General features: G+C 39.7%; 1 protein-coding gene and 1 non-coding gene across 4 annotated transcripts in view; one reads left to right on the plus strand and one right to left on the minus strand.

Moving 5' to 3' along the window:
- Window positions 46,457-89,742, plus strand: ITGB1 (integrin subunit beta 1). 3 transcript variants are annotated; one of them, XM_018056844.1, is made up of 17 exons: window positions 46,457-46,682; window positions 64,501-64,567; window positions 66,564-66,649; window positions 70,156-70,378; window positions 71,847-72,017; window positions 72,592-72,830; window positions 74,851-75,006; window positions 75,745-75,840; window positions 76,131-76,220; window positions 77,806-77,946; window positions 78,116-78,315; window positions 79,724-79,962; window positions 80,176-80,398; window positions 81,059-81,291; window positions 83,068-83,234; window positions 84,257-84,337; window positions 88,535-89,742. In XM_018056844.1, the coding sequence occupies exons 2-16, from the start codon at window positions 64,501-64,503 to the stop codon at window positions 84,329-84,331; spliced, it is 2,406 nt and encodes an 801-aa protein (XP_017912333.1). In that variant the 5' UTR covers window positions 46,457-46,682; the 3' UTR covers window positions 84,332-84,337; window positions 88,535-89,742.
- The window catches only part of LOC102178346, an 8,295-nt gene continuing 4,675 nt past the window's right edge, over window positions 140,560-144,179 (minus strand). Inside the window, exons 2-3 of the transcript XR_001918968.1 lie at window positions 143,884-143,967; window positions 140,560-140,643 (exon numbers count right to left, since the gene is read on the minus strand). This is a non-coding gene — a transcript (uncharacterized LOC102178346). The remainder of the gene's footprint in view (window positions 140,644-143,883; window positions 143,968-144,179) is intronic.

Raw genomic sequence — 144,179 nt, forward strand, 5'->3', positions numbered from 1 at the left:
TCTGAATGTCTATAATTCATAGTTACCATTCTTTTCCTTGTTAACTTATAACTGTAATAAAACCTCACACCCTTCCTGGCTCTTGATATTAGAAATGGGCTTTGAAAAATAATGCTGTCATTATTTGATGAACATTTTCAATTAGCAGATACAACAGGTATTTTCTCTAGCTCTGAAGAATTGTTTTATATTATTTCATTGATTTTTGTGGCCTGCTTTCGTTTTTGCATTTAGAACTCTGATTGTGCTTAGATTAGACCACTAAATCTGTTCTCCAAGCTATTTTTCTTTTCTCACAATCTTTCTTGTGTGTCTACTCCATCAATGTAATCCAGATTCGGGGTTGTTATATTATTCACTTTCATTATTTAGATTTTTTTTTTTTTGCAATTGTGGTTTTAAATTTTTGTCAAAGAACTGTTTATTTTCAGAGCATTTATTTTGGTGAAAACCTGGTTTGTTGGTTGGTTGGCTGGTTTAGTGGATGCAGTATCGTCTCAAATCTCATTGTGAATATGAACTAGGAGTTTTTTTCTAATTCCCCTGGATCTTGTTTCATGGAGGTCCCTTTGTTCTAAATGGTCATCTTGGTGCTCCCCTTCTGACCTGAAGATTCTACCTCTGTAGTTAGGGATGTGTTGTTGCTGCCTAGCTGATTTACTTGTATTAGCAGGTGTAAGTGTCTTTAGCACTAACATAGATCCAGCTCTGGGGTCTCCTGGGAGGAAATGATCAGAGCCTGGACCAAAAGGAGCTTCTTAGGCAGGCTGGTGATGAGGGAGGGCATAGTGCAAGGGGCTCCCTTTCAAGTACGCCAGAGGAAAGCGCCCTGACATGCCAAGCTGGCTCCACAGGCAGGCAGCAATGGGGCCAACGGGATTGGAGCTATTCCTCTGGCCAACTGAAGGAATCTGGGCCAGCGAGAAGATGCCTTTAAACACAGATCTGACCGTGGAGTCCAAGGGTTTCCCTGAGGAGAGGGAGCAAGACCTCATGGGCTTTCTTATAACCTGACACCCCCTGTACAGCCTCTGTAGGAATTTTCTGTTGCATGACAAATGACCACAAAGCTAACGGCTTAAAATAACACATGTGTATTATGTCATAGTTTGCACGGGTCAGGAGTCCAGACATGTCCTCTGATTGGGCTCTACCAGGTCACAATCTCATCCCACATGAGGCTCTAGATTCTCTCTCAAGCTCGGTAAGTGTTTGGCAGAATTCGGTTTCTTGCAGCCAGGTGACCGAGTCCCCTGTTTTCTTGCTGGGAACTGTGCTCTGTTCCTAAGGCCGCTTGATGTCTCCTGCTGCGTGGCCCCCCAAGGCAGGCCACAAAGCAACTCTCTGCAGCTTTCCAGGCCCCTTCAGGCAAGTATAGGGTGTTCAGACTGCCATGTCATGGCTTAGGACGCAACAGAGCCTTTTGTGACTGTGTAGAGGTGGGCCTGAGGTCCCTGAGATGCAAAATTGATTATTAGGGATGACATGTTTCAATCTCTTTAAGAAGAACACAGTCTCTAGGGAAGGAGTTTTAAGACAGAGAGGGCAGTTTAGGTAATAATACTAATAGCATGATCCAGACCAAAATCCAATGCCACAGAAGAACAATGAGTTTCTAGAAATAAAATTATCTTGAGGATGCTCTGTGAAAGACACTGTGGAGAGAATGAGAAGAAGCCAGGGAGGAAATACCTCATGAGACATGTCCGATAAAGGATGTTTACCCAAAATATAGAAAAAACTGTTAAAACTCAACAATAAGAAAATTAACAACCAGATTTAAAAATGAGCAAAGGATCTGAACAGACAACTCACCAGAGAAGATGAGCAGATGGGAAATAAGCGTAGGAAGAGATGTTCTACATCACGTGTCCTCAGGGAACTGCTAATTAAAACAATAATGAGATGCCAACACACACCTGTTAGAATGGCCAAACTCCAGAACACGGATCCCACCAAATGCTCACAAGGAGCATTTGAACCCTCATTCATTGCTGGTGGGAATGCAGAATGGTGCAGCCACTTTAGAAGACCATTTGGCAGTTTCTTACAAAACTAAACATACTCTTACCATGTGATCCAGGAATCACACTCTGGTATTTACGCAAATAAGTTGAAAACTTATGTCCACATACCCCACCCCCCAAAAAAAGTGACCTCTCAAGCCACGAAAGACATGGAGGAAACCTAAATATAAAGAGCTAGTTGGAAAAGGCTACATGCTGTATGATTCCAATTATATGACATTCTGGGAAAGGCAAAACTGTGGAGACATAAAAACACTGGTTGCAAGTGAAGAGGAGAGAGGGAAGGATGAATAGGCAGCCACAGAGGATTTCGGGGGTAGTGAAGCTCTTCTGTATGATGCCACTGCAGGGAGGCTCTCTGCACTTTCTACTCGGTTTTGTTGCAAACCTAAAACTTCGGTTGATCTGAAAAACAAAGTCTATGTAAACGTGAGGAACATGGGTTTCTGAAGGATCTGTAAAAACTGGCTTGAACATATGCATAGCTGATGTTCAGTGTTCCTTCCAGCCCAGTCGCTCTAGCTGGCCTGTGCCCGGGAGCGATGGCTGTGTGGCTCTATTCACTGAAGACGCAGACTGAGCACAGAGCAAACCCAGCTAAGCTCCTTCTCCCTAGGACTTCAATGGGGATGAGGACAGAGCGGTATTGTGCAGAGTAGACTAGCCACATCTGTTGCCTGAGGGCGACAGATATGCAACAAAACTCCCTTTGGCAGTGAGAAACAACGGCAATGTTAATTCTTCAGATGTGAGTATTGTGCTCTCTTGGGAATAAGAATCAGACAGATGACCCTTTGAGCGACACTTAAGTCCAAGGGGGCTTCCCAGGTAAGCAGTAGTAAAGAATTTGCCTGCCAATGCAAGAGACAGTGGGTTTGATAGACAGGAGACTTGGATTTGATCCCTGGGTCAGGAAGATTGTCTGGAGGAGGAAATGGCAACCCACTCCAGTATCCTTGCCTGGAAAATTCCATGGAGGAGCCTGGTGGGCTACAGTCCATGGGTTCACAAAGAGTTGGACACAACTGAGCACGAACACACACACACTTCAAGGAGGGCACTTAGGTGTGTCATGAGGGCGATGAGAGAGAACGCTGGAGGGAGAGTTAGACAATGATCTCCTGGATAATTTCAGAACTGGAAGTTCCATTCATATTGGAAAAGTAGAATAATGTAACATCTACTCACAGATGATTGTGTAATTTATTTTTTCCAAATACTTTGACTTTGTTTTATGTCCTTAAGTTTCCGTCTGTATATTTGGAACTCAAAGAGGATAGTGTGTGCAGGAGAAGGATTTGGGAAGCAATCCATCCATTTTAGAGTCAAAACTAAAAATAGTTAACTTTGTATCCAGATAACTTTTTAAAAGAGAAAACACTCGATTGAAATCATAGCATATTTGACAAACAACATAATCCATGCGCCTCTGCTTTCTTAGTGGATTGAGATCCCCTGGGAATATCCACAACAGGATGTGGCGAGGAAATCCTACAACAGCTACTTAGAAGGAGTCTGAGTTGCTGCTTTGGTTTCGCTTTAATATTCCTGGATCCTCAGGCACATTCATTTCCTTTCTTCTTTGGCTCCTTACTCGGCTATAAACTGGTCAAACCACACCCATTAGAAAAACTAGTATCAAAAAGAGAAAGAAGAAAGGAAGGAAGAGAGAGAGAGGAAGAGAGAAGAAGGAAGAAAGGGAGAGAGGGAGGAAGGCAGGGTGGAGGCGGGAAGGAAGGAACTAACCAGCGCCGATGATAGTGTGGGGAAATTGGGACCTTTGTGCATCGCTGAAGCGAATGTGAAATGGTGCCATGCTACAAAAACCAGCATGGCAGTTCCTCACAAAATTAAGCAAAATTACCATATGATTCAGCAATGCCACTTCTGGGTATCCACCCAAAGGAATTGAAAGCAAGCACTGGAAAAAGATATTGGTGCACCCACGTTCATAGCAGCATTATTCATGAGAGCCAAAAGATGGAACACCCCGATGTCCACTGATGGATGAACAGGTAATGTCGTCTACACATACAGTGCATACAGTGGAGTATTATGCAGCCCTGAAAGGCATGAGCTGCTTACACACACTTGTTACATGGATGAACCTTGAAGACAGTATGCTAAGTGAAATAAGCCAGGCACAAAGGGACAAATATTGCCTCTTTCCACTTACAGGAGGTACTCAGTGTTAGGGACCAAACGACGGTCTCTAGGACCTGAGTCATGTTTACCAGAAAGAGACAGGGTATGCGCTCATCCTGCCTGGCCAATCATGTAACGCCAGCTACTCCTGTAACTGAGACAAAGAACTGCCTGTATATAAGCCGCCATACTCCTTTGTTCGGGGCTCTTGTCAGATTCCCTTGTGTGGGATGAGACTTGGGCCCTAGTGCGCTAGGAATAAACAAACTCCCTTCTTGCGTTTGCAATACTGTGGTGGACTTGCTCTCTCGGTCGGTTCGGAGATACGGGCTCGGTGCATAATATCTGGGGGCTCGTCCGGGATCTCCATCCCGCCGGGGAGGACAACTCTCCTGGTAGAAGGGAGTAACCTCGTTAGGAGATAAGAGCTCTGAGCACCGGTGCTAACGTTGCAGAAGCCCAGATTAAGTCCGAGGCCCGGTATCGTACTGGGGAGGCATCTGGCTGTAAAGTGCAGAGGCAAGTCAGCGTAAGGCCGGGGCCTGGTTTCGTGCTGGGGAGGCAGCTGGCTCTGGTTACTGGATTAAGTCAGCGTAAGGCTGGGGCCTGGTTTCGTGCTGGGGAGGCAGCTGGCTCCGGTTACTGGATTAAGTCCAGCATAAGGCCGGGGCCCAGTTTCGTGCTGGGGAGGCGGCTGGCTCTGTGAACATCCTGCAGGTAAGACTGAGTGCATTGTCGGTGGCCACCTTGCGTTTGTTATCTGTTTGTCTATTTGTGGTGTCTGCGTTGCTCTTTGTGTGCTCTGTTGGCTCCCAGTGTACTTTTCTGTGATCATGGGACAAATGACTTCTACTCCTTTATCTCTTATGATTAACCACTTCTCTGATTTCAAGTCTAGAGCAAAGAATCTATCATTGCTGGTGAAAAAAAGCAAGTTAGTAACTTTTTGTTCTGCCGAGTGGCCTGCTTTTGATGTCAGCTGGCCACAAGAAGGCACCTTCAGCCTGCCTACTATTCAAGCGGTCAGAGAGAAGGTGCTCGCCCCCTACCCTTCAGGACACCCAGCCAGACCAAACTCCATACATTTTGGTCTGACAGGACCTGGTGGAAAACCCCCTGGCCTGGCTAAAACCTTTTGTTTTTCAGCCCTTCACTTCCCTTCCCTCTGTCCCACCCTTGCTTCCACAGGTTCCACAGGTTTCATCGGGAGAAGCCAAAAAGAGAACCAAGCCTTCAGCTCCTCCCAGAAAAAGGGGCCCCGCCTAGGGAACTCGGAAAAAGGCAAAAAAAAAAAAAAATGGCCGGCGTAGTGGAAGAAGACCCGGAGGTTCCCTCCTCCACCATTCATGCGTTTCCGGTCTGGGCGCGGCCAGCCAGAGAGGGTGGAGAATGGACGTATCAGTATTGGCCCTTCTCCACTAGTGATTTGTACAATTGAAAAACCCAGACTCCCTCCTTCTCTGAAAAACCGCAGGGTCTTATTGATCTTTTAGAGTCTATCCTGTTTACTCACAATCCCACTTGGGATGATTGTCAGCAACTGTTACAGGTACTTTTTACTACAGAGGAGCACGAATGGATCCTGTCAGAAGCCCGGAAAAATGTGCCAGGGGTGGATGGGAGGCCCACAATACAGCCTAACCTCATTGAGGAGGGGTTCCCCTTGGTGCGACCCAACTGGGACTTCAAACGCGCTGAAGGTAAGGAGCATCTCCGAGTGTACCGTCAGACTCTCATGGCTGGCATTAGAGGGGCCGCCAGAAAGCCAACTAATTTGGCCAAAATAAATCCAGTGAGACAACAGCCAAATGAGAGCCCAGCAGCCTTCCTGGAAAGGATGATGAAAGCTTTTAGACAGTATACCCCTATGGACCCACAGGCAGATGAGTCACGAGCGGCAGTTATGTTAGCATTTGTAAATCAAGCAGCCCCCGATATTAGAAAAAAGTTACAAAAGATAGAGAGGTTAAATGAACAATCCTTGCAAGATCTAGTGAGGGCAGCCGAGAGAGTTTTTAATCATAGAGAGGCCCCAGAAGAGAGAGAGGACCGCATTAAAAGAAAAAAAAGAAAATTTAGAGCTGAAAAAAAAACCGTAAAAATCAAAAAGAGCTGGCTCAGATATTTTTTGCTGGGGTTGAAAACAAAAACAGGTTCCAGAAAGAAAAAAAATTGGACTCAGAAACTGAAGGAAAAATGACAAGGCGTAAGCTTGAGAAAAACCAATGTGCGTTTTGTAAAGAGTTTGGACATTGGAAAGATAAATGCCCCAAGAAAAATCTAAAAAAGGGGCCCAAGAACCCCAAGAACGAGACTCCCTCTCCAGACAGTCATATCCTCTACGCAGGTGAGGATAGCGACTAGGGGGGTCAGGGCTCGAAGCCCCTCCCTGAGTCCCGGGTAACTATAAATGTGGAGGGGAAACCAGTTGGCTTCATGGTGGACACGGGAGCCCAATACTCAGTCTTAAACCAAAAAGATGGACCCATGTCTAAAAAAAGTAGCTGGGTGCAAGGAGCAACCAGGACTAAATGATATGGATGGACTACAAAACGGCATGTGAACTTGGGGGCCCACCAGGTAACCCATTCTTTTCTGGTGATACCTGAGTATCCAGCGCCCTTGTTGGGAAGAGATTTACTGTCTAAAGTAAATGCCCAAATTCATTTCGACCACGGACAAGTGTCGGTTTTAGATGGGACCGGGCATCCTCTTCAGGTCCTGTGTCTGGCATTAAAAGATAAATACAGACTCTACTTGCCAGAGGCCCCAGCGACAATAAGCCCCGAAGTACAACCATGGGTTCAAAGATACCCTCAGGCCTGGGCTAAAACAGCAGAAATGGGACTGGCCAAACAGAGGCCCCCTATCATTGTGGAACTGAAAGCCAGTGCTTCCCCGGTGAGGGTACGACAGTATCCCATGAGTCAAGAGGCTCGACAAGGAATTACTCCTCATATACAATGCCTCATAGACGCTGGGGTCCTGAAAAGGTGCCGGTCCCCATGGAACACTCCCCTGTTGCCTGTGAAAAAGCCTGGGGGAACTGATTTTAGACCAGTTCAAGATCTACGAGAAGTCAACAAACGGGTGAATGATATTCATCCTATGGTTCCTAACCCTTATACATTGCTAAGCAACTTGTCTCCAAACTACATTTGGTACACTGTTTTAGATTTAAAAGATGCCTTTTTCAGTTTGCCTCTTGCCCCCGCAAGCCAAGAGATCTTTGCCTTCAAATGGCAGGAAGACGGTAGTCAGACCCCTGTGCAGCTGACATGGACTCGCTTACCACAGGGTTTCAAAAACTCACTCACGTTATTTAATGAGGCCCTGGACGAAGACCTCTGTGAGTATCGGGTTGAACACCCTACCATTGTTTTATTAAAATATGTTGATGACCTTATGCCGGCAGCGGCTACAGAGAAAGAGTGCCAAGAGGCAACAGGTGACCTTCTCCAAACCTTGGGGACTTTAGGTTACAGGGCCAGTGCCAAAAAGGCCCAGATTGCCAAGCAAGAGGTCACATACCTTGGTTATAAGATAAAACAGGGCCAGAGGTGGCTAACACAGGCTATAAAAAAACCATCCTCCAGATCCCTGAGCCGGCTAACCCTAGACAAGTGAGAGAATTTCTGGGAACTGTGGGATATTGCCGATTATGGATCTTGGGGTTTGCAAAAAAGGCCAGGCCCCTATATGAAGGGACCAAAGAAAACAAGGACTGGAAATAGACTGAGCCAATAAAAGAGGACTTCCAAGAGCTCAGGCGAGCCTTGCTAGATGCTCCTGCCCTTGCCCTCCCTGATCCATCTAAGCCTTTCCAATTATTTGTAGATGAAAAGCGGGGGATAAAAAAAGGGGTACTAACACAGAGATGGGGACCATGGAAGCGACCTGTAGCTTACCTTTCCAAGAGACTGGACCCAGTGGCAGCCAGATGGCCACCTTGCCTCCGTATCATCGCGGCCACCACGCTATTAGTCCACAATGCTGATAAACTGACTTATGGACAGAGACTCTTGGTCTACACTCCTCATGCCATAGAGAGAGTTTTAAAGCAACCCCCAGGTAAATGGATTTCTAATGCCCGCTTGACGCACTACCAGGCCTTGCTACTTGACACCCCACGGGTTCATTTCCAAATGCCCTGCACTCTAAATCCAGCCACTCTTTTGCCCAATCCGGAAAAAAATAGCCCCCTCCATGATTGTGATGAGATACTGGCCGGGGTAACAGCAATGCAAAAAGACTTAACCAATACTCCACTGGATAACAGTGAGCTAAAATGGTTCACAGATGGCAGCAGTTATATAAAAGATGGACAGAGATGGGCGGGAGCCGCAGTAGTAGATGACTCTGGACAGACGATATGGGCAGAGGCCCTTCCCCCGGAAACCTCAGCACAAAAGGCAGAGTTAATTGCCCTGATTCAAGCATTAGAGAGAGCCAAAGGAAAAAAAAAATAACTATTTTCACTGACAGTCGCTATGCTTTTGGCATGGTACACATCCAGGGCCCAATATATCGGGAACGGGGGTTTTTGACAGCTTAAAAGAGAAAAAAAAATTAAAAACTTGCCTAAAATCCGTAGACTTTTAGAGGCTGTACAGATGCCTCGGGCTGTGTCAATAGTACACGTACCTGGACATCAGAAGGGTGACAGCCCCACGGCACGAGGAAATCGTGCCACAGACCTGGCAGCTCAAAAAGTAGCTGATGAAGATTTCATCACCCCTGTGTTGGCGATTGGACTTCCACCTCCAGGTATGGGAACTCTGCCCCCAACCCCTGAGTATTCATCCACAGACTTTGCTTGGATCCAAAAACACACCAACCTTCAAAAAGATAAAGATGGATGGTACCGAGACTCAGACGGCTACTTGATACTCCCTGCTCAGTTGGGACGGCAACTATGTGAGCATTTGCACTTGTCTACTCATCTGAGAAAAAAAAAAGACTCTGATGCTCTTTCAAACTGCGCGCTTGCGATTTCCCCAGCACCAGACAACTGTAAAGAACATAGTGCATGCTTGTAAGGCGTGTCAACAGATGAGGCCAGGAAAAGGACAACATGCAGGACTGAGGTATCGGGGAGAAGGACCAGGGCAACACTGGGAAATAGATTTCACCGAGGTAAGGCCAGGCAAGTATGATTACCGGTACTTGTTAGTGTTGGTGGATACCTTCTCAGGGTGGGTGGAGGCTTTTCCTACAAAGGAAAAAACCGCGATGATAGTGGAAAAAAAAAAAAAAAAAAAGTTCCCAGGTTTGGCCTGCCAGTGACCATCGGCTCTGATAATAGACCTGCTTTTGTGAGTCAAATAGTTCAGAGCCTTGCCCTAGCCCTGGAGACTAAATAAAAATTACATTGTAAATACAGTCCACAGAGCTCAGGGCAAGTAAAAAAAATAAATCGGACTCTAAAAAACTTTAACTAAATTGGCTATAGAGACTGGCGGGGACTGGGTGACCCTCCTTCCCTTCGCCCTCTTCCGTGCACGTAATACTCCTTATCAACTTAATCTGACCCCATTTGAAATTCTGTATGGGAGACCTCCCCCTGTATGTCCAATATTTAAAAAAAAGAAACTACCGCCTCCCACGTTGGGACAATTCCAAGAGGCCTTGATGGCCTTAAGCAAGGTGCACTCTCGTGTCTGAAAACTGCTCCAAAAAATACATGTGGGTCAAAATAAGGGAACTATTCCCTCACATGACATTGGCCCAGGAGACTGGGTATGGGTCAAAAAGCACCAAACCAAGGCACTAAAACCCAAATAAAAGGGTCCTTATGTTGTTCTTCTTACCACCCCAACTGCCCTAAAGGTCAACGGTATCGGGCCTTGGGTGCATTGCAACCACGTACGCTCAGCTGTTTCAGCAGAGCAGGAAGACACTAAAAAAACATGAAAAGCATCTCTGCACCCGTCCAACCCCCTGAGGCTAAAGCTTCGAAGGCGCCAACAGGACCAGGACAACTCGGCTGGGCCATCTTGTGGATGACCCAGTTACTCTGCTCCGGAGTTGCCAGCGTGAACCCGCATCAACCCGTCAAAATCACCTGAAAGCTGCAAAATAGACTAACACGAGAGGTGCTAAACCCCACTACCGCAGTACATCCACCAAACACATGGTGGCCAGACTTGTACTTTGACCTTAAGCCGATGGTAAATGTGCCTTGGGCTAGGGGTTATCTCCGAGAACAAGGGTTCTGGGCATGCCCGGGGGCACAAGACTCATTGTAAAACTTGGGATTGTGTTACTTCTAATGATGGACCTCGGCGCTGGAAAGTAAAAAATCGAGATTTACTTAATTTTTCATTCGCCAAGCCCCTCCCTAGGGCCCTCGGAGATCCAACTTTTAGCTGTAAAAGTTGCAATTATGCACAAGTCAGAATAAGGTTCAATCCAGAAAAAAGCAAACAGGAGGGGATTAGATCTGCTCTTTCTGCAACAAGGGGGACTCTGTGCTGCCCTAGGAGAAGAGTGCTGTTTCTATGCAGATCATACAGGAATAGTTTAAAAATCTATGGCCAAAGTGAAAAAAGGACTAGCCCAACGTAAATGAAAACGTGAGGCTCAACAGGGATGGTTTGAATCTTGGTTTCAACAATCCCCTTGGCTGACTACCTTAATCTCCACCTTGCTAGGACCCCTGCTAGTACTTTTACTAATGCTTACCTTCGGCCCATGTATTATCAATAGACTTGTAGCCTTTGTAAAAAAACGCATAAATACAGTACAGCTGTTTGTGCTTTGACAACAATATCAAACTGTGTCTCAGGACCGAGAGGAAGATTCCTCTATATGATCTAAGGACAGGGGGGAATGTTAGGGACCAAACGATGGTCTCTAGGACCTGAGTCATGTTTACCAGAAAGAGACAGGATATGCGCTCATCCTGCCTGGCCAATCATGTAACTCCAGCTACTCCTGTAACTGAGACAAAGAACTGCCTGTATATAAGCCGCCATACTCCTTTGTTCAGGGCTCTTGTCAGATTCCCTTGTGTGGGATGAGACTTGGGCCCTAGTGCGCTAGGAATAAACAAACTCCCTTCTTGCGTTTGCAATACTGTGGTGGACTTGCTCTCTCGGTCGGTTCGGAGATACGGGCTCGGAGCATAATACTCAGAGTGATAGTTAAATTCGTAGAGACAGAAAATAGAATGGTAGTTTCCAAGGCCTGGAAGGAGGGGAAAATGGGAGTTAGTGTTTCATGCGTAGAGGGTTTCTGTTTGAGAAGAAGCAAAAGTTCTGGTGGTGGGTAGCAGTGGTGTATTTACCTAATGCCACTGAGCTGTAGACTTACAAATAGTTAACATGGTAAATTTTATGTCATGCATATGTTGCCACAATAAACATTATTCAGAAAAGGAAAACCCATTGGGCGGTGGGAATGGAAACATGGCTTTCAGAGCCAGGTGGCCGCACTGTTCTTGCACAACACTTAGCGCTACGGTCACCCTCCCTCCTGAGACCTGTAAGTCTGCATTCATTCACTCACTTATTCATTTTTGTTTACTAATGTTTAATGTTTATTAAGTGCATACTGTGTGTTGAATTTACTCTGAAACTATAGAATAGTTCAAAAACCCTTGATTGCAGTTCAGATGCATGATAGATTTTATCAAAATCATCAACATACGGCAATAATCAAAATCGTTTTTCTTTTAACACAGTGTAATTGCTTTCCTCACTGCACATTCTTCACATTCAGATATAGATTTGATCCTGAAATCAGAGTATCACAAAATATGAAAGCTGGGAGAAAAATGACCTAGCCTAGTAAATTATTTAGCAGAGTAATATTTTTTCAAATAAAATGCTACAGGGTTCACTAATATAACAAAATAAAATCTTAAAACTGGTACATAGCCTTCTTGGACAGTCAGTTTTTTACTGTTGGGTCAAAAACACGACATCGATTGTGGAAGACTTAAGCATGTTCAAAAACTCCTGACTCCCAAGGTTCACCTGAGCTTTCAGGCAGCCACGGGGCACAGGTCAATATCCTATGCTGAATTTTACCCCTTCGTCCTACAGATTTAATTGATCGACCACAAAACAAGTATTACAATTTTTTTTGTGATTTTTAAAGAACAGTTCTAAGTTACAGCTGAAAACTGAAATAGTTTGTTCTTTGACTCAGTTTTGTTTGTTTAATCTGTAAAGCAATTGAAGATGCGAAAAGTCTGCATGGCAATGAGGGTGGTTTTTGATAAATGTGGTAGAGTACAGAGTGTGGACTTGGAGCCCAAAAATCTAGGTTCTGGTTCTAGTTCTGCTAGTGTGTGATGTGGGAAGAATCGGGTCACCTCCCTGATCCTGATGCTGTGTTATTTCTGAAAGTAAGGATAATAATGCCCAAGGCACCTAGTTTCTGAGGTTACCATGTACACGTGAGTTAAACTTATAGTTTGCAGTATGTTTTTGCCATAGTGTAAGAAAATGATAATAACAATCCCCAAAACAGAGTTCTTTTAAGTTTAAATAAGATGGTGTGTACATTTAACTCTGTATATTAATAAACGTTAGAAGTTTGTTAGTCTAAATATTTTTAATTTATAAAAATGAAACGTTACTGGTTTTCAAAAAAAAGCCAAGTAGAGTCTGTAAACAAGTTTTGAATTCTACCTCTGTCATTGGGTAGGAATTTCTAGAGATTAAAAATAGCAGTTAATTTCCCCTTCCCAGTAAGGAAATATTATTTATTGGTCCCTCAAATGTATGATCACTCCATCTACTCAGAGTTCAGATTGCCCAGCTCTTTCTCTTAATCAAATTTACATTTGGAATGCAAGATTTTAAAACATTAAATTTATTTTTCTATTAAAACAATTTTATTCATTTAAATTTTAAGCTACATGCCTTAAAAATTTTTTTTAATACCTTTATTTATTTGGCTGCACCGGGTCTTGGCTGTAGATGTGGGATCTTTTTTTCGTTATGGCATGCAAGATCTAGCTCCCTGACCAGTGATCAAACCCAAGCCCCCTGAACTGAGAGTTTCAGCCATCGGATCACAAGGGAAGTCCCTTAAGCAACATACTTTGATAAGGCTATTCCTCTTCTGGAATGAATAGAAGCTCAAATCAGGTAATAAGGATTTCTATTTCAGACTGATGCCTTTGATAATTATCAAAACACTTAAAACAGGATGTACCTATATAAGATGTGAAATTTTCTTGCTCTGTTGCGGGTATTTCTTAAACGGTGCTTTTTAATCAGAATTTTTTTTTTTTTTTTAAAGAAATCAGTGCCCTAGGGCAGAGGGACTGGCAAACAAACCAAGGCCTGCAAACCAAATATATCCCAATTCCTGTTTTGGAAAATGAAATTTCACTGGAACACAGCCATGCTCATTTGTTTACATACTGTCCACGGCTGCTTTTGCATCATGACTGCAGTTGAATCATCGCTGCAGAGACTATACGGTTTTCAGAGCCAAAAATATTTCCTATTAGATCCTTTGCGGAAAAAAAACTGCCCACCCCTGTTTTAGGGACTAAGTAGAGGAAAAAAGAAAATAGATGGTCCCCCCCACACACTTTTTTTTTGCCTCAGTGTTTCCATCAGGAGGTTCTAAAATATAAATACTCTGCACTGAGTTGAAAAACAGGCGTTCTACCTAAAGCTAATAAAAGCCTTACGTTGCAAGATCTCCCGGTGGTCAGTGTGCCTCATGGTTTCACACTGGGAAGTGAGTTCCCTTCCTTCCTCTGTCTGTGGAAGCAAAGACCGCGTTGCTGGGTCCAGACTCCCGAGGCAATAAGACTTTTTTAAGGGCAGACAACAGTGATACATAAACAACAAATAATAAAATGATGCAGATCCTTTGCACACATTTTTGGATGGGAGTGTGGACCACTTTGACCTGAGTGACACACTGAATTCTGAGGCTTTGGAACCTCAGGTTCAGGGACAACAGAGAGGAGTCAGTGGCCTCACAGAGGCATCTTTCCTGTGGTGCCCGCTCTGCAGTCCTGGGACTCTCTCTCCTTTTGTAGGCGAAATGTTTCCTGTACTGGCCACAACCTTAAACCCTGGGTATAGCCAAGTCTGATGCTCGTCCCACTCAATTCAAACTTCCTCGCTACGAAAGGCAATTCATTGCGCTTTTGCTTAAGTGCTTTGAGTTGGTTTTCAGTTTACTCATAATCACAGCAGCTCTTCGTCTGAATAGTCTCTGCAGCTCTAACATGCTAGGATTTTCTCAAGTTTTTTATTGGAGTCCAGTTGATTTACAATGTTTTCTTAGTTTCTGCTGTACAGCTCAGTGAATCAACTTTATTAATACACATATATATATCCACTCTTTTAAAAACTCTTTTCCCATATAGGTCATTACAGAGAATGGAGTAGAGTTCCCTGTGCTACACACCTTATTAGTTATCTACTTTATATATAGTAGTGTGTATATGGCAATCCCAGTCTCTCAATTTATCCCTCCTCCCCATGTCCCCCCCCACCGCAGTAACCATGTTTGTTTCCTATCCCTGCCACTCTATTTCTATCTTGTAAATAAGTTCATTTGTACCATTTTCTTAGATTCCACACATAAGCAATGTCATATGATATTTTCCCTGACTTCACTCAGTATGATAATCTCTGTTACATCCATGTTGCTGCAAATGACTTTATCTCGATCATTTTATGACTGAGTATAATATTCCACAGCATAGATGTACCACATCTTCCTTACCCTCTTTGATGGACATTTAGGTTGCTTCCATGTCCTAATTTTCTACCCCTAGGAAGCTCGTCTATGAGGGCTGTTGTTTGTAACATTAAGACTTTTGTTACATTGCAGCTCCAACATTTGTTCATTGTGTGAGTTTTTGAGCTTAAGTCTTTAGCTCTCTAAATGGAGATAATAATACCTGCTTTCGATTGTTGCATATTTGAAAAGTGTGGGCATAAAGGAGGCAATAAATATTCTGAAAGTGTTCCCCTAGTCCTCCTCAACCAAATCAGGAACAATGGAGTCGGAGGTCCTATCCCTCACCTCTGACTCATCCCATGCATACTTATTCTTCTAGAATTAAGTCAGTGGCTTCTCCTTTGGGAAGCCTTGCTGCCCACCCACCACTCTCCTTAGCTTAGTGAAATGAAGTTGCTCAGTCATGTCTGACTCTTTGCGACCCCATGGACTGCAGCCTGCCAGGCTCCTGTGTCCATGGGATTCTCCAGGCAAGAATACTGGAGTGGGTTGCCATTTCCTTCTCCAGGGGATCTTCCCAACCCAGGGATCGAACCCAGGTCTCCTGCATTGCAGGCAGATGCTTTATCCTCTGAGCCACCAGGGAAGCACTCAGCACCAATTAGCAACCCTCTGACAACCCTCTGAGATTAGCATTTATGCCATTTATAGCACTGAACACAGATTTTAAGAACAGTTTTATATTTTATTCATATGGCTAAAGTGGTAAAGAATCTGGCTGCAATGACAGAGACCTGGGTCCAATCCCTGGGTTGGGAAGATCCCTGGAGAAAGGGAATACTCCAGTATTGTGGCCTGGAGAATTCCATGGACTGTATAGTCCATGAGGTTGCAAAGAGTTGGTCACAACTGAGCAACTTTCACTTTCACTTCACTTATTCATAGTATACACACTCATTATTTTAAAAATTGGAAAATGTAGAAAGTACAGAGTAAACATAATAAATGCACAAATCAGCTGTATTCCCATTCCTACAATTCAGAAATAAGTGAGAGATAATTCTTCCGCCTCTCTCAACCAACATGTATTAATATGCTTTTAGCTGCAAGTAATAGAAAGTGAAAGTGAAAGTGAAGTCACTCAGTCGTGTCCGACTCTTTTCGACCCATGGACTGTAGCCCACCTCCGTCCATGGGATTTTCTAGGCAAGAATACTGGAGTGGGTTGCCATTTCCTTCTCTAGGGGATCTTCCCAACCCAGGGATCAAACCCAGGTCTCCCACATTGCAGGCAGACGCTTTAACCTCTGCACCACCAGGGAAGCCCTTAGTAAGAGAAAACCGAGGATCAATTTTCATTTGCCTTAAACAATGAGAAATAATTGGCTTACCGAAGTCCAGATATAAAGTGACTTAAGCAGGACGACTCATTAACAGTCCAGATATAAAGCGACTTCTTAAGCAGGACGACTCATTAACAGTCAGTCTTAAGTGACAGCAATAAGGAACTGGAACAAAGACAAATTTAAGTGACTTCTTCAGCAGGAAAATTAATTAACAGTCAGTCTCAAGTTACAGCAATAAGAGACTGGGACAAAGACAAATTGAATATTTCTTAAGTGCTGTTTTGAAGACTAAATGAAAATCACTCAGCTGTATCTAAATATCTAAGTAGTTGAAATCAGTAAGTAAATTCAGCAAATTGGCCGTATGCAGAATTGATTACAGTGGGTGGACACTGGATGAATTGACTTTTGGCCACTGACTTACAGCAGATGATGCCAAGTTTGAGGGACCAGCAGACCAACAGCCACCCTGTCCGCCATCTAGGCCTTCCTCTCTTCCTGCCTCCTGGTGCCAGCTCAGCCCAGCCTCGCTGCCTGGTAGTTGCCACGGTGTAGGCATCACCTGCGGACACACCAACAGGTAAAAGCAGAACTTTGGTTTCTGTGTCTCTTTTCAAGATGGAGGGAAGCTTTCCAGAAGCTTCCTCCCCACCCAAACCACATCACTGGCCTGAAATGACCTATGCCTGTCCATGTCTCAGCCTACCACTTGCAAGGGGCATTCATGGAGACCACTGGTGACTGACTCCCTAGAGCAGGGCTGCCCACTGAAGCACGCAGCTATGCAGAGGAGAGCAGAAACTTTGACAAAGCTGTGTTGTTAGGAAAGAGAAGGGAGCTGGCCGGGGTAGGAGCCAACAGTTTCTGCCGCCTTGTCTTTCCGATTTAACATATATATATTTCCCCACAGCAGGATGACCCAGAGAGATGTTATGGGGAGGGAGGTGGGAGGGGGGTTCATGTTTGGGAACGCATGTAAGAATTAAAGATTTTAAAATAAAAAAATAATAATAATTAAAAAAAAAAAAAGTAAATGTTTTTGGAAATGTGATTTCAACCAAAAATATAATTGCGTAAAAACATCAGAGTTTATTTTAACAAGTTCTCTGTTGAATTAGGGCAATTCAAATCTTCGCTATTGTTAATCACTCAGTGTTTTGTCTTAAGACTACTGTATTCATGCTTGTAAACACATTACCTTGAAAAATGCTATTTCTCTTACTGAAATAAGTATTACTATTGACAGGTGCCTTTAGTTTTTCAAGAAAAATAAAAAACTACATGTACAATTTATATTATACATGCACACTTTGGTAACCTTTACTACCAGTTCCTGTGTTGACTCTCCCTCAAACTAGAAGAGCTCGTGGCCAATTTATTTTAACAAAATATTTACTGATGATGTTGCCAAGCCCCATAAAATGAGTAAGACCTAAGCTCTGCCTTTCTGAGCTTAGAATTCACTAGAGTTTTTCCCCAATTAACCCTCAGCAGGTAGTGGTCTTTCGATGATCAGAACTGCCTGATTTATGTATTTATTTAATATTTCTTGAGCATCTGTTACTTGCCAGGTCCTGTCCTAGGACAGAGGAGTGTGATGCCCTCATGGAACTTGGTAGCATCCAGAGGCACTGAGGAAGTAGCCCAAGTGGACCTTTCATAGTTGTTCCTCCCACCCATTGTTCTCCGAAAGGAAACATCTGGCCTCCCTCTCTTTTTCTGAATACTTTTGAGGGAGGAGATTCATGTATATTTTCTCCATTCTGGCCTTGTCACTGATGTCATAGACAGTAGCTTTCTCAACAGAGGGTTCAGCCAGAAATTTTAATTTGACAGACTTTGTTTCCTGATGCAGTCCATAGCAAACAAACAAGGCAGGAAGCGCTCACAATGAATGTGGCTGGTTGCTGCCAACGGGAGAACTGGAATCCTGCTGATCCAGAGAGCTGACTGCATTCTCTCCTGGGACCCTGGACCTACTAGGGCAGTGAGAGGCCACAGAGCATTGGGCTCTGAGTTGGCACTTCCGTTCAGTTTAGAATGTGTCAAGACAAAATTTCATGCTTAAACACAAATAGCTCTGCAGTTGCCCGGGGAACGTGGCTTTTTTTGTTGTTTTAGTTTTACTGAAGTATAGTTGACTTGCAATGTTGTATTTAATTTCTGCTGTACAGCAGAGTGACTCAGTTATACACACACACACATACAGGACTTCATTGTTAATCCATTCTATGTATAATAGCTTGCATCTGCTAATCCTATACTCCTCATCTTTCCCTCTCCCATCCTCCCATCCTTGGCAACCCAAGTCTGTTCTCTATGTCTGTGAGTCTGTTTTGTTTTGTAAATCTGTTCATTTGTATTTTATCTTAGATTCCACATATGAGTGATATCCCATGGTATTTGAACTTGTTTTTTAAAAAGGATATAAGCATTTCATTTTTACCAAAATAAAATAATAAGAATCTTTCTACCTTTTTGTGGTCCCTCTAAATCGATGCCGTTAATAAATTCCATTTTTGACTCAGGGACTGGATTCATAGACTGTTAAAGAGTTAGAAGGACTTTGGAAATGTTCATGTCTAATGATGGGTAAGCCTGGCTGTCCACCCAAACAACATGGGGAGGTTTTACGAGTATAGTTTCCCAGGCCCCACATGGACCAAAGGAGTCAAATTCTCAGGGCATCCTCAGGTCCTGGTGCCAGAAACATTGGTCTAAACCTCACGTTTCACAGATGAGGAAATTGTCTGCCAAAGATTGATGGAATCATAAATCATGTCATCAGAATTGAGACCTTTTTTTTTTTAACTCAAACATCAACTTCTTTAATTTATTACCCGAGCAAAGAGGCTACCCTTGAATCCTTCTAAGGAGATGGGCAGAGGTCAGTAAATGAACAGCAGGGGCAGAAAAAGCAGGCGAGCCGGGGGGCTGCAGAGTCATCTGAGAGATGGCAAAAACCACAGGAGAGAGGACAAGGGGCGAGCTGAGCCGCAAGGCGTTCCTGCTGCAGCAGCAAGTCCGCCCCCGCGGCACTCCTCCTTTCCTGCGCAGACTGGAGCCCGCTGGGAGCGGCTGGGGACTGCTGTGAGCGCTGCAGTGTCGGCCTGCAGAGCAGAGCCGCCCCACGCGGTGATGCGGGAGCAGGATCTGACTCAGGGTGAGGTAACGCTGACTCAGGGGCCGCGCTCTGCACACACAGCTCTCTGCCGGCGCTCCCCACCCCGCAGGCAGGGAAGAGCTAGAGGGTCAAGGTAGCAGACACACATCAGCTGAAGCCCAGGCTGCTCTCTTCTGCTCAATGCAGACAAATACAGCAAAAGTGGCATGATACAGCTTTTTAGTAGAAAGACAGCAAAGGTTGATTTTTAAAAAAATGATATATATTTAAAAAGCAATATAATCTGCTGGGACTGAGTTCTCCATAAGATACCTTTATTGAGAGAATCTGGTAGCTCAGCGGTAAAGAATCTTCCTGCAATGCGGGAGACTGGGGTTCAGTCCTTGGGTCGGGAAGATCCCCGGAGAAGGAAATGGCAAACCACTCCAGCATTCTTCCTGGGAGAATCCCATGGACACAGGAGCCTGGCAGACTATAGTCAATGGGGTTGCAAAAAAGTCTGACACAACTTAGTGACTAAAAGCTCCACCACCGTTTACTGAGCACCTAGTATGCAGAAGGCAGTGTTCCTGGTGTTAGTTTCTGGAACTTGCATTCTTAGAACTGAAATCATAAATGTCTTTCAGAAACAAATACATAAATGGTTTCCTTTCCTTGGAGTAAGAGCTTCCTGGTGGTTTTTCGTGTGTTTTTTTTTTGAGGTCTGCTTCTTTCCGTATTTAACAAAGCAGCAATTTAATCAAATGAGAAGACCTAAAATAAAGATCGTGACATCCTAGCAAAGTATTAGGTTAATTTTGCTCTTTCGTAGCATGTTAGATGGAACTCCACAAAGCCACACATTATTATGAAAAGCAAAATTTAGTAAAGTCTGACCAAGGATCAAAATCCATAATCTATAATATAGTTTATATTATATTGTGGATTATATAGTATAATCCACAAACTATAACTCCACATTTTTTTACTCTTGTGTCAACCTAAAAAGTACTGACATATAATTGTAACAATATCACCAATAGCTATAGTTTATCGAACACTGTGTGCCAAACATTGTTCATTTAAAAAATTTAATCCTTACCATAAGCTTTTGAAGCAGGTCTTATTTCACACGTGATAACTGAAGCACAGAGAGGTTAAGAAACATGTCGAAGATTACACAGTTCTTTTAACTTTTTTTTTTATATTGGAGTATAACTGATTAACAGTGTTGTGATAGTTTCAGGTGGAGAGCAAAGGGACTCAGCCATACATACACACGTATCCACTCTCCCCAAACTCCCCTCCATCCAGGCTGCCAGATAACATTGAGCAGAGATCCCTGTGCCATACAGCAGGTCCTTGTTGGCTATCCATTTTAGATATAGCAGTGTACACATGTCCATCCCAAACCCGCTTTCTCTTCCCCCATCCTCCCTACTTCACCCCCAGCGCCTAAAATGACATCGCTCTGGAACCAAATTCAATGCCAGTTAGTTTGATGCCCAAGCCCCCATTATTCACAAACAAGCTTCGGTGCCTCCCCAGATATCCTCATGAATTGATCGTGCATTATAAGTGGGAAGAGCAGGGCACAGTGGTTAAATGCCAGGGCTTTAATATCAGGCACATCCTCTGTGCATCCTGGCTCTGCTGCTGCCTGGGCAAACAATGCCTGCCTCACTGAGTTGTCCTGGGCGCACAGGATAATTCGTGCTAAGCACATAAATCATTTCTTGGCTCTCAGCTCTCAGTTCATGCTGACCATAATAACTGTGGTCAAAAAGATGACGGTGGTGACTATATGGGAGCCAAAACCCAGGCTTTGGTATGTAATCTCCTTTTCTTAGTTCAGGCCTTCAAATTCTGAAGTTTGAGTTTGTGAATCGCTTAAAATCAATGACAAATTATCATCAGATTGCTGGTTTGTTTCTTTCTTAACTCATCATCACCATTATCAAATTGGGAGACAGTAGAGTGTCATTATAAAGAGCGGGAACTTTGAAGCCAGGAGAAGGTGAAAATCTTGATTCTGACACTTATGTGAAAGTTTGGACTAATAATTAAATGTCTAAACCCATATTTCTCAAGCTGTTGAAGGAAAGGAGCAATGTTTTCTTTCCCTTCCTCTCTTTTTCTTTCTTTCCTTCCTTCATCCCTACCTCCTTCCATCTCCCCTTTCTTCCTTCTTTTTTTCCTGCCTTTCTTTCTGGTTGTTTCAAATCTCTTATGGACCAATCCCTTTGCAAAATAGGATAGAAATATCTTAGCAATGTACAATTTTACAAACACTCCTAAATGATCTCAATTTCTGTTCTAACCTCGCTTGAGGAGATTAACAGATACAAACTACTTTAAGCTTTGAGTTCATAATCTATAAAACTGGGACCCTCCTACTTACTTCATGTGATTGTTATAAAAAATTAAGCGAAATAATGTGGATAAAATGCTTGCCTCAGGGGTGGGGGGCACTGAAGAATTGGGAGCCCTTAGGAGTGCCTATTCTTGGCCCATACCAGGAACAAGGACATGAGAAAGGGCTATGAAAAGCATCTCAAGTATTCATAACTGAGTCTCATATGGATCTATTTTTTTCCCTGTCTCTCTGGGCAGCTGAGTTGTTCCTTGGGAGAAATATTCCGCAACTCCAGGTTTCTTGGTGATGTTTTAAAAAGGTAAGTGACCAGCCTGGGCTAATCCTTGAGTCAAGCCAAAGGCCTGTGCCCTCTGAACTCAGCCCACGGTTCATTCTTGCTCAATATAAGGATAACCTAGAACATCACTAGAGAGAAGCAGTGTGGACCTCACCATGTGTATCTTGAAGTAGGTGCATTATGGCCAGGATTTTGGTTGTGGCTCAGAAGTGAAGTAGCTCTGCTTGTAATGCCCAGTTAAATTAGCCTGAGACAACACTGTTAAATAAATATTTACTAACTGGATAACCACTCTGTTGGGCTTCCCTGGTGGCTCAGTGGTAAAGAATTTGCTTGCCAGCGCAGGAGGCACAAGTTTGATCCCTGGGTAGAGCCGATCCTCTGGAGAAGGAAATGGCAAGCCACTCCAGTATTCTTGCCTGGGAAATCCCATGGACAGAGGAGCCTGGCGGGCTGCGGTCCATGGACTCATAAAGAATCGGACATGACTGAGCAGCTAAACAACAACAGTGATCACTCTCTTGTTATCATCCATTTGGTTTTAGAAGTGGGATGAACAGAGTTCCCAGTGGAGCTGAGAGAGGAGCTGGATCTGCCCTGGCGTGCTATCCACCAGGACAATTCCTATACTATAGAGTGTACTATACAGGAGGCATAGCTGAGTCACAGACGTGGCCAGCAGCAATCTCCAGGACTCATTCGAAGACTTGGTGAGTATCTTAGTGATTAAATCATGATGCTGATGAGAGACAGGATGACGTCTTCTTGGTCATGGTATTTAACGGAACCTGGCACAAGTTGCAGTCAAAGCCCCAGAAACATAAGCAGGAAGATGACAAACATCTCCAAGTTTTGTTTGATGATGCTAGCCCTGAGTAATAGCCTCAAAATCATGAAGGAAAGTGGCCTCATGAAAACAGCAGTTGAGGCATGTCTAAAACATCAGAGTAAAAGTAAGTTCTCAGAATCCAGATTTATATCAAATTTAAATTTATATCAAGCTATATCTGATAATAAACTTGAAATATTACTTAATATAGTAGGGTATATTGCATTAAATAAATATTTAAAATACTCTCCATAGGTTATATCAGGTAAGACATCCTAATGTAAATATTACTTTATCTTTCCCTGGGACTTGGGAAGCTACAAGACTGAAAAGCATCTGAAAGATCATCTCTCTGTTGGATAAGACACCTGAGAAAACTTCCATGTGAAGCCTCAAATGAAGATGAGCTGATGGAGAAGAAAGATGCGACAGTCAGATGAAAAGCCAAAATTCGTCAGTTCAGAGACAGGAAAAATCAATACATTGAATGTCATATGGTCTAAAACGCTGGAAATATTGTGACACGGATCACTGTTCACTAGATGAGTTGGCATTGTCTAAGGTCTCAAAGTCAGCTTGGTCAAAAAGCAGGTAGGTAAAAGTCATGAGGGAGGGAAGGCTGGGGAGAAGAAATATTTTTGCCTCTAAAACAAATCAGTCAGGGCAAAGGGAACATTGATGGAATAATATGTAAAGCAGTATAAGCAAAGGAAAATAAAGCACGTGGAGGTAGGCAATGTTAAGTGTTTAAGAGCTTTCAGTCACACCAATCAGGACTGAAACCTTTGAATAAAATGGGGATGACAGTGTCACCTTTACAGATTTAATGAGACAATATTTGAAAAGGGTTTAGCAAATTCCTAACATCTATTCTGGGTTAGAGTTTTTTCTTTTTTAATTGAAGCTTAGTTAATTTACAATGTTGTGTTACTTTCAGGTAGTGATTCAGTTATGCATATATATATTTTTAAGATTATTTACCATTATAGATTATTACAAGAAACTGAGTAAAGTGCCCTGAGCATACTGATGTAAGGACATACCTATGTCCTTGTTATTTATCTATTTTATACATAGTAGTGTGTATATATGTATTAATCACAAACTACTAATTTACCCCTGCCCCCTCTCCTTTAAGTTTGTTTTCTATAAGTGTGAAGAGACCTATTGTTAAGAGCAATAATAATAATAAAGTAAAAACAGTGATTCAATAGTATGTGAACCAAGAACTTCCAGATGTACAAGCTAGATTTAGAAAAGGCAGAGGAACCAGAGATCAAATCGCCAGTATCTGTTGGAACATAAAAAAAAGCAAGTGAATTCCAGGAAAAAAACCTACTTCTGCTTCATTGACTACGCTAGAGCCTTTGACTGTGTGGATCACAACAAACTGGAAAATTCTTAAAAAAATGAGAATACCAGACCACCTTACATGCCTCCTCAGAAACCTGTATACAGGTCAAGAAGCAATAGTTAGGACCAGACATGGAACAATGGATTGGTTCAAAACTGGGAAAGGAGTACGTCAAAGCTGTATATTATCACCCTGCTTATTTAACTTATATGCAGGGTACATCATGCAAAATGCTGGACTGGATGAAGCTCAAGCTGGAATCAAGATAGCTGGAAGAAATATCAATAACCTCGGATAACACCACTCTAATGGGAGGAAGCAAAGAGCAACTACTTGATGAAGGTGAAAGTGGAGAGTGAAAAAGCTGGCTTAAAACTCAACATTCAAAAAATGAAGATCAAAAAAAAATAAAATAAAATAAAATAAAATGAAGATCACAGCATCTGGTCCATCACTTCATGGCAAATAGATGAGGAAAAAATGAAAACAGTGACAGACTTTAATTTCTTGGGCTCCAAAACCACTGTGGATGATGACTGCAGCCATGAAATTAAAAGACACTTGCTCCTTGGAAGAAAAGCTATGACAAACTTAGTATAATAAAAAGCACTGTACTGATCAAGTTCCATCTGGTCAAAGCTATGGTTTTTCCAGTAGTCATGTATGGATGTGAGAGTTGGACCATAAAGAAGGCTGAGCAATGAAGAACTGATGCTTTCAAACTGTGGTGCTGGAGAAGACTCTTCAGAGTCCCTTGGACAACAAGGAGATCAAACCAGTCAATCTTAAAGGAAAGCAACCCTAAATATTCATCGGAAGGACTGATGCTGAAGCTGAAGCTCCAATACTTTGGCCACTCGATGCAAAGAACTGACTCATTGGAAAAGACCCTGATGCTGGGAAAGATTGAAGGCAGGAGGAGAAGGGGACAACAGAGGTTGAGATGGTTGGATGGCATCACCGACTCAATGGACATGAGTTTGAGCAAACTCCAGGAGACTGTGAAAGACAGGGAATCCTGGTGTGCTGCAGTCCATGGGGTGCAAAGAGTCGGACACAACTGAGTGAGCAACAAAAACAAAAACATTGATTAGGGGCTAAAACACTCATTTCATCTGCCAGTCCACCAAGATAGAAACATTTTCCAAAACCTCAAGATAATAATAAAGTATCATTTATTTTAAAATTTACATAGCTCTCTCAAAGGGAAAATATCTAATTGTGAGAGGAAAGTGGAGATAAATTTGGCAAATTCAAAATGGACCTATTTGATTTGATTTGATTTGCAAATTGGAGTGAAATAAATACTCTAAGGGTTAATTTCAAGTGAGATAATAATATCCGTGAGGGCTTCAATTATCACTTTTTTTTTTTTTTGGGGGGGGGGGGTGCTGTGCTGCATGGCTTGCTCGATCTTAGTTCCCTGACCAGGGATTGAACCCAACTCCTAACCACTGGACTGCTAGGGAAGTCCCAGGGCTTCAGTTATTTATTTAGTGAGGCACCAAGTATTTTAGGTGATACTCTATTACTATTTTTTTAACTGGGGTTTAACTGGTTTACAGTGTTGTTTTAGTTTTTGCTGTAGGTCAAAGTGAATCAGCTGTAGGTATACATATATCCTCTCCCTGCTGGATCTCCTCCCCGCCCCCACATTACTATTTAACCTTTAAACATTACACTTTAAAAATAAATATCTCTGCAGAATAACTGGCCTAGCCTTTTCAACAAGCTGGTAGCTTGAAGGGGGAAAATGGAGAGGAATTACTGCATAGACCATAAAAGACTTACAGGACATGGTAATTACAAGCAATAAAGGATATTTGGGGATCTTATTTAAACTACCTAACTGTAAAAATATACATTTTTTGAGATAACTGGCAAATTTGATTATGGTTTGGGTATGAGGTAAAGGGGAAAATGTCACTATTATTGTGTGTAATAATGGCATTGTGACTGTGCAAAGAAAATGCCCATATTTTCAAAACTGCACTAAAGAAGGTGTATGAACTAAGTTCTAAACAGTTGGATTTTGCTTCCAAATACTTCTAAAAAGGGAAAATCAGGGATAGGTCGAACAGAGGCAGCAGAAGCCTAATAACTCTGGTGATAAGGTGAAAGTACACTGAACTCTTTTTGCTACTTTAAATATGCTTCAAATTTTAAATCATAAACTCATGAAAGGTAAAGCACTTAAACATCAGGCAGTTAATGTTCTCTTGGAAATAACTCCAGAACTCCATTTGTTCATATTTACTTCTATTTTTTTTGAGACAGATTATAACATTTCCCTACACTATATCAGGAGGAATACAATGAAATAATTTGGAATTTACAGTACTGAGAATATCAGAACCTCTACATTTAAAAAAATCTACAGACACTCTGATATTATCAGGAAATGTGGCTAATCTCTAAGTAAGTTTATGTACCCTGAGAAGCTCAACTAAGATTTTGAAGCTATTTGCTTCACAATGACGTGGATAACTGGTAAAATGTATTTTTATTTCAAGTAGAATAAATCAGGCTATCTGATCTATTCTTTTGGATTAAATTAAATTCATTTTACACATCCATGTATTAAAAAAATCCAAAGAAGATAATAAAAGCTGGGATCCTAAAGTTCATTTCTGGTTTGAAAATTTGGGGGACAGTCCTCTCCTTGGCCTGGGAACAAACCTCTCAACACTTCTAATTAATTCCAGAGTCCCTTCCTAGAAAGAAGTCATCCACAACACCTTAGAAATGTGTTATATTCTGCTTCTGTTTGTATATGGGTGTGTGTGTGTGTGATATTTGTCTCTAACCTGAATCTACCCCAGTCTCTGAGTAATGATGAGGTCTGGGGGTAGTTCTGAAGTCAGAACCACAGACCTCAGGTCTGAGCGACTCTGTAAAAGTTCACTGTTCCTTCCTTGGTCCTCTCATGCAGAAATGCACCTCTAGCCTTCCAGCATCTTGCACCATCCTGTGTGTCTCCTCTGCCTTTGATCGGTGTCGCCTGTCATCCCTTTCATATCCTTTCTCCTGCATGACTCAGCTACTCTTTGCAGCCCCATCTCCGGCCTTACTTTTGGAACAATTTCTCTGCCCCTTATGTTAGACTTTCAAATCTTCCAAGTTTCATAAACTGCAAAAGAGAAGAGCTATTAGTCCATATTTCTGTGCAAGAAAACATATCGGAAATCCTCTAAGGAGAAGGAAACTAGAATAACTCTGAAGACTGCACCTTCTAAGTGAACCTAGTATAAGATCCATAAAAGGCTTTCAATAGCTTTATAAATAACTAGAATTGCTGTGGACTAATAAGCTGTAAGAGTTTAAAACCTTCTATCAACAATTTACTAGGAAAACACTACTCACAGTGAAAGATTTATCATGAAATTTAGAGTTGAAAAATGTTTAAATTCTAGACTGGCAATGTCACGAGCTCAAAAGTAAACTGCAACTCTATTTGTAGCTAGAGGCAGTGTTGTCATATAATACGAATGGTATTAAGATTACAAGGGGAAAAAAAAGAGAAAAGGGAGTTTATTTTCAGTGAGCTGCAGGAAGTTCAAAATGTGAAAATATAAGTACAGATATCCAACTCGACACTGGCAACATCAAAATCTAATCAAAATGGAATGGTAGCAAAAACTGCTTCCTTCCCATCTATTTTTGCATAACATCCTGATTGACCAGCTGCAAACATTTTAACGTGCTTAAGATGGCGGCTTTAATTTACATCACAGTCTGTCACCAATTAGTCATCCTGCTGTAAAAGCTGTGGCCTCGAGTAATCTTTTATGGCAATACCATTAAGTGTTTCTTGTAACATCTGAGAAAAAGCAGCTTTCTGCTTTGTCAGCCTAGCTGCGAGCCCCATTTTTTCCTCTTTAACAGCCTATGGAAAAGTGCACCCTCAGCTCTGAAAATCTAGTCTAGTCTAGTCTAGAGAAAGATAAGGAATGACATAGCATGTTCCTCAGGCTTCAGGTATGAATGACCTAAACTGTTTAGTGGCAAATAAAAACATAGCCTGTTTGTAAAGATCTCCAGAGATGATTAGGCAATGACTAATTCCCACTCAACAGTTCTTCGTCTTATTTAACCTGGATCCAAGGGCCGAGTGTGCATTACATTTCTCCACTGAGAGGCAGGAGAGCTGGACTTCCCCTTGGTGGGACTGAGGTGCAGTTGGATTTCTTGGCGTGTGTTGTCTGAGATGGTCTGGCTATGCCAGCAGGGCTGGAGCACATCATGGTCCTCAAGTATGTGGTGTTTTCTGTTCATAGACACACAAAACCCCCGCAGTTCAGTCAGCCCTGAAGCTCTGTCTCTCACTTCAGCGATTTTACCCTGACTTGAATGCTCACTTTTACTGCTTCCTCACAGAACTGCCTCCTACCACCCACCTACCCACCCACCTTTTACACTAAGATACTTAATTTAGTGCAAACTTCCATTTTCTCCTTCAGAGCTATCACTTTTGAGACCTCCTCATTCTCACAGTCACCAAGAGTTGAATTTTTTTTCCCCTTACAGACGGGAGATTTTGTCACCCCAAAACAAGTTTTTTTTGCTTTTGATTTAGATTACTCTTTTCAATGACAGAGAATTTTCAGGCCGTGTTGAGCTGTGGCTGCTGACTCAGTCCTTAACATGGGCCCACAGGTATGCTAATCACACCTCAGCAAAGGTGCCAATGACTCTAGTTTCTACCCCAGTTGCTACAGCTAGTGAAAACTACATTTAAAGCTGCCAGCACCAACCAGTGACTTCCTATAGCTCTGGGGTCAGATTCTCCTCGTGGCTTAGGCCGGCTCAGAGCTGCGAAGACTACCATCCCACCCACTCTATTGTGTTCTCCTCCTGGTTTTCTCTCCTCTCTCTGATTTTTTGCTTCTGGATTTGGCAACCCACTCAAGTCTTCATGCCTGGAGAATCCCAGGGACAGAGGACCCTGGCAGGGTACAGTCTGTGGAGTCGCAAAAGAGTCGGACACGACTGAGCGACCAACATCTCTCCTATTAATCTCTTTAAACCCTGCTCCTCCCACGCCTGTTTTGGTCAGTAGGGTGTGGGTCCCCAGGTGCACCAGGGCAGGGTTAACATTTTTCAGAGTGCCACCAAGAGCAAGGTTGAGTGGTCTACTTTACATAATAACCCAGGGGCACTGGAAGGCTGACTTCAGTAGTAACAGCCTTTACTTTTCCTGGTTCAAGAACACCACTTGTTCTGTGGTTTTTTTTTTTTTTTCCTAAGCATTTAGCCTTTCATCTTTAATCTCTCTAAACTTTCCCATTGCTTTGAGGCAATGGGTTGCTTTACACACCATTGGTAGAAGGACCTAAGTGAAAGTTGCTCAGTCATGTCTGACTCTTTGTGACCCCATGCACTATACAGTCCATGGAATTCTCCATGCCAGAATACTGGAGCAGGTAGCCTTTCCCTTCTCCAGGGGATCTTCCCAATCCAGGGATCGAACCCAGGTCTCCCACACTGCAGACGGATTCCTTACCAGCTGAGCCACAAGGGAAGCCCAGAAGGATCTAAGCAACTCCATAAGTAAATTACACAGCAAGGAGTTCTTGAGTGTTAAGGACCCAGAGCAACATCCCAGAGTAGTCACCCCCGCCCAATCAGGTCACTTAGAATCAAGATGCTCACCTGTGTGGTCTCCTAAGCTGTTTTAAAAGAAGGGAGCTCAAATAGGCAAAAGCACCACTATTTTCATTATAGACAGGTTTTTTTTATTTGTTTGTTTGTTTAACTTTTCCATTACATACACTGTCTCAGCTTCTTTATTGTCCATGAAAACCTGAAGAAGAAAATCATTACATCTCTATTTAACGAGTGAAAAAGCTAAGACTCAAAGAGGAGGTATTGAAAATCAGAATTCTATTCCAGGTCTGTCTGACATCAGAGTGCAAGTTTTTGTACTAAATCATGCTATTTTGCAAAATGCAACAGGCAAGGAAAGACTTTTCTGCCCCCAAAACAGCTCATCAGAGTGCCTTGGGGCTCATCCTCAAATTTTCAAAATGGTATATTCATCCTCATAACTTTGCAGAAACCAGCAGCTTCTATTTTATTTCTCCAGCTGAATACTTTTGGGGAGGATAGGAGAGGGAGGTAGAAATGTAACAAGAGGTAGAAAAAAACATGGATATGCTGTTGAAGATATAGGATTTTTTGTTGAAAATAGATTTTGAGATATAAGAATGGAATTTCTGAGACTAGATTCAAATTAATGGTAACTCATCTGTGTAGTTAAAATCTAGGACTCTTCTTGATTAATATAAGAAGCTTCATTGCAGTCTCTGCAGTCGTGGACTCTGTCGGCGCTGTTTTCAGACTGACATTTGTCAGTGGCTGTAAACTATCACTGTTCACTCATCTGTCAAATGTGTAGACAGAAGGGTTTCATCTTCAGTTCAGTCACTCAGTCGTGTCCGACTCTTTGTGACCCCATGAATTACAGCACGCCAGGCCTCCCTGTCCATCACCATCTCCCAGAGTTCACTCAGACTCATGTCCATCGAGTCAGTGATGCCATCCAGCCATCTCACCCTCTGTTGTCCCCTTCTCCTCCTGCCCCCAATCCCTCCCAGCATCAGAGTCTTTCCCAGTGAGTCAACTCTTCACATGAGGTGGCCAAAGTACTGGAGTTTCAGCTTTAGCATCATTCCTTCCAAAGAAATCCCAGGGCTGATCTCCTTCAGAATGGACTGGTTGGATCTCCTTGCAGTCCAAGGGACTCTCAAGAGTCTTCTCCAACACCACAGTTCAAAAGCATCAGTCCTTCGGTGCTCAGCTTTCTCTCACAGTCCAACTCTCACATCCATACATGACCACTGAAAAAACCATAGCCTTGACTAGACGGACCTTAGTCGGCAAAGTAATGTCTCTGCTTTTGAATATGCTGTCTAGGTTGGTCTTAACTTTTCTTCCAAGGAGTAAGCGTCTTTTAATTTCATGGCTGCAGTCACCATCTGCAGTGATTTTGGAGCCCAAAAAAATAAAGTCTGACACTGTTTCGCCGTCTATTTCCCATGAAGTGATGGGACCAGATGCCCATCTTAAATTTATGTAAATTATCTTATGTGACTACTGTCATTTCCTTTTTTCTGGGTTTTTGTTTTTCCCCACCAGATTCACTTTCCAATACATCAGTCTGCCTTTGATACTGAGTCTGTTTTCCATGATATCAGCAATCCACACAGATTACCAATAAATGCATCTCCTCTGCCCTGCCGAGGACTGACCACATCTCTGATGGACTCAGAATTGCTCCTTAAAGAAGGAAATTCGAGGGCTTCTCTGGTGGCTCAGTGGTGAAAAGTCTACCTGTCAATGCAGGAGACACGAGTTTGATCCCTGATCTGGGAAGATCTCACATGCCACGGAGCAACTGAACACCTCCGCCACAGCTACTGAGCCTGTGCTCTAGACCAGGGGAGCCGCAGCCGCTGGAGCCTATGCTCCACAGCAGAGAAGCCTCCGCAGTGAGAAGCCCGCACGCGGCAACTGGACAGTAGCCCCAGCTCGCTGCAGCTAGAGGAAAGTCTGTGCAGCAATGAAGACCCAGCAGAGCCAAAAATAAATAAGAATTACTTTTTAAAAAGAAGGAAATTTGACATTTTATAAGACAATTATGGACTAAATTGTACACATACCTCATTGTCTATATAACACACAGTATCTTCTTTTTTTTAAAAAAAAGGTGTAATTATAATTCCCCAATATTATTTAATGTCTGTAAGAGTACAGTTAGTGCTGTACTAGATTTGGTTCATACTAGAAGCCAAGATATTTGTAAGAATAAGTCTTTTCTGAGAAACATCAGAGTTTATTCTCCTGAAAATGGGGATTGATTTTGAAGTAGGTATTTATTTTCAAAAATAGCTTCCAATTTTTTATGGCTATTAGAGGTTTTATATTTGGAGAAAAACATGAAGAAATTAATTTATGTTTTATAAACGTGTAAAAGTTTAAAGTATGAAAATTACCTTCCTTATTTTCATTTTTATTTTCTCTGATTATGGTTAAATTATAATTAAAACTCTTTCTTGCTTCCATCAATTTGAGGAAAAACAATAGAAAAGATTAAGTGCAGTGGATGAATGTATCCAAGGCACAAAGCTAGAATAAGATTAGAAGGAAATCCAGGAATATAAAGGGAATTTTATTTGTTGAAATGTTGAAACTGTAAAGTATGTTTTAATTTCTGTATATTGTATAATGCAGTATTTGTAATACAGAGTAATTTTAACCCTGCAGTATGAAAATTTGAAAAACACACAAAAGGAAAGACTAATATTATGAACTACGATATATCCTTCTCCTCTTCAACTTTTCAAGATCTTTACTTGTGAAAACCAGGTCAGTGGTCCTGTAGAGTATCTCACATTCTGAAGGTTTTTGATATTTTCTTGTGGTGTCATTTAAATTGTTCCTCTGTCCCCTGCATTTCCTCCTAACTTAAAGTGAAGTCAAAGTGAAAGTGAAGTCACTCAGTCGTGTCCGACTCTTTGTGACCCCCATGGACTGTAGCCTACCAGGCTCCTTAGTCCATGGAATTTTCCAGGCAAGAGTACTGGAGTGGGTTGCCATTTCCTTCTCCAGGGGATCTTCCCAACCCAGGGACTGAACCTGGGTCTCCCACATTGCGAGCAGACGCACTAACTTAAAGTAAGATCTAAATACCTGGTTAGATTCTGTTCTTTTTTTCTGTTGAACTATTGCACAGGTGATGCTTTATATTTCACAATGCATCACGTCAAGAAGCACATGTCTGGTTGTCAGAGTTTTAGGGATGCTAAGATGACCTATGAGTTCAGGTGGCCCTCCACCAAATTTTACCTGATAGCTTTTAAAAGAATCAATTACTTCAATAGAGATCACCAAATAGTTATTTTTTTTCACTTTTATCATTACTTTTATAGTCATTAGCTTTTATCCTCCTGTAAAGAAGTGCTTTGCTTAATCAAATATATCACTTTAGATACTTTGCCAGTCAATTCATACAATAAAGTATGGATAAATGCTTAATTCTATTGTTCTAATTCCCAGTTTCCAGAGTAAAGAAGTCAGTACTCTGGCTACTTCCAATGGTGACAAAGATGATTTTCCTTTTTTGTTTTTAATTTTTTTTTGTTCATTTTTAAACCATTTCTGGGTTTTATTTATTAAAAATGAACTCATTACAAACACAACAAAAAGGAATAAAATACCTAGGAGTAAATCTAACTAAGGAGGTAAAAGACCTGTATTTAGAAAATTACAAAACACAGACTAAAGAAATTGAGGACAATACAAAAATGAAAAGATATACCATGCTCATGGGCCAGAATCATTAGTACCGTTAATATGACCAAATTACCCAAAATAATCAGTGCGTTTAAATCAACTGCAGTCATTTTTTTCCCTCCACTATTCATATTGTCCCATCTCTCTTCAATCTGATTCCTATGTGCTTTGGATAGGTAGTCCTGGTAGTTTCTTTGGTTTCAGGTACATATGTATACACACACACACACACACACACACACACACACACACACACACATACAGAATTGCAAGTTTGGAATCCATCATTTTCCAAGCACCCAACAGGTGGGGAATTTCCAGTAGACCACAATCTGGATACTAAGGATGATCATTGCTTCTAGGTTACCACTGTTTCTAAGTCTTTTCTGTGTGTGAACTATGAAATAAGCATTTTTAAAGATTGTGTGAAATACAAAACATAAAACTTACCATCTTCACTATTTTTAAGTGGGTGGTGGTTTAGTCACTAAGTCATGTCTGACTCTTGGGACCCCATGGACGCCTCAATCCATGGAATTTCTCAGGCAAGAATACTGGAGTGGGTTGCCATTTCCATCTCCAGGGGATGTTCCTGAACCAGGGATCAAACCAGCGTCTCCTGCATTGGCAAGCAGATTCTTTACTACTGAGCCACCAGGGAAGACCTTTTAGATATGTGAGTCAATTGTACTAAGAAATTCACAGTGTTGTACAGCCAACGTCCTGAATACTCGTCATCTTGCAAAACTGAACTCTATACCCATTTGTTGTTGTTTGTAACTCTCCATTTTCCCGGCCCTCAGTCCCTGGAACCCATTTCCACTTTCAGTCTCTATGAATTTGACTATTTTAAGTAACTCATTCATATAAGTCAAGTCATACAATATTTGTTTCTTTTGACAGCCTTATTTCACTTAGTTTAATGTCCTCAGGCTCAACTATGTTGTAGTATGTGTCAGAATTCTCTTCCATTTTAAGGCTGAATAATATTCCCATGGCATGTATATACTGTGTTTTGTTTATCCATTCATCCATGGATAGACATTTGGATTGCTTCTCACATTTGACTATTGTGAATAATGCTGCTATGAACATGGGTGTACAAATATGGTGACTGTTTTCAATTCTCTTAGGTATGTACACAGAAGTAGATATGCTGGATCACATGGAAGATATACCCCACGCCCAAGGTAAGAGAAACCCAAGTAAGATGGTAGGTGTTGCAAGAAGGCATCAGAGGGCAGACGCACTGAAGACTAGTCAATCTGACCACACGGACCACAACCTTGTCTAACTCAATGAAACTAAGCCATGCCCTGTGGGGCCACCCAAGATGGGCGGGTCATGGTGGAGAGGTCTGACAGAATGTGGTCCACTGGAGAAGAGAATGGCAGACCACTTCAGTATTCTTGCCTTGAGAACCCCATGAACAGTATGAAAAGGCAAAATGATAGGATACTGAAAGAGGAACTCCCCAGGTTGGTAGGTGCCCAGTATGCTACTGGAGATCAGTGGAGAAATAACTCCAGAAAAGAATGAAGGGATGGAGCCAAAGCGAAAACAATACCCAGTTGTGGATGTGACTGGTGATAGAAGCAAGGTCCGATGCTGTAAAGAGCAATATTGGATAGGAACCTGGAATGTTAGGTCCATGAATCAAGGCAAATTGGAAGTGGTCAAACAGGAAATGGGAAGAGTGAACGTCAACATTCTAGGAATCAGCGAACTAAAATGTACTGGAATGGGTGAATTTAACTCAGATCATTATATCTACTACTGTGGGTAGGAATCCCTTATAAGAAATGGAATAGCCATCATGGTCAACAAAAGAGTCTGAAATGCAGTACTTGGATGCAATCTCAAAAATGACAGAATGATCTCTGTTCGTTTCCAAGGCAAACCGTTCAATATCACAGTAATCCAAGTCTATGCCCAACCAGTAACACTGAAGAAGCTGAAGTTAAACAGTTCTATGAAGACTTACAAGACCTTTTAGAACTAACACCCAAAAAAGATGTCCTTTTCATTACAGGGGACTGGAATGTAAAAGTAGGAAATCAAGAAACACCTGTGGTAACAGGCAAATTTGGCCTTGGAATACAGAATAAAGCAGGGCAAAGGCTAATAGAGTTTTGCCAAGAGAACCCACTGGTCAGAGCAAACATCTTCTTCCAACAACACAAGAGAAGACTCTACACATGGGCATCACCAGATGGTCAACATCAAAATCAGATTGATTATATTCTTTGTAGCCAAAGATGGAGAAGTCCTATACAGTTAGCAAAAATAAGACCGGGAGCAGCTGTGACTCAGATCATGAACTCCCTATTGCCAAATTCAGACTTAAATTGAAGAAAGTGGGGAAACCACTAGACCATTCAGGTATGACCTAAATCAAATCCCTTATGATTATACAGTGGAAATTAGAAATAGATTTATGGGACTAGGTGTGATAGATAGAGTGCCTGATGAACTATGGATGGAGGTCCATGACATTGTACAGGAGACAGGGATTAAGACCATCCCCATGGAAAAGAAATGCAAAAAAGCAAAATGGCGTCTGAAGAGGCCTTACAAATAGCTGTGAAAAGAAGAGAAGTGAAAATCAAAGGAGAAAAGGAAAGATATAAGCATCTGAATGCAAAGTTCCAAGGAATAGCAAGGAGAGATAAGAAAGCCTTCCTCAGCGATCAATGCAAAGAAATAGAGGAAAAGAACAGAATGGGAAAGACTAGAGATCTCTTCAAGAAAATTAGCAATACCATGGGAACATTTCATACAAAGATGGCCTTGATAAAGGACAGAAATGGTCTGGACCTAACAGAAGCCGAAGATATTAAGAGGTGGCAAGAATCCACAGAAGAACTGTACAAAAAAGATCTTCATGTCCCGGATAATCACAATGGTATGATCACTCACCTAGAGCCAGACATCCTGGAACGTGAAGTCAAGTGGGCCTTAGAAAGCATCACTACGAACAAAGCTAGGGGAGGTGATGGAATTCCAGTTGAGCTTTTTCAAATCCTGAAAGATGATGCTGTGAAAGTGCTGCACTCAATATGCCAGCAAATTTGGAAAACTCAGCAGCGGCCACAGGACTGGAAAAGGTCAGTTTTCATTCCAATCCCAAAGAAAGGCAATGCCAAAGAATGCTCAAACTACCACATAATTGCACTCATCTCACATGCTAGTAAAGTAATGCTCAAAATTCTCCAAGCTAGGCTTCAGCAATACGTGAACCGTGAACTTCCTGATGTTCAAGCTGGTTTTAGAAAAGGCAGAGGAACCAGAGATCAAATTGCCAACATCCACTGGATCATTGAAAAAGCAAGAGAGTTCCAGAAAAACATCTATTTCTGCTTTATTGACTATGCCAAAGCCTTTGACTGTGTGGATTACAAGAAACTGTGGAAAATTCTGAAAGAGATGGGAATACCAGACCACCTGACCTGCCTCTTGAGAAACCTATATGCAGGTCAGGAAGCAACAGTTAGAACTGGACATGGAACAACAGACTGGAAACTCTGGGCTGGAAGAAGCACAAGCTGGAATCAAGATTTCCGGGAGAAATATCAATAACCTCAGATATGCAGATGACACCACCCTTATGGTAGAAAGTGAAGAAGAACTAAAAAGCCTCTTGATGAAAGTGAAAGAGGAGAGTGAAAAAGTTGGCTTAAAGCTCAACATTCAGAAAACGAGGATCATGGCATCTGGTCCCACCACTTCATGGGAAATAGATGGGGAAACAGTGGAAACAGTGACAGACTTTATTTTTGGGGCTCCAAAATCACTGCAGATGGTGACTGCAGCCATGAAATTAAAAGACGCTTACTCCTTGGAAGGAAAGTTATGACCAACCTAGATAGCATATTCAAAAGCAGAGACATTATTTTGCCAACAAAGGTCCAAATAGTGAAGGCTATGTTTTTTCCAGTGATCATGTATGGGTGTGAGGGCTGGACTGTGAAGAAAGCTGAGCACCGAAGAATTGATGCTTTTGAACTGTGGTGTTGGAGAAGACTCTTGAGAGTCCCTTGGACTGCAAAGAGATCCAACCAGTCCATTCTGAAGGAGGTCAGTCCTGGGTGTTTATTGGAAGGACTGATGCTAAAGCTGAAACTCTAATACTTTGGCCACCTGATGCGAAGAGTTGACTCATTGGAAAAGACTCTGATGCTGGGAGGGATTGGGGGCAGGAGGAGAAGGGGACGACAGGATGAGATGGCTGGATGGCATCACCGACTCAATGGATGTGAGTTTGAGTGAACTCCAGGAGTTGGTGATTGACAAGAGGCCTGGCGTGCTGAGATTCTCGGGGTTGCCAAGAGTCGTACATGACTGAGCGACTGAACTAACTGATGGTAATTTTGTTTTCATTTTGTAATATTCACATGGTATTGGAATAATCATCATGAAAGTGAAAGTGAAGTTGCTCAGTCATGTCCGACTCTTTGCAACCCTGTGGACTGTAGCCTACCAGGCTCCTCCATTCATGGAATTTTCCCAGCAAGAGTACTGGAGTGGGTTGCCATTTCCTTCTCCAAATAATCATCATACTACTTGCTAAATAAATAATGAACAAGTACTGGGATTTCCCTGGTGGTCCAGTGGGTAGGATCTGCACCTCCACTGCAGAGGGCATAGGTTCAATACCCGGGCAGAAAACTAAGATCCCATTTGCTGTGTGGCATGGCCACAAAAAAAAAAAAAAAAAAAAAAAAAAAAAAAACAAGTACTTATTCATCCATTCAGTGATTATTTCTTTGCTCTCTATTTGTTCCGGGCACTAGCTGCTCTTCTGGAGTTTGTACTTTAGTGGAAAAAGATAGAAAATTATCAAAGAAAAATAAATAGAAAAATATCAGATAATGATAGGTGCCATGCAGAAAATTAAACAATGGTGATGTGATGGAGAGGGCCTGGGAGGCTACTTTAAGTTGGGGGGTAGAAAGACCTTCTAAAGAGGTGATAGTTAAGCTGAGTTCTTATTGACAAGAAGGAACCAGATATATGAAAAGCACTTCAGGCAGAAAGAATGACAAGCAAAAACTCTAAGAAGGAACATACTTGATGAAGTCATGGAAATATGGTTAAAGTACGGTGGGCAAAGGGGAGGTGGTTTAAGATGAGGTCAAAGACAGATGGTGATTTTATTTTCAATGAAAGAGAAGCAATATAATCATATGTGTAACTCTACTAACACCACTTCATTTAAAGAATTCCACATAACGTGTTCTTCATCGTGTTCATTAGATACTCATAATATATATCAAATATCTTTTCATAATCAGTGAATTCAGGTCTAACTCAGTTTTTTAAAGCTGTGGATTATTTCATTCCATGATGTATTAGAATTTATTTAATCAATTTTGCCATTTCCCGAATGTCACACAATTGGTATTATACAGGATGTAGTCTTTTCAAACTGGCTTCTTTCACTTTGTAATATGCATTTAAGTTTCCTCCATGTCTTTTCACGGCTTGATAGTTCTTTTTGGCAATGAATAATGTCTGGGTGTACCATGGTTTATTTATCCATTCACTTACTGAAAATCATCTTGGTTGCTTCCAGGCTTTGGCAATTATGAATAAGTCAGTATAAACATCTGTTTTCAGGTTTTCCGGCAGACATTTTTTGAACTCCTTTGAAGAGATACCAAGGAGGGGTGATTGCTAGATGCTATAATAAGAGTATATTTAATTTTGTAAGAAACTGCTAAACTGTCTTCCAAAGTGGCTATACCGTTTTCCATTCCCACCAGCAATGAATGAGAGTTCCTGTTGCTCTAGATCCTCATCAGCATTGGTAGTATTAGTGTTCAGGATTTTAACCATTCCAGGAAGTATGTAGTAGGTCGCATTGTTGTTTTAATTTGAATTTCCCTAATGGATGGTGACTGCAGCCATGAAATAAAGACACTTGTTCCTTAGATGGAAAACTATGACAAACCTAGGCAGCATATTAAAAAGCAGAGACATCACTTTGCCAACAAGGTCCATACAGTCAAGCTATAGTTTTTCCAGTAGTCACGTACAGGTGTGAGAGTTGGACCATAAGAAGGCTGAGCACCAAAGAATTAATGCTTTCAAACTGTGGTGCTGGAGAAGACTCTTGAGAGTCCCTTGGCCTGAAAGGAGATCAAACCAGTCAACCCTAAAGGAAATCAAACCTGAATATTCATTGGAAGGACTGACGCTGAAGCTGAAGCTCCAATGCTTTGGCCACCTGATGTGAAGAGCAGACTCATTGGAAAAGACCTTGACGCTGGGAGGGATTGAGGGCAGGAGAAGGGGACGACAGAGGATGAGATGGTTGGATGGCATCACTGACTCAATGGACATGAATTTGAATAGGCTCAGGGAGTTCGTGATGGACAGGGAAGCCTGGCGTGCTACAGTCCTGGGGTTGCAAGGAGTCAGAAAGGACTGAGTAACTGAACAGTAACAATGACATGTGATGCAGAGCATCTCTTCCTCTGCTTCTGTAAATCTCCTTTGGTGAAGTATCTGTTCAGATCTTTGACCCATTTTTTAATCAAGTTATTTATTTTCTTATTGTTAAGTTTTAAGATTTCTCTTTATACTTTGGATAATATTTGCAAATATTTTGATAATATTTGCAAATATTTTCTTCCTCCTGGTGAAATTTTAATTGAAGAGTTTCATTTCTGTAGCCAATGTTCTGACTGTAAAGGAAGAAGCAGTTTAACTGACATTTTAGGCATGTGGCAGCCATAAGCAGTTATAAATAGGGAATTCTTGTAATCATTGACCCAAAAGTCCATGACATCAGCCAACAACAATGCAGAAATCCTAAAGGAGAAGAGATACAGGGCTGGTTATTCTTAATACTAGGTGGAAAATACTCTTAGGAAGTATAATTAAAATTAATTTAGAATTGTTCTCAATCTAATCAAAAATGTACCATAGTTTTCAATCAGGGTGATTTTAAGATATAATTGGAAGGCATTTAAATCCTAGTATATAAGTTGAGTCCCTTGATAACACCCTGATGCTGAGAAAGATTGAAGGCGGGAGGAGAAGCGGACGACAAAGGATGAAATGGTGGGATGGCATCATCGACTCAATGGACATGAGTTTGAGTAAACTCCTGGAGTTGGTGATGGACAAGGAGGCCTGGGGTACTGCAGTCCATGGGGTCACAAAGAGTTGGACACGACTGAGCGACTGAACCGAACTGATATAAGTTGAAAATTTGACATAAACTATTCTGGTTTCTCTTTGAAAAGTAGACACAAACAACACACTTTTTAGTCATGTGGTTTGATCACCGAAGATTTTCTCTGTTCTACCTCCCACAGGCTAAATAATACTGTGGGGAAAATCTTGTTAGTGTAAAATATTTAGTGGTGTATTTGATGAACAAAAAGTTGTTTTAGATAAGACTAGCACACAAATCAAGATTCCAGGACCACAACAAAAAAACAAAAATATGTTTAGGCTCCTGGTCTATAAAAGGGACTGATCATATCTGTGTTTAATATAGTGATTCTTAATCTTTTGGGATTAAAATCCCATTAAAACTAGAAACATCTGCAAAAATGCAGATCTATATGTTTAAGTGAAATAGTCTCCAGTTGTGGGGGTCTGTGGATTCATTATTTCCCATACACAGGCATACAGCAAGAACTCAATCTTAGACAAAAGGTGATGGGAACTAACTTGGGAGATGAGAGCTATATTACTTACCAAACAAACATATCTTTCTACTAACCTACTTGTCCCACTCTCTAATAAATCTGGCCTAAAATCAAGCTTCTCCTAACTCAAATTGCCAGATTTTCTCAAGATAGTTACAGTACTTAAATGAAGAGAGAAATTATGTTGTTTCATAGTCTCTAGCCATAACTCACTGGTAGCACCATCATTTCCTGTACTGAGTGACCCTAGTTCCTAAAAATAACTCCAGTGCTGTTCAACTGCTTATATTTGGCATATTTTTCATTCTTATTTGGGAAGGCACATTCCCTTCTCCAGCTGAAGAAACTCAGAGTCTGAAAAGAGCTGCCTAAAAACACTGTTCCCTCTGGGCTCTTAAAAATGTTCAGCATCTGAAAGTTGGCAGGGAATGCTCACACCCAGCAGAGGCAATGCTCCATGGACTGAGCAAAAAAAAAAAAAAAAAAAAAAAACAACACGGGAATGCTATATATGGAAAACAGGAAGCTGAACAGTTGAGGCAGCGTTACTCATATGTGACCCATTTTCAGAGCCATAACCTAGCAAATGTGAACTATCTAGAAAAGGAAAAGACTCAATGGCTAGCCCTAAGCTTGAAGGGCAGACTATCCTGACACTTTTCCACCTTACTTTTAAATAAGCAAAGGAATAAAGCACTAAATAAAGCCTCAGGATGGGTTAATCCAATATACTGCTGCATACCACACAGACACAACTGCTGACCACCTTGTAGCAAACTCTTGGTTCCTCTGGTGATTATAACAGGGTGTTGAGCAGCATCCACCTCAAGTCCCCAAGACAAAAATAAGAAGTTGCAAAATAAATGACCTTCCAGTTTCTTTGCAATATTTCATTATTTGTATGTTATTTATATTCTTGGCGACAGAAAAAGGAGGAACTGAAGGACTAGCTTACCCTTTCTTTATTTTCAAAATGTTAATAATTTCCAGGGCTATTTTTTTTAAACTCAGATACAGATTCACATTTTAATAGAGGCAGTTCAGTGTCTTAGGAAAAAGGAATGAAGTTATGATTCAGAAGCTCATCAACATATGTGCTATTGAGAATTATCAGAGACTTCTATTTCTTCAAACCCCATCTGCTCATCTTTATTTATGTTTAAGGGTTTTACATTCTAATTAGCTGGAGGTGGTAGATGAGAAAAATGTATCCAGATCACTCTATAGAAACAGTTCTTAGAAAAGTAGCTGAAAACTTAACTTTGTCATTGTTTAGTTGCTTTAAGTCCTGTCCAACTCTGTGAGACCCCACGGACTGTAGCCCGCCAGGCTCCTCTATCCATGGGATTTCCCAGGCAAGAACACTGGAGTGGTCTGCCATTTCTTTCTCCAGGGGATTTTCCTGACCCGGGGATCAGATCCACGTCTCCTGCACTGGAAGCAGATTCTTCACTGCTGAGTCACCAGGGAAGACTTACCTAGCCACTGGCAATCAATCTGCTCCAGAAACCATCATATACATTTACAATGGTATTTTAAACCCAAATCTGTTGATCAGCCAAGCTACTTTCAAGAGTTTTCTTTCATTAAATCTTCTAGAAGGACATCTTCATTGCATGTGTTAAAGATGTTACATTATTCTGTTTTTCCAAAATAAATGGAAACCCTCTAATTCCAAAATTATCTAGGATATCAGTGTCTAACTCTCTCCTCAGTGTTCTCTTCCATCATCCCCATGACTCACCTCAGCACCTTCCTTGGACTTTACCTGTGTGCACGCTTAGTTGTGTCTGACTCTGAGACCCCATGGACTATAGCCTGCCAGAGTCCTCTGTCCATGGGATTTTCCAGGCAAGAATACTGGAGTGGGTTGCCATTTCCTCCTTCAGGGGATCTTCCCAACCCAAGGATCAAACCCGAGTCTCTTGCATTGGCAGGTGGGTTCTTTACCACTGAGCCACCTGGGAAGTCCCTATTCAGGAGCTGCCTAATTCATTTCACTCATCCTCACACGATTTTTTTTTTTCCTGATGATCAGTGTTGGAATTGGTCTCCACCTATAAACCTGGGGTGTGATTTGCAATGTGTCCCTATGAATCCCCTTTGAACTGCTAAAATTACTTTTTTCATATCTCATTGGCTGGACACGCTTACTTATAGGGTGATGATATAATCTACCATCCATATCAGGATGTACATTTGAGAATGAAAAGGGGTGCTATTAATAATTATGCTTGGGTAACAGACACACTGGGGGTAACTTGAACATGCTGGGACACAAAGTCACCCAGCTTATTTAAGGTTGATCTGGTCTGGGTTGAGCCAGAACGTGCCAGCCAGTGGTCAAGACCAAAGCGTCTTTGTTCTGGGGTCCATAGTCCTCACTGTGCAGGTTCCATACTCCTCACTATCCAGGTATGCACCCTTTGCTTTAACCCCATGGGGTCCTGTCCAAGTTTGATTACTACAGTTGGAAAATCATTTGCAAATGAATGTGTACTAACATATTTGCCTGTAAAATGTTACATTTTTATAGAGGTACTTTCACTCTCAAAAGACTGAAAAGGCTTTAAGTTATGGGATGATTTGTAGCTTACTGGACAGGGTAAGATTTGACAGATTGCGTCCCCCAAGTGTTCAAACTACAAGAGAAAGACAGCAATCCATTCCTGAGGCAACACTGACTCACTCCCCCTCCCAGTCCTGTATTCCATAATCACGTGATTAAATACAGCCTACTAGATCTAAAGGTCAGTAATCAACTCTGATCCCTTTGTCTGAAAAAGACAATCAGGTTTCTAGAGAGGCCTTTAGCCTCTTTTGTACTTGACTAAATATTTGTGATTCCTTTCATTTATGTAAGCCTATCCTTTAATTATTAATAGAAATGGGGGTTAAACAGTGATTGAAATGAACAGTAAAGACTTTGCTGGTGAGCATCTTTGAAAACTTACTTTTGGAAAACAGTAGTGAATAAAGACATATTTTGGAGAGCATGTTGTAGTAAGATGTCAAAACTAAAGGAAAGGTCAACTTTTAATTGATAAAAATGACTTGTGAGATGGCATAAGACAATTTATAATAACTGGGAAAGAGTGTAGGTAAAATATGATTTGTCTTAAAGAGTCGGGCACGACTGAGCGACTTCACTTCACTTCAAATTCAAGATACTAATAGATGTTGTATCATGACATGGTTTAGCAATGTGACTTACACTATTCCTACCTACTAGGATACTCTGTTTAGCATGGTAAAACTGACCAACGTTTGGAACGCTCATGAATTTTATAGTTAGCTGTCCTTCGATGAATATTTATCTGAAATCACAAATGGAGCCATACTCCTGACCAATTACTGCTTTTCTTAGAGAATACATTTCTTTAATTTCTCATTTCCTCAAAGCTCATAACTTCTGCACATAAATTGCTACTCACACTTTAGTGCAGTTGGATGTTCTGGTGTGGTCCCAGGGGAGCAAAAGGACCCATTTATTCATTTATCCAGTATTAGCTGAGCCCCTATTGTGTGACCTGGAACAGTGTTTGACACTGAGATGAAAAAGATGATTATTACACTACCTTTGGTCTAATTTAGTTCAATGTTGTGCAAATGTGACTCTTATAATGTAGCAAATCACACAAGGAAGAAAGTTCTGGGGAATGGAGTACAAATCAAGCATGGATAAACTACACTTTAGAATGGTAATCCATGTTGAGACCAGACATAGATTTTGATCAGTTTTGAACAACAGTATTAATAGTACATTTAAATTCAAGAATGTTGAGGTCTGCTGGCAGCTGCACCATTGGGTTGCTAACATAGATACATTAATTTTTAAAAATTTAAGTATAGTTGATTTACAATATTATGTTAGTGTCCCGTGTACAGAAAAGTTTGTTATATATATAACCGAAAAGAAACTGAAAAAGAATATATACATGGAAAAGAATCTGAAAAAGAATATATTTCAGATTCTTTTCTATTATGGGTTATTACAAGTTACTGAATATGGTTCCCTGTGCTCTACAGTAGGTCCTTGTTTGTGTTTTATTTAGAGTAGTGTGTGTATGCTCATCCCAAACTCCTAATTAATCCTCCCTCCCCGTCACCCTTTGGTAACCATGGGATTGTTTTCCTCTGTCTGTGAGACTATTTCTGTTTTGTAAAGAAGTTCATCTATATCCTTTTTTAGATTCCCCAAATAAGGAAACATCATTTAGTCTCTTAAATTTGCTCATCCATTAAGTGGGAAAAATCATTCTTGTTTCTTTAGAGGTTTCCAGAGATTACCTAACCAAAGATTTAATTTTGCTGGCGAGCAATGGGCAACGTTTCCATAGATGGGGTTGTCTTTTTTTCTTCCTCAAGATTGGCCGTCAAATGAGCATCACAGCTTCTAATCTTCCCCAAATGAAACACTGCTTCTCAGTTTCACAAATCTCATCGTTCGAGTTCTGTTCCCAACAGGGTGCTGCAGCTCACCACGTGGCAATGGACATTTTCTGCTAACAGGATGGCAGCCTGCCAGCAGCGCATTCTGAGTAACCGGGTTTCAGTATGATGCCGGCCGGCAGAGGTTTCGATACTCTTATCAAAATGTGCCCAGCCATGCTTCTTTTAGCTGTCTCTTCTCCAGCCCCCCTATCCACCTACTGAAAAAAGTGAGGTAGGACAGAAACGGTATCAAGGATGAACTTTTCCTTCTCCTCCCTGTTCCCCATAAATGGACCTCCAGATGAACCTAACAAAAGCTGCTCCTCAACTCACCAGTTTTTCTCTACAACTTTCTTCATTTTTCCTGGCACCCGTCTCCTCCTTAAGTCTTCCCCTCTCTCAAAGACGTAAATCAAGCAAATCCTCCCACCAGAAAAATACCGGCTTTAGCTACTTCCCTTCCAAAGGGAAACGTTCTTGGCCCCACGAAACCTTAACAAGGTGAGTGACTAAGTGTCCCGGATCTGTCTGAGCCGGCTCCTGGGAGGCAGGGCTTCCAGGGTTCAAATCCGGGCAGTCCTCCGGCCGGACAGACATGGGGCTTTGGAGAAGCAGCGCCTAAGGCAGGCCGAGAAGGATATTAAGGTGAGCAGGGCCAGGCAAAATCCTCCCTCTCTCCCTCGGCTGCAAAGGAAGGAGGCGCCGCCGAGGTTGCGGCGGAGCCCGCGGCCCAGGAGGGCCGCTCCTTTGTCCCGTGGCCCCCGCCCCTCGCACGGCCCGCGCCGCCGTCCCCCTGCCCCTCCCCCCTCCGTCCCCCTCCCCCCTCCGTCCCCCTCCCCCCTCCGTCCCCCTCCGCGCCCTGTCCCCCCCCCCACCGCGGGCGCGGCTGACGCGGCCCGAGAGGAATGCGCTTCCGGAGGGCGAGAGCCGCGGCGGCGGCCTGCGGAGCGGGATCGCAGCGCCAGGGAGGCGGTGCCCCGGGGGTCGTTTCCTGCCGGGAGGCGGCCCCGCGCCGCCGAGTCTCCTCCTCCCGCCCGCGAGGAGGAGGAGCCGCCGCCGCCGCCGCCGCGCCCGAGCCCGGGAGGCCACGCCAGCTCGGGACAGGCCGAGCGGGAACCGCGGAGCACAGGCCGAGCCGACCGCGCGGGCCGGACGCCGCGGGAGAAGGTGGGCCCGGGAGGGCGGGCGGCGGGCTCGGTGCGCGGCCGGGCTCTCATGGGGGAGCAGACGTGGGGGCCGCGGCCTCCGGGTGGATTCCAAGCCGTCAGGCGGGGGAGGAAGTCGGGCCGCGGCCGCCCCTGGACCTTCCCGGCAGGGGCGCTGTCCTCGCGGGGCCGCGGTCGCGGAGGCCCGGGAGTCGGACCCGCCACTCGGACGCTGGGCTGGGCGCGTACCGGCCGGCTGGGCGCGGACGGGCCTCCGCGGACCTGCGTCCGGCAGCGGCCTCGGCTGCCGGGTCTCCACGCCGGCACCACTCACCCCGGCTCCAGCCCCGCGTCCCTGGCGTCGCCGCGCCGCTGGGCACCGGGGAGCCGGGTGGGCGCGTCCTGTGGGCCCTTCTCCTAATGCTGGGTGTGGGCGCCGCGGCCGTGTCCAGGGCTCCTGCCCAGCCTGTGCCTGATTCGTGCCGTTCCTGATGCTTCAGAACAAGTTGCATTTTTAAGAATGGTAGTATTTCATGCCTGAGCAATTTTTGTTTCATCAGTTTTGTGCTTTTGCATGAAAACCTAGCGCTAGTCTGTATGATCATTACTAGTAAATTACACTCTTTAAGGCTCCATTTCTTCCATCTGTAAAATGGGAACAGTACCTACCTATACCAATAATAAAGCTAGGAATTATTATGAGGACAGTGAGGGCTGTGCCTACCTCTATGCACTTTACCTTTATTTTGTCCTTTAATCCTGGAACTGATCCAAAGAGGTAGGTGTTGTATTTAATCCCTGTTTTACAAATGAAACTGAGGCACAGGGAGCATAAGTGGTCACCCAGTTGTGATGAGGACAACCCATGTGGTCCAGCAACCCGTATTTGAACCACAGGTAACCTTGTATAGGTACAGTGTAGTGGTGAGAAAATGTAAGATAGAAGACACTTAGCACAATGAATATTAACTCCTTTTCTTTCCTTCTTGATACAATAGAAGGACTTTTAAAAAAAAACTCTTGTAATTGGTGATATCAGTAAGGTTTCTTTGAATCTGCGTTCCACAGAAATATTAGCCGGGTAGAATTATTGTTATTTTTTATTGTTGTTTTGATGGTACAATAACAAATGCTAACTGAATTTCGATTAGGAATTTTTCTTAAACTGAATCCAGACTTTGCAATACGTTGTGTGTTAAACACTTAAGAAGTGGTGAAGGAACTTGACTTGCAAGTTACCTATTCTGGATCTGTGGACGTCAAGGCTCACAGGAGTCAGGGGTGGCTTAAGAGCCCTACAGAGATGTTCACATTTGAAAATAACTTTAGTTCACTGATTAATAAATGAGGGACTGAAGATGATTAGCTGATAAATAGAAAACACATGAAAGAAATCAATGTTTTAGTTAACAGGCATTTGAGGAGAAAGCAATTATACCCACCCTAGAATTCAGTATAAAATGGAAGATGTTATTAGAATGCTAGTTAAAAAGATGGGATGTGGTTAATACTTTGGTTCTGTAAATAGCAAACTCCAAATTGAGTCATCAGTGTTGATTTCACAGACTTAAAATTTAAAGTTTTTGTAATGTTGATTCTTTTTAAAAGAATGTTAAATTCTGTATTGTTTTCTAATCCCCTCGCTATTCTGTGGGTGGAAAGTATAGGATCAGTAATACTGAATAAATCATTGGATTTAGGTGGCTTTCTCCTCAGCTTTCTGGTCAGGATATTTAAAAGCTGCCCCGAATTAGCATCATTGAATGGACATGTCCTATACTGGGGTGGATAAATTCCTAACTCCTGGGGAAACTAGGGCATTTGGTTACCTTATAAAATACTGCAAATTAATAGTTTTAGGTGGTGCTTGTTTTCATGGCATATGTGTGGGTGCATTAGTTCTTGACTCCTCTTCTGGAGTGATGAGATGAAACATGAGATGGTTTAAGTTTTAGAACTTTGGAGTTCTGCTAATTGGATTTCTGAACATGTAACAAATTCACTTAGTATCTGAGAGGATTCATGTGGACTGATTATCCTACTCTGCCTGGAGGGTTAGGATCTGTCTGGTTGTCAGTAGAATCCTAGGTTATATTGTGTAAATATGTAAATATCTTTTTTTGCGTGAGCAAGTCTATTCTGATTGGTCATGTGTTATGTAGTTTTGTCCTTGTATGTTGTTATAGCAGAGGTGGGAGTCTTGGGGTCCAGAGGGTGGGCGAGTACCTTATTCTTCAGAACCCTGAAATGATAGCAATATCTATAGCTGTAGAAAACTGAGAAAATTATCTATCTAGGTTACCGAAGTTGCAGTGCAGAAAACCTTCAGAACCTTAGCAGTCTTAGAATTTTCAATAGATAAGTGAAAAAGGTGGTATTTCTTGTTCTGGAGCTGTATGCAAAAGGAGCCAAGCTATACTCTGCAGGTTTCTTCTCTTTTAAATGTGACTAATCATGAGAATTTTGCAGAGTTAAGTTTTATTTATAAAATAGTACAGAAGCCAGCTACTTCTAAGCTTTAGTTTTGGTTTGTGGCTTTGGAAGATAAGGTTAACTATATTTAGCAATATGCTAAAGCATATGTATATCATCCGATCAAGAAATGTGTGTAAGTGACAAACTGTTTCAAATATGCATAGTGCATGCATGTATAAACACAATTATTGGACTTGTTTCATTATACAGTCTCCAAAGTGCAACTTCCTGGACCCCAGGGATGTATAAAATCACTGGATGTAGGAAGAAAATATTAGACTTACTATTTTTTTAATAAAGCTTAAATTTATTGTTATGATTTATAATATCTAACCACATTGCCGTAGAAGTACATGTATTTTAATTTATAAATACATATTTTGGGGTACATGTATTCTCAAGTTTCTTTTTGTTTTTGTTGTTAAATAGTAAAAGGAGTATTAAAAAGCTTTGGAGATCCTTGGCATGGGGGAAGACCTGGGTGGGGCTACAAGAACTACTTATTTTGGAGGGTGGACAGGTCAGACTTGGTATCTGAGGTAAGAGAGGAGAAAGGAGCTGAAGTGGCTTAGGTGTCTGGTTAGGAGGTGGCTTGTCCGAGGTGGGAAGCATGACCACAAGGGGGTGCTGTGCTGCCGGCCGCCTGGAGGCAGGGGAATGCTGAGCTCCTGCTGAGACGCCTGGAGTGCAGTTGACGCAGACGGCGACCTCACACAACGTGCAGTCTGGTTGGGAGCTTACGATTTGGGAATTCTTAGTCTGTATAGGCTGACGCTCTGGGCTGCAGATGAAAATACTGGAGAGCGTGTAGAGTGAAAAGGTGCCACTGAGGGGCCCTGGAAACACGTCCCAGGCAAAGGCTGGGAGGAAGAAAAGGAATCTAGGAAAAGCATTTCCCTTCCTCAGTTTGTTTGAATTTCTGGTTCCTTCCTGTGATAGCTTAGTGGGGGACTTGGATATTTTCAGGTTTTTCCTTTGATGAGCTTGTTTGAGGTGAAACGTTCTTTAGAGAAGCAGTTTGATGTCGCAGAGGCTTCTTGATTGGGAAACCTGGGTTTTGGGCAAGCTCGTACTGAGCTCCTCTGGGACGTTTGCTGGAACACCTCACCTGGAAAGGGCTCTGGTTTCTGTATCTGCATTGTAGAGTGGTCTCTTGGTTTCTCCTTTCTGTTGCCCTGTGAGCTGAAGGCCAGCTGCTGTGTGACCTGACTCTACAGAGGACAGGTCTTCCCTCTCTCATGAGCAGCCATTCTCTTGTGCCCTCACCCCAGAGGGCATGTGGTGTGCCAAGTCATGGCTTTGAGCAAGCCTGCAAGTGCTGGCCAGCCAAGTCTAGTACTCTTAGCTCTCTGTCAGGATGGAGCTCTGTTGTCAGTAACATTTTAATCCATTCGTGTGCTAAGTGCCACTTCCTGAGCAGTGTGGTGCTCACCGGGTGTAGGTCAAGAAGCTGACCTGCACCTTGCCGTTGAAGATACTGTCTAGTTGGGGTATGTTGTTTTCAATTTAGGGAAATGTAGCAAACACCACAGGATGTTTACACAGTGCACTGTACCAGGTAATTCTAATAGATTTTGAGAAAAATACCAGCTTTGGCTTAACTGGTTTTGGAGGGCCGTGAGGAGCTTGGAATGATATGACCAAAGAGACGAATATAGATGATGACATGGTCAAAGGACAGTATAGTTAGAAGGTAGAATACCGTCTAATTTAGCAAATAAATAGTTTGATTACTTTGATATATAATCATACACATACAAATATATATGTCTTTATATAGTAAATACATATAAATAAAATGAAAATGAAGGCCTGGACTCTTGCCCTCCAACTCTAGTCTGGTGTGGTTCACAGACATAATTACAACTAGTTGTAATAGAAATTTGAATTAAACAACACTGTGTTACTGAGGATCACTGAAGGTTTGTCATTTGCTGTGCCAGACTCTATCAAGACTATATTTTGGGACAAAAAAAAAAGTAGTAGTTAATTCTACTTATGGTGGTTGAAAAAAGTGAAAAATGTTTTAAAATTTTGGTGAAAATTTTTTTCAAATTTTTTGAAATAATTCTACTTATGGTGGTTGAAAATATTAAGAATGATGACAAAAAGTATTTAGATGTATGGAGGTCACATTTCCGTATATAAATGTTATTGAATGAATACATAGGTAACTTAAGCTTTCTTCAGTTCAGTTGCTCAGTCGTGTCCGACTCTTACGACTCCATGAATTGCAGCATGCCAGGCCTCCCTGTCCATCACCAACTCCTGGAGTCCACTCAGACTCACGTCCATCGAGTCTGTGATGCCATCCAGCCATCTCATCCTCTGTCGTCCCCTTCTCCTCCTGCCCCCAATCCCTCCCAGCATCAGAGTCTTTTCCAGTGAGTAAACTCTTCGCATGAGGTGGCCAAAGTACTGGAGTTTCAGCTTCAGCATCATTCCTTCCAAAGAAATCCCAGGGCTAATCTCCTTCAGAATGGACTGGTTGGATTTCCTTGCAGTCCAAGGGACTCTCAATAGTCTTCTCCAACACCACAGTTCAAAAGCATCAATTCTTCGGCGTTCAGCTTTCTTCACAGTCCAACTCTCACATCCATACATGACCACGGGAAAAACCATAGCCTTGACTAGACGGACCTTAGTCGACAAAGTAATGTCTCTGCTTTTGAATATGCTGTCTAGGTTGGTCTTAACTTTCCTTCCAAGGAGTAAATGTCTTTTAATTTCATGGCTGCAGTCACCATCTGCAATGATTTTGGAGCCCCAAAAAATAAAGTCTGACACTGTTTCCACTGTTTCCCCATCTATTTGCCATGAAGTGATGGGACCAGATGCCATGATCTTCGTTTTCTGAATGTTGAGCTTTAAGCCAACTTTTTCACCCTCCACTTTCACTTAGTCTTTGTAAAATTAAGAAGAGTAATTATTAGCTCTCCAGTATTTTGCAGTTTTTTATTTATTTCAGATTGTAATTTCTTTCCTTCCCCAAAGGTGTAGTGGTGGGTCATATTTGATTATTGGAGGTGGAGATTGTAGTTTTAAAAGTTGCATTTAGTATTATTTTAGAAAAACACAACAGAAACAGTAGGGAGTGGACTTGTGCTTACTAAAATGGCTTAAAATGATTGAGAACCATTTATTAAGTAGTCACTCAGGTTCTAATGGAGTCAGTGAATGAGTTGAAGAGCAAGAAGAAAATTCAGTAATCAAGTAAGCTGTGATTTATAGGTCCCTATAAAGATATTTGTTTTACATTCATGATCATATTTTATTCTTGTAACATTTCTAAGGTAGATATTATTCCCAGCTTAGTGCTAAATGAGACATTAATTGGGTTTTACCTATATTTAGGTAAAATTTTTAACCTTTATTTACTATATATATATATTTAGAATATACTCAAGCACTGTGTTTGTTTCAATCTAATACAGGGCAGAGGAGAGATATGACAAAACATATGGTGAAAATTTATTAAAGGTTTGACCAAGTAAGAATTTTGGAATGACTTACTTAAAAAGTACATAAAATTATCCAAGGAGTGTAACTTACAGTTCTCCTCGACTGAAATTACATGGAACATATATTGCTCTCAAGTGCTTGTCGATCCCATTAGTTAAGGTGGTAAACTTGTTTTTGCTAGTTCTTTGTAAACTTGCCCCAAAGTAAATTCTTCAACCAAAGCAGCTGCTGACTTACTCTTTTCCCTTCACAGAGAAAGGCAAAATCTATAGACATAGCCAAGTGTAAAGAAGGAACAGCTTGCTAGGCTATTTTGAAATACAGCAATTGCTGGGTAATGTCTTGTCTTTCGAGTGGAAGGAGGACCTGGGAAGAATTAAGTTCAGGCAACTTTTCATGCTCATTTTGGGTCAGCCCTTAATATTATGTCTTAATAGATTTACTTAATGTGTTAAACTTTTGCTTGTTTATTTATTTGACTGCACCAGGTCTTAGATGCAGTATGTGGAATCCTCAATCTTAGTTGCAGCATGCGGGGTTGTCAGTTGCTGCTGGTAGGGTCTAGTTCCCCCACCAGGGATGGAACCCAGGCTCCCTGCATTGGAAGAGTGGAGTCTTAGCCACTGGACCACCAAGGAAATCCCTTGCTCATATTTTAAGTCTTGTCCTTTGGCTTATTTTATGAGCTTTGAACTTATTTTATGCCCTTTCACCATTTTTTGGAATTTAATGCTTATTAATCTTTTTTATTTTTTTCGTCCTTATGTAAAGGCTATAACCTTTTTGGTGGGGGAGGTGGTGGTGGTGATATACCAATTATCTATTTACTGGATCACTATTGACTATAATGTCATGCTTCTTATTGCCTTGAATTATTTTGAATTCTGTGTGCTCAAGCCTGCTTTTCCTGTCATGTTGATTCTGTTCCTGTGTGTTTTGAGTTCTGCAGAAGATTTCAACTTATATTTCCTCCTGTAGCTCTGTACACTTTTTCTCTAGATTTGTGGTCTTACTGCGTTTGATTGCTACAAAATCTATTTGAGATTTTCTTAATTCCTTGAAGAGCATAATGAGTTCATTCTCCTTTTTTTTTTTTTCCAGAGAAGATTCTTAATTTTCTCTTTTCGTGCTGTAGAAATTTTTTGTAGTTCAGTTCCATGCCCTGACTTCCCCCCAACTTCCATCTTGATCATTGAAACTATTTCCCAAGACACAGTGTGTCAATTCTTTATCTTCCCCTTGCACCACAGGGGTGGGTGCTGATGATTGATTGTCCGCTTTGTCATTTTCATGGGGGGTCGGGTAGACACAGTTGTTGGTTAGTTGCTCAGTCGTGTCTGACTCTTTTGCAACCCCAGTTGCAGAAGCCCACCAGTCTCCTCTGACAGTGGGATTTCCCAGGCAAGAATACTGGAGTGGGTTGCCATTCCCTTCTTGGATGGATTTTCCTGACCCAGGGTTCAAACCTACTTCTCCGTCATTGCAGGCAGATTCTTTACTGCTGAGCCACCAGAGAAGCCCCAGAATAGACACATTTTCTGTTCTGTAATTTTAAGTATTGGCCCTGTTCTCAGGTTTCAAATTGTTTTTTAAGCCTGTAGTTATGGAGTAGTCAAACCTTAGTTGTTGGGACTCAACTCAGGCTGATACCACCTTTGGGTAAGACGGGGTCGGGGCTCATAAAAAGTCTTTTTTTCTTCTGAGTGGGAGTTCTGAATTTTAGAAAGTTTTCTAGTTCAGGATACGATTTATCCTCCACAGTGCGTGGACACGGACTTCAAAGGAAATGTTGCCTGTTTGCCTTGGAGTATTCAACCTCCTTTCTTTCCTGGTCCCTCTTTTTCTTCCCTCTTTTATCCTTTCTGCTAAGTGTTGTTAATCATTCATTGTAGCTTATTATTTATTTAGGCCATAGACACCTCCAGGATCACCACCACGCACCTCTTCTGCCAGAGAGGGGGAAAATGTTGAGTTTTACTTGTTCTTCTCACAAGGGGAAAGGTGTTCTTGCTCTTGGTGAGTTCATCCCCAGCGCTCGCCCTCGAGTCTGGTGGTGTGAAGCAGAGCAGGCTTGTATGCTCTCCTGCTGCTTGCTCTGCGTGGGGAGAAGCAGGGTGAACTGCACGGTAGGAAAGCCTCAGGCTTTCCTCTTGGCTCTGTTCCTTTTCTGGACTGTGTTGATCGGTAAATATTAATATGTTATTGGACTATTTATTTTTTTCCTTTTGAACACAGATACAGAAAATAACGATGGTGGTACAGACTTGGGATGAATCTAACCTTATTCTATTTTCAGGAGAGGCTTATGATATACCTCAATGGAGGTATTTGAATCTTTTCCACCATTAAGATGAAAAGATTTAAAATGTTAGGATATAAAAGAAGGAACCTTTCTTATTAGAAACCTACTTCTGTTGAAAGCTTGGGCTTTCAGTTCATGCCTGGGTTCATGTCCCAGCTTTGTCAGTTATATGTCTTGTACATGGTAGATGCGCAATGGATATTTGACTTGGAAATCCAAGTTATGCTGAATAAAAATGTGCTCTTAGTGCAAAGATTTTATAGGAAGAAATCTTTTGTGGATGACTTCTTTTTGTACTGTGTCCTTTGGGGCATAGATGGCATCTGAGCACCCAATTTTAAAATTTAAAGTAAATGTAACTCTCCATTTTTTAAAAGTAATTTTTCTCTAAAGCATAATTGTTTAATTTCTATAAATAAAGTACATATAAAATTTCTAAAGATCTTATCTATAATGTAAAAAGAAATACCAAATGAGTCATTTGTCACATTGTTAAGAACATTAACAGATACTTAGTATGTATTTAGAAGTTTGACTAGCTCATAAAACCACATTTAACCTTGATAAATAAAGATGAGTTTACAGTGGGGATTAATTATGTGCGGTTTTTGACAAAGGGAACAATTGCATGTTTCTGACTATCAGAATGATGTTTTGGGGGAGCTGTTTGAGATAATTTATTGTTCAAAGGATGAATTATGACCCTTCGTGTGCGTGCTAAGTTGCTTCAGTCATGTCCGACTCTTTGCAACCCCATGGGCTGTAGCCTGCCAGGCTCCTCTGTCCATGGGATTCTCCAGGCAAGAATACTGAGTGGGTTGCCCTGCCCTCCTCCAGGGGATCTTCCTGACCCAGGGATCGACCCTGCATCTCCTGCATTGCAGTTGGATTCTTTACCACTGAGCCTTCGGGGAAGCCCTTATGACCCTTTAGTTAAAATTAAATGTAGTAAGGAAAGATATTTAGATGAAATGCTTTTGTAGGAGTGAGACCATAACCTGTCAGTATACTCACGAAATTTGATAATTAAAATAACTTCTGATGGTCTCCAGTCATTTTGAAGGACTAAGAAATAAACTCAAAGAACATTTTAAGTCCTTTCCATTTCTGTTCTCTGAGTCAGTTCTAACAGTAGAAGGATGTTCTTTTATTTTTAAAATAGTGACTGAGCGTGCCTTCAGAATATTGTAGCTTAATGGAGCACAGACTCAGGTCACAGCTTCAGAATTCAGATGGTCTGGTTTCACTTCTACCTGTTTGACTTTGGAGAAGGTATTTGTGGTTTGGCTTCCTCATATATGAAACAAAGATAATATTGTCCCCAACCTCATGGAGTTGCTTAGAAGGGATAGCTGCTGTTATTATTTTTATTAGTTATTGTCATTTTTGTAGTCGTTTGCATGTGTTAGAATAAAAGTAAAAATAAAATAAAACTCTTTGTTACAAATTACCATAAATCATCAAAACTCAATTATCGTATCACTCTTTGGTGTGCCTGGTGTGAGCCTTGTCCGTCTTTTAAGTGAACAGATCACCTTTGTGTTTTATAGTTCTCAGTGGGCGGCAGTCTCTGAATGAACCAGACTGGTACACAGCCTCCTGGTCTAAGTTTCTGCTACAAGATGTCTTTTCAGGGCAGTTTTCTTCCTGCTTTTAGCCTCTCCTAGATTTGCTTCCCCATATAGAAGAAGAAACCTGAAGTCATTCTTCCTTATTTCTATTTTAATTAGGAATGTTACTCTCTCCTCTGATCTTTTTTAAGGTGATTCATGATACTAACATTCAAAAATATCTGTGCTGTATTTAATGTGGTAGTAAAAAGCATTAAAGTTTTGATGCTTTTACTATTTTACATGCAAATTGTTAGAAATATGATTGTTAGAAAGTAAAATAATCCTACTTAAATGTAGAACCTAAAATAATTATCTAATTATACTTAGCATAATAATTAGTATCTAATTAATAATTAGCACCTGATTAAGCCTTATTTTTTTTTACAGTATAGGACTTCCTGGTGGCTCAGTTGGTAAAGAATCTGCCTGCAGTGCAGGAGACCTGGGTTGGAAAGATCCCCTGGAGAAGGGAATGACAACCCACTCCAGTATTCTAGGCTGGGAAATCTCATGGACAGAGGAGCCTGGCGGGCTACAGACTATGGGGTCACAAGAACTGGACACAATTTAGCGACTAAACCACCATTACCATATACAGTATCAGGTTTTGATATCATATCAAAGTAATGTATTAATTTCTATAAAAAGTCAACATTAATCTGTTGTTTGCAGTTGTGTTTTTTTTCTAACCCTTATACTTCATCTTTTCTTCCATATCTTGTGTTTCACCTAACATGGATCAATTCAGAGTTTTTGGTTAATAATTAAGATTGAAAAAACCCAAACATTCAAACATAGTTACTTCTTTATTGAATCAAGTTGTTGCTGAGCTCCAGCTGTAATGTATAGTAATAATGATAACAAGTACCATCTAGGTATTGCTTGCAGTGTGCCAGATGCTGTTTTCAATATTTTATATTTATAACTCATGCAGACTTCACATATCCCCCATAAGGTAGAAACTATAGTGTCCATTTTAAAGATGAGGGAACTAAGGCACAGATTAAATAACTTGCCAGTATCACCTGCTTAGTTAGGGGTTGATTAGAGGTTTGAGTCCAGGCACCTGACTCCACAGTCCACATTCTGAGCAATGCCTTAGCAAACGGTGGTGATCACTGCACTCTGCTTGCCTTTGTTTACTTTTCTGTGGATACCTCAGAATATCTGCAGTTATCTTTAGACTCTTTGTATACTGGGCTAGGTAAAGAGGACACAGAGAACTGATTTCTAGAAGATGACAATTCATAAGGTAGATCAGTCATACACATCTGCAGTAGATGGGAAAGAGCGTCGTGCGTCTTAATTACTAAATCTTTTAAACACAAGTTGTTTGTGTTCGTTTTAATACATGTATGTGCGCCTGTACGTGACTTGCCTGGCCTAAATCCCCTCCCCAGTTCTTGCCATCATTGGGATCTCCAGAGTTAATGCAAGTGACCCTTGCCACACTCTGTTCTAGCAGTTTTCTTGCTCTTTTAACGCCACGGGCTTCGGGCGCTGGACTGGAACCCTCTGTCCTCCTCACTCCCGGGGCCGCCTCTGCTTCCCGGCGCTGCCTCTTGCAGCAGTTCTCTGACTCACTCAGGCTGACTGTGTCTTGCTTTACGTGCTTCTGTCCTTTCAACCCTGGGTCATCTCCAGCCAGCCCTCTTGTCGTCCGTGGGGAGAGAAGCTGGCAGAAGCCTTCTGGTGGGGTGTACTGTTGTTCTTGGGAGCCCCTTGGGGCAGACTTTTACCTGTGGGGACTAGAACTGAGGCATGTCTTCCCAGTGACCCTTCTCCGGACACACTTTCCACAGTTGTCCCTCAATATCCAAGGGGGATTGGTTCCAGGACACTCCTCCTCCCCAAGCAAATGCACAGATGCTCAAGTCTCTTTGAGAGGGTGTAGCTCTTGAGTGTCGGAGAAGGCAGTGGCGACCCACCTCAGTACTCTTGCCTGGAAAATCCCATGGATGGAGGAGCCTGGTGGGCTGCAATCCATGGGGTCACTAAGAGTTGGACATGACTGAGCGAATTCACTTTCACTCTTCACTTTCATGTGTTGGAGAAGGAAATGGCAACCCCCTCCAGTGTTCTTGCCTGGAGAATCCCAGGGACGGGGGAGCCTGGTGGGCTGCCGCGTATGGGGTCACACAGAGTCGGACACGACTGAAGCGACTTAGCAGCCGTAGCTCTTGTGTGTAACCTATGCACATCCTCATGTGCAGTTTGTCACCTCCAGATGATGCCTAATTCATTGTAAATACTATGCAGAGTTGCCTGTGCAGGGCACATTCAGGTTTTGCTTTGTGGAACTCTAATTAAAAAAATTTATTTCCATCTGTTGGTTGAATCCGCCAATGGAATCCATGGATCCAGGGGTGAACTGTATACACTTCTCAAGACTTCTCAGGGAGACCAAGCCCTTGGGCACCCCTGTGGTAGCTAAAGTGCCCTGGCCTTTTCTCTTGGTTTGTGTCTTCAGCACCTCTCATTCCCCGTCACCCTCTGAGTGAGCTGCCTGCACGCCTGCTCTCGTCTCAGACTCTGCTTTGGGAACGGACCCCAGCCAACCCAGTTCCCATAGCTGTCTCCCTCACCTCGACCTTTTACCCAAGGTTGCATGCCCCTGAAATGTTACACCTGGCTGTTTAGCCCTTTCTCTCACCTGCACCCTGATATCTAGGCCCTTGACTGTGACCTTCTCTGTGTGTATGTGTGTTTTCTCAGCACTGCCCCTTCCTCCTCCTGCACTTGCTCTGTAAATAGTGGCATTAATTCCACAGTTTCAGATCGGAGTCTGAGGACCCATGGGAGGTAGTCTCAGCAATTTGACTGTTTCTACAAGAATTTCTAAAAACTTTGGGGTTTTGTGCTAGTAACTAGAATAATAACCAATAAGTGGATGACCTTATAACTGAGTGTGTGTATGTAGTACATCAGTGCCTTGTGTATGTAAATGAATTTTGTTTCATGATGCACAAGCACCTAGAGTGTGAGGCATTTTATATCTAGCTGAAAGTTGGCCTGTGTATACTTATGTGGATTCAAAATTGTTATCCCTGGGGTATCTATACTTTCTTGCGGTTCTAAGTAATGTACAAGAAAAATGACATACAATTTAACGTATTTCAGCACAAGTTTTGAGTACTGATTTTGTCCCAAGCACTTATAGGTCCTGTCACTGAAGACAGGAAAGATTGTGTTCTTGGCGCTTAGAACCCACCAGGGCAGATTATTACCAGGTAGTTTCAGGTGAGATGAGTGTTAGAAATGTGCCTTTGTCGATCAGGGTGTCCAGTACCTGCTGGGCCTCAGCACTGCTCCATAATCCTGTTGCATCGTCTTGATTTTCTCCCGTCTGCCAACCCCGCTCCCCTTTTCTCCCAGCACCTGTCCTTGCTTCCTGTTTCAGGAAGAAACACAAGCTGTCATGCCTGAACTCGCCCAGCTTCTCACCCGCTGCCCTGACTGAGAGAAAGCTGCCGCGCCTCTCTTCAGGGAGGTGGGCCCCTTGTGCTCCATCCCTCTTTGCTCCAAGGAGCCTGGCTCTGGCACTCTTCCCTTCTTCCCTTAGGCCTGCCTACTCCTCTCTGCCTGAGTATTCTTCAGTCTCATCCATCTTCAGAATTTCATAGCTGCCCGCAACTCTTGGGTTTGTATCTCTAGCCCTGAAATCTGAAAGCCAGACCCATAGGTCTTAACTTCCCGCTTAATGTCTTTCCTCGGTTTCACACCGGCATTTCACAGTCACATTTCTAAATCAAAATCAGTATTTTCTCCCCTAACTCCCACCTTTCTTTGTCTTCCTTGCTTGAAAGTGATGATTCTTTCTCTAACCATTCCTTACCTAAGCAGCCTCAGATCCCCCAAGCGCCTCTTTGTCCGTTGTTACTCTGGAGCCTGGGCGGTACATTGTGTAACTGACTGTCCAGTAGCTCGTGTCTTGCCGTTCATCCCCCACCCCGCTGGTTTCCTGTCACATATATGTTGTCATGTTACTCCCTGTGCCGTTTTCCCCAGCTTCCTTGGTACACGTAGCATAGAATCTAAACTCTTAGTATGAATGGCATTTAAGACTCTGTAACCTGACTGTAACCTCCTGCCTTGTTGGTCTCGATCTCTGTTATTTCTAGCTTATAATTTGTCAAAAATACTTAAGTACTTGAAGGTTTTTTTTTTTTTTTAGCTCTATGACATTTTAACGTTGTAACATAATGTAATTTACTCTTATTGTAGAAAATTATGGGGATAAAATAATCACTCACCCCGCTGACCAGATTTAACTACAAGTAATGCTTAAATACATTTTTTTCTGTAAAGTTAGACCACGTCAATTCCAGTTTACGGGGAGAGAGAGAGAGAGGGGTCACCCAAACATGCATGTTTAGCGATGAGATTGGAAAGAAGTCCCTGCAGTTGCTGTCGTGGCTCTGTGGCCTTGACATGCGGGCTCTCGCCCGCTGTTTCTCTGCAGGGCCTGCCTGTAGTTTCCTGGGAGCCACGGCTCCAGCCCCAGGAAGCCTCTGGACTTGTCCTGGCAGGTTTGGCATCCTCAGTGCACTTTGTGCTTGTCCTCCTTATAGGAACCATCACGTCACATTACAGTTATTGGTATTGTTTGTCTTTAAACTGAAAATTCCTTGAGACAGCAATCTTTGTATCTCCTATAGGGCACAGAACCTGACAGAATTTTCCAAGGAAGCTCTTCCAGGAGGAGGGGAGGAGCCAATAAAGTCGGTGGGAACAGAGCATGTTCAGGAAGAAGGGTGAGGTGTAGTCAGTGATGCTGTGTGCATTCTGTGCGTGTAAACTGATGTGTGTCTCCAGGAGGCAGACACCAGTTGCACAGGTGGAGGAGGAGCCAGAGACCCGGGTTCACGGCTCTTTCTAGACCTTTGGTCATGAAGAGGAGGAGAGTCAGGGTTAGGACAGGACCTGAAGGCATCTCTTACTGGGCGCCCCTCCTTGGGAGCTGTTCACTCCTCAGGGCGCCTTTCTCAGCCTGAGAGTCTGCGGGGAGACTGGTGGGCAGTCACCGGCCCTACCTCCAGAGGTGGGGGTTTTCAGGCCTGGGGGGCTCCCTGGGCCACACGCTGGCCGGTGCTGCCTCGGGGCATCTGGCCGTCTCGGGAGCTCTCGGGGCGCCCTGCCCCCGCCTCTCTCGCCCCGCTGCCTCTTCACCACCTCGCTGCTCTGTCTCTGCCTGTGGCCCTTGTGACTTTCCTCATCCCTGCTGGCTGCTTTCTTCCGCCCCCTGTGGCTGTTCCCTTTCCTGGGGAGAAAGCCTGGCCTTGGCAGGCCTGGCGGCTGCCCTGCTAGAAATACAGCTCGTCTCGAGCTGCCCTCCACCCTGCTGCTCTTGCCACCGTGCAGCCCTTGTGCTGTCTGCTTCTGGGGTCAGAGCTCTTCAGGGCCAAGAGGGCTCCAGAAGTCTAATCTACAGCGTGTCAAGGTTTATAGAGGAAAAGACAGCGGCATTAAAGTAGTGTTTTAAAGCCATGGACCTAAGAATGTCAGGAAATATTTTCTGCTACCTGGTAACTTTATCTGAGTGGTCTTCTATGAGTTGTAGGACGTTTTAAAGGTTTTCCAAGGCAGTCTCCTGGTCCTGAAAGCGATCCGAGTTGTATTCTGAAGACCATGGGTCAGAGTCCATATATGGGCCAGATATTTGTTCTGTGCCCTTGGTGTGGCGGCTGCTCAGAGGCTCCATTCATCACAGTCGGGCATTTCTTCGGGTGTCTTACTGTCCAGGGCCTTTTAGTCATAACTTTGGAATTGATAACATTATTTGAACTGCTCAGAATCATAGTCTGTGTGGATTTATTACACATTGAACCTTTTAGTCAGGCCTTAAAAGGTGAACTGTCAGTGACCCTCAGCTTCATTTGGGCTTCTGGATGTGTAAGCCAAAACTGGGGCATAACAGAACTGGCTGTTCTGAGCTTGGTTGCAAAGTGGATAACTGTGTGAGTTATTCACACTGCTTTTCTCTGGAAAACCAGAAAATGCAAGCAGTGTTTGGCAGCAGAGGAAATCCAAGGATACCAGAGTAGAACTTTTAAGCGTTTTTCTGGAGCTGTGGTATTGTATCCTGAAAATGAGGGTTTTTAAAGGATTTTTTTTTCCTTATTAAAGGAAATTTACCAAGAAAGAAAAAAATTCCACACAGTTACCCTACCATATTGTTTTTAGTAAGAAAGTGAAATGAAGAATATACTAGAACAATTTAAAAACAAATGAACCCGTTGTCTTTATATTATGCTTATAATGCTGTCATCTCCAGGACTCTGGTTACTTTATATGTATATATACTGTTATTTTTACATACCTGTCATCTTAAATGTGTTCTTTGTGTCCAAAAATTATTCTGTAAAACTTGTGATGTTGCTGCATCTTATTCTTTTGACTCCAGTAGTCCATGAAGTTGGTTCAGTTAGCCCTTTGCTCTTCGTGGATCTTGGGTAGAGGACATTGGGATTTTTGACTGTTATAAACATGATAGAGTTCTGTACTGAAAGTACATATATATCACCTTTGAAACTTTAAATTATTTCTTTTGAATGAGTTTCTAGTAGTTAGTTTACTAAGCCAGAGAGCAGAAACATATTTAATGGTTTTTGATATAGATTGTTAAATTTTTTCCCCCAAATTGTATCAACTTACAGAGCCATCTCTGGTTTCTCTTACCCACCTGCAATAAATCATTTAAGTTTTGTTGAGTTGAAAAAACCTTTTTCTTTTTACCTGCTAGTTCACCTTCAGTTCAGTTCAGTCACTCAGTTGTGTCCGACTCTTTGCGACCCCATGAATTGCAGCACGCCAGGCCTCCCTGTCCATCACCAACTCCCGGAGTTCACTCAAACTCACGTCCATCAAGTCAGTGATGCCATCCAGCCATCTCATCCTCTATCGTCCCCTTCTCCTCCTGCCCCCAGTCCCTCCCAGCATCAGGGTCTTTTCCAGTGAGTCAACTCTTTGCATGAGGTGGCCAAAGTACTGGAGCTTCAGCATCATTCCTTCCAAAGAAATCCCAGGGCTGATCTCCTTCAGAGTGGACTGGTTGAATCTCCTTGCAGTCCAGGGGACTCTCAAGAGTCTTCTCCAACACCTCAGTTCAAAAGCATCAATTCTTCAGTGCTCAGCCTTCTTCACAGTCCAACTCTCACATCCATACATGACCACAGGAAAAACCATAGCCTTGACTGCTTTAATTTGTATTTCTTTGATAAGTAATAAAGCTAATCTGTGTTCGAGGGCGTGTTATATTTGCTTTTGGGTTTTTTGCGTTCTTGTGGAAGGGGCAGCTGTTGCTAGAGTGCAGTCCAAGAGCAGTGAGTAGTTCGAGTTAGTCACCTATGACTTCAGCTGTCTTTGACCAACTCTGGTAAGATGTAGATTAAGGTTATGAAAAACTTTAATTCATATGTTTATAGATCTAGAAACTGTAGGCAACTGAACTGAATATTTTACAAATTTCATGCATAGAAGTTGATTTTCTTGAAAAGGAGATAGTTATAGAACATCAGACACAAAAACTGAATTGGGGGCCTGTGCAAGATGTTGGTTTTACCCTTACAAGAAAATGAAACGTTGTAAGCAAGCTAGTGACATGATCAGGATTCTGACAGGCTCACTCACACTCACAATTCAGTGTTGAGATAACAGGCATTGGGATATGCCCGATTGGCCACCTCGGAGTCACAGGAGGTAACAGATTCCATGGGACAGAGATTTAATACATAGGTTTTAGGTGTAAGAATGCTTGACATTTTTTCCCTGAGCACTGTTAATTAAATATTAAACTATATTTGATTTGGAGAAAAGCAAGAGTGGATTCTGGGAACCTGGGGGGAGAGGAGGAGGTTGACTATGGAGAAGGGTTGGGGAAGAAGATGTATTATGTTTATAAATCAGAAAATCAGGTGAGTGGGAATGATTATGCTTAATGTGTTAACCGCCCCCCCCCCTTTAAAAAAATTGTACATTTTCTATTTCAGATGCATTTACAACTGATTTTCTGGATCGGATTGATCAGTTCAGTTTGCTGTGTGTTTGGCCAAGCAGGTAAAAAAAAAGTTGCCTACTTGTCTGTTCAATATCTTGTATCACTTTTTGACTACCTTAAATTCCTGGGAAAACCTAAATTGGGTGGTCCTGCTCCCTCAGAAGGCCTTGCAGCAGCCTGGCCTCTCTGAGTCGAGGGCAGGGCTCCCTCTGGTGCCTGCAAGGTCCTTTGTCAGGTTCCCCACCCACCACCCGGAGTGACAGCAGGAATAGAATGCACTACATAGAGATTTTTTGGGGGGATAGGATAGAGTGTGTAATGAACACAGAGAGAGCAAAGGCGTGTTACATCTTTAGAAGGAAGTAAAGTAAATGAGTAGAAGATAGATTATGAGCTGTCCACTACTGTCTGAAAAAAATGAAAGGAGGAACAGTTGGTTTTCCAAAAGATGTTCTTGCTGTTTGATCAGAAGTCTTGCAAAATGTTGGTGTTGTATAGAAGAGGAATGAAAAAATAAAGCTGAAAATATATTTAATACTCTTATAAACCATGGTGCACCCAAATCTAGAATAATGGATGTCCTATTTTTTTGTTCTCCAAATCTCAGAAAATACACTGCATAGAACAGCTGAGCTGTTTGATACTAGAGATGAGGGAAGTTATTAATAGATTTAAATTACAAAAGACAAACAGTAACATAAAAAAACAAATTATCTGTATGTCAAAACAGTATCAAAAAATAGTTAAATAAGGGTTTAATTTCGCTCACAAGTGTAGAGATCCAGTAAAAACAGTAAAAAACATGATGATAGAAAACTTTTCAAAAGACGAATAGAAAATTTACAAAATAAATGGCCAGGAAAAATATGGAAAAATAAAAAGAATTCTTAAATAACCGACAATTGATGTTCTTATTTACACTTGTTAAATGAAAGGAAAATCTTCGCATTAAAAAAGGAAATGTGTGTGCACTGCTTGTGAGGATGTGTGTTTGAATGTTACTGCTGGAGAGAGGTTAAAAGTTGATCCTTTTCACCTCAGTGTTTCTTTTTTTAAAATTTGTGATAAGGAAATGGAGTTTTGCATAAGAATGGTCATCTGTGTGGGTTCGTGCATGTGTGTGTTATATGTTGGGTTTATGGCCCACATGAACCATGCGATTAAAAATAATAGAAATTTTCCCACTCTATAGGCTACATTAATACAGTGGCATATGTAATCTTTAAAGCCATGTTTTTGAAGAATTTGGAATGAAACAATTAAGTATAAAAAAGTAGTATACAAAATGTATGTCCTCAGTTTCATTTAAGTAATGTCTGTGCATGCTTCCTTGCTATTTTTTTGATTTATCTGCATAGATAAGACTGGGAAAAATATACAAAAAATGTATGTCTTAATGAGCAGGTTTTGGGTGATTTTTAGTTCTTAATGCTTTTATGTATTTTCCAAATTTTCTGTAATGAGCGTGTGTTAGGTTTATAATCAGAAAACGTACATTGGAGACAGTGCATATTAGTGTGTGCTACATGGCAGGCATGCTGATCCTTACGTGGATTTAAAGAAATACACGACATACTTTGAACATAGACCTGAGAAGTCAAGCAGTTGTGGATAGGATGAATGTGGACTTGTCAAGTATTTACCAAACTAAAGTGAAGCAGCCTGGTTGGACGGGGGGAGTATGGGTGTGGTGGTATGAGTTAAATGAAAAGAAATAATACTTTACCCAGTGGTAAGAAAATTCTTGACAATTATGGCCAACTTGAGAGAGCCTGGAATTATGCCTTTGGGGGGAAGAAAAGGACAAATGTATAGATTAAGGATACCTAGTCTTTGCTGTAGAAGACAGGAAGGATAACTGTCTTTTTATTGTTCTCTGCGCCAGGATGATCCAGAATCACCTCTCTTTGGTGGGTAGGTCTGAGTCAGTTTAGTAACTAGCTTCATAGTATTTCTACATCATGTTCATATATATTGTATTGCCATTGTGATCCTGATCTTTTCATTGTTTTCTCTCTTGAACTTAAGTAGCCTAATTTTTTTTTTTCCTGACAGATGAAAATAGATGTTTGAAAGCAAATGCCAAGTCATGTGGGGAGTGTATACAAGCAGGGCCAAATTGTGGATGGTGCACAAATTCAGTAAGTCAGATTGATTATTCAAGCCTTTCCATTCATTCCCTCGTCACTTAGTGTTGCTCAAAACTGTATCCTTGGGAGGTGCTTGGTGTGACTTCTCACTCACTCACTGTTGATTGAATGAGAGTCAGCTCTGTGTGTGACCGTGTTTGGTGGTCTGGAGCTGCGCTGCCCCGCACAGGGCCCACTAGGCATGTGTGGTGATGTTGAGCTCCTGAGAATTGCTGTCAGCCTTCATACATGCCAGAGATCAAGGACTTAGTGATTTTAAAAGTCATTAAGGTTGAAATGCTCATATTTTGTATGTATTATTAATTTCCCCTGTTTTTTCCCCTCAGTGTGACTATTAGACAACTTAAAAATACATACGTAGCTCACCTTTGTAGCGTGCGTTATGTTTCTGTTGGACAGCTTCCCAAAAAACTCTAGCCATCTCACTGAACTATTTTAGATTTTCCCTTTTTTATGATGGGAAAAGTATAATTAATCTGCCTAATTGTGTTTCAATTAAACTAATATACACTTGATTTATATCCTAATAAAAGCCCATTCAGGTTAGGGTTTAAATTTTATTTTTTGTCATCTGTATATATTGCTTAACATGGCACCTTCCACAAGTTAAGTAAGTGTTAGATGAATGAATGGACAATGAACACTAAGTTGGAACTGGAGGTAAAGGGGAGTCATTTTGAGGATATGTAATTTATTTACAGAGTGAATAATATCAGAAGGTTGAGGGCTTATTGTTTGTTTTCACTCAGGCACCTGAGTAAAAACCCCACACTCAGATGCCTGCCTTGTGGCCGTTACTGGTCAGGTATCAGATGTTTCATGTGATTTGACCTGAGAGACAAAATGAGAAGTTTTTGTTTTGTATTTTCAGAATTTTTCTACTGGCAACTTTCTCTTCTTCAAAAAACGGTGTTCTGGAATTAAGTTGGAGACAGTGGAGGAGACAGAGGGAGTGCCTTGAGTTTGTCTCAGACAAGGCTTGCTTAACTGAAACCCCCGGTTTTCTTACCTGGAAATTGAGCATGAGCTGCCTCCTTTGTGTTGGCACAAGAATTGGAGAAACTTAAAGCAGTTTCACTTAGATGATTATAAATAAGTGGTACTTGCTGTTCCCAACAATAGCATTCATTTCATGGAGGTTATTGTTTATCTGGGGTTGAGAGTTATCCTAGCCAAGTTATTCTTTTAATAATTTAGCCTTTGATCTTTGTGGCACAATTCTTAAGTTATTAAAGGTATTTTGGGATATGTTTACTTGAGTTTTGTGATCCGAGTTTCCTCGATTGGCTAATATTTGGAAATGGATGGTGCACTGGCCTGCACTTGGGCAGCATTTTAGTTTGACCATACATAAAGGGAGAACAACTTTGAGCTTTGAACCATCCGACCTATGGCACTCCCTTCCAGTTGTTTCTCCAAGTACAAAAAGGCTCTCATTTAGTGTTACATTTTCCTTAAAAAAAATAACTGATCAAAACTATTGTGTATTCTTTTTTATGAATATCCTCACTTTATGCAGCACCATGAAATCGATAGATAATAAATACCATATAAAACTGAACACAAAGTGACCCTAAATGAAAGGCATTTCCTCGTTTTCCTAATGACAAGATTTTAAAAAAAGACTTCTGGCCAACTAAACAACTTTTAGGGGTATATGTGAAATAATTAAATGGCTATTATAACTACACATTTTAAAATGATATGCACAAATATACTTGTATGCACTGTTGTTGTTCCCCTTTTTCACATTTATGGAAAACTTATTTAGAATCTTTACATCTTAGGGCTTCTCAGGTGGCGCAGTGATAAAGAATCCACCTGCCAATGCAGGAGTTGAAAGAGATGCGGGTTCAGTCTCTGGATCTGGAAGATCACTTGGAGTAGGAAATGGCAGCCCACTCCAGTATTCTTGCCTGGGAAATCCCATGGATAGAGGAGCCTGGTTGGCTACAGTCCATGGGGTCACAAAGAGTTGGACATGAGTGAGTGCACACATGTGCACGCACACACACATCTTAACAGCAGTTTTTTTGCTTTCACTAAAAGTACTTCTGAGTTAGTCATCTAATAAAAATAACGCATTTTTAAAAAAATGGTAGTAATGAATATTTATTAGCTGCTGTTTATTTACCAAGTACGGAAAAGATCCTGGATGCATTATATTAATGCATTTCTAACTCACCATCCTATTATAAACAAGAATATATTTTGTAGCTATTTCTGTTACTTAAAAATTGTAACTCTTTTTTGTTCTCTGATTCTTTTGGCAAACATTCTATTTTTTTTTAAATTGAGATGTTGGTGTATCATATGTGAATTTCAGGCATACAACATAGTCACAGTTCTTAAAGGTTCTGTTCCATTTGTAGTTATTACAAAACACTGGCTGTATTCCCTGTGCTGTACGTGTATCCTTCTTTTAATTGGAGGATAATTGCTTTACAGCGTTGTCTTAGTTTCCACTGTACAGCAGCATGAATCCGCTATATGTGTGCATGTATCCCCTCCCTCTGAGCCTGCCTCCCACCCCCCATCCCAGCGCCACAGTCCTCGCAGAGCGCCTGAGCTGAGCTCCCCGGGGCACAGCCCCTTCCAGGAGCGGTCTGTGCCAGCGCTCTCCCCGTCCGCCCCCCGCCCCACTCCCCTCTGTCCGCAGCTCCGTTCCCTGCTTCTGCATCTCTCTTCTTGGAAATAGGTTTCTATTTCCAAACCCTGGAAGTAGGATTATCCGTGCCGTTTTTCTAGATTCCACATAAATCCCATTTTAAAATCAACGTCACTACTGCAAGTTTTACCCCACACCACAAATACCATTTACATAGCATTACCGCTTTTTGTTTTTAAAAAATTCACCTAATAGAAATACATTCTGACCTGTTATAAAATCACTTGCTATTTTTTTTAAAGTAAATTCTAAAAGGCTTTTTTCTAATAATAGCCAATAGTTTTTTTTTTTTTTAACTTCCAAGAATACTTAGTAAACCTGTGGTAAATTTCTTGGTCTCCTTTTTAAAACAGGTTTTGGGCTCATATGTTTTTCCTAGTATTGAGTTGTTCAAAATATCATGAAGGAAAATGCTATCTAATATGAAAGACTTCAAAGAATTTTTCTAAGGGAAATTTTGGGAAAAGTATTTTGTCTATTATTTAGGCATGTTCATTATTAATAATTCTTAACCCTGCTGAATAATTTCACAAAAAAATTTCTTTGAGTAGATACTTTGAACATGAAACAGTTAAAATATACACTTAAGTCCTACTAAATATTTCTAAAATAATATAGTACTAGTTATATATTAGTAATAAAGGTACTACCTTCAAGGAGAAATGTTTTATTATGGTTAGATGAAGGGAACAACATTTTGCTTAAAACCAGAGACGAAGTACGTTAGACATGTTACCTGATTTTTGCAACTTAATTGGTTATTTGCAATTATATAAAAGGTTTGACCATTTTATACCATATTTATACCTATATTTTATATGTTATTTAGACATTTTTACAAGAAGGTATGCCTACATCTGCTCGATGTGATGATTTAGAAGCCTTAAAAAAGAAGGGCTGTCATCCAAATGACATTGAAAATCCCAGAGGCTCCAAAGATATAAAGAAAAATAAAAATGTAACGAACCGAAGCAAAGGAACAGCAGAGAAGCTGCAACCAGAAGATATCACTCAAATCCAGCCACAGCAGTTGGTTCTGCAGTTACGATCAGGTATGGAAATCTGATTCTAGGAGTGCCTTTGGGTCCACTTGAGCTTCCAGACAACGTTATATAAGTTTTTGTTGAGAAATGCTGAGTATGTTAACTTTTAGAAAAATTTTTGAATTTTTTGCAGATATAATTTGGCAGACCATGTACCTGACATATGCCTAATGTCCAAAGTAAATTCTGTTAAAGATTCAGAAAGTATTATTAATAGATTTAGTGGGTTTTTTAAAAAATAAAAATATCCATCTTCTGGTGTAACTATATAGCATAAAGATAACATTTTAATCTATTTTTTCCTTTGTTTTTGTACACTACTATTAAAATATTAAGGTTTTCATAAGAATCTGTAGCAGTCCTGAATCTGGAAAAAATAAAATGGATGCCCCATTCTCTTCTAATCTCCAGCTCTTTCCACCCAGGACTTGCGTGTGCCCTCCCCACTCCCTCCCCTGTTGCCCTCTCTTCAGCCCGGTGCCTCTAGACCTGCCCTGGCCAACCTCTGCTGGCATCTGAAACCGCCAGGCCTGATGGACCTTCGGCAGGCCTTTTTTATTCCTTTATTTAACTCTTCTGTACACGTGATGCCTTTGAGCTCCTCGACATGTTTCTTTTTGGCTTGTGCGATAACGCTCCTGCTTTCCTTCTTATCTCTCGCCAGTGCCTGCCAGTCTTCTTTCTGTGTCATTTTTCTTCCTTCCTCTTTGTAGTCCACTTAACCGTTGGCTTTCCTCTCATGGTTTTGAAGCCCTTTGTGTGCTGTAACACAGACGTTTTTCTCTCAAGCTCCAAACACAGTTATCCAGCTGCCTACTAGAAATCTATATAGAGAAAATCTCCAAGTTAAAAACTAAATGACCTTTTACCCAGACCTCTTCCTACTCGTGTATTTTCTGATGCATTTCAACTCATACCGCTGGTACATCTCTTCTGTGTCCTTATTGGTTTCATATCTGTATCCTCTTTTTTTTTCCCTATAATTTTTTAACAAGTTTGTCTCCTTAATCATCTTAAAACTTTTCATCAGGTTTTCGTAAGGGAAAATCAGATTACTTTATTCACTGCACACAGTGCATCCTGTAAACAGAGGAGTCTTCGCTTGACAGCGTCAGTCTCTAAAACATCCGGAGTACCCTGTAGAGTGCCTGCCTCACCCACCCCATCCAGTTTGTGTTGTTCCCTATCTGTTTTCCTTTGTCGTAGTTAGCAACCCACTATTTGCCTGTCTTGCCCATTGTAGATTGGGAATGCTGTCTCTTTTCATTATCCCTGGGGCCTGGCATTTTAAGTATTTGTGAATAAAAAGAGTACATAGCCATTGATTGAATTGCCTATGGAATGCCCTGGTTTTTGTAAAAACTATGTGAATAATACGGTTTACTCTATAGTGTTGACCTTATCAATCTGATTTACTTGGCTTTTCCGTTTGCTTTTGATTGCTGGCAAGCTAGTTTTCTAATCTCTGATTAATTAGGGGAGCCACAGACATTCACACTAAAATTCAAGCGGGCTGAAGACTATCCCATCGATCTCTACTACCTCATGGACCTCTCCTATTCCATGAAAGACGACTTGGAGAATGTGAAAAGTCTGGGAACAGATTTGATGAATGAAATGAGGAGGATCACTTCAGACTTCCGAATCGGTAGGAATTTTGAGAAAATTAATAATTTTCATTTGTGTAAATCTTGGCAGTTTTATTCTTCACTACGTACATGTGAGATTAGGAGGCTAGGTTTTAGCTTTTTCTTTCTGAGAGGACTGATACTCCTGTCACATGGCGAATGATTTTTCTGCCTCCTTGTTCCTCTTTTACTGTGAAAAAGAAAGAAAGAGTCACTCAGTTGTGTCTGACTCTTTGTGACTCTGTGGACTGTAGCTCGCCAGGCTTCTCTGTCATGGAATTTCCCAGGCAAGAATACTGGAGTGAGTTTCCATTCCCTTCTCCAGGGGATCTTCCTGACCCAAGGATGGAACCTGGATCTCATGGATTGCAGGCAGATTCTTTACCATCTGAGCCCCCAGGGGAGCCCTTTTTACTGGCTGCCATGTTATTTGACACACATTATACCACATAGATGATAAACTGCATGTTTGTTGTTACAGGAATATATTCATTCGTTGATCTTATAAACATGTTGATTACTTAGACTTGATTTTTTTAATGCAGTTTAACCATCCACCCTCCATCATCACTGCATGTGCGTTTTCCTCCACAGGGTTTGGCTCTTTCGTGGAGAAAACTGTGATGCCTTACATTAGCACAACACCAGCTAAACTCAGGAACCCTTGCACAAATGAACAGAACTGCACGAGCCCATTTAGCTACAAAAATGTGCTCAGCCTTACTGATAAAGGGGAAGTATTTAATGAACTTGTTGGTAAGCAGCGCATATCTGGAAATTTGGATTCACCAGAAGGTGGCTTTGATGCAATCATGCAAGTTGCAGTTTGTGGAGTGAGTGCATTTATTCTCTACAAGGGGATATTATTTGTGTGGATTTTAAGTGTGATTTTTCTGTCAGAAAATGTTACCTTAATTTCTATATCATACTGATTAATCCCTTAAATTCCCTCCCAACTGCAAGTGGTTTAAAAAAAAGCATAGTTAATCCTGGTTTTAAAAGCCAAAATGCTCACCATTTAAAACAGTGGGGCAGTGTAGCTTTAGCTGGTGTTCTGGGTGTTTTAAAGAGGCTCAGGGTACCCTGGCTTTCCAGCTTTGTGACTGAGATGGTATTGGGGTTATCTGAGACGTCACCAGGAACATTAAAAGTGCTCAAATAGATTGTGTGTCAGACACCATCTTCCTTTGGTTGGTTTTCTTCTGCTTATCTTTGAGAGGCATCGTCCCCATGTCTTAGTAATTTAAAAAGAAGGTTTTAAGTCCTAGTTTGAAAGCTGTATGAGAATAGATGTTCTGAGAAGTCATATAATGTTTGTAATTTTAATTACAAGATTTTCAGTGACAGTAAGCTGATCCTCCATTGGACTGGTGGTTAGAATTTTTTGACCCATTTACCAGCCGAAAATTTTAGGTGACCTTTTAATGATGTAGCTGAGGACGGAAGTAGAAAACATTGTGAGCTAGATGAAGTTTTATCTGTCTCATTTCCTCCTCTTTTTCCTTATAGTACCCCTGTGCCCTAAAAGACCTTTCTCTTCCAGATGCTTCTTAATGGTTACTTTTCAACCAAGTTTTAGTATGCTATTTGATACCCAAGATGATAATATAATACAGTGCTTGAGATAACAGTCTTTAGCCTGTTAGGACAAAGCTTCAAATGTTCCCATCACTGCTCATCCACTAGGCAATTTCCTTGCCATTCTAGAGGGCTGTTTCCTTCTCCTTAAGAGATAATAACAGATACACCTTAGAAAGTTTAAATACGGTAATCCATAGATAGTGCAAGTAGCCAACAAACAGTTAACAACTGTATTGTGGTCACTCTTGACTTCTCATCAGGGTAGATGCAGTTTAAGGATAGTCTCCACTTTTAAAGGGGAAGAGTAGTTTTCCAGGTGGTGCCTACCTTGATGCCTGTTTCCTCTCCAGCCATTCATTTGTGATCCTGCTAGAAGCTCAGATGGAGAAAGCATTCTCTGCGCTGTCTCTGCCTGAACCTCAGCCTTGAGATTAAAACAGGCCGTGGTATCCTGGCTGCTGCTTTCTGCTCCCTGTGCTGGCTGAGAGTAACTGTTCACTTACTTCTCTAAGTGCAGAAGAGACATATTCCAGTTGGTCTGTCAGCATGAATAAACTTAATTCTTGCCTTCAAGGATTTTATAGTCTTAGGAAGATATATACAGATGTATGGAGTAAATAAAGACAGATGATTATAAAATTACTATTCAAGAGGATTTTACCACCACTTTAAATTTTTTGCTGAATAAGGTGGAGAATAAAATAAATGAACAAACAGTACTGATGGATTAAAAGGGGTGGAATTAAGCAGGGTCAAGTCTTTGAAGAAAATGCTTTTTTTTTAATAATTAAAAAGGGGAGGCTTTTTTAATATGGTGGCTGATAAAGGGAGTATATGCTCCAGAAGGTGGAGTAGGTATGGATGGGAAGGGGAGATAACAGTGTTTAGATAAAGTTGAGTGTGGGCTGAGACATTTTCGTTATTCATTAAGCACCTAGTAGAGATAAGATGATGCACAAAACCAGATGTGGTCCCTGCCCTGCGTGGAGTGGAGCTACCTTTTAGTGGGGAGAAGGACACTGACTTTAAAAGGTTTTTTAAAAAAGAGCTGAGACAGACAGATAGGCAAGGTGAAGTGTTATAGTGAGGTGAGGGAGTTTTATTCAGTGGGCTCAGTGCCTTTATCAGCAAGGATGTTATTAGCATTGTGAAAAGAGAAAATACAGAATTAAGTTGAAAGTATAGTGGTAGCCTATATAAAGATGAAAAGATTTAATCTTTGCTGAATTTCTGTAGCTAGTATTTTAAAATTGAAATCCTTTTCTTTTCAAGTCACTGATTGGTTGGAGGAATGTGACACGGCTGCTGGTGTTTTCCACGGATGCTGGGTTTCACTTTGCTGGAGATGGGAAACTTGGTGGCATTGTTTTACCGAATGATGGACAGTGTCACCTGGAAAATGATGTGTACACAATGAGCCATTATTATGTAAGTGCTTAGTGCCTTACATTTAAGTGGATTCGGGTTTTTAGAGTATTATGCGTAATGGGCTTGTGGGTTTTCAGGATTGGGGTTCTGTTATTTAGGTAAGTTGGGCCCTGACCTAATGTGCAGGAAAGCTTTGTTGCTGTTCTGAGGCTGTGGCTTTGTGCCTGCTTCCTTCCGCGTGGCTGAGGGCCTGGTGGTTAAGGGAGCTGCTGACTCCTGGCCCTGCACCCCAGCCCAAAGCTCTGTCTCCTCTTGCTCGGTCCATCAAGGGATAGCAAGTTTGATACTGTGTCTGAACAAATCATTTGTATAGTCTTACACTCCTTGTCTTATTTATATACGATCTAAGAAAGTAGGCATCCTGCCTCTACGGAAAACAAACACTGGCAGTTTGTTCAAGGTCTGGAAGAAACCTAAACCTTGCTGAATCTTGGTCTTTTTCTTAGTGATAATATACCTTTTATTATGTCAATTCTTCAATTTCATTGTTCTGACATCTAATATACATAGATAATCTTTTAAAAATCTTTTTTATTGAAATTTTTGTGTACACATAAAGATAGAAAAGGATTAGAAACCCACTAGACAGCACCCAGTTCAGCAATAATTTGTGGTGTTTCAGGCAATCTTGCATAAGTAATCCAGATATATTTGCAAATCATTATTTTCAGAAAGTATTGAAAAACTGGAGTATATTGGATATAATTACATACTAAATTTTATTCCTTAATTTCTTAGGATTATCCTTCTATTGCTCACCTTGTCCAGAAACTAAGCGAAAATAACATTCAGACAATTTTTGCAGTTACTGAAGAATTTCAGCCTGTTTACAAGGTAAATATATACGTGTGAGATTAAAATAGGAACACATTTTTAGATCCTTATTGTTTAGTCTTCAAAGGCAAAATGATATGTCTGAATTGAAATGTGGGAAAATGTCATCAGATAGAAAGGCTAGATTTTACAAACGTGGTATTAATTTTAATTACATTGCAAAACTAGTTGTTTTTAGGTCTGACTCCTTATTTAGGATATATATCAAGAAATGGTTTTTAAAAATAGATAGTAGGTACTCAGTAGATGCTAATAAGTCAAGTTTTATAGGTTTTATCTTTTAATTGCAGGAACTGAAAAATTTGATCCCTAAGTCAGCGGTAGGAACATTATCTGCAAATTCCAGCAATGTGATTCAGTTGATCATCGATGCGTACAATGTGAGTGCATTTTAAGTAAGATCTGTTTTGGGCAGTACCCTGTTGAGAATACTTTGCTCAAAAAAAGTAAAACTCCTTTCATACACAATTTAGCAGGCCCCAGAAGACAATGTAAAACTTGTATGTAAAATTCTGTATATGGAGGGAAAACTCATTCTCTTACAAAAATGTGTTTGCAAGGCAAAATAAAAGGCATGGCGGCGGGTGGATTTCTAAATTCTGTTTGAATGTCATTAAGTAATTCTCCTTTTTGGAAAACAAGTATGAAACAACTTCCATTTAGATTTATAGGATTACCTCAGTCTTCTTTACTTCCCTTCATTTTACAGATTCATTGATTTTGATGAATTGTGCCAGAAACCCTTTTTTTTCTAATTCTTCTCTTGCCATATTTTCAGGGTACATAGTTCTCTGTTCTCAAGTGGTGCACACACAGTCATATGTGCATGTATCATAAAATATATATGAATCCATACATGACTTATTAAAGTAAGATTTGTAAGATTTTCACCCCATGTGGAAGGAAGTTGAAATTAAAGAGGAATTGTTCATCTTGAGTTTAGTTCTGGGTGCTTTAGGGATACTCACTCATTAAGCCTTGGTCAGTAACTGTTGTAAGTCATCGGAGGCCTTTGTAATACAACTGTAACTGTCCTGTGCTGCATACACCAGCTCCAGCCCTTTGACAAGTTGAATTTTATTTTCTACCTCATGCCAGGGGAGACCCTACACAGATTTTTACAGACTTTCTAGATTCCGGTTTTTCCCTGTCACCCCCAGAGTAGTTCTGTCTTTACAACATATCTTAATGCTTTCCTAACTCCTTCCGCGGAGTGGCGTGACCAGGACCGAGCTCGCTGCTGCAGTCTCCTCCACTTGTCCTGCGCCCTCTGCTGTTCTGCAAAAGCACTGGCTTGAATCCTCCCACTCTGGGTTTTCTTTCTTTGAGAGAGTGGGGGCAGGCCTGCAATGGCCCCTAAGCAGATTTGTTTCCAGCCTATGTAGTAGATTATTTACCTTTGTCTTCAGTGAGCTGAGGCTTCCCTGATGGCTCAGACGGTAAAGAATCTGCCGGCAGTGCAGGAGACCCAAGTTTGATCCCTGAGTTGGAAAGATCCCCTAGAGAAGGGAATGGCAACCCACTCCAGTAATCTTGCCTGGAGAAATCTATGGACAGAGGAGCCTTGTGGGCTATAGACCGTGGGGCTACAGAGAGATGTGACTGAGCGACTAACACTAGTGAGCTAGAAGTGGTGGGGCAGAGGAGCGGGTGTTGCCAGTGGGGAAAGAAAGTATTCTGAGTCCTTAGAACTCTTCATAATTAATATTAGGCCTCTGTGCTGTGTCATCATTAAAATTTTAACTAAATACTCTCTTCAGTTGTGTACATTATTTTGAATAATTGGTTGTTATTTATTTGAGCCCATTTCTCTGGGTTTTGTGTTTTCTAGTCATCCAAGATTAGGCTTCCAATATTTAAATAATACTGTTTTCTTAACAGCTCATTTTATCCATTGGATTTATTAATTCAACTTATTTTATAGTATCATTTGTTTGCCTTTCCTCTTACTAGTCTTTCTTTTAGTCCCTTTCTTCAGAAGTCATTTTGGAAAACAGCAAATTACCGGAAGGAGTAACGATAAATTACAAGTCTTACTGCAAGAATGGGGTGAATGGAACAGGGGAAAATGGGAGAAAATGCTCTAATATTTCCATTGGGGATGAGGTATGTTATATAAACATTTTTTTGAAGTAAAGAAAAAGCTTACTTGTTTATAAGCAATCTAGCTTATAATTTGAGAAACAGTTAAATATAACTTGAGTAGCTTTTTGAAAAATTTTTAGTAGATTGAAGTTGCTTAGTTTTTAACTTATCTTCTTGCTTTCCTTTTAAGGTTCAATTTGAAATTAGCATAACTGCAAATAAATGTCCAAATAAGAACTCTGAAACCATTAAAATTAAGCCTCTGGGCTTCACTGAGGAAGTGGAGATTATCCTTCAGTTCATCTGTGAGTGCGAGTGCCAGAGTGAAGGCATCCCAGGAAGCCCCAAGTGCCACGACGGCAACGGGACCTTCGAGTGTGGGGCCTGCAGGTGAGCGCGAGGCGTGCACGGTCCAGGGGCGTGGCAGCTGGGACAGCTGGAGGCCACCTGTCTGAGCTTCCCAGAATCTCTGTGGGAGCAGATAAATTATTCTTCCAACTGCTGTTGCTAACCACAAGATCAATTTGTTGGTCTTGTGTGTGTTCTTCATAGAAAGTTCTTCTCTGCCTTTTTTTCCTTAGGCAGACTACCTTCTAAAATAAAAGCTTTTGTAGCCATCCAAGATGTTACTTAACAAATGGTTATGGTAGCATTTGGGTTTTTCTCTCATGATAGCAATTTGAACTCTCTAGAGCTCAGTAAACTTATAGAAAGTAATAGTGATTTTATATGGGAACTGGAATTAGGAATTAATAAACGGTGTTCAGCTTGTTATTACATGTACTTCTGCACTGTTGGAATAATTTTAAAAAAATTCATATATCTGTAAAACTAAGCACTATTTTCAGAACATAGAATCTACTACTAACAGAACTTAAGTCAAATTATTTTTAATTTTTATACTGTAAATAAATCTTCCTATTTCATCTTTCTCCTATTTTTTTTAGAACAGGAGAGAAGACTGTTTTGATCCAACTGTCAGCTCCCAAATGACTAGGCTTTGAAGGGTTTTTAATCATGAGGAAAATTAATGACTATTTTGCCATCGTTTACTAGCTTTCTGTTCTAAATAACAAAATGTTACATTTTTTATTTTCCATGTCATATCCTGAGTTGTATACATTTTTAGTAAAATATTATTTATCTGAAAGATCTTGAAAATGTTTTGCCTTCTTTTTGTATATTTACCAGATACAATGTGTATAAGCACTATAAAAAGTGTCTGAAAAGCCTGAATCCTTAGGATAAATTTGTTTTTAAAGATTATGGTAGTTACATTTTCAAATGATACCTTTAGTATGATTTTCAACTTCCATGTACTTTTTGGGCTGTGTTTTTTATCAGTTCAGCTCTTCAGTTGTGTGTTTTTATACTTTTTAGTATAAAAATTGGGTATAAACTTTTAGTATAAAAATTGGGCAAATAATAGCAAATGTAATATACAGCATATCCTTTGAAAACATACCACACTCTTGAAAAATAAGTTTATCCTTTGTTTCCAAATGTTGTGTTCACCTGTTCATTGCTAGATTGTATTTTCATTTTGATCAGAATGGTTATTTTCCTAAAGAGGAGTTTTGTCCTAGGCCCCTGTGTAGATTCCGTATGGCCTTGAATGGCTGTGTGTGTGTGCACATGCACATAGGCACACTTCTGTGACACATGGCACAAACACTCTCATTTAATTGTAGTCTGAAGATAATGTTTATAGTTTTATTTCCTCTCTGCCTTTCTCGCTTTACTTGTTGCTTCAGTTATGTTTATTTTATGTGACTGAGATTTTGGACTCTCTGTTTAGGTGCAACGAAGGGCGTGTTGGGAGACACTGCGAATGTAGCACGGATGAGGTGAACAGTGAAGACATGGACGCTTACTGCAGGAAAGAAAACAGTTCAGAAATCTGCAGCAACAACGGGGAGTGTGTCTGTGGACAGTGTGTGTGTAGGAAGAGGGACAATACAAATGAAATTTATTCTGGCAAATTCTGCGAGTGTGATAATTTCAACTGTGATAGATCCAATGGCTTAATATGTGGAGGTGAGAATGGGCCTGAAAGTGGTTATAGAGTGTGGTCCTGTCTAATATAATGAAACATGTTGCAAGGTTGCTTAGTGATAAATAGAAAAGGGGCAGCACTGAGGGTCACTCCCTCCTGTGGATACTTTCTTACATATTCTTGCTTGTTTTCACTTTGCAGTGTTGTGATTATGTTGTTACCACTGTTGTGAGAAATGAGATTTTTAATTGCAGGAAATGGTGTTTGCAAGTGTCGAGTGTGTGAGTGCAACCCTAACTACACCGGCAGCGCCTGTGACTGTTCTCTGGACACCACGTCCTGCATGGCCGTGAATGGACAGATCTGCAATGGCCGCGGCGTCTGCGAGTGTGGGGCCTGCAAGTGTACAGACCCCAAGTTCCAAGGGCCAACCTGTGAGATGTGTCAGACCTGCCTTGGAGTCTGTGCCGAGCATAAGTAAGTCTTTCTCAGTTGCTTGAAATAGGTGATTGGTCACTGTCTGTTCGCCTGTGTATGATCACACGGTACCTAGAACAGTGCTAACACCAGGCCACACTGTAAATAAAGTATCTGTCACCTTGAAGCCCACTTTTTAAATCTAAGAATTCTCAGTCGCTAGTGTTGGCACATGATAGTGAATTGTATCCTATGAGTGTGGTGGTACCATTATTTCAACCTGAATTTGGTATTTAATTGAATCCATGTGGTAACCTTTGTTAAATTAGTATTACCAATTGCTGTTTACTGCCTTTTGACTAAATAAAATGGAAGGTTTTGTCTCTAGTAGAAAGAACCATAATATCAGCAACACATTTCAAAAGTTATTTTGGCTTTATATTGTATATTTCATTTCTGATTGGGCTAGTTTTAGCATACTACTCTTATTTCTTTTGGAGGATTTTAGTTTGAGCTATAATAAACCTATAATTTCACTTAGGAAGCTAGCATCTTTATGTTTAGTTTTCCCACCAAGAAATGTCATATGTTTCTTGATTTATTCATATCTTCTTTCATCTCTCTTGGCCTAATTTGGTCAAATTTTGAGTCTAGCACACAAAATAATCTTTAAGCAAATATTATTATAAATAATAAATATAATCATTTGCATTTTAACAGAGAATGTGTTCAGTGCCGAGCCTTCAATAAAGGAGAAAAGAAAGACACATGTGCTCAGGAATGTTCACATTTCAACATTACCAAGGTTGAAAATCGGGACAAATTGCCCCAGCCAGGCCAGGTGGATCCCTTGTCCCACTGTAAGGAGAAGGACGTTGACGACTGCTGGTTCTACTTCACATATTCAGTGAATGGGAACAATGAGGCCACTGTTCATGTTGTAGAGACTCCAGGTAGAAATCTGATCATTTCAAAGTTTTTTGCATTTTCTTTTATGTCTTTCTGCTGGTTAGAGCTTTTGGCAGTTCCCCTTGATCCCTGGGTTGGGAAGATCCCCTGAAGAAGGGAAGGGCTACCCACTCCAGTATTCTGGCCTGGAGAATTCCATGGACATTCCATGGAGTTGCAAATAGTCAGACATGACTGAGCGACTTTGACTCACTCACATCTAGGAACAGCTTCCAGCTACTTTACATGACTACTTTGCATTCAAGTTAGGACATTTTAATCTCTTCAAGCTTAAAATAGTATTTAATTAACTATAAGAAATAAGGGAAAGAGAAAGCAAATTTTATGTTATGGAGAGTTTGAAGAGTAAATGCAGTAACCCGTATAAAGCCCTTAGCACAGTGCCTGGTAGAAGGTACTCAGTAACATCATCACTAATAATATTTTTAATAGCAGCTTGATTTAGGCTTGGACGCTGGGAAAGATAATTGTTAAAGGGTATTATATGGCATGAATTTGTTCTGCTTTTCAAGAGAGGAATCATTTTTATCTTTTTTTTTTCTGAGAACTTTTAATACATTCTTTGGAATTTTCTACATTTGTGATTAAGTTATTATTGGAATGTAAGTTTTCATTTCTCTAGGATAAATGTTAGGGATTGGGGAGAGGGCATATATTTAAGTTCAAAAGAAACAGGCAAACTTTTTTAAAGCCATTTTCAGGTATGTGTGTTTCAAATACTGTTTTTTGAAGACCAGAAGCTTAAATTTTACCAAGTTTTTCTTTTGTAGATCTTGCTTCTTACTACCTTAGAACTCTTTGCATAACTCAACTTCATAAGTATTTTTCTCCTGTGTTTTCTTCTGAAAGTTTTAGTTTCTGGATTTGCATTTAGGTCCATAACGTATTTTGAGCTGCTCTCAGTATCTGGAGTGGAGGTCCAGTTATTTGTAGGTAGATTTCCAGCAGTTCTTGTACCATTTCTTGAAAAGGCTGACCTTTCTCCACTTTGGGTGAAAATAAGATGACCTTATGTGTGTGGGCCTGTTTCTGACTTTTGATTCTGTTCCATTAATTTAGGCATCTGTCCCTTAGCTAATAACACACTCTTTGAATTACTGTTGCTTCACGGCTAGTTCTGTGACATCTGGTAATGTAAATTGTCCAACTTTGTTTTTTTCCTGAAAGTGTTTTTGAGACACTTTCCTAGTTCTCTTACTTCTTTGTAAATTTTAGAATTCGCTTGCTTGATATCCCACACATGTCCTGCCAGGATTTTGATTGGGATAATATTGAGTTTATAGATAAAATTGGGAGAGGATTGTCTAATCAATTGTCTAATTGATGAACATAGATAAAATCTCTCCATTTATTCAGGTCTTTTTTAAAAATCAGTGTTCAGTAATTTTTAGCATATAAATCTTGTACATGTTTTATTAGGTTTATATATAAGTATTTTGTGATTTTGGTGCTATTGTAGATACTACTATTTTCTGAGGTTTAATTTCTAATATATAGAAATCAGTTTTGGTATAATTCATAGAAATACATGATTTTTATTTATTGATCATGTACCTTATGATCTTGTAAACTTATCTGTTACTTCTAGTACCTTTTTTTATAGGTTCTTTTGGATAGTGTGCCCCAAGATACATCACTTATCTTGGAGTTTCAATTCCTGTGTCTTTTGTGAGACTGCACACACAGCTCTCTGTGGTTCTGGCTGCACCTTCACAAGCTAACCCCCCTTGTGTGCGTATCCTTTGCTTTTTACTTTACAGAGTGCCCCACTGGCCCAGACATTATTCCGATTGTAGCAGGTGTGGTTGCTGGGATTGTTCTTATTGGCCTTGCATTGCTGCTGATTTGGAAGCTTTTAATGATCATTCATGACAGAAGGGAATTTGCCAAATTTGAAAAGGAAAAAATGAATGCCAAATGGGACACGGTAAGTTGGAAAACATCTAAAATGGAAGGTGTTTCATAAAGTAAATGTAACGCAAAGTAAATGTAAGACTTGTTTATTAGCTCTAAAGCTGATTATTAAAGTCCTTTAAATATTTCAGTTGCCCCCCAGAATTTATTATTCAGGAAACTTGCATTCAGTGAAAAACAGAAAACATCTTAAATACATCCCATTAAAAGAAAATAGTTGTAAGAATGTTTCTTCAGGTTACTGTGGTATTTTTATTTTCTTAATAATTTTAATCTTAACTCTGCTCTTCTGCCTTTTCTTCTTATATAAAATAGAATCCTGGGGACTTCCCTGGTGGTACAGTGGTTAACACTCATTTCTAACACAAGGGGTGTGGGTTCAATCCCTGGTTGGGGAACTTGGATCCCACATACTTGGCATGACCAAAAAAATTAAAACCCTACATAACTTCAGACTATTCAGTGGAAAGCTGCTGCTTTTTTTTTTTTTTTAATTTAACAAAGAACCCTAAGTAGAAATCAGCCAATCAAAAGACTACATGCTGTGTAATTCAATTTATATAATAGTCTAGAAAAGGCAAACCCATGGGGACTAAACCTATGGTCTCTAAATTGTCCAGATGGGTGTCTTTATACATTTGAGAATTCATGAAACTATATACTTTAAAAGGGTATTTTTACTCTGCAAATTACAACTCAGTAACCTTGTTTTATACAAAACTTAAAAGCTATAAGTGATGAAAATGTATGTCAGCATTTAGTGCTTTGAAATGTGGGGTTGGAGGCTAGTGTGGCCACACGTTGGCCGTCTTGTATTCATCTTTTGATACAAGGAGGCAGTGACAGTCTTCAGTATTTTTCAGGTGTAAATGAATTTTAGTCGTTTGCATTGTACAACAGTTTGCTTGGATTTTTAAAAAATAATTTTGGAAGCCTAAGAATAGTAAAAAATTGTCTTTTATAGTGTTTAAACACTCACAATACATGTCAGTTTTTTTCTGATGAAATCATTAGAAACTATTTCTTTTACTTTAGCAAGAAAATCCGATTTACAAGAGTCCTATTAATAATTTCAAGAATCCAAACTATGGACGTAAAGCTGGTCTCTAGATTGCCGTTCGTATTTTCTTTCATTTTCTGTCTTTGCATGTCTTTACTGCACTGCGTGTCTTTTATCACTATTGCTTTTTTTCTTTCTCCAAAGTCTGGCTTTATTTATATGGCTATACTGTGGCTTTTCTTTCTGTGTGTTAATAATAGTATTTAGAAGGGCTTTGGATTAAGCTATGGTATAGAAGCAGCAACTGTGTTGTAGTGAAAAGAACGTGTGTTGTGATCAGACTGACCTGGGTTGAGTCCCAGCTAAGTCTTCTGCTTAGGTAGAATGGTACTGGGTCACTTCACGTCCCAGAGCTTTAACAGGGAGTCAGTAACTATACTGTGTTGTTTTTGGCTGATGACTACAGTATTTGATAGCAGCCTGTCAATTATAATCCTCACTAGAGTCCTTTGCTTTAGATGGTATTATCAGCTTTATATGATAACATCCTTATATATAACAAATTATTATTTGTAAGTTTTAGAGTGAAAAGTGAACATGAAATTTAAAATTTCATGTAGAGAAAAACTCTACTAGAGTTTTAAATAAAAACTTGGCTGGAAATTTCATAGTGGTAATAAAGCTTGGTTCACCTATTCTCTAAGGTAAGGGAAAGTTATTTTGGCGAGTGTATGCTCTACCTGGGTGACAAATGTATCATTTTCTCTTCTGTCAACACTGGACAGGCTTTTTCCTTATAACTGAATTTTCATGAAGTGTTTCTAGCATGTTTTAATATAATTATGTAAGCCCCTAATACTCTGATAAAAAGGTTGTGATTAGAACCAATTCTCCTGACTGGTGACCCTGAACGCCTTCCTTTCCTTTATTCTTATTTCACATATGAGAAGACTAAGGCACAGAAGAGTTCAGTAATTTGACCAAGTTCACAAGACCAGTTACTGGAAAAGCTGAGATTCAAACCCAGGCCACTGGGCTCCAGGGTCTAGGTTCTTAAGCACTGCATTGAACGGGTAGCAATCAACATGTCTTCAGGAGACACTGTTACCTGGTTAGGAGGAGGGAGGTCACTATAGGAAATGACAGTCTTTGCTATTTCTGATAACTTAAGAATGTTAGTGTTACTGTGACACTACTGAATGGGGAAGTCACTGTTATACCCAGAAACCCTTCAATGCAGATTTGTTTTTACTCTGATGAGTGAGAGTATACTTATAATAACATGGTAAGATTTTAAAGTACAGGAACGTTTCTTATTTTTAAGAGATACAGGAAATACTGATAACGTTAGAAACCATTATGTGTCTGATTAAGCGGATCTTAAGACTTTTGAAATGGCAAAGTTAAATTTGATGGCAGAAAATTATTGTCAGATTCATCTTGCATTGTCTGGTACATTTTCTTAGTAGTATGAGACTTAATAGTCTTTTCTTCCTCACTTAGAGCTTTACAGAAAGAATGTCATTTTTAGAAGGAAACTAATTTGCTGGGTTTTTTTTCCTTTCTTGTTTCTGTCATAATCAGATATTGACATTTTATATGGATACTTACACGAAAAAATTTCTGTATCTCCTATTGAAAGGTAAAATTTTTACCTTGCTATATGTTAAATTGTATTTTGAAGGAAATCATCAGTAACAGTGAAACTTCATGTTTTTATTGTTGTCAATTTTTGGTACACTTGTTACTTCAGCCAAAATAAGCATTTTGGATAATTCAAGATATGAAAATTTTGTGAAAATTTTTTTATTCGTTAGTCAAATTCAGGAAAATTAATGGGTACTGGTTATTCTGAGATGTTTTTTCAAGAAAAGCTAAAGTAGAAATAAACAGTAGATATTAACGAATGAGCATTAAGAAATTAAATCATGGCTTACAAAACACTTTTCCAGGATGGGACCAAGGTTGCTGGTCAGTTCTGTCTTTAACATATTTCAGATAAATAGGCAGGCAGTCTAATTACTTCAACACATGAGACTATTCATGTAGGTACATTAAAAAAAAAATCAAATCATGAACTCTGTTAAAGCGGTTCATGTATAAACACATTAAATGTGGGCTGCTAATCTCCCACAGTTGTGCACTGCATTTCTAATAGGCAACAGAAACGATGCTGTAACCACATCAGGCCTTGCAGAGTAAGCACGGACGACATTTACTGAGAACAGAGGACTTCCCTGCTGAATGTAACCCTGTTCCTCTTGATTTAAACAGGCTTTGCTTTTTGTTGGGATGGGGAAGGGTTGCACTCTGAACGATGGGAACTAATATGCATTATTTTAGCTTAGCTCCATTTAAGATGATGCCCAATGCAGATGGTTTAATCTCTTACCTCTAACCTTGCATGTTAATATTTTGTTTGGATGGACTTTGAAATAATAATATATATGAAATAATAAATATAAATGTGCACATGAAAAGGCAGTGTTTTCTCCAAAGGTAAGTTCTGCCATGTAAATTGTACTTTGGTTTCATCTATAACTTAGGCATTTTTTTTTCTTTTCCATGTTTTATTGCCTCTCTTACAGTTTTAAAGTATTAAATATTAGATTTATCTAATGCATTAAAGAAACTTAATGGTAATTTATTTTCCTAGCATATTTGAAAAAAATGGGCAGTTCTAGCCTTGGATGATAGGAAGGTGGAAATAGACTCACTTATTTGTACTTGATTACTCATTAGGAATGTAGTTGCTAGGATCCATACTCCAGTCTCCATTATGAAATGTCTGTTATAATTAGCATTTGGGATCCAGTTGGGATGAGAGCTCAGAATTTCATACCCAATGTGATTTTTGTCACCCAGATTATATAATGTTTATCTCTGAGGGATCCTGAGTTCTTCAGTTTCAGAAATGACTGGGCAGGTTGTGCTTTGTGGGGTGGAGTGAAGGCACAGTGTCAGGTTCCAGACTAACTGCTGAACTGAAGTCAGAGTGGTTTATTTGGTGTTTCTCAAGACCCAGCCTTTATATGTTTTACTTTCCCTCAATGAATTCTTAGTCTTTTTAAAGATGGCATCGTCTGCTTTCCCTTTCCCACTCAAGACATACGTATGTACCCTTAAAAACTTCTCAACCATATAGATTTCTAACTCTGCATGTTGTACATGCTTCTATAGACCTTTCAGTGTTTTATCTGTAGTCAGTTTCATTTTGACAATATCCTTAATCTCAGTCAATCCCTTTTTTCTTATGCTGTTCCCATTTTATGTATGTAATTCTCTTGTGTACTGTTTCAGAGTTCTTTATCTTCTTGTTTGTCATCCACCAAACGATACCCTTCTAGGAGGCAGAAATTGTGGCAATGAAAGTGATATCCAAATGTAACCTGAAGTGAAATGTGGATAAAATTTAAAAGCAAAAATTACCCTTTAGGTGCTTTCTATAAATAATTTAAAAATAACCTCAAATGGTTCTATAGTAAAATACGAAACTAAATAGCATTTAAAAATCTTAAAACATTTATTTGATTTGTACTCACTTATTTCCTCTCAGATAGGAATATTTGCCTGTATTTCTTATTTGACTTTCAAGCCTATCTTCAGTTTTAAAGAATAGAAAAAGAATGCTGTAGAAGATACTAAAATGTATAATATAGAATGAGAATTTTTAAAGAAAATTATGTATTTTAAAACATCACTGTCAGTGAAGTTTTGACTCTTGAAAGATCTCTCATGTTTATGGCTTGGAATCAATTAATTCTTCAGTAAAATACAGTGTCAAAGATAAAATGTTTCATCAGCATATTGAAGAATAGCAGTTATTTCATAAAGAATAGTAATTATTTTTGTCTAAGCACATTTGGCACTGTGCCCACTTGTGACAGTCTTACCTCAGAATCTCTGCACCCTGAGTGGCAAAGCCTCAGAAGAGCACCTCCCTCACAGACAAGAAAGCCAAGCAGTCTGTTCATTATCAAGCACCTTTGTGCACAATAAGGATTAAGAATCAGGCAGTTGATGGCAGAAGAGTTTGTTAAAAACTGGTTTCAAGATAGTATTCAAAACTAGTTTAAAAAAGAGAGGCCGTTGACAGCAGATCACTAGCGGAGAAAGGACTTTTTAGAAAGGAAAAGTGCCTTTTCAGGGGCATCTTTAGCCTTGTGGGACAAAGCTTTCGTTTTTCATTTTTTCTAAGCTTTTGATATCTGGACAGATCAAATGGAAATTACTTATGAAAATGGTCTTTAATATTGCTTTATAAAGTTAGATGACTTTAGTAGACTGATAATTTTTTTCTTTTTCATTTTCAGGGTGAAAATCCTATTTACAAGAGTGCTGTGACAACTGTTGTTAATCCGAAGTACGAGGGGAAATGAGCACTGCCTGTGTGTGCCCGCAGCACTGAAGGCAAAGCAGTAATCCACAGTCACAGTGAGACAGCTTCAGGGCAGCGCCACCATGGTTCTCTCATGGGCAGGTTCTGAAAATGTACCATATGTATAATTTGAAAATTTTTTATTACTTTGAAAATAATGTTATAACCGATGCCAGGGACTGACAAAAGACTTGAGACAGGATGGTTATCCTTGTCATCTAAGGTCACAATGTGCCTTTTTGACCTTTTCTCCTGGACTAGTGAAATCCAGCTCTTACTGGATTAGGCAGTATTTCTAGAGTGATTGAAAGGCAGTAGTTAATGAGGATGATATTTTCTGTTAATCAAGTGTTAAAACTGATTTCTAGCTTTGCAGACATGTCATTTTTCAGTTATACAGAATCCAAAGTAATGTCCTTCTAGCTAGTTTAGAATTGTTTTAAATGTATTATTTTGCTATTTGCCTGTTAGACATGACTGATGACATACCTGAAAGATGAGTATGCTAGAGTTACAGGTGTAAAATAGTGAAATATTTGATCTGCAAAGGCCATGGGGAAAGTCAGAGCTAGGAAGGGAAAACATAGCTTTAAAACCTGTGTGCCATTTTAAGAGTTACTTAATTTTGGTAACTTTTATGCCTTCTCTCTGTAAATTCAAGTCTTGGGAAATTTTCTGCAAAAAGTCCTTGATTTAGCATTATCTACCTAAAGGCCTTAATTTACATAGTATTTGCTAAATTGAGGACCTCCAGGTGAATTTTATTTTATTCATTTTCTTTTTAAAGCCTGGTGCTTTTTATCACCTCTTCTAATCATTTAATGTATTTGTTTGCAATTTGGGGTAAGACTTTTAAAAAATCAATACTTTTTCATTGATGTTTTAGCTGTACATTTGCCTTTTTATTGAACATGTGAAGTTGTACTGTGGCTCATGCAATAGCTATCACTTAAGCATTTACTTTCAATTAGTGCTATAACAGACCACTGTATATTTACTTCTCACTGTTTGAGTTTCCTGTTTTGTTTCATACTATTCACATTCTTATTTTAAGTGCCTTTTAATTTTAACAGTTCACGTTTTACAATGCTGTTTTAGTGAAGTTATTTATTAAATAAAGATGCTTAAAATATTTAAATCAGATGTTTGGGCTCTGTATATTTTGTTAGTTTGTATATGTGAAGTTTTTATAGCTTAAAAAATTTCTGGTATTTTACTTAAGCCAAAAGAGAGAAGGAAGGTAGGTAGATAGAGTAAAATAAGATGTCAGTCTATTTTTTGGCTCCAAATACTGGACACATCTGCTTCTCTTCCATCCTTAGGACCTGGGTTTCATTCCTACATTAAGCAGAATTAACTCTTTAAGAACATGATCTTACAGCTGTTGAAGCTGGAAACTATCATTTTACTTAAGATTCAGACAGGAAATTGTTACTTTTCTGTTAAGGAGTTTAAAATTTTTCATTTGTCTTTGGTTTATTTATGTTATAAAGTATATGTATCCATAAAAAATATTTGTGTGAAGCTTTTCAAAATAGATCCCTTGCTGGACCATTGCAAGTGTCAGATGTGGGGGAAAGCACTGTGGTAGAAGAAGTCCCAGCACATTTGCAGTGCCCTTCCTGGTTTTAAAAATGGGTATCTCTTTTACCTCTCCTGTTTAAATGTATTTCCTAGCTTAGAGTAAATCATCTTTAAGTTGAGGATTATACCTCTTTATGAGAAAAAGAACCATCCATTTCACCTGCTTCATTTTCCATTCCTACCATCTACACTGCTGTGTGGTTCAACTCATTTCCTTACACCCACAGTATAACTGAATTTGTATTTTTTTGCTCCATAAGTTTGCTTTTTTAAATGAGATTTTTAAAAATAATATAGGAACATAGTCTTTCTATAATACGTGATTTTTCTCCTAACATGTTTTTATATACAGTTACAATATGAGCCAGTTATCCCAACCCTGTGCATATATTGAGAAAACTCTTAATTTGAAAAGATATTTAGACATACATGTACACATTGGAATACCACTCAATCATAAAAAATGAAATAATGCCATTTGCAGCAATATGGATGGGCCTAGACATTATCATACTAAGTCAGAGACAGACAAATATCCTATGATATCACTTATATGTGCATTGTAACAGTAGTGATACAAATAACCTTATTTACAAAAGAGAAATAGACTCAGACATAGAAAACAAACTTATGGTTACCAAAAGGGATTGAGGCAGGGAGATAAATTAGGAGTTTGGGATGAACCTATACACACTACTATATAGTAAACTATAGTGAAATAGGTAGACATCGAGGACTTCTGTATAGCTCAGGGAACTAGACTCAATATCTTGTACTAACCTAAAATGGAAGAGAATATATATGTAAAACAATCACTCAGCTGTATAACTGAAACTAAGACATTGTAAATTAACATCAATTTAAAGATACCTAGAAAGGAAACAGGAAAATAAGGGAATCAAAGTACGTATATATATTAAAAAAAAAAAAAAAACACCACCAATTAAGACAGGAGAGAGGAACAAAAATGATGTAAGCCATATCAAAAACAGTTAACAAAATGGAAATAGGAAGTGCTTCTCTATCAGTAATTACTTTAAACAGTTTAAATGTACCAATCAAAAGCTATAGATTAGCTGAATGGAGAGAAAAAAATTGAACTGCATGTCGTGTACGAGACTTGCTTTTGATCTCAGGACACATGCTGCAAGTAAAAGAATGGAAAAAGATAAAATGGCAACCAAAAAGGGACAACAGTGGCCGTACTCAGGTCAGACAAAGTGGACTCTGAACAGCATGTAAAGGTGCGGTCCAAAAGATAGAGCAGTTGTAAGTGTGTGCTTAGTTGTTTAGTCCCGTCCTACTCTTTGTGACCCCATGGGCTGTAGCCTGCAGGCTTCTCTGTCCATGGGGATCCTCCAGGCAAGAATAACTGGAGTAGGTTGCCATGCCCTCCTCCGCCAGGGGATCTTCCCAACCCAGGGATCAAACCCAGGTCTCCGGTATTGCAGACAGATTGTTTCCCGTCTGAGCCACCAGGGAAGCCCCGGAATACTGGAGTGGGTAGTCTGTCCCTTTCTCCAGGGGATCTTAGGGATCCAGGAATCGAACCAGAGTCTCCTGACCAGCTGAGCTACCAGGGAAGCTCAGTTATAAGTGTACAGTTACCTAACACAGTGTATACACACATTTCACAGTATATACATAAAACATTATGTTGTACACCTTAAATGTATTGAAGTTTTAGCAGTTATACTTTGATATGATAGAGAATAGAAAACCAATATAAAAAAATGAAACTAAAAGTTGGTTTTCTGAATATGTCAACAAAGTTGACAAATTCTAAGGAAAAAAATGAATGACTCAAAAGTAGATATTTCAACATAAAACACATTAGTATAGCATTAAATGACTCAATTACCAGAGGGCCTGATACAGGAGATTTATTGGGTGTGGGCTCTGTATTGGCTACTTTGTATTGGAACAGTGCTCTCAGGTGAGTTGTTCATCACCTTCAGGAACTGTTCAGCCCTGGGAAGGCCCCAGACGTCAATGCATCAAAAATACAGAAAATAAAAAGGCATGATAAATATACTTCTGTAATACCATCATCTTGTAAGGTACTTTTATCCTAATTAATGAACCAGTATTGACATGTTTTTATTAACCAAATTCATCCTATATGGGCTGAATGTGTCTTCTAAACTGTGACTGTATTTGGAAATTGGACATTTATGGAAATAACTAAGGTTAAATGATGTCTTACAGATAGGGCCCTGATAAGATTAGTGTCCTCATTACAAGAGAAGGAGAGAGCAGAACTCTCTTGCTGTTTGTGCACATACGCTAAGGAAAGGCCATGTGAGAAGACTACAAGCAAGAGGCTCTCAACAGGAGAAGAGAGCCAGGGGGAAATGTGTCTACAGACAGATCAGAAGGATGCTTTGAAGATGGAGGAAAGGGGGCCTCAAGTGGAGGGAGTGTGGCCAGCACATGGAAGCCCAGAAAGGCAAAGGAAAGGATTCTCTGGTAGAGACTGCAGGCGGGAACACAGGACCACTGACACCTGATTTTTAGTCTAGTGCAGCCTGTGTTGTACTTTCAGTTTGCCACACTGTAGGCTAATAAATTTGTGTTAAGCTGATAACTTTGTGATAATTTGTTACAGCAACTGCTGTTTAGTCATGTCAGACTCTTTGCGACCCCGTGGACTGCCCCATGCCAGGCCTCCCTGTCCCTCACTATCTCCCAGAGTTTGCTAAAGTTCATGTTCATATTGGTGATGCCATCCAACCCCTGTCATTCTCTGTCACTTGCTTCTCTTGCCCTCAGTCTTTCCCAGCATCAGGGTCTTTTCTAATGTGTTGGCTGTTCACATGAGGTGGCCAAATTATTGGAGCTTCAGCATCAGTCCTTCCAATGAGTATTCGGGGTGGATTTCTTAGGATGGGCTGTTTTGATCTCCCTGCTGTCCAAGGGGCTCTCAAGAGTCTTTTCACTCCCCAAAGCATCAGTTTTTCAGCACTCTGGCCTCTCTATGGTCCAGCTCTCACATCTGTACATGACTACTGGAAAGATCATAGCTTTGACTATACAGCCCTTTGTCAGTAAAGTGATGTCTTTGCTTCTTAATACACTGTCTAGGTTTGTCACAAACAGAACAAAAATATAGTGAGGAATGCCAAATAGAGGCCTCTGAACCTACTTCAGACCCATCTAAGCCAGTAAATTTGAAAAACGTCTATGAGAACAGCAGAAATAAATGCAGAAACTAATGACTCAAAGGATGCAGGCATGGTGGACTCCATCATATGTTTAATTTGCTAATCTGCCCCCTCTGGACTCAACTAGTAGGCACATGGATAGATGCCAGGAGAGAGGAGGTGTAAGTGCTGGAGCAGATTTTCATGGCCTGTGGTATATGGCATGTGTCCATTGAGCCACTATATGTGTTCTTTTTCATTTTTACCAGAAAAGATCATGAATTTGCATCCACTTGGGATGGACAACAGTATATATATCTATCTGGCAGTGTTTACTCTCTCAGCCTCTCATATGTCTGAAGAGATGTGACCCAGTCAGACATCTGATAAACAGCACATCAGCTATGTCTTCAGAACTAGGCTCGTTATTCCAGACGGCTAAGAGGTCACAGTATTTTGGATGCCTTTATAGCCATATGTATTCCAAGGGGTAGGAGACAAAGTAAATGTTCAATGGCATACCATATCAGTAAGGTTCTTAGGAGCATGCTAAGATATCCCCTCAAAAATGAAAGATAATTACATGTCACAGATCTCAGTGATGAGGATTTTAAAAAGTGCTTGGTAATCCTATCTGGGTTCTGGAGGATGTGTATTTGAAACTTGAAAGTACTTACCTGACCCATATATCAGGTGATACTGCTGGGTTTGAATGGGACTCGGGAAAGAGCTCTGCAGCAAGTGCAGTCTAGGGGTAAACAGACAAGACGATTGAATCCTATGAACTAACAGGCTCTAATATACCAAGTGACTGGAAAGATGAATGTGGAGTTTATGGCAAGCTCAAGTAGGAGAATAAAAATCTATACCCTGGGGGCCAGACTGACATGAAAAAAAAAAAAAAACTACTACTGACTGGGACATCACAGACTGATGCTAAAGCTGAAACTCCAGTACTTTGGCCACCTCATGCGAAGAGTTGACTCATTGGAAAAGACCCCGATGCTGGGAGGGATTGGGGGCAGGAGGAGAAGGGGACGACAAGAGGATGAAATGGCTGGATGGCATCACCGACTCGATGGACATGGGTTTGGGTGAACTCTGGCAGTTGGTGATGGACAGGGAGGCCTGGCGTGGTCGCAAAGAGTCGGACACGACTGAGCGACTCAACTGCCCATTATCACCTGAGTTTTGTCAGATGCTTCACATTAAAATGACAATGGATCCAATAGCAGTCTGTTCCGGGGTAGATGCTGTATCCAAGACGGGGCGCAAGTAAGGCCAGAGGGCTCAAGTTATCCGGATGAGTGGGTGACTCAGACCCCCATGTTATCCACCATCAGCCATACCCACAGTCAGTTAGGAGGTTGGGGAAGTCTGTGTCTAGCTGATGGATGAGTTAAAAAAAAACAAGTAGCATTCACAGAGGGATCACCCTGTACCAATAATATGGAAACAAGTTAAAAATGGGTTGTTGTATTCTAAGTTCATACTTGGGTGATGCTGAAAAACAAGTAATCCTCCAAAGAGAAATCCCACAATGGTCAGAGCTTACCCACTCTGTGTCAAGAGAAGGATCCTGAGGTGAGATTATACCCTTGCTCACTGGTAATGGTGAATGACTTGGTTGGTTGGTGAGAAGCCTATAAAGAGAAAAGTAGAGTGGGGAAAAAGAAATTTAGAAGAAATCAGATGGGTAAACTCACAGGTCCCACAGCATATACATTACATCTAATGCTCAAAGAACATCCACTAAGAAAGATGCTCTTTAAAAAATATAGACTAACTCTGTGAAGCTGAAGAATCAAAAATCAAAATGTGAAATACTACTACTACTACTACTAGAGAAATATCTCTTCTTTAGGTAGGCAGAAATTTCTAATACTGGAAACAAAGCTAAATAAATTATAGATTGCTCTTCACTAAAATTACGAACTTCCAGTTACTGAATTATTAAGAGAGTGAGAAATTAAGCAAGATACTGGAAAATCAAAATTGGATATACATACATGTAATAAAGAATTTATATTCAGAACGTGTTAATAATTCCTATAATCATTAAGTAAAAGAATAACCCACTTTGAGAAAGTGGCAAAGGCTTGAACACACACATCACTGAAGAGATCTGTATGACCCGTAAACACAGAAAAAGATGCTCACCATAACTGTGCAACAGGGCCAGGCATATTAACAGCATGACTGCAGCCCCATGCCACTTCAAACACACTAGAGTGGCTGAAATGGAAAAATACGGTAATATCAAGTATTCGCAAGAATGTCCAGCAAGCACAATTTTCATTTGTGGCTTGTGGAAATGTTAAAAAAAAAAAAGTTTGGCATTATCTAGTAAATTTAATCATATGTGTAACTTATGGGCCTTCAGTTTTACTTCTAGGTGTTTACCCTAGATAAACAAGTACATGAACCTACTAGAAGTCATGAACAAACCATTTCATAGCACCTCTATTTCTAACGGTCAACAGTTTGGAACAAACCAAATGTTCATTATCAGTTTATACAATGCAACAAAATTGATTAAAGAAAAAAAAAAGAATGAGTAATGACACCTGCAACAACTTGGATAAATCTCACAAATCAGTGTTGATAAGAGAATACATACACAAGAGTACATACCGTATGATTCTACTCATGTGAAGTTCAAGATAGGCAAAATAATTAGAAGTGATAGAAATGAGAACGGTGATTAGTTCTGGGTGAGAGTGGGTCATGACTGGGAAGAGTAAAAGGAAAATTTTTGTGGTGATGGACATGTTCTATATTTTGACTTTGGCTTTGGTGGTAGATACATGATTATATACAACTGTGAAAATTCATTGAACTGTACACTTTGTATTATGTAATTTACCTCCTTTACTATGTTATACCTCAATGGAAACATTATTTTAATACAATCTGCCATATTATAGAGTTGAGCAGTATCATTTGATAACCTTAATAGATGCAAATAAGTATTAGATAAAATTCAGAAGTCATGTTTTTAAAAAAACTCAGAAACTAGTAATAGAAGGTGAGGAGGTCTTTAAAGATAATTTACAAAAATGAGTAACTCAGGAGGTGATCCCAAGATGGCAGAGGAATAGGACCGGGAGACCACTTTCTCCCCCACAAATTCATCAAAAGATCCTTTGAATGCTGAGCAGCTTCCACAAAACAACTTCTGAACACTGGCGGAGGACACCAGGCACCCAGAAAGGCAGCCCATTCTCTTTGAAAGGAGGTAGGGCAAAATATAAAAGACAAAAGGAGAAACAAAAGAGTTAGGGATGGAGACCCGTCTTGGAGAGGGAGTTATGAAGGAGGGGAAGTTTCCAAACAGTAGGAAACCCTCTCACAGGAGGGCCTGTGGGGAGTTTTGAAATCTCAGAGGGCAACATAACCGGGAGGAAAAGAACCCCACGGAACACGTGCCTAACTGCAACTGCCAACAGAGACTCCCATCCACCACCAATGAGCAGGGGCTGAACAGGGGGACATGGGCTGCATAATCAGTGCTTAGGGTAAGGACTGGGCCTGAATGCCCTGAGGACAATCTGAGGGAGCTAACGTGAGATAGCATCCCAAACTGTGTCATAGCCAGAGAGAAAAAGAAAAGGGAAATTTCCCACTAAAGGCTCTAATGCACAGCCTGGCCTGTTCACAGAACAAAGGGATTGAGTGAATACCAAAGGAGAGCTAGCCGGCTGCCTTCAGGCTCCAATCTCAGCCCCAGAGACCAGCATCCCCCACCAGACCATGAGCAGGCTCCCAGCTGCTAACCACGTCTTCCTGGGATCCTGAACGGTTGACATCTGCCAGGAATGTCACAGCCTGAGATCAGCTCCCCAGAGGAGACACACGGCACACCTGAGACAGTGCACTCGTGGCGACAGGGGAGGTGATTAAGATGCATGGCCCACCTGGGACTGCGCTTGCCAAACACCTGGTTGCCTGAGCTGCTCGGACAAGGGAAGGGCAAAAAACGCACACCCAACCGAGTGGTGCCCTTGCAGAGAACCCGAGAACCTGAGTGGTTTAGACCTGGGAAGTGCAAGAAATGCAGGGCCTGAGTTGGACAGTGCTCCTGCAGAGTACTGTGGAGCCTGAGCCGTGTAGACCAGCAAAGTACACACCGCTGTGAGCTGGGGCAAACCCAGTGTGGTCCATACACTGCAAGTAATCCCCACACATGCCACTTTTTTTTTTTTTTTTTTTTTGCAGTGTCCCTCTCTCCCCACAACACAATTGAACAAGTGAGCCTAAATAAGTGACCACCTTCACCCTCCTGTGGCAGGGTGGAAATTAGACACTGAAGAGACCTGCAAACAGGAAGCCAAAATAAACAAAGAAGAGGGAACTGCTCTGGAAGTGACAGGTACAGCAGATACAACCTGCAGTGGGCCTCAGGAAGCGCCACTCTGAACAAAGCTAGTGGAGGTGACGGAATTCCAGTTGAGCTATTTCAAATCTTAAAAGATGATGCTGTGAAAGTGCTGCACTCAATATGCCAGCAAATTTGGAAAACTCAGCAGTGGCCACAGGACTAGAAAAGGTCAGTTTACATTCCAATCCCAAGGAAAGGCAGTGCCAATAAATGTTCAAACTACCACACAATTGCACTCATCTCACATGCTAGTAAAATAATGCTCAAAATTATCCAAGCCAGACTTCAACAATATGTGAACCATGAAATTCTAGATGTTCAAGCTGGTTTTAGAAAAGGCAGAAGATCCAGAGATCAAACTGCCATCTGCTGGATCATCGAAAAAACAAGAGAGTTCCAGAAAAACATCTACTTTTACTTTATTGACCATGACAAAGCCTTTGACTATGTGGATCACAACACACTGTGGAAAATTCTGAGGGAGATGAGAATTCTAGACCACCTGACCTGCCTCTTGAGAAACCTATATGCAGGTTGGGAAGCAACAGTTAGAACTGGACATGGAACAACACACTGGTTCCAAATAGGAAAAGGAGTAGGTCAAGGCTGTATATTGTTACCCTGCTTATTTAAATTGTATGCAGAGTACATCATGAGAAACTCTGGGCTGGATGAAGTACAAGCTGGAATCAAGATTGCTGGGAGAAATATCAATAACAGATATGCAGATGACACCACCCTCATGGCAGAAAGTGAAGAACTAAAGAGCCTTTTGGTGAAAGGGGAGAGTGAAAAGTTGGCTTAAAACTCAACATTCAGAAAACTAAGATCATGGCATCCAGTCCCATCACTTCATGGCAAATAGATGGGGAAACTGGAAACAATGGCTGACTTTATTTTTCTGGGCTCCAAAATCACTGCAGATGGTGATTGCAGCCATGAAATTAAAAGATGCTTACTCCTTGGAAGAAAAGTTATGACCAACCCAGTTCAGTTCAGTTCAGTCACTCAGGTGTGTCTGACTCTTTGCGACCCCAGGAACTGCAGCATGCCAAGGCCTCCCTGTCCATCACCAAATTCCAGAGTACCCAAACTCATGTCCATTGTGTCGTGGATGTCATCCAACTATCCCATCCCCTATCATCCCCTTCTCCTCCTGCCCTCAATCTTTCCCAGCATCAGGGTCTTTTCAAATGAGTCAGCTCTTTGCATCCAGGGGCCAAAATATTGGAGTTTCAGCTTCAACATCAGTCCTTCCAATGGAAACCCAGGACCGATCTCTAGGATGGACTGGTTGGATCTCCTTGCAGTCCAAGGGACTCTCAAGGTCTTCTCTAACACCACAGTTCAAAAGCATCAATTCTTCAGCGCTCAGCTCTCTTTATAGTTCAACTCTCACATCCATACATGACTAGTGGAAAAATCATAGCCTTGACTAGATGGACCTTTCTAGGTAAAGCGATGTCTCATTTTCAATATGCTGTCTAGGTTGGCCATAACTTTCCATCCAACGAGTAAGGGTCTTTTAATTTCATGGCTGCAACCACCATCTGCAGTGATTTGGAAGCCTAGGAAAATAAAGTCAGCCACTGTTTCCCCTTCTATTTGCCATGAAGTGACAGGATGGGATACCATGATCTTTGTTTTCTGAATGTTGAGCTTTAAGCCAACTTTTTCACTCTCCTCTTTCACTTTCATCAAGAAGCTCTTTAGTTTTTCTTCCCCTTCTGCCATGAGGGTGGTGTCATCTGCATATCTGAGGTTATTGATATTTCTCCCGGCAATCTTGATTCCAGCTTGTACTTCATCCAGCCCAGCGTTTCTCATGATGTACTCTGCATACAATTTAAATAAGCAGGGTGACAATATATAGCCTTGACGTACTCCTTTTTCTATTTGGAACCAGTCTGTTCCATGTCCAGTTCTAATTGTTGCTTCCTGACCTGCATACAGGTTTCTCAAGAGGCAGGTCAGGTGGTCTGGAATTCTCATCTCTTTCAGAATTTTCCAGTTTCTTGTAATCCTCATAGTCAAAGGCTTTGGCATAGTCAATAAAGCAGAAATAAATGTTTTTCTTGAACTTTCTTGCTCTTTTGATGATGGATGTTGGCAATTTGATCTCTGGTTCTTCTGCCTTTTCTAAAACCAGCTTGACACATCTGGAAGTACACAGTTCATATATTGCTGTAGCCTGGTTTGAAGAATTTTGAGCATTACTTTACTAGTGTGTGAGATAAGTGCAATTGTGAGGTAGTTGAACATTCTTTGGCATGCCTTTCTTTGGGATTGAAATGAAAACTGTGGAAAAATGTTTTTTCCAGTCCTGTGGCCACTACTGAGTTTTCCAAATTTGCTAGCATATTGAGTGCAGCACTTTCATAGCATCATCTTTTAGGATTTGAAATAGCTCAACTGGTATAACATCACCTCCACTAGCTTTGTTCAGAGTGATGCTTCCTAAGGTCCATTTGACTTCACATTTCAGGATGTCTGGCTCTAGGTGAGTGATCATACCATTGTGACTATCTGGGTCATGAAGATCATTTTTTGTGCAGTTCTGTGGTTTTTTTGTTTTTGTTTTTTTTCAGTTCTGTGTATTCTTGCCGCCTCTTCTTAATATCTTCTGCTTCTGTCAGGTCCATACCATTTCTGTCCTTTATTGAGCCCATCTTTACATGAAACATTCCCTTAGTATCTCTAATTTTGTTGAAGAGATCTCTAGTCTTCCCCATTCTATTGTTTTCCTCTTTCTTTGCATTGATCGCTAAGGAAGGCTTTCTTATCTCTCCTTGCTTTTCTTTGGAACTCTGCATTCAAATGGATATATCTTTCCTTTTTCCTTTGCTTTTCACTTCTCTTCTTTTCACAGCTATTTGTAAGGCCTCCTCAGGCAGCCATTTTGCTTTTCTGCCTTTCTTTTTCTTGAGGATGGTCTTGATCCCTGTCTCCTATACAATGTCACAAACCTCCATCCATAGTTCATCTGGCACTCTATCAGATCTAGTCCCTTAAATCTATTTCTCACTCCCACTGTTTAATGATAACGAGCAGCGTCTGTGCTTTGCTGAAGCAGTCATGAAGAGATACCCCATGTCCAAGGTAAGAGAAACCCAAGTATGATGGTAGGTGCTAAGAGAGGGCATCAGAGGGCAGACAGACTGAAACCACAATCACAGAAAACTACCAATCTGATCACATGGACCACAGCCTTGTCCAACTCAATGAAACTAAGCCATGCCATGTGGGGCCACCCAAGATGGACGGGTCATGGTTGAGAGGTCTAACAGAATGCCCAACTTTAGACAGCATGTTAAAAAGCAGAGACATTACTTTGCCAGCAAAGGTCCCTCTAGTCAAGGCTATGGTTTTTCCAGTGGTCATGTATGGATGTGAGTGTGGGAGTATAAAGAAAGCTGAGCACCGAAGAATTGAAGCTTTTTAACTGTGCTGTTGGAGAAGACTCTTGAGAATCCCTTGGACTGCAAGGAGATCCAACCAGTCCATCCTCAAGGAAATCAGTCCTAAATGTTCATTGGAAGGACTGATGTTGAAGCTGAAACTCCAATACTTTGGCCACCTGATGCGAAAGCTGACTCGTAAAGACCCTGATGCTGGGAAAGATCGAGGGCAGGAGGAGAAGGGGACGACAGAGGATGAGATGGTTGGATGGCATCACCGACTCAATGGACATGGGTTTGGGTGGACTCCAGGAGTTGGTGATGGACAGGGAGGCCTGGCGTGCTGCAGTCCATGGGGTCGCAAAGAGTCGGACACAACTGAGCGACTGAACCGAACATTGACTAAGCATTGGAGGGGGCTTATACACCTTGAGAACAAGTAGAAGCTGGAACAAGGAAATATCTGAAACTGAACTGACCCCATACTGCCCACAATAGCACCAGAGAAATTCCTAGATATATTTTTACTATTATCACTTTTTAATTTTTTAAAAGTTCTTATTATTCTATTAATTTTCATTTCATAACCTATTACCTTGCCAAAAAGACCCTATTTTAAAAGCAAATTTCATATATATATATTTTATAATTTTGTGATTTATTTTGTTTAAAAAAATTTTTTTTGAGAGTCTAACCTCTAGATTTTTAATCTTTGCTTTTTGGTATTTGTTATCAATTTTGTACCTTTAAGAATCTAATCTTCAGTATCCATTTTCACTTAGGGGTGTGATTACTGGGTTGATTGCTCTTACCCCTTTTGACTCTCCCTTTTCTCCCCCAGGTCACCTCCATCTTCTCCCTCCCCCTTGTGTTCTCTACGTAACTCTGTGAATCTCTCTGGGTGTTCCAGGCTGTGGAGAGCACTTAGGGAACTGATTGCTGGCTAGATTGCTGTCTCCCCTTTTGGCTCCCCCTCTTCTCCTGCTGGTCACCTCTATCTCCCTCCTCCCTCTTCTCTTCTCTGTGTAATTCTGTGAATCTTTCTGGGTGTTCCAGACTGTGGAGAGCACTTAGGCAACTGATTACTGGCTAGATTGCTCTCTCTCCTTTTGACTCCCCCTCTTCTCTTCCTGGTCACCTCTATCTCCCTCCTCCCTCTTCTCTTCTCCATGTAACTGTGTGAGCCTCTCTGAGTGTCCCTTACTGTGGAGAATTGTTTCACCATTAACCTAGATGTTTTATCATCTATGCTGTATGGATGGAGAAGTTCTGAGGATACTGTAAGGATAAGACTGAAAGCCAGAGGCAGGAGGCTTAACTCCAAAACTTGAAAACATCAGAGAACTCCTGATTATAGGGAACATTAACAAACAAGAACTCACCCAAAAGGCTCCATACCTACACTGAAACCAAGCTCCACCCAAGAGCCAACAAGTTCCAGAGCAAGACATACCATGCTAATTCTCCAGCAAAGCAGGAGCACAGCCCTGAGCATTAAAAGACAGGCTAACGGAAACTATGTCAAACCCCTACACACCACAAAACTCACTACTGGACACTTCATTGCACTCCAGAGAGAAGAGATACAGCTCCACCCACCAGAACACAGACACAAGCTCCCCTAACTAGGAAACCTTGACAAGCCACTAGTCCAACCCCATCCACAGGGAGCAGGTGCCACAATGAAGAGGAACCATGAACTTCCAGCCTACAGAAAGGGCACCACAAACACAGCAATAAAAACAAAATGAAAAGGCAGAGAAATATTCAGTAGGTAAAGGAACATGATAAATGCCCACCAAACCAATCAAAAGAGGAGATAGGGAGTCTACCTGAAAAAATAATTCAGAATAATGATAGTAGAGATAATCCAAAATCTTGAAAACAAAATGGAATTACAGATAAATAGACTACAGACAAGGATTGAGAAGATGCAAGAAATGTTTAACAAGGACCTAGAAGAAACAAAGAAGAGTCAGTCAATAATGAATAATGCAATAAATGAGATCAAAAGCATTCTGGAGGGGGCAAACAGTAGAATAACTGAGGCAGAAGATAGGATAAGTGAGGTGGAAGATAGAATGGTGGAAATAAATGAAGCACAGAAGAAAAAAGAATTAATGAGGACAACCTCAGAGACCTCTGGGACAGTGTTAGACACCCCAACATTAGAATCATAGGAGTCCCAGAAGAAGACAAAAAGGGCGTGAGAAAATACTTGAGGAGATAATAGTTGAAAGCTATTGGGGAAGGAAATAGCTACCCAAGTCCAAGAAACCCAGAGTCCCAAACAGGATAAACCCAAGGCAAAACACCCCAAGACACATATTAATCAAACTAATGAAATACAAAGAGCGAATATTAAAAGCAGCAACGGAAAAGCAACAACACACAAGGGGATCTCCATAAGGATAACAGCTTATCTTTCAATAGAAACTCTTCAGGCCAGAAGGGAATGGCAGGACATACTTAAAGTGATGAAAGAGAAAAACCTACAACCCAGATTATAGTACCCAGCAAGGATCTCATTCAAATATGAAGGAGAAAACAGAAGCTTTACAGACAAGCAAAAGCTGAGAGAATTCAGCACCACCAAACCAGCTCTTCGACAAATGCTAAAGGATCTTCTCTAGACAGGAAACATAGAAAAGGTTTACAAACTCCAACCTAAAACAACAAAGTAAATGGTAATGGGATCATATTTATCAATAATTACCTTAAATGTAAATGGGTTGAATGCTCCAACCAAAAGACAGACTGGCTGAATAGGTACAAAAACAAGACCCCTATATATGCTGTCTGCAAGAGACCCACCTTAAACCAAGGGACACATAATATACTGAAAGTGAAGGGCTGGAAGAAATATTTCATGCAAATAGCGATCATAAGAAATCAGGAGTAGCAATACTCATATCAGATAAAATAGACTTTGAAATAAAAATTGTAAAAAGAGACAAAGAAGGACACTACATAATGATCAAAGGATTAATCCAAGAAGTGAGTGAAAGTCACTCAGTCATGTCTGACTCTTTGTGACCCCATGGACTGTATACCGACTGGAGTGGGTACCCTTTCCCTTCTCCAGGGATTCTTCCGAACCCAGGGATCAACCCAGGTCTCCCGCATTGCAGGTGGATTCTTTACCAGCTGAGCCACAAGGGGAGTCCAAAAATACTGGAGTGGGTAGCCTATCCCTTCTTCAGCGGATCTTCCCAACCCAGGAATCTAAATGGGGTCTCTTGCATTGCAGGTGGATTCTGAAGAAGATGTAACAATTATAAATATATATGCACCCAACATAGGAGCACCTCAATACATAAGGCAATGATAACAAGTATGAAAGGAGAAATTAACAGTAACACAAGAATAGCGGGAGATTTTAATACCCTGCTCACAACTGTGAATAGATCAACCAAACAGAAAATTAGCAAGCAAACATAAACTTTAAATGATACAATGGACCAGTTAGACCTAATTGATAGCACATTTCACCCCAAAACACTGAATTTCACCTTTTTCTCAAGTGCACATGGAACATTGTCCAGGATAGATCACATCCTGGGCCATAAATCTAGCCTTGGTAAATTAAAAAAAAAATTGAAATCATTTCAAGCATCTCTTCTGATGACAATGCAATAAGATTAGATGTCAACTACAGGGGAAAAAAAGTATTAAAAATACAAGCATATGGAGGCTAAATAACACGCTTCTGAATCATCAACAAATCATGGAAGAAATAAAAATGGAAATCAAAATATGTATAGAAACAAACGAAAATAAAAACACAACAACCCAAAATCTATGGGATTCAGTAAAAACAGTGCTAAGGGGAAGGTTCATAGTAATACACACTTATGCCAAGAAACAAGAGAAAAATCAAACATATAACCTAACTTTACACCTAAAGCAACTAGAAAAAGAGGAAATGAAGAACCCCAGAGCTAGTAGAAGGAAAGAAATCATAAAAATTAGAGCAGAAATAAATGAAAAAGAAACAAAGGAGACTACAGCAAAAATCAGCGAAACTACAAGCTGGTTTTTTGAGAAGATAAATGAAATAGACAAACCATTAGCCATACTCATCAAGAAAAAAAAAGGAGAAGAATCAAATCTACAAAATTCGAAATGAAAATGGAGAGATCACAACAGACAACACAGAAATACAAAGGATCATAAGAGACTACTATCAGCAACTATATGCCAATGAAATGGACAACTTGGAAGAAATGGACAAATTCTTAAAAAAGTATAACCTTCCAAAACTGAACCAGGAAGAAATAGAAAATCTTAACAGACCCATCACAAGCACAGAAATCGAAACTGTAATAAAAAATCTTTCAACAAACAAAAGCCCAGAACCAGATGGCTTCACAGGTAAATTCTACCAAACATTTAGAGAAGAGCTAACACCTATCCTACTCAAACTCTTCCAGAAAATTGCAGAGGAAGGTAAACTCCCAAACTCATTCTATGAGGCCACCATCACCCCAATACCAAAACCTGACAAAGATGCCACAAAAAAAGAAAACTACAGGCCAATATCACTGATGAACATAGATGCAAAAATCCTCAACAAAATTCTAGCAAACAGAATCCAACAACATATTAAAAAGATCATACATCATAACCAAGTGGGCTTTATCTCAGGGATGCAAGGATTCTTTAATATTTGAAAATCAATCAATGTGATATACCATATTAACAAACTGAAAGATAAAAACCATATGATCATCTCAATAGATGCAGAGAAAGCCTGTGACAAAAATTCAACACCAATTTATGATAAAAACTCTCCAGAAAACAGGCACAGAAGCAACATACCTCAACATAATAAAAGCCATATATGATAAACCCACAGCAGACATTATCCTCAATGGCAAAAAACTGAAAGCATTTCTTCTAAAGTCAGGAACATGACAAAGGTGCCCACTCTCACCACTCCTATTCAACACAGTTTTGGAAGCTTTGGCCACAGCAATCAGATAAGAAAAAGAAAAGGAGTCCTGCTGGGGTCCAGCCCCGGTGGATTCAGGGTGATTCGAAGGGGAGACAGAGTAGGCAAGGAAAAAACTTATTTATTAATATAAGATTAGATTAGGAAGAAATAGTGTAGTAGGAAAATTAAGTGGAGAAAAGAGGCTGAATAACTTGGTTTACGTGGAAAGCCAATAAAGTTCCAGACAAGGAGCTTGCACAATCTACGTTAGGCCACAGGCGTCCGTTTGAATATCGGAGAGTGCCCCGCCTTGGGCTCTCTCTCTTATGGATCTTAGAAGCCAGGACAAGTAAGTAGACATGGCGAGCCTCCACGCCCCAGATGGGAATTCAGCCTGAAATTAGAGTAAAGAGGAGACACGGGGGAAACCAGTCCTTCCAATGACTGGCCCAGCCTCTATTGTCTAGAAAGGCCTCTTATACTTTTGATTATACATAGAGATCGATGGCTAATACAAAGTTATGCAGCATTAGCAGCCTAGACTCTTATCAAAACCAGGCTTTTCTCTCTGCATACAAGTCTTAGGTGATTTACATCATCTTCTGGCCAAAAGGGCCAATTAACATTTTACAGCCTTTTTTCTGATAAGGGTTTGTCAACCAGAAGACTTATTTGTGTTGATCTTCCCAAAGTCTGGTGCCACTCTAAGAAAGTACTAAATAAAGTTACATTCTTACATAGCAAGGACACAAGAGGAGTGCAGTGATATATAACAAAGAGAAAAGTAATTAACTCAAAAGTCTAGTGTTGCTAACATCAAAACTATTATATATCTTTTTCTATATCCCATTTACATTGATTAACATCCTCCCAGGTGCCTAAAAGATAAAGAATATGGAGGCCTGGCAGCAATCATTGAGTCAACAGTGAAAACCCGTCACCAATATGATTTTTAACTCTCTAGAAAAGGCTCTGTATCTTTAAGATGCTTTTAAGCTTTGTGCCTCTCACGGTTGGGGGGCTGTAAGCAATTCACAAGCTGTAAGAGGTCTGGAGGAACCTGTTAGGCAAGCTAGAGAGCTATCAGAGGGGTTTAACTGAAATATCCCTTTCAAATGCAGAAGACTAAAGCCCTGATTTGACTTTTTCCAGAGAATATCAGAAGAGTGGAAAAGCAGGCAGATTCTTATTTTGGGGGGTACATGCTCAGGAAATACCAGGGGAAAAACCTGAGGTCTGATTAGCCTTGCCATCAGAGCTCTGCCTCATGACCTTGTCACGGGTGGAATTCCTCACGCTGGCTCCCAGCAGAGTCCAGATTGGAAAAGAAGTAAAACTCTCACCCTTTGCAGATGACATGGTCCTCTACATAGAAAACCCTGAAGACACCACCAGAAAATTACTAGAACTAATCAATGAATATAGTAAAGTTGCAGGATATAAAATCAACACACAGAAATCCCTTGCATTCCTATACACTAATAATGAGAAAACAGAAAGAGAAATTAAGGAAACAATCCCATTCATTATTGCAGTGAAAAGAATAAAATACTTAGGAATACATGTACTTAAGAAACAAAAGACCTATGTATAGAAAACTATAAAACACTGATGAAAGAAATCAAAGTGTCTATTTTCCAACAAATAGTTGGAAAATTATACCATGTTCATGGATTGGAAGAATCAATATAGTGAAAATGAGTATACTACCCAAAGCAATCTACAGATTCCGTGTAATCCCTATCAAGCTACCAATGGTATTTTTCACAGAACTAGAACAAATAATTTCACAATTTGTATGGAAACACAAAAAACCTTGAATAGCCAAAGCTATCTTGAGAAAGAGGAATGGAACTGGAGGAATCAACCTGCCTGACTTCAGACCATACTACAAAGCTACAGTCATCAAGACAGTATGGTACTGGCACAAAGAGAGAAATATAGATCAATGAAACAAAACAGAAAGCCCAGAGATAAATCCATGCACCTATGGACACCTTATCTTTGACAAAAGAGGCAAAAATATACAATGAAGAAAAGACAATCTCTTTAACAAGTGGTGCTGGGAAAATCAGTCAACCACAGGTGAAAGAATGAAACTAGAACACTTTCTAACAGCATACACAAAAATAAACTCAAAATGGATTAAAGATCTAAATGCAAGACCAGAAAGTATAAACTCCTAGAGGAAAACATAGGCAAAACATCCTCCAACATAAATCACAGCAGGATCCTCTATGACCCACCTCCCAGAATATTGGAAATAAAAGCAAAAATAAACAAATGGGACCTAATTAAACTTAAAAGCTTTTGCATAACGAAGGAAACTATAAGCAAGTTGAAAAGGGAGCCTTCAGAATGGGAGAAAATAATAGCAAATCAAGCAACTGACAAAGAATTAATCTCCAAAATATACAAGCAGCTCATGCAGCTCAATACCAGAGAAATAAATGACCCAACCAAAAAATGGGCTAAAGAACTAAAGAGACATTTCTCCAAAGAAGACATACAGATGGCTAACAAATGCATGCAAAGATGCTCAACATCACTCATTATCAGAGAAATGCAAATCAAAACCACAATGAGGTACCATTTTACGCCAGTCAGAATGGCTGCTATCAAAAAGTCTACAAACAATAAATGCTGAAGAGGATGTGGAGAAACGGAAACTATCTTATGCTGTTGGTGGGAATACAAACTAGTACAGCCACTATGGAGAACTGTGTGGAGATTCCTTTAAAAACTGGAAATAGAACTGCCATATGACCCAGCATATACCTCCCACTGCCTTGCATATACACTGAGGAAACCAGAATTGAAAGAGACATATGTACCCCAATGTTCATCACAGCACTGTTTACAATAGCTAGAACAAGGAAGCAACCTAGATATCCATCAGCAGACAAAGGGATAAGAAAGTTGTGGTACATATACACAATGGAATATTACTCAGCTATTAAAAAGAACACATTTGAATCAGTTCTACTGAGGTGGATGAAACTGGAGCCTATTATACAGAGTGAAGTAAGTCAGAAAGAAAAATACCAATACAGTATATTAATTCATATATATGGAATTTAGAAAGATTGTAACAATTACCTTATATGCAAGACAGCAAAAGAGACACAGATATAAGGAACAGACTTTTGGATTCTGTGGGAGAAGGTGAGGGTGGGATGATTTGAGAGAATAGCATTGAAACATTTATATTACCATATGTGAAATAAATGACCAGTCCAAGTTCAAAGCACTCACTCAGGGATGGGATGGGAAGGGAGCTGGGAGAGGGGTTCAAGATGGGAGACACATGTGTACCCATGGCTGATTCATGTCAATGTATGGCAAAAACCACCACAATACTGTAAAGCAATTAGCCTCCAAATAAATTAATTTTTAAAAGATCAGTAACTCAGAAAACATACTTGTTAACAAAATATTGAAAGTATTTCCTCTGAGAGAAACAACAAAAAATGTCTGCTGTGAAGCAGACCTCAAGACAGATTTAGAACTGTACTGGATTTGACAGACTTTGAACTGTACTAGAGATGGAGCAGATGTTGACCAAGAGAGCCTTGAAATTGTGATGGAGGTTTAACACACAAGAAAACAAAGAAGGAAGATTACTTAAGAGAGTATCAGACTACAGTGCATCTCAGAGTCATTCAGGCCAATCAGGAAACCAGATTAAAAATTGTTCATTAGCAGAGTCATGGGTAAGGCAGAAATGGATTGACTCTGAAAGTGAAAGTCGCTCAGTCGTGTCTGACTCTTTGCAACGCCATGGAATTCTCCAGGTCAGAATACTCGAGTGGGTAGCCTTTCCCTTCTCCAGGGGATCTTCTCAACCCAGGGATCAAACCCAGGTCTCCCACATGGCTGGTGGATTCTTCACCAGCTGAGCCACCAGGGAAACCCATGAAACTATAAATAGAATTGTAATAAATAGAAACTGCAGTATAATATATAAGAAATAATAGAGAAATAAGCCATAATGACTCATTTGAAAAGACCTTGATGCTAGAAAAGATTGAAGGCAGGAGGAGAAGGGGACGACAGAGGATAAGTTGGTTGGATGGCATCACCAACTCAACGGACATGAGTTTGAGTAAACTCCTGGAGTTGGTGATGGATAGGGAGCCCTTGTGTGCTGCAGTCCATGGGGTGACAAAGAGTAGGACATGACTGAGCGACTGAACTGAACTGAAACCATAATGTAATAGCTGTTACAAAAATGATAACTGGAGGGAAAAAAAGTGGCATCAAAACAGGTCATTTAAAAGACACACATTTGAAAGAATAGGCAAAAGTTGACACAGAAGAAAAGATGGAATGCAAGATACTGGGATGGTCTAGTAATTTAATATAACACTTTTATCCATTACTGGAGAAAACTTAAAACAAGAACCTTACAGACTAGGACAAAATATTTGCAAACAGTGTGACCAAAAAAGGCTTAATTTTCAAAATATACAAACAGCTCATACATCTCAATACTAAAACAAAACAAAACAAAACAAAACAAAAAAACCCAAGCAACACAATCAGAAAATGGGCAGAAGATCTAATAGACATTTCTCCAAAGAAGACATACAGATGGCCAACAGGCACATGAAAAGATGTTCAACATCGCTAATCATTACAGATATGCAGATCAAAACTACAAAGAGATATCACACATTATGCCAGTGAGAATGACCATTATCAAAAAACCCACAAACAATAAATACTGGAGAGGATGTGGAGAAAAGGGATCCCTCCTACACTGTTGGGAATGTAAATTAGTGCAGTCACTTTTGAAAACAGTATGGAGGTTCCTTTAAAAACGAAATATAGAACTACTATATGACCCAGCAATCCCACACCTAGGCATATATCCAGAAAGGAGGAAAACTAATTTGAAAAGGGCTGTGTGTGTATACGACTGAATCACTTTGATGTTTACCTGAAACTAACACAATATTGTAAATCAACCATACTTCAATAAAAATTAATCTCAGTATATGGATTTTTTTAAATACATGATTTTAAAAAGCATTTTGAGAGTGACATTAGCCAGATGGCTGACTAGGAGAATATCCACTTTTAACACCACACAGCAACAGTAATTTGGCAGTTATCCATGGACAATAGTGCCTTTGTGGGATCCAGGGAGGAACTTGTGAACCTTAGGGGAGCTCAAGACCAAGAAAGGCAATTTTGTTGTGTGCACTCAGGTGGCAAGATTGCCAACTGTGGTCCTTGCTACAGACCTGGACTTGTTCTGCAAACAGTACATCCACCAAGGGTCTAGGAGGAGTCACACCTATCTGCTGTGGGTAGCAGGCCCTCCAACCTTGGTCTGGCTATGGACACTGTGTCAGCCTGTTATTTGGCTCCAGTCCCTTTCACCTGAAGAGCAGGTCTGATCCTGCCAGCCCAGGAATCTGCTGGGAGTCATGCCTGCCCATACCTGCAGCAGCAGCCATATGATCTGGCTCCAGTCACATGCAACTACAGTACCAGAGCAAATCCCATCATCACGATATCCAACCAGAGAAGGTCTTCACTAGCCAAACACACTCACTTCTGTGAGAATTTAGCACACCACAAATGTGGCTTCAGCAGATATGGCTTTATAAACCAGTCAGGAAAATGATGGTTCTTTTAGTAGATGGAACTGGAAAAAAAAAGACTCATAATATGGAGAAAAACAATATGGGATCCCTATAGTACGTCACATACCAAAATGACTTCTCATGGAGTAAAGTTCAAAACATGAAAAACAAAAGTATAAAATTAATAGAAATCAATTTAAAAGATACTTTCATACCTTTTCTAAGGCCCCTAAACCTAGATCATAACAGAATAATTAATGTATTTCACTGTATCAAAAACAAAGATTTCCGATCAACTGGATGATATGGATCTAGTTAATGGCATAGGTGGCTGAAAATATTGGCAACATTTAAAATCAGTAAGATAAACATCTAGACTATGTAAGGAACCTCCGGCACATCAACACAAATAGATAATATATCAAACCTCTCCTTAGAATGGAATGCCTAAATTACTGAAAAGGTACATGGATAAAAATATATATGAAAGGAAATTGTTTAAAGATGATGACAATTAGAAAAATATAATTTGGAATAATGAAATGCCACTTTATGCTCAACTGATCTGGACAGATTAGGAAACCTGGTAACATCAGGCGTTAGTGAGTGGTTGACTGATGGGCCCCTTCATGTACTGCCACTGAAAGTGCAAACTAGTACCGCTGCTTTGGGACAGTTGAGTAGAACTTCAGGAAAACAAATTATACCCTAGCCTGGCAATCTCACTCTTGTGGGTATTCACCCTGCAGACATGGAAAAGGCATGTGGTTACAAATAATTGGATCCTATTGTGCAAGGGAACTGGATGATTAGAGCATTAGAATGAGATGCATCAGTGAGAAACAGTGGCTCAGACATACTTCCAACTACAGAATAGTGCTTAAAAAACTAACGCTGTTGAAAAGAAAAAAGCAAGAGATCTACAGTAGCACATTATTTATGCAAACTTAAACTACTTCCATAAAAAAAGACATGACATTTTTTTCAAACTTCAAATTTATCTAAAGACACATTAAATCCATTAGAGTGAACGCCTGTAGCTGAGTAGCAAAGAAGTGGCAAAAGGATAGGGACAAATGTAATAATGTAGAAATAAGAGAGGGAACTTGAATAAACTAGTGATGATAACACACCACAATTTAGTAGTATGATTAATTCATCTCTATCTCCCTTAGTTTACCCACAAACAATAAAAAGCAAGATCAGAAGTATACACATTCACAATTCATTCAAGGAAAAGTCACTCAGTGTTGAATTTTTATCTTTCTATCTGAGTACAGAACAACACTGACCATTTAAGGTTACTGTTTTATGTAAAAATTTGATATTAAAATTAACAAAATCTAGTGATAGGTAGAAAATTTGGTGATATCTCTGAATTCACATCAGTTTATTATGCTGCTATTTAAAGTATTTTTAACTAAAATTTAAGAAAATAAGTTGCTAAAATTAAGTGAGCCAGAAATGAAGTTTTGTAATACTCTTACCTGAATGTGACTCTGCTCTATATTTCCTCTGGAAAACAAATTTATAAATTCTTCTACAAGTTTAGAGTCTTTGTTCCTCTAGAATATTTTAACGCTTGTTAGATTTTCATTTGTTTCTAAACAAATTAGCAAATTACCTTGAAAAATTATAATTAGAAAACAATGTAAACCTTTTTCACGGGTAAAATATTCACAACATAAAAATCAATCATTTTAACTATTTTTAAGTGTACAGTCTGTGTTCTATGAGTCTGTTTTGTAAATAATTTAATTTGTATCATTTTTTAATATTCCAAATATATCTGATATCATATGGTATTTATGGTATCATATGATATCATATGGTATTTGTCTGTTTGACTTACTTCATTCCATATAGGTAATCTCTTGCTTTAGAGAAATCAGTTGATAGACTTGTGGGGGTTCTTTTGTAACTAACTCTTTGTCTTTCTCATGCTCTCTTTAGTATCCTCTGCTTAACTTTTGCCATTTTAATTATAATATGTCTTAGTGTAGACCTGTTTGGGTTCATCTTATTTGAGACCCTCTGTGCTTCCTATACATGGATATCTGATCTGTTTCCTTCTTTAGGTTTGGGAAGTTTTTAGGCATAGTTTCTTCAAACACATTTTCAATCCCCTTTTCCCTTTCTTCTGGGAGTCTATCGGTCTGAACAAGCTTATAGTTATCAAAGGGGAAAGCTTGGGATGGGCTTGTGGGGAGGGATAAATTAAGAGTTTTGGGTTAGATACAAACTACTATATATAAAATAGATAAATAACAATTCTCTACTGTATAGCACAGGGAACTATATTCAGTATCTTAAACTAAAATGGAAAACAGTATGGACAAGCATATATACACACACACCTACATATAACTGAATCACTTTGCTATACACCAGAAACTAACCATTGTAAATCAACAATGATTAAATATTTTAAATAAAATTTTAAAGTGTTACACATAGATATGTATACTATACAAACTTATGTATTCATAAATTCTATATGTAATTCACCTTTCTATATACATAGTCAGTTAACATTTGTTTCCCTCACTAGATTTTGAGTTGATGAAATGACAATTAGTTTACCCTTGTAAACCGAACAACACTGTGCCTGGACATAATAAATACTAAAGTTTTAATTGAATGAATAAATAAATGGAAAACAACATAATCTGTTTTTCTGTCCAAATTCTTAAATATAGAATTTACTGTTCATACAAATACTCTCTGGGTGATTACTGAAAAAGTGATTTTACATACATACCTACATACATGTTGCAAAAATAGTATGATTTCCTAACATACTCATTACCCTGGAGTTTATTCTAGACTTTCCATCTTGCTTATCTATAGCTTCTTTCTCCAACAGTGAGAAATTTGAGAAATTTGGCTTTCACTCTCCATCAATGTTAATAACCATTTCTGACACTGAAAGACTTCTTAGAATTAAGACAGTGAGGCCACCATAACTGGATATACATAAGTAGAGGCCAAATGATCATCTTTCAAATATTAAGTTGTGAAAGTAATTCTACATGGAGAACAATTAAATGTTGTTTATGATTTGTTACAAGTCATGCTCTAAAATCTAGGGTTGTTTAGAGAAATATACTCTACAAAATGAAGGTGGATGAAGTAGGATAAAATGTTATCCCCCCCCCCCCACATCTCACATTCAGGTTTCACATTTATCAAATTAGTGATATTTGATATCAACAAATTAGTGTTGATGGAGTATATGTGTGTCAATACACATAAATGTTTATATAAAGACTTAATACATATATATATCTGTATATAAAATATATAAATCTGTGTATCACTGAGAGACACAAGAATGTGACAATGAAAATACTTTGCCTCTATCTTGGGTCCACAATGACTATATACTGAGCTCCTATGGGTTAAAGATTAAATTCTTACATGCAAATATTTAAATACCTATTTACATTTTTTCACTAAATCAGAAGCCTATCAATATAAGCATGTTTTGAAATGGTATACTAATTCTGGATTTTGGAAGAAAATCTAAGTATATGAGTATTGTTTCATTTCTGTTTTGAAATGAAATTGAAAGACAAGGAACCAAAATTTTAGTAATAATATTTAGAAATATTAGTAGCTGATAAAAATATTCAAAAAATAAATAAAAGAAACCTTCACATAGAAAGAGGCACTTGATTAGGTAATAAACAGCCATGAAAATTCATCCATCTCAGGGCCAAAGAGAAAGCAAGGCAACAATAAAGATACTGGACTACTAACTCAATCAATACTTACAAGGTTTTTTCCTCTTATTCTTTTCAATGTTCCTTTAAAAATTAATACCAATTAAACTTGATACTAATAATACTCCTACACAGAACAAATTCTTTGAATTTACAAATAATATCTTTTTTAGTTTAGTTAAAAGCTAACAGTATGATTTGAAGTCTAAGTTTAATAAATATTATATAAAGACTTTGTTCTGATCTCTTCAATGAATTTTCAGTTTAATATAAAAAACTACAGCAAGATTTTTTTCTAAATTAATTTCCTCTAACTGGAAGTGTAACAAAGGTATGGAGGTGACTTTTTTCTACATAGTATCATAAAGAATAGATTTGCAAATAGTTGACACAAATAATTAAGACATTATCAAAGCATGTGGAGGAAAGATTTCATTTAATTGCTTTTACACCACACCAGAAGGCATTGCAGGGACATGAATGAATTGAAGCAAGGTAGAATTTCGACCGACAGATCCTTTCTTAACATCAGCAACAGCGGCTATGATCTTAAAAGAGTTTCAAATGTGTTCCAGATGGTAAAGAAGAGTTCTGAAAATAAACCAAGTTACTATATTTTTCATTTAATTGAACCTCTAATATACACATAAGCGTTTCTTTCAGTTTTGTATATTTCTCATCATTAGAGTAAATTTTACACTAGTTGCATAGCATTTTTCAAAATATTATCTGGAGCTTTTGGTTTCTCAATGCTGGAAAGTTTATTTTAGCTGAACATTGACAAAAAACTTCCTCCTTAAGCAAAATTTAGTTGGGTTTCTCTAAGCCTTCTTTTCAACTAGGCTTCATGCTTGGCCCTGTCCTTGGTCTGCCTTCAGCAAGAAGACTGCTAGGCTTATTAAGCAGGAATCCCCGACACTGGATGCTGCCTCTTAGTAATGTCACATCCACTTATTCACTCACTCACTCTGCTCACTGGCTATAAATCCCAGCTGTTTCTGCTATATTTGGAGTTGAGTTCAACCTTCCTCCCCTATCACAATAGTTTCAAATAGTTTTCATTACCATTTTAAACAAATGTCAGAATAATTTTTTTAAACACCATTGTAAAGCTGGGTATTATGGACTATGACCTTGTAATGGGATATAAGTGCTCAGTTACTCATTTGCGTCTGACTCTCTGTGGGCCCATGGACTATAGCCCACCAGGCTACTCTGTCCATGGAATTTTTCAGGCAAGTATACTGGAGTGGGTTGCCATTTCATTTTCCTAAATGGGATATATACTAGAGATTAAAATCCTGGGCTTTATATACAGTCCCGTTTTATGGGTTCCCCTCTCTTTGCTTCTAATGTGCTCTACAATCTGGAACAATTTAAATGAGCTTCTGTCCTTGATCCTTGATGAATACATGCTCTGAACTGATAGACTTAACCTATGGGACCATATGAACACAAGAGTCGTTCATACATAGCTCTACCACTCTGACCCATCCCCAAACTGAAAGGTCTGGGAATCTTATCCTCCTAAGATAGGAATTACGCTTGTGCTTTGCAGAACTGAGCATGTTGACTGCGGGCACACAGCCCATAGCTTTCCATCTGCAACTCAGTCACCTGACTGGCTGTCAGGAAAGTGATAGAAGGGTAGGAAAGATATGGGAGAGAGAACAGTCACAATGCTTTTTCTCTTCCCAGTCTGTGGGTTCAGAGAGAGCAGTCTATGTCTCAGTGAAATGCTTGGTTATGGGTTTCTGCCATTCAGTTAAAGCAGTGATAGACTTCAAAGTGTTGGGCAGCTGCATGCACCAGGATTTCACTCAAGAAGCTATCAATACCCTTATTCACTGGCCCAGTGATTCAGCCATTTTTGTCAAAAATTCAAATCCTGTAAATTACAGTTACACCCTCTTGCTTTTTCTTTTTCAATCATCCTTCGGATGTTGGCAATTTGATCTCTGGTTCCTCTGCCTTTTCTAAAACCAGCTTGAACATCTGGAAGTTCATGGTTCACGTACGGTTGAAGCCTGGCTTGAAGAATTTTGAGTATTACTTTACTAGTGTGTGAGATGAGTGCAATTGTGCAGTAGTCTGAGCACTTTTGGGCATTGCCTTTCTTTGTGACTGGAATGAAAACTGACCTTTTCCAGTTCTGTGGCCACTGCTGAGTTTTCCAAATTTACTGGCATACTGAGTGCAGCACTTTCACAGCATCATATTTTAGGATTTGAAATAGCTCCACTGGAATTCCATCACCTCCACTAGCTTTGTTCATAGTGATGCTTCCTAAGGCCCCCATGACTTCACATTCCAGGATGACTGGCTCTAGGTGAGTGATCACACCATCATGATTATCTGGGTTGTGAAGATCTTTTTTGTATACTTCTTCTGTGTAGTCTTGCCACTTCTTCTTAATATCTCCTGCTTCTGTTAGGTCCATACCATTTCTGTCCTTTATTTTGCCCATCTTTGCATGAAATGTTCCCTTGGTATCTCTAATTTTGTTGAAGAGATCTCTAGTCTTTCCCATTCTATTGTTTTCCTCTTTTTCTTTGCACTGATCACAGACGAAGGCTTTCTTTCCTCTACTTGCTATTCTTTGGAACTCTGCATTCAAATGGGTATATCTTTCCTTTTCTCCTTTGCCTTTTGCTTCTCTTCTTTTCATAGCTGTTTGTAAGGCCTCCTCAGACAACCATTTTGCCTTTCTTTTTATTGGGGATGGTCTTAATCACTGCCTCCTGTACAAAGTCATGAATCTCCATGCATAGTTCTTCAGGCACTCTGTCATCAGATCTAATCCCTTGAATCTATTTGTCACTTCCACTGTATAGGCATAAGGGATTTGATTTAGGTCATACCTGAATGATCTAATGGCTTTCCCTACTTTCTTCAATTTAAGTCTGAATTTGCCAATAAGGAGTTCATGGTCTGAGCCACAGTCAGCTCTCAGTCTTGTTTTTGCTGACTGTATAGAGCTTCTCCATCTTTGGCTACAAAGAATATAATCAATCTGATTTCGGTGTTGACCATCTGGTGATGTCCATGTATAGAGCCTTCTCTTGTGTTGTTAGAAGATCAAATTGCCAGCATCTGTTGGATCACTGAAAAAGCAAGAGAGTTCCAGAAAAACATCTACTTCTGCTTTATTGAATACACCAAAGCCTTTGACTATGTGGATCACAACAAGCTGGAAAATTCTTAAAGGGATGGGAATACCAGACCACCTGACCTACCTCCTGAAAAATCTGTATGGAGGTCAAGAAGCAACAGTTAGAACTGGACATGGAACAACAGACTGGTTCCAATGGGAAAAGGAGTATGTCAAGGCTGTATATTGTTACCCTGCTTATTTAACTTATATGCAGAGTACATCATGAGAAATGCTGGGCTGGAAGAAGCACAAGCTGGAATCAAGAGTGCTGGGAGAAATACAAATAACCTCAGACATGCATATGACACCACCCTTATGGAAGAAAGTGAAGAAGAACTAAAGAGCCTCTTGATGAAAGTGGAAGAGGAGAGTGAAAAGGTTGTCTTAAAACTCAGCATTCAGAAAACTAGGTAAGATCATGGCATCCAGTCCCATCACTTCATGGCAAATAGATGCGGAAACAGTGGAAACAGTGGCTATTTTTTTGGGCTCCAAAATCACTGCAGATGGTGACTGTAGCCATGAAATTAAAAGACGCTTACTTCTTGGAAGGAAAGTTATGACCAACCTAGACAGCACATTAAAAATCAGACACATCACTTTACCAACAAAGGTCTGTCTGGTCAAGGCTATGATTTTTCCAGTAGTCGTGTATGGATGTGAGAGTTGGACTATGAAGAAGGCTGAGTGCTGAAGAATTGATGCTTTTGAACTGTGGTGTTGGAGAAGACTCTTGAGAGTCCCTTGGACTGCAAGGAGATCCAACCAGTCCATCCTAAAGGAGATCAGTCCTGAATATTCATTGGAAGGACTGATGTTGAAGCTGAAACTCCAATACTTTGGCTACCTGATGTGAAGAGCTGACTCATTTAAAAAGACCCTGATGCTGGGAAAGATTGAGAGCAGGAGGAGAAGGGGACAATAGAGGATGAGATGGTTGGATGGCATCACTGACTCAACAGACATGAGTTTGAGTGGGGACAATAGAGGATGAGATGGTTGGATGGCATCACTGACTCAACAGACATGAGTTTGAGTGAACTCCAGGAGTTGGTGATGGACAGGGAGGTCTCTGTGCTGCAGTCCATGGGGTCGCAAAGAGTCAGACATAACAGAACAAATGAACTGATTGAACTGAATGTCCACACCCTATTTAAAAAGTCCATTTTATTTGCCACTGCAGTGTTCATTGACCTACAGAAGAACAAAATATATTGAGAACTGTTTTCTAAATCAGAAAACAAAATCACATGATTCCCTTGCCTCAGGAATCTAATTGTGTAATCAACTAGTGTCTAGGAACCTTGAAGTGAATATACTCTTTGTACCTGAAATCATTGCCCTGTGCAAAAATTTAGCCACCCATATACAAAGGGGGAAGTATATTCCTCAAACCATGCCCCCCAAAAGTAAAGTAATCTCATGTTTGTCTTGAAAATAAAAATAAGGATTTTTGCCTCTCATTAAATACTAAGTTATCAAACAGTTACATTTAGATTACTATCTGCTCCTATTGATCTCTAATCTCCTGGACCAGCTAGCTCTATGATACATTTTGGAACTAAATGTTTAGGACACTAACAATTTGACTTCAATTAGAGATTGTGACAAACAGAAAATGAAATGCTGGAGATAGTCTTACCAACTGAATAAGCTTCAACAGCATTTTTATGAACATAAAATTACTCTTCTATTTAGAGAAAGGCCTTATGGTGGTTGTTTCATTTTTCTCTAAATATGAAAAATAAGCTTAAACATACACAGAACTAAAACTAAAGTGTTCTTGTTTGTATGTGCATATGGAGAAAAATAGTGAGACAATATTTGAATTCTGTTAACTGTGATAGAGATGAGTTCCATAGATGTGTGTGTGAAGGGGAAGGTCATTAATCTGCCCATTTCTCTGTCCTTATGTCATGAGTACAAGACATTTGAAATAACATTACTATCATTTTTTTTAAAGTCACAATTTAATCACTTAATAAAGCTCATTATGATTTGCCAAAGGAAAAAAAAAATTACTCTTCTACTACCTTATGGGCAGAGTGTGTTTATAAAGTTGATATTCTAAGTTACATAAGAAAACAGACCTCACATTAACCTTTGGTTTAGGCAGTCCAGATCTGTCTTTAGAAGCACCATTTTTAGACTAACCATAGCAAAAAATGTATTCAAAAGACCAGAGAAATACTCTCTTGAGCCTTTTTCAGCTTACTTACAGCATTAATATGATCTCTAGTAAGTTTTTAAGTTTTGAGTGAATCACAATAAAAATCAAAGGAATTGTTGAATTTCTAGAGGTTGTTAGATATTCATTCTCATAAGGGCACCCTGACTGCTCATTATCTGACTCTAAGATGAGACTTGCCTTAAGTTTGAAGGCAAACAAAGCCTTCCAACAGCTGTAGATCCTTTGCTTTTGCCCACTAATCCTGGCCTAATTTGAGCTATTCAGCATCTGTAGTTGAAACTGACATTGCTGCTCAATGTTAAGGGCCATCCTGCCATCCTAAGAAGCATCACATCTTAACCAATGGCTCTTCTGAAATACTATTCCTGCTCTTACTTCTCCCAGGAGATATGTTTAGTTGTACCTATCATTAATCAGCAAAAAGCTTTCATATATGTCACCTTATGGAGAGCTCACTGCTTTTCCAAGTCCTGATTGTTTTTTGGATCATTCATGAGTTGTGCTGTCCAATATAGAAGCCACAAACCACATATGGCTATTTAGATTTAAACTAATTAAAAGTAAATAAAATAAAAAGTCTAGATTCTCAGATATACTAACCACATTTCAAGAGCTCAACAGCTGCATATGGCTCATAGCTTGCATACTGGAGAGCACAGACACAGCACACTTCACTATCACAAGAAATTCTCTTGGGGAGTGCTGTGGAGGTCAAGTCACGATCGCCATGAACAACATGGTTTGGGAGAAGGAAAATTTACATGGATCCAATACAGACTGAATCTATTCTTTGGGTACCCCTTTTCCAGAGCTACAAGATCCAGATTAAAAACAAAACAGCCACAACCATTTGTGTATGGACTGAGGGATTCATTGATTTCCTTTATATCATCAGATAATAAGCATCACAGTTCTCAGCTCCAGCTGTACAGTATAATTAGTAGCTTTTAAAGTACCTTGTTGCTGCTGCTGCTGCTAAGTCACTTCAGTTGTGTCTAACCCTGTGTGACCCCATAGATTGCAGCCCTCCAGGCTCCCCCATTCCTGGGATTCTCTAGGCAAGAATCCTGGAGTGGGTTGCCATTTCCTTCTCCAATGCATGAAAGTGAAGTCACCTTAGGCGAATTCTATTTTGTAGACAAGCTTGAAAAGCACTGATTTAGCACATATATCAGCTCATCTAATCAAATGATTGCATACTTAATGAATAAATTATATTCATTATTATATGGATAGTCCACAAAAGCAAACTGAGAGGCTAGACTGGGTTCAGCAATCACCACTCATGGGGGCAGGATGCTATGCTGAACTTATGTTGGAAAAATAATTTTGCATTGCTCACATTCCAATTTTTGGCAGCTTGCAACAATTCTACTTATTTCTGCATAATTCTCTCTGAAATCTTCACAAAAATTATTAATACACATAATTTCTATGTTACCTCTTGGATCTTTCTCAGTTTCAGAGAATAATCATTAATTAGTGAAGAATTACTCCATTTATCTTCTCTTGATTGATATTTTATGCTCAGTTCATGATTTCTTCTTGCCATATAAGTTGTACATTTTTTACTACAGTATAAAATATAAATAATATCTTTATAGTGAGGAGTTATAGAAGATAGCTGCTATTTCATTCATTTTATTCCACTTTATATTGTTTTTGTAGAAATCCAATTTTCCTTATTAAATACTGATACAAAACAGAACTCCAAAATACTTAGGTCAATACTACTCATTGTTCAAATTCTTGCTGGACAAATACAGTAACATTTAAGGCACAAAAGGATTATATAGAAGTTTAAATACCTATGTCAGTAATAATCCAGATTGGATTTAAGGTTATTTCATCCAATAATATTTATGCTTTCCAGGGAACAGTAAAAAAGTGGTTAAAAATATTATCTTAATTATTATTCAAGTTGCTAATAACATTATTACTTGTAATACTATATGTAATCTGTATAATATTACACATTATTATGGTAAGATTGCTATTAACAATGTTATTAACTTTTGTTGGCAAGAAGCACATTTCTAAAATTCTGTCACTTGTATTTTGTGGAATTATAAACTCCACAGAATATATTGCAACACATATCAACTAGGTTCTTACCATGAAAGCCTAAGTCGCTCAGTCGTGTCCGACTCTTTGCGACCCCATGGACTATATAGCCCATGGCATTCTCTAGGCTGGAACACTGGAGTGGGCAGCCTTTCCCTTCTCCAGGGGATCTTCCCAATCCAGGGATCCAACCTAGGTCTCCTGCACTGCAGGCGGATTCTTTACAAGCTGAGCCACGAGGCACTTGCTTTTACTTCCTCTCTTTTTTGAAGTTGGTTGTGCAGTGTTAAAACATGACTATTTCAAATTAGGGGAATATTTTCATTATTTGATATTTAAAGGACAACCGTAACTTTTCCAAAATTAGAAAACAGAAAATTCACTAAAACTCACCTGCTGCCAATCAAGGTCCTCCATGATCTGGGCCTACCCTGTTAATTCAGGGTCTTTCTCAGTATTGTTCAATAAACACCATTCACTCAAGGCAATGTTATTTTCATAAGGCTTCCACTCCTGCAGTTTCATTGCTGTCTCCATGAGTTTGCTCACGTTATTTATTTTGCCCAGAATTAATTTATTTTCAGAAGTATGGGTGGGGTGGAGATCTTCAGGCAGTGGTATATGGCACTTTAAAGGAAAATTGTTGTGTGATTTAGAAAATAGTTCTATTTAATTTCATTGTACTTGATATAATTTTTATTATATGTGACATCATGAAAAATAGACTATTGTATATGAAATTAACAGTGGAAATGGAAAAGGAGTACATAAATCTACCCATGTTTCTATAGAAATGGTTCTCCAATTTTACCCTGCATCAGAACACCCAGAGAACTTGTTAAACAAATTAAGGGACTTAACCCCACAGCTTTTATTTCAGTAGGTCTGGAGTGAGGGCCAAGGATTTGCATTTCTAAATAAGTTCTTAGTTAATGCCCTGGCTGCTAGTCCAGGGACCACACTTTGTGAAGCATTTATACAGGAATCAAAAAAGTTAAAGTTCACTAGAATCTTGTTTTTTGGAATACATACAACATATATGCTTAATATATATGTGGTTCTTCAAAAAATCAGTCAGTTTTAAATGAGAAATGAATGTCTGAGCTACAAAAGAAAGGAACCAAAAGAAATCAGCATCAGGAAAGAAATAGTGACAATTCCTTTTAGGTGAAAGACTTAACTCTGAGCTGATGGAGGCAAGACAAGATTATGAAATATCTATTACATCCAATGATGTTTGTTGCAACACTGTTATAAACAGTGTTTGGAAACAATCAAAGTCCCCATTTAACAGAGGCCTAGTTAAGTGACATACCATTACTTTTACCTTTATAGATAGGTTTTCTAGTTGTAGCAGTCACAGTGGGCAGAGGCTCTTCATGTTCCATTTTCTTTTTTTTTAAGGTTGAATTTTTTTGATGCCCTAAAAAAAATGAGGATGGTGTTATAACCTAGAAATAATCTCATTTAAACTTTGAAAAAATTAAAATAAATCTTACTAATCTACTTCTTAAGTACAGCTTCTGTATATTTTTTTCAATATTTTAGATAAAGCAGCTTTACTAACATAAATATTGTCTAATTTTTCCTTGGTGGGTATTTGACCACCTGCCATTGCAGGAGACATAAGAGATGAAAGTTCCCTGGGTCAGAAAGATCTCCTGGAGGAGGGCACAGCAACCCACTCCAGCATTCTTGCCTGGAGAATCCCAAGGACAGATGAGCCTGGTGGGCTACAGTCCATAGGGTTGCAAAGAGTCAGACACAACTGAAACAACTTAGCATGTAAGCATAAACAACTGCGCTCATTTTGCATGCTAGTAAGGTTACATTCAAAATCCTTCAAGCTAGGCTTCAGCAGTATGTGAACTGAGAACTTCCAGATGTACAAGCTGGATTTAGAAAAGGCAGAGGAATCAGAGATCAAATTGCCAACATTTGTTGGATCATAGAGAAAGCAACGGAATTATAGAAAAACATCCACTTCTGCTTCCTTGACTGTGCTGCCAAAGCCTTTGACTCATTGGAAACGATTCTGATGCTGGGAAAGATTGAAGGCAAAAGAAGAGGGCAGCAGAGGATGAGATGGTTAGATAGCATCACCAACTTAATGGATATGAATTTGAGCAAACTCTGGGAGATAGTGAAGGACAGGGAAGCCTAGCGTGCTGCAATCCATGGGGTTGCAGAGTCAGACATGACTTAGTGACTGAATAACAACAATAACAACAAACATAAACAGTAAGAGTGTGAATCAAGAAAAAAATAATAAAAAACTGTAAAAATGTTAAAGAGGTTTTTTTTTTAAAATGGTAGGTCAGCAAAAAAATTTAAGCAACTAAATAAATAATCAAGTAAAGTTTTTCTCTCTCTATGAAACAGTGTGTCTTCATTTTCTAACAAAGAAGTTTGTATTCCTACAGTAAAAAATCTAGTGCTAGAACAGAAGGAAAGTGAGAGTGAAAATTGCTCAGTCATGTCCAACTCTTTGTGACCTCATGGAGTGTACAGTCCATGGAATTCTCCAGACCAGAATACTGGAGTGGGTAGCCTTTCCCTTCTCCAGGGGATCTTCCCAACCCAGGGAATGAACCCAGGTCTCCCGCATTACAGGCAGATTCTTTACCAGCTGAGCCACAAGGGAAACCCAAGAATACTGGAATGGGTAGCCTATCTCTTCTCCAGGGGATTTTCCCGACCCAGGGATCAAACCAGGGTCTCCTGCATTGCAGGCGGGTTCTTTACCAACTGAGCTATGAGGAAGCCCACAATGGAAGGAGAGAAACTAAAAAACACTGTTTCAAAGATACATATTTTGAGCACTGTTTAAAAACAAAACTATGTAATAATGAAAACAGTTTCAAAATGGTCACTTGGAGAAAAATAAAAAGCAGAATGCGGCACATTTAGATGCTACTCTCAAAGTTAGTAGAAAAAAATTGCATTAATATGCTTAGTTTCTACAATATATATCTTGCATGATTATAAATACCACTGGAGTAATGGATAAGAAATAGGGTCTGTAAATTAGTTCTTAGACATGAATGGATTAGACAGTTGGCAGATGGTAATGGAGGAAGAAAAATGAACATATTATTTATCATCCTTCACACTTACCCTCACATTGACTCTTTCTATTGACCCTGCTTAGTGAAAAAAAGTGAAGTTGCTCAGTTATGTCTGACTCTTTGCAACCTCATGGACTGTAGCCTACCAGGCTTCTCTGTCCATGGAATTTTCCAGGCAAGAGGTACTGGAGTGGGTTGCCATTTCCTTCTTCAGGGGATCTTTCAGACCCAGGGATCAAACCTGGGTCTCCCACATTGCAGGCAGACGCTTTACCATCTGAGCTATCAGGGAAGCTCATTGACTCTGCTTGGGACTGATAAAAAGAGGAATATTTAAATATAAGGAAGAGGATTATAAGATGCATTTATCTCAGTCATCCGTAGGAAAGGAATGTTGAAAAAAATGAAATAATGTTGAAAAAAATAATGGGAGTTCCAATTTAGTAGTGGTGGGTAAAGGAGCCACGCCAGAGACACCACTCATCCACTAAGAATGCACATATGTCAGATGAACTTACTTTAGCATTTATTTTCACTTATTTCTGTTAAGCTGGTTATATGACTAAGGCTAGTACAATCTGGTGGAGAAGGCAATGGCACCCCACTGCAGTACTCCTGCCTGGAAAATCCCATGGATGGAGGAGCCTGGAAGGCTGCAGTCCATGGGGTTGCTGAGGGTTGGACATGACTGAGCGAATTCACTTTCACTTTTCACTTTTATGCATTGGAGAAGGAAATGGCAACCCACTCCAATGTTCTTGCCTGGAGAATCCCAGGGATGGGGGAGCCTGGTGGGCTGCTGTCTATGGGGTCACACAGAGTTGGACACGACTGAGGTGACTTAGTAGTACAATCTGGAAATTTACATATAATCAAACCTTTATTCATTAAAAACATCACATTGTACAACAAAAATATTATGAATTACCTGAATACTCTTTATTTAGTGAAGGAAAATTGATGGCTTTATCAAAACCTGGCCCAATCTTAGATGTTCTATGAAGTACTTTTGGGGGTTCAGTCATGTAAGATGAAAAGTCCTCAAAAGATGCATCTAGAAATATTTAGAAAATGTTAGCTGTGAGATGGATCATATTCATAACTATTTTTATTTTTAATACACAGTAAGTTGTCAATAAAAATAAAGAAGTTTATATAATGCAAATTAATTTTTTGAGAACATTAACTCAATTAGAATTATAAAGATATATATTTAGAAGATTAGTTTGGAGATCAGAGCTAAATGAAAGAAGCAAGTCACAAAAAGCCTCATTATAATAGAGACAGGAATTAGATAAGTTGATGCTTAGGACTGGGGGAATATGAGGATTAGAGTACACAAGTAGTGGAATCATATTTTCAAAGTGCTGAAAGCAAGAATTCACAATCATGAATTTTATAACTAGAAAAACTATCATTCAAATATAAAGATGAAACAAACCATACCCAGATTAAAACAAACAAACAAACAAACAAAAAAAAAACCCAAGAGATTTTGTTTTTATACTACCAGCCATGTCTTAAAAGAAATACTAAAGGGAATCAGTTCAGTTCAGCTACTCAGTCATGTCTGACAATTTGGAACCCCATGGACTGCAGCAGGCCAGTCCTCCCTGTCCATCACCAACTCACAGAGTTTACTCAAATTCATGTCTGTTGAGTCAGTGATGCCATCCAACCATCTCATCCTCTGTTGTCCCCTTCTGCTCCTGCCTTCAAACTTTCCCAGCATCAGAGTCTTTTCCAATGAGTTAGTTCTTCCCATCAGGTGGCCAAAGTATTGCAGTTTCAGCTTCAGCACCAGTCCTTCCAATCAATATATAGGACTGATTTCCTTTAGAATGGACTGGTTGGATCTCCTGGCAGTCCAAGGGACTCCCAAGAGTCTTCTCTAACACCACAGTTCAAAAGCATCAATTCTGGGGCACTCAGCTTTCTTTATAGTCCAACTCTCACATCCATATTGGAAAAACCATAGCTTTGACTAGATAGACCTTTGTTGGTAAAGTAATGTCTCCAATTTTTAATACGCTGTCTAGGTTGGTCATAACTTCTTCCAAGGAGCAAGCGTCTTTTAATTTCATGGCTGCAGTCACCATTAACAGTGATTTTGGAGGTCAAAAATTAAAGTCTGTCACTATTTCCCTATTTATTTGCCATGAAGTGATGAGACCAGATGCCATGATATTAGTTTTCTGAATGTTGAGGTTTATGACAACATTTTAACTCTCCTCTTTCACTCTCATCAAGAGGCTTTTTAGTTCTTCGTTTTCTGCTAAAAGGGTGGTGTCATCTGCATATCTGAGGTTACTGATATTTCTCCCGGCAATCTTGATTCCAGCTTGTACTTCATCCAGCCCAGCGTTTCTCAAGATGTTCTGCATATAAGTTAAATAAGCAGGGTGACAATATACAGCCTTGATGTAATCCTTTTCCTATTTGGAACCAGTCTGTTTTTTCATGTCCAGTTGTAACTGTTGCATCCTGACCTGCATACAGATTTCTCAAGAGGCAGGTCAGGTGGTCTGGTATTCTCATCTCTTTCAGAATTTTACACAGTTTCTTTTGATCCACACAGTCAAAGGCTTTTGTGTAGTCAATAAAGAGAAGTAGATGTTTTTCTGGAACTCTCTTGCTTTTTCGATGATCCAACAAATGTTGGCAATTTGATCTCTGGTTCCTCTGCCTTTTCGAAATCGAGGTTGAACATTTGGAAGTTCACGGTTCACATACAGTTGAAACCTGGCTTGGAGAATTTTGAGCATTACTTTACTAGTGTGTGAGATGAGTGCAATTGTGTGGCAGTATGAGCACTATTTGGCATTGACTTTCTTTGTGAATGGAATGAAAACTGACCTTTTCCAGTCCTGTGGCCACTGCTGAGTTTTCCAAATTTACTGGCATACTGAGTGCAGCACTTTCACAGCATCATCTTTTAAGATTTGAAATAGCTCAACTGGAATTCCATCACCTTCACTAGCTTTGTTTGTAGTGATGCTTCCTAAGGCCCCCATGACTTCACATTCCAGGATGTCTGGCTCTAGGTGAGTGATCATACCATCGTGGTTACCTGGGTCATGAAGATCTTTTTCATATAGTTCTTCTGTGTATTCCTGCCACCTCTTTTTAATATCTTCTGCTTCTGTTAGGTCCATACCATTGCTGTCCTTTATTTGGCCCATCTTTGCATGAAATTTCCCTTGGTATCTCTAATTTTGTTGAAGAGATCTCTAGTCTTTCCCATTCTGTTGTTTTCCTCTATTTCTTTGCGCTGATCACTGAGGAAGGCTTTCTTACCTCTCCTTGCTATTCTTTGGAACTCTGCATTCAAATGGGTGTATCTTTCCTTTTCTCCTTTGCCTTTTGCTTCTCTTCTTTTCACAGCTGTTTGTAAGTCCTCAGACAACCATTTTATGTTTTTGCATTTTTTTTTTTTTTCACTTTGGGGATGGTCTTGATCCCTGCCTCCAGTACAATGTCACAAACCTCCATGCATAGTTCATCAGGCACTCTATCTATCAGATCTAGTCCCTTGAATCTATTTGTCACTTTCACTGTATAGGCATAAGGGATTTGATTTAGGTCATACCTGAATGGGCTAGTGGTTTTCCCTACTTTCTTCAATTTAAGTCTGAATTTGGCAATAAGGAGTTCACGATCTGAGCCACAGTCAGCTCCCAGTCTTTTTTTTGCTGACTGTATAGAGCTTCTCCATCTTTGGCAGCAAAGAACATAATCAATCTGATTTTGGTGTTGACCATTTGGTGATGTCCACGTGTAGAATCTTTTCTTGTTTTGGTGGAAGAGGATGTTTGCTCTGACCAGTGGGTTCTCTTGGCAAAATTCTATTAGTCTTTGCCTTGCTTCATGTGTATTCCAAGGCCAAATTTGCCTGTTACTCCAAAGTAGGAAGTCCCCTATAATGAAAATAACATTTTTTGGGGGGTGTTAGTTCTAGAACGTCTTGTAGGTTGTCATAGAACCGTTTAGCTTCTTCAGCATTACTGGTCGGGGCATAGAAGCTGGTTGGATTACTGTGATATTGAATGGTCTGCCTTGGAAACAAGTTTTTGAGATACACCTAAGTACTGCATTTCAGACCTTTTTGTTGATTATTAGGGCTTTCTTCTAAGAAAAGAGGAAATCTAAGAAATCTCCCATTTCTTCTAAGGGATTCTTGCCCACAGTAGTAGACATAATGGTTATCTGAGTTAAATTCACTCATTCCAGTCCATTTTAATTTGCTGATTCCTAAAATGTTTACATTTACTCTTGCCATCTCCTGTTTGACCACTTCCAATTTGCCTTGACCCATGGACCTAACATTCCAGGTTCCTATGCAATATTGCTCTTTACAGTATCGAACTTTACTTCTGTCAGCAGTCACATTCACAACTGTGTGTTGTTCTTACTTTGGCTCCATCTCTTCATTCTTTCTGGAGTTATTTCTCCACTGATCTCCATTAGCATACTGGGCACCTACCGACCTGGGGAGTTCCTCTTTCAGTGTCCTGTCTTTTTGCCTTTTCATACTGTTCATGGGGTTCTCAAGGCAAGAATACTTAAATGGTTTGCCATTCTCTTCTCCAGTGGACCATGCGTTGTCAGAACTCTCCACCATGACCCGTCCATCTTGGGTGGCCCTACACGGCATGGCTCGTAGTTTCATTGAGTTAGACAAGGCTGTGGTCCATGGGATCAGGTTGGTTAGTTTTCTGTGATTGTGGTTTTCAGTCTGTCTGCCCTTTGATGGAGAACAATAAGAGGCTTATGGAGACTTTCTGATGGGAGAGACTGACTGAGGGGGAAACTAAAGGGAATACTTCAGGCTGAAACAAAAAACAACAGAAGGTAACTCAAATCCACATGAAGAAATAAAAAAGTACCTTAAAGGTAATTATATAGGTAAATATAAATGACAATATACATTTCTACCTCTTCTTCAATTAGCTGATTAAGAAGACTACATCATAAAACTGTACTGCTGGACATATAAAATAAAAATTTTATTTCTATATAAGTACACACAATAATCCAAAAACTTAATTAAGGGAACAGTTTTATTTGTGAAAGCATCAAAAATAATAAAATAGTAATAAATTCCACAGAGGGGAATAGCTTATAGTAAATCTTAAAAAACATTGCTGAAGGAAATTAAAGAAATCTAAATAAATAAACTCAGTGTCAACAGATTAGCTAAATAGTATTCCTCTGTGTGTGTATGTGTATATATATATGAACACTGTAAAACTGAAAAAAGAGTATGTCAAGGCTGTATATTGTCACCCTGCTTGTTTAACTTATATGCAGAGTATATCATGTGACATGCTGGGCTGGATGACTCACAAGCTGGAATCAAGACTGCTGGGAAAAATATCAACAACCTTAGATATGCAGACGTTATCACTCTAATGGCAAAAAGTGAAGAGGAACTAAAGAGCCTCTTGATGAAAGTGGAAGAGGAGAGTGAAAGAACTGGCTTAAAATTCAACATTCATAAAACAACGATCATGGCATCAAGTCTCATCACTTCATGGCAAATAGATGGGGAAAAAGTGGAAACAATGACAGATTTTATTTTCTTGGATTTCAGAAGTGCTGCACTCAGTAAGCCAGTAAATATGGAAAACTCAGCAGTGGCCACAGGACTGGAAAAGGTCAGTTTTCATTCCAATTCCAAAGATGGGCCATTGTAAAGAATGTTCAAACTATCACACAACTGTACTCATTTCACATGCTAGCAAGGCAATGCTGTAAATCCTTCAAGCTAGGCTTCAACAGTACATGAACTGAGAACTTCCAGATATATAAGCTGGGTTTAGAAAAGGCAGAGGAACCAGTGATCAAATTACCAACATCTGCTGGATCATAGAAAAAACAAGAGAATTCCAGAAAAACATCTACTTCTGCTTCCTTGACTATGCTAAAGCCTTTGACTGTGTGGATCAGAACAAACTGAAAAATTCTTAAAGAGGTGGGAATACCAGACCACCTTACCTGCCTTCTGAGAAACCCATATGCAGGTCAAGAAGCAACAGAACAGGACATGGAACAACAGACTGGTTCAAAATTGGGAAAAAGAGTATGTCAAGGCTGTATGTTGCCATCGTGCTTATTTAACTTATATGCAGAGTACATCATGTGACATGCCCAGCTGGATGAATCACAAGCTGGAATCAAGACTGGTGGGAGAAATATCAACAACGTCAGATATGTAGATGACACCACCCAAATGGCAGAAAGCAAAGAGGAAATAAAGAGCCTCTTGATGGGGGGGGCTGAAAGCAAGTTAAAAAGCTGGCTTAAAACTCAACATTCAAAAAATGAAGATCATGGCATCTGGCCCTATGACTTCATGGCAAATAGATGGGGAAACAATGGAAACAGTGACAGACTTTCTTTTCTTGGACTCCAAAATCATTGCAGATGGTTACTGCAGGTATGAAACTAAAAGTCGCTTGCTCCTTGGAAGAAAACTTATGACAAACCTAGACAGTGTATTAAAAAGCAGACACATCACTTTGCCTACAAAGGTCCATATAGTCAAACTATGGTTTTTCCAGCAGTCATGTACAGATGTGAGAGATTAACCATGAAAAGTTTGACAGCTGAAGAATTGATGCTTTTGAACTGTGGTGCTGGAGAAGACTCCTTAGAGTTCCTCGAACTGCAAGGAGATGCAACCAGTCAATCCTAAAGGAAATCAACCCTAAATATTTATTAGAAGGACTGATGCTGAAGTGGAAGTGCCAGTACTTTGGCTACCTGATATGAAGCGCCAACTCACTGGAAAAGACCCTGATGCTGGGAAAGATTGAGGGCAGGAGAAGAAGGGGACAATAGAGGATGACATGGTTGGATTGCATCACTGAGTCAATGGATATGAGTCTGAGCAAACTTAGGGAGATAGTAAAGGACTGAGAGGCCTGGTAGGGTGCAGGTCATAGCATTGCAGAGTCAGACTTAGTGACTGATCAACATATATGAAATAAAAGTTATTTTAAATTCTTTAGGGTAAATTACAGATCTCCATGTCTTTGGGGTTGGTTTCTGGAAGATTATTGTGATCTTTTGGTAGTATCACATTGCCTTGATTCTTTGTGTTCCTTGGGCTTTAGTGTGTTGTCTTCACATCTGAAGCAGCAGTCCGTTCCTTCAGACTTACTACTGCCTTCAGGGCAGAAGTGCTTTCCATCAGCCCTGTTAGAGACCTGGAGGTTTTCTCGGACCTTGAGTGGATACACCTGCTCACATTTCTTGCTCCCTCTTGTGGCAGAATTAAGTTTGTATATCATCTCTGGATTCTGCAATGCACCAGGTCCAACGCTGATAACCTCCCTTGTGTTTCTCTAAAGTGGTGCTACATTTCAAGTTTCTGGTTTCTCTCTGCTCCACAGACACTGGCTTGCTTTAGGAAAGTGCTCCATAGCTGTCCAACAAAGACTGCTCTGGTTGCCACACTCTGGAGCATCCACAGGGAGTTGGCTGCAGAATGAGGGCATGTGGATGAGGCATGCCTGACCCTGGGGGAGCTACAGGCCAGCTGGGGGTATCTGCAGGTGAGGCTCTCCCAGAAAGTTCATAGGTGGGCTTTCTGATGGAGTTCACAGCGTAGTCAGAAGGAAACCAATTCCTTTAATGCTCTCCAAAAATCTTATCTGCCTCTCTCCTGACCTCATATTGCCCTGTAACTTAGTGGTCTGAATGCTACAGGAGAGAAATGAGTCTTTTTGGCTGAACCCCAGACAGCTGTGGAAGCCTGGTGCTCATTCACTTGCTCTTCCTCTGACCTACCTCTCACTCCCTCACAGGATGGCTTTTGCTTGGCCCTACCGCTGCCATCTTAGGGAAGGTCGCAAAGTCAAACTGTTCTGCTTATCCACTCTAATGTGTCCAAACTCATCTTTTGCTCCAGTGGAGTGCTGGAACTTCTCCTTGAGAAACCCAGACTTCCATTAAGGCTCTCTTGTCCGTGATGACTGCCCCAGTCAGGGTTATCCAGATTCTCCTGGACCATGGCCAAGAGGAGCTGGAACCAGTTCATAAGCTACTGAAGGGTCCACAGTCAGGATGGAGGTCTGTCTTCCTATGACCTGATGCACAGGCATATGGAACTCCTCCAAGTCCCTTGGTGAATGATGCTGGATCCCAGACTCCCACAATGTCACTTTTGTTCATGGATACATGATAAATTTTTATTATTGATAAGTGGTAGATTAGGAGCAGTATCCTATGCCATCGTGATGCTGATGTCACCTGTCATACATCTGCAATACAGTCAGTTCTGCATTCCCTCCTGGGTTTATTTGTTGTATTATTTTTGAACCGACACCCTCTCAGTGGAAGCATGGAGCCTTAACCACAGGACTACCAGTGAAGTTCCTGGTTTGTCTCTGAATGCATATTCTATAGAGAAAATTATAATTAAAGTATAATCAAATGATGGAAAAGATGACCTAAATGTATGGCTCACTGATATATGCCTGTTTTTCCCCCACATTTTATAGGGGAGTGTCTACTGTGGTGTTAGTTGCTCAGTCATGTCTGACTCTGTGATCCCAAGGACTGTAGCCTCCTCTGTACATGGAAGTCTTCAAGCAAGAAAACTAGAGTGGGTAGTTTTTCCCTTCTCTAGGGGATCTTCCTGACTTAGAGACCAAACTAGGGTCTCCTGCATTACAGGAGAATTCTTTACCATCTGAGCCACCAGGAATCTTTGGAGTCTACCCTTGTCTGTGCTATTGTATTTGTGTGTGTGTGTGTTTTATGGGAAGTCACATCACAGGAGCTGCCTCTGAAAGAGATTATAGATCCTAAGACAGTGCTATTTGGCACTGATATCAAATTTTAATGAGAATTTGTGGAATTCTTGGAAAAGCACATGTATTTTGCATGGGAGGGAGGTAGGAATCATGGGTATTTGCAACCAGAAGGAGCACTGGTGGACTGGATTCAATAACAGGCTCAACATGTTCTTGACTACCTGTATTCATGTGCTCCCACACAACTCTGATCTTGGTAATATGACTTCAGTGAATGCAAGAAAAGCAGACAAATGCAGGCCGAGACTTGAAAATTGCTTGTGCATTGATTGAGATTTGCCCCCATGCTGTGCTAAGGATCCGAGGTTACAATGTGAAGACCCCTAAGCCAACAAAATGAAAGATGAGAGACATGTAGCGAGGTCACCTCCAGTAACACTTGAGAAGCTTATTTTCTCTTAGGATCCAAACCACTCTTTTACATTCTGCTTTGTGGTACTGGATCTACATTTATGCTTTGCCAGGTAGCACCAAGTTAGGGTGTGCAAACAGGGCCTGCTAGAGGGAGACTTTTGGAAAAGAACCAAGGAATTTGTTTCTCCCACTTGGTTACCAATGGGCTTCCCAAGAGCTCATGTCCCTTTTCAGTTCTGGTGAACATCATGCCAGCAATGTATCTTTTCCCCAGGAATAGAAATTCTTTCCACGGCACAAATTTTTGGTATTCTTTCCAACTTATTAAACTCTCACCACCCGAGACACTAGCAGTGCTTTGTCTTCAGAAGTACATAGGAGACTTCCTGAAAAATCAGAGATAGCAGCACCAGCCAAGCAACATCCTATACTGAAGTCTCTTTCAGCCCTAATAGTGGAAACTTCTAAAACTGCTTTCTCCATGTCCCAGCTCAAACCAGTCTACATTGCTAACTCCCAAATCATGAACTATATACATAGTTATAGTATAGCCTATGCTTTAGGCTAAATAGTTTTCTTGGTAGTTATCCAGTAAAATAACACTAACAAATGTGGGAAAAATTAAAATTAGATTGAGATATGAGAGATATGATTAATAACTTTGGGCATAAATGGAAAAAAGCAAATAAAAACCCACTAATCTATATGGCTGAAGGTTATTCAGAGAAAAGTATATTTTTCCTCAATTGCTGGTAGAAATGTTAACAGCCCTTTAGGTAAACAATCTGAAAGTATTTTTCAATATTAAAAACTTATAAATGCTTTAACAATATCAATCCTAAGATACTACCCCAAAGAGATAAAAATATTCATATGTAAGAATAGATATTCATGGACACATATAGTGAAAAGTGTAAAAAGTCAATGACCTTCAATAGAAGAATGATTAAATAAAGAATTCTATATTATGAAATATACTGCCAGTAAAAAGGAGAAATTAAAGTTATTTCATTTTCAGGCTTGCAAGGGTTTATCTAAGATATTTCTGGAGAAAAAGTAAGATACAAAAAGAAGGAAAAAATACCACAAGAACTATTCTATGTAATTATACAGTATTTTAATACCTTTATATATAAATTTACCTTCATCTTCAAAGGGTGATAAAGTAACTATTTTTGTTTTATATTTACTTGGTGCAACGTGTCTGGCATAGACATTTTCTTGCTGTAAAAATGTATTTTTGCCTTTAAGTAAATCTATAATAAAATTTAAAAAGAAGAATTATATGAAGTCTGAACATTCACACACTACCCTCTAAACCCCATGTATTAGTCTTTATGCATTTGTAATGTTTCCCTCCCATAGTTTAGCCGCTGGTCGATGACTATTACTCCAGTTTCTACAAATACGTCATCATTTTCTCTTCCTTGTCTTTATTCTGTGTTCCTTGGTAGCGTCCTGCTTTTTCTTTTCCAACTTCACTGAGGTATACTTAGTATATAAAAACGCTGCCCAGATGTAATGTGTACATTTTGATGAATTTTGAAATAGCCATACAACCTCTGAAGTCATCATCACAATCAAGGTAACAAACATGTCTATCACCTATAAGAGACTTCCCTGTCTCTTTGCTTTTCTATGTGTATCTCATAAATACACTTAGCACAAAGCACTCGTGTCTTAACAACTTTTACATGCACAATACTTCATTGTTAATTATAGATGTAAAATGTTTTACAGAAGATCTCTAGAATTTACTCAACTAATATAAATGTGACTTTATATCCATTGAACAACTACCCACTTCTCTCTACCCCTAGCCCCTGGAAACAACCATTTTATTCTCTGGTTCTGTGAGTTTGACTACTGATAAAATGCTAGATTGAAAATGTATTTTAAAAAGTATTGCTGAGATGGCATAAAAACATTCTCTAGAGACTAGAAAGGAATTAAAGCATTTAACTCAAGACTTTCTGCTAAAAAGGGGTATGTATATTTGTATGCATGTACATTTTTTATAAATTTGACTGACCTACAGTAATGTGGGTAGTGAGGAGGAAGATAGGTGGGAAGTTTCACAATAAAGAATAATCAAATAATAAAGAGAGCACAATAAAATAGTTTAGAATATATTTGTATAGAGTATCATTATATATTCTTTATGACTGTGTATAAAAAAAAGCTGAGAAAGGAGGGATTGGGATTGTAAAATCATACAAAGGGAACCATTACTAGAATATTGTGTGTTTTCTGTAAGTTTTCTTATTTTCTGGATGTTTAAAATATTTTATAGAATAAAATTTTAAAAACATATTACAAAAGTAATCTAAATAATTAGATATCTATTTTATACTGTTATATCTTTTACCTTGATTGTCAACTTGTGAAAAATTGATCATGTTCATTGAGAATTTACTTCCTGTGATGTGCCCAGTAAAAAACTCTGTTTGATGTTGTGTGGACTTATCTTTGTCTTTAAATAAATTCACTCCTAATGTAAAATTTAAAAAGAAAAAATTCACAAAGACATTATAACTATTTGCACACTACTCCCCATCTTTCACACATTGGTCTTCATTTCGGTACCTGTAAATTTTTCTTTCCACATATAAGTGGTCACTTTTCTATCACTCCAATTTCTATAAACAATTTCTTCATTTTCTCTCCCTTTTTGTTGTTCTGTTTTCTTAGATAGCATCTCACTTAATTTCAAAATTTAATCCAATCACCTTTTATATTCATTTCTACATTTGCATATTTATTTCTATATTTGATCTGTATTCTCCTTTCAGTACTTTTTCCCTTAACAATTTATATTGCTCAAATTTTATTCAGGGCATTTAATTATAAACTCCTCATTAATAAGTAAGTATAAAATAATTACCTAAATTAATTTTATTCTTAAGATGCATGACATTTTAAATTGGATGTAAATGAGAACAAATTCTTGGTATGCTTAAGGTTGTTATTCAAAATTGAGAAGGATTAATAAGCAACACTGAAGCCAAAGTAATTGAAAGAACCTACATAAAAATACTCTGAAAATTAAAGACATGGAAAAATGTCTTATAATATACCAAATTTATCACAGCAAAACAGAAAACAAATTTAACTTCTTAGTTCCTACAATTTCAGTTTTACACTTCTAGCTTTTCCTCAGTTAAAAGTTGTCAGTAAATAATTTTTACTTGATTATTTTTAATGGTTTTTTTTTTCAGGAATAGAAGTGAGATTATAACAAAATAAAGTATTCAAAAGTAAAGTTTCATAAATCTCATTTTAAATGTTAAATTTCAGTGAAAACACATATTTTGGTGCTTTAATCTGAGGATTCAGCTACTTTCAAATTCTGACTTTCAGCATCACTTTTGCAAAAAGTTCATTCTTTCACCAAAGAAAAATGTACCTAACCCTGTTACTCCAGGACTAAAGCTGTGTCTGTGAATTGTAAACTCAGCTAGAGAACTTCACTTCAGTAGAGATATAAATTTACACACAAGACTAATTATGTAGAGAAAATTGAATAAAATAACTGCTACATTCCTATTCTTATACCACTTATCAACTATCTTTTTTGCTTTTTCAATTTTAAATCAACACTCTTTTCTAAGCCAGCAAGAAAGTGAGTAGATTAGCAGTTTGAAATACTTAAACCAAGAATATTCTAAGGTCATTAGAGCATTGGATTATATGAATTACTTTCCAAATGTATGAGCTTACAACTAAACAATATCTAGGTAAATTTCCATTGACAGCAAATACAAGACTTTAATACTAATTATAAGATGAAATTTATGAAGATTACTCACCATTAACATAGTTATTGCTATCGTTAGTTAAATCACAGAGAAGACATAACCCATAAATATTAGACTTGACAAATTCTTGTTCTTACCAGGGTGACTTTTATGATGTATCTTGATTTTACTAGTTTCTTTTTCACTTTCAACAGTATCTGTCATGTATTTTTTATCAGTTGCTATAGATATAAAATAAATTTCAAAACACTTTCTAAGGTAACCATTAACACACAGGTATGTGTCTGTGTATGTAGTACTAAGCTACTTAGTACTTGTTATTATGGAAGACAATATAATATCTGCATTGTACAATCATAAAACATTAGAATTTGAAGGGCTCTTAGCAATCATATAAGCCTCATGATATAGAAGCTTAGAGATATTTTGAGATTTGATTGAGAACTCATACCAAGAAAATACAAAATTGAGCACAAGCTGAGGCCCCATAATTCCTTAACCAGTGCTTTTTCTACGCGATGCCATGTCTCACACAAACCTTAATCATCTTGGCGAGTTCACATTAATGATATAACTGCCAAGTTTACACTAAGAGGACACTCATCCTTTAAGAATATACCTATTAGTGGAACGTGGCATTTTTCCCCTGCCCACTGGTCAAGTTACAAACCATGGTCACAGAAGGTTACTACCAGGCAGAAATTCTTTGACTCTCTTAAGAGTGCTTTATGCCATTTTTAAGGTTATGTAAGTCCAGTAGACATTAATGATGCAGAAGAATAGCAAGATACTCTGTGGTCTAAGAAAAACTGTCTATCAGGTCATCTTACAATGCATACCTTTCCGCTGGGGAGCGGGAAGCGGTTAAATCTGCAGCAGTACCAGCACCGGGACTGCATCCCACTCCCTTTGAGTTTTTGTGTGATTTCAAGACTTGGCAGGATTTAGTAACTACAAACTAGGTCAAAGGAGAGGAAACTGCATGAAAGTTATTAAACAAAAATTCATATTGAAAAAGTGGTAATTAGGACTGGTGGCTTGGGTCAAATAATGTGTCCAGTGTTTTGTGAATGGAAGGTGGTTCCAAAGAACACATACCAAAAGTTGGAAACCTATCCTGAACCTGAAACCGTAAGGCGGATCTTACTATTAATACTTTGTTGTAATGGCTGAGAGCAGGAGAAAGTATTAAGGATCCTACAGAGGAGATATAATTGAGGCTTTCTGGTTTTCTGCCTCCCTTAATATCACACCAAAGATCAAGGAGTGGTGTGTCAAACACCCTTACACCAAGACAAGGGGCAACAAGTGTAAACTATGAACTATGTAACAAGACTACAGAGCTCTACTTCACCTGAGATACTGAAAATATGCTTGGTATTTTAATTATATACAGGGAATTAATAAGCAATGCAATAACTATCTGGTACTTCTTTTAATCCCATTCATAAACTAGACCTTATGCTTTTCCAAATACAAAGTAACTAGCCTGAAAATTAAAAAAAAAAGTAGCATTTGAAATGCTTTCATTAAGTATATTCCAAGATCACTATACCACTGAAATTTTGAGGATCACTTTTTAAAAGAAGGAGCTCTGAAATTTAAAATATGTAACTAATTTTCCATTGATAATAGCTGCTGGAGTTCCAGCAGTTCTAACTTTAGAAGGGAATTTATGAAGATACTGTATCCTGTAATAACAGCATATAGGTACTATAATCAGACTCAAACTCAAACTCTGGAAAAGGTAAATAGGCCAGAATAGACTTGCAATATTCTTACTTTTACCAGGATGACTCTTGGATTGTGTCTTGATACCACTCTTCAGCATACTCCTTCCAACAGCATTTGGGAAGTGCTCTGTATCAGTGTCTATAGCAATAAACAGTTTCAAAACATAAGGTAAATATCAACATATAGTTGTGTGAGTTTGTGTGTAATACTCCTTTAATTAGCATTTTATTATAGAAGAATTATAATGAAATGTCTTACTTACAGAATCGAAACACCTTAGAATTGGGAGAACCATTGGCAACCATATAAGCCTCATTATATTGTACCTTAGAAATGTTTATTAGTTTGACTAAGACTATATAGCCAAGTAGTGATAAAAGTGATTCATAGACTGATGCCTCATAATTCTTTAATTAGGGCTTTTTCCATAAAACACAGTCTTTTTGCAAATTCCAAGTCATCCTAGAGAGTTTATCTTAATTAACATAACTTTTCACTACATTAAAACTATATTAAAACTACATTGTGTACATTAAAACTACATCAAATGGTAAGAATTATACCTGGTAAGGCCAGACATGACATTTTTTTTTTTTTCCTGGGCCAAGTTGCCTGGAAAAAATGATGGCCATCATAGTCACAGAATGTTACTGTGAGGCAGAAATTCTTTGACTTTGTCCAGGAATATTTTAATTCCTTTTTTAAAGGTTATGTAAGTCATGGACATAAATTTGAGCAACCTGTGGGAGGTAGTGAAGGAAAGGAAAGCATGGCATGCTGCAGTCCACGGGGTAGCAAAGAGTTGGACACAACTTAGCGACCAAATAACAACAACTATAAATCAAAAGACAGCACTGATGGAAAAGTTAACAAGTTATCTGTAGACTGGCACTTTATCCCAGATCTTTTACTTGGGGAAGAGGAAATGAGTAATTTGCATGAATATTAGCATTGGTATTATACCTCTTTCCATTTGAGTCTTTGTGTGATTTTCATCTTTTGATGGATTCAGAAGCAACGATATAGGTTCAATGACAGAAAAAAATTTATTTAAAATAATTTTATATTGCAAAATAAATAATTAGAATTGGTAACTTTGGGTCATCTATTAGGTAAAGACTTTGGTGGGCAAAATTTGGTTCTAATACAGCATATAAGTAAAGGTGGAAACTGTCATATCCAGAATTTATAAACCAGAAGTCCTGCTTTGGAGAAATGACTGAGCCCATGAATATTTCAAGCGTGTGCTATCTCTGAGGCAGCACAAATTTATCACCACTGCAATCTAAACAGAGGTGAAGACCATGCGGCATCATTACTAAAACCAAAGATACATTAGATTCAGCATTTGTGAAAGTCATATGTGCTATGGCAACACATAACATAAAAGATTAGCAGACTCTAGCTGCTGATGCTTCTCCAACGGAAAAAAAATTAGAAGACCTGATTCATTTGATTTGAAAAAGCAAAGGCTTCTTAGGTAAGTAGGGAGGCAATGGGAATAGCCTTTGAGGACAGATTGGGTTAAACACTGGAAGCCTCAATGATATGTGGTAAAGAAGCCTAATTTATTCAGAGCCACAATTTTCCTTCTTCACAACATCTTCCCATTGCTTTTAAGTATTTAAAGAAAACTCCTATCCTTCTTGGAGTTTACTGTTTTTTTAAAGTTTAACATATAACATGCCCATTTTAAACATGTAATCAATGGTTATTAATATATTTTTAGAATATGTGACAATCGCCATAGTCAATTTTAGAATCAACTTCAGAGTCATACTAATTAAATTGTAGGAAAATGCAGAAGCATGACTGACATATAGTTTTATTCCCTTATTCCCATTTTTGTGCTACTGAATTACGTATTATATGTATAAAATTAAAGACATTATTAAAATTGTCCTTATAATTATTTATGAACCTATACGATTTTTAAAGAATCTGAGAGACAAAATTAGAGCAAGTTTAGTAAGTATATGTAGTGTTTGTTCTATTAACTACCATCTAGTGTTATTTACATAATTTTAAGCCATCTTTTCAAATATTTTTACTGCACTCTCTCTCCTAGTATTTCCCATTACCTTAAATTCACCGTTTCTTTCTTCAGACTAATTCAATCTCTTCCCTTAGGCAGTATTTTCATTTCATTTATTGTATATTTCAACCACATTTGGTTCTTCTACATTTTTATTTTTAGATGATAATATCTAGTTGATGAAATATTTTCACCATATCTTTGTTTTCTTAAAACAAAATTTCCTTTTTCTATTTATAATAACTATTAGGTCATCCCTGTCTGCTAAATCCAACATCCAAGACTCTCACAAGCATATTTTGTTTCCTGCTTTCTCCTGTGCATGGGTCACAATTTACTATTTCTTTGCATGTCTTAATTTTTTTTTGCTAATAACTGGACATTTTAGGGGCTTACAGGGTGGCACTAGTGGTAAAGAACCCGCCTGCCAATGCAGGAAACATAAGAGATGTGGGTTCGATCCTTGGGTCGGGAAGATCTCTGGAGAAAGGCATGGCAACCTACTCCAGTATTCTTGCCTGGAGAATTCCATGGATAGAGGAACCTGGCAGGCTACAGTCCATGCAGTCGCAAAGAGTTGGACATGACTGAAGCGACTTAGCATGGACGTTTTAGATAATATATCATAGTATTTCTGGATTCTAATTTGTTTCCCTATATAAGGCTTGTTGTTTAGTGTGTTCGCTTGTTTGTTTGCTTATTTACAGTGATTTCTCAGAAGTGTCTTACTAACGTCTCTTTTTTCCTGAGGTGTGAAGCCTCACCCATTGCTCCTCAGAGGGCACATCATCAGGCATGCACACAGCAGCCTCTTGGTGTTTGTAGTTACAGGGTTCTGTTCGAATGTCTGTTTTCCTTTTATCTCTATTTAGACGTCTTCTTTTAATATCACAGAAAACACCATAAAGAAATGTGTGTAATGCTGTTACTACAGGTCTAATAAAGAGGGAAGTGATAACCACTGAGATGTTATATTCTTCTTATCACATTCCTTATCTAGTCTTTCTGCACTTGCAAATTCAAGAGAAATGTCTACCTAAGCTGAAAACAGAAAGTGAATAGAATATAATTGGGCATATTTTTTACCAAGCATATGCTAAGTTTATTAAAGGACTGGTTTTTATGGATTACATCCTAAGTGAATGAGTTCTACCATTAATAATATGTAGATAGTTTTACATTGATATTTAATATAAAATGAATTTAAGGAAAAAATTCTTGAAAATTTCAGCCCATGTAATATTAAAACATAGATGCTGATGTTATTCATGACCCTTGTTTAAATATCTCTAGAGAAGATAAGTAAACCTGAAATCTTAGATTTGTAAAATTCCTATTCTTACCAAGGAGATTCCTTGATTGTGTCTTGAATCGTCCCTTTATTACACCTCTTCCAGTTTTACCTGTCAAGCCTTGTATATTAGTCCCTGTAGAAAAGAACAAATTTCAAAACGCTTTACAAGGTAACTATTTACACACAAACATGTGTGTGCATTTGCATGTGTGTGTTTGTGCACATGCGTGTGTGTATGATTGACCTAAATAGTATTTACTGTTATGAAAGATGAGTTATATTGAAATGTCTGGTTTGGAGAATCACAAAACCTTAAATTAGAACAGATGAAGCAATTATTAGTAT

Source organism: Capra hircus, chromosome 13, assembly GCF_001704415.2.
Source record: "Capra hircus breed San Clemente chromosome 13, ASM170441v1, whole genome shotgun sequence".
In the NCBI taxonomy this organism is placed as follows: Eukaryota; Metazoa; Chordata; class Mammalia; order Artiodactyla; family Bovidae; genus Capra; species Capra hircus.

Bases quoted from the DNA above. Each gene is read 5' to 3' on its own strand.
- ITGB1 (XM_018056844.1), top strand. From the start codon at position 64,501: ATGCATTTACAACTGATTTTCTGGATCGGATTGATCAGTTCAGTTTGC. The intron at 70,379-71,846 runs GTATGGAAATCT...CTGATTAATTAG, and splicing joins GGTTCTGCAGTTACGATCAG to GGGAGCCACAGACATTCACA. The intron at 80,399-81,058 runs GTAAGTCTTTCT...GCATTTTAACAG, and splicing joins GGAGTCTGTGCCGAGCATAA to AGAATGTGTTCAGTGCCGAG.